Source organism: Camelus bactrianus, chromosome 23 (assembly GCF_048773025.1).
Source record: "Camelus bactrianus isolate YW-2024 breed Bactrian camel chromosome 23, ASM4877302v1, whole genome shotgun sequence".
Lineage (NCBI taxonomy): Eukaryota > Metazoa > Chordata > Mammalia > Artiodactyla > Camelidae > Camelus > Camelus bactrianus.
Genome location: NC_133561.1, coordinates 39,644,073 through 39,788,251, shown reverse-complemented (window position 1 = coordinate 39,788,251; position 144,179 = coordinate 39,644,073). Strand labels below are relative to the sequence as shown.

Genomic DNA, 144,179 nt, shown 5'->3' with positions numbered 1-144,179 from the left:
AGCTGAAATCTAGGGTAGCCTATACCAAATGACTGCCGTTTATAACAACGGCAGAGCTAGGGAAATTCACTGACCTGCAAACCATAAAAGAATTCAGCACTTTGAGACTGATCCTAAAACAAAAATTGAGAATCCTACCCTGAGTAGAAAAGTAGCCAGATGAAATGGAAATAACAAAACCATTATTGCAAATGCAAGAAGAGCCTGAGTTGCAAAGAATTAAGAAGAAGAAGGCAAGCAGGACATCAAAATCCTAAAGATGGGAGAGGGTAGCAGGAAATCATAGGTGATTTTAAGCACTATCTTAAGTGAATCAGCTTACATGACTGTCTGTCTGAAGCAAAAGGAGAGATGTATGGCCTAATGTGTTTGCAAAACATACAAAATATCAGACAAACAAACAAACACCTAAAGGTTACAGTTGACTTAAATATATCAAACAACCATGAATATTCAAAACAATATACTCAAAGAGATGTCAAGGATCATTCAGCACGCATCGACCCATTATCGCGGGTAGCATGTACTCAACACACTTGTATTCAGAAAACAGATGCGTGCATTAGTATTCATAGATACTGATCCAGAAGTGCATATCATGAGCCAACCCAAATGACGGTTTTGAATAAGTGTGGGTCATAGAACGGGATATAGTCTTAGAAGTTTTCCAACAAGATGAATGAATGCCATATACTATGCTTCGTAGGGAAGAAATGGCATAAGCCTATAACAAAGACAATTAGCTCTGCGAAATAGTACTAAGTGTAAAAGAGACAGACAGGAAAGTGCACGTTGGGATTGGTTTCATTTCTAGGAATTTCAGCCCCCATGAAAAAAAATGGATCCATGTGCTGAGAGTGTGGGTGTTACAGCAGAAAGCAACAGACGGATATGTAATCTGGGTGAATGGATATTACACAAACATGAGTTACCTTGAGTGGGTTTCTGTGTACTGTGAACTGTTAGAAAGTTTAAAGAGGTGTGAATCCATAAACTGAACATGGACACACTTCCCTCCGTTTGTACTGTGTATACAGATCTGAAGAAAAGGAAAGAGGGAAGAGAAAAGGACCATGGGACCCTTCTGGATAGAATCACATTTCCCTTAGGAAACTCTCGTCTAATGCAGCATCACCTCCAACACGAACTTCATGCATCAACCAAAGGGGATGGCAGTTACCGGTTGGATTCCAGGTGGAATGTTGGTGTGTACCACGAGGCTTGATGTGGCTGGTGGATCCAAGGTAACTGGGCAGAATTCTGTGGGTGGATCAGTTTGATGGTGGGTCTGCTGCCCTATGAGGAGATTGGCTTAAGTCTATTGTTCGGGAAGCTGAGTAATTTCGAGATACTGCTGCTGCCCCAAGACCTGAGTTCACGGGTCAGTTTCCAGAATCTGAAAGGGCAGACAGTGGAAGATCTGCCTGTCATCAGCTTACTGGTGAGGCTCCGAGGTATTTTCAGACTTGCCCAGTACTGTTGATGTCGACTTTATGGGAGACACGAAGCGAAGCTGCCAGAAAACCTGGCTGCATGGATTGAGGAGATGTGCGAACACATTGATGAAACTTGTTCTGCTACAGTGGAGAATATCGGCATGGAGACATCTCTAGAGCATACCAGGCTCGAAAGACATTCATGAGACCTACTGAACCACGGTGATACTGACAGAAACATACGGAATTTCAACGTGCCCTTGAGAAAGATACTCGATTCTCAGCTCCAAGAACTGGTCCAAGATTCCTGACGTCTAAAAGAGAAGAGATGGCAGAGATGATAACAGCGCTCATGGTCTTGGAAAGGGTCGTGAGAATCCACACATCCCAAGGGGCATTTACGAATCATTCAGACCGAAATGCACCAAGCCCAGGTAAGACTATTCCCACGTTTGTGCCTAGCTACCAATCACATGCTCTTCCCTCCACTCCACTCAGGCATCCATTTCAAAGGATCAGAACCTGAGCTGCAATGAATCCATTAGGAGGAGAGCAAGCCCCTACTAGAATCAGAGTTCCTCCTCCTTCACACTCGGTGAACAACATTGAACTCCTTAAATGTCAAATACTCTCGACTGAAATAGATCGGAATTCAATACTTAGCTCACACAAAGAAATGATGACCTTCCCCTAGATTCAGCAAATGCGGGGTTTATGTATTCTTTGGGTTGAAAGAGTGTGGGAAGTGTGGGGAACCTTTGACTGAACTTGAAAATGTATTAGGCCTCAGTTTCTCAAGACAGTACAGGAAAATATTCGAAGTCAGATAGTGAACTGAACCGTAAAAGTCACCAAACTCATTAAAGACACAGGTTTTGTGGACCGTCGTTCACTCCCGTCAAGACCCGGGTTCACTATATCTTGGAGGTGCAGACTTGGTTGTGTTAAATTGCTTTACCCAACATGATCGGTTGATTAGGACTTCTCAGCACTGATGGAAGAACTCCTGATTCTCAATAGACTAGCATAGCTGCAGCAGGTTTCTCATAGTTAAATGCCTCTAGGTGCTTTTGGAATCAAGCCTAAATGTATAAATTCTGTTTAGATTTTCTTGTATATCCCTAGAGAATAATGTTACCCCTTGAAATGCCAACATTGCCTAGTATGTGTCATTGGGAGTAAAGGGCACCACGTGCATAAGGGAAACGCAGGTTGGGCGTTATTTCATGGTTCCAATAGTTATTTCATTGTTCCTTTTGTTTTTGGAGGCTTCAGAAAAAGAATTGGCATGACCCCTTCAAGCTTTTGGACTGCTATATTACATTGAGTCTGTCTGTTTTTTACTTAGAGCTGACAAAATGTTACAGAAATTGACAAGTCAGGCTTTTTGTTGATTTGGTAATTTTCAAAAACTAACTTCAATTTCATATAAATCCCACAACACGTAAATCGATACTATTAATCTTCTTAGAGACGACAACTGCCATATCAACCTAATGTCAAAGATGGGGTCTTCGGACAAACCCTCTGACCATGGCTGTAAACAAAACGGAGCTAAATTAATATCAAATTTCTGTGAATTATTTGTGGAAAGTGTTGATTTATCTATGCCCAGTAGGCAGAGAACCAGTGCAAACTAATCTCACTCGCTCCCATACACAAAACTTTGTAAACATCCAATCAACCAGCCCTTGGCACAGGACACTTGCCGAAGAGTGATCTGTTACATCCAAAGACAGGATGAGGCCTCAGAAAACCTGGAAGCAGGAAAAGGCAAAGTAGGGAATGGAAACCAGTGCAGGGTCTGACCTGTGGTAATGGAGCATCAAAGGTGTAACTCTGTTATCCTTGGAAGCACACTCTCAAGCGGGCAGCAGGCATGGGATTGAAGGAGATGCGCTGAGTGTTAGAAAAGGGCACAGCAGATGCTTGGCTGACAGAACTCAAAGAAATCAGCAAAAAATATCCCCACAATTGTTTCTGAGACCAAGATCTGTGCTGCCAAATCTGAGCTAGCAGAGGCAGCGGAAAAAGAGGGATAGGGCTACGGATGATGTCTCTCACAGAACTCAGGGATCTAGAGTGCGTTGTGGCTTTTGGTGGGTACTATCAAGAGAGCAAATATAACTGTGAACTCAGTGAGACAGCAACCGCACTGGCTCGTGAGGTTGAGTTTATCGATATGTCATATGGCCACATCCACTGCATCTGCAGGACCAGGGTCCAATTTGACATTTTGCCAATAGAGCACATGTGGGGCTCAGAGGAATCATGCATCTGGTCTGAGGGTTCCAGGGGGCGTTGGGTTTGAAATCAGTATTAAAAGATTTAGGATCCGCTACATTCTTAACATGGATTGGGATTCCAGTCAGGTTTCAGGCAGAAGATGCGGAACAGCTCTGTGGTTGCCTTCGTGAACTCATGACTCAAGCGTGAGAGAACTAGGAAAAGTGGTCAAAGTCCACAGCATGAGAAGATGAAGCATATCTTACAGCATTATCACCCAAAACTGATGCTACATTTTGGAGGGCACTGACAGGTTTCTGCACCAAGGACACATAGGTTGGTTTGCGGGATCATCCCAGCAGGCCCTGAAGTATGACATCCATACATATAGTTCCACTGTTGTTTCTGTAGACAGAGAAGCTCTGGGAAGAACTGGTAACATTGGGACTTTCCCATGGCAGTAGAAATAACAAGCGCACTCTCAGTTGGCTGTTTTGGAGACACTTCAAAAGTCATACAGAAGAATGCAGAGCTGATAACCTATAGAAGCTTCATTTCCACTAGAGGAAGTGCCCTGTGCCCTTTCAGAATTGTGAGATTAGTGTACTAAAAACGAGGTTTTACTAACTGAAACAGTATGATGTGTTCATCACATCAAAAGCAACACCAGGTTTTAGAGATATATCAGACAACACACAAAGGTACGGGGCATTGCATCAAGGTCTAGGGAAAATTATCCACACTAAAATACCATGTAATTGCGTACACAAAAGAGTCTAAAGTTTGCACTTAACCAAGCCCTATAAGTCTATATTTGATACATGATAGTCCTTGAACTGTAGATTAAATGAAGTAGATGAAAAAAACAGGAAGTACCATTTCCAATTCCAAAGAGATTGAAGGCCCAAAAAATAAGCTTTCAAACAACTAGACGGAAAAATGTTACCAGAGCAATCTCTGAAAATGGAAGTGAAGGAAACACTGATGAACAACAGTGCCTCAGAATCACAAAAGGCAGAATACCAGAAAAGGGGAAGAGAAACTCTAAAGATGAAAACAATAATATAAGAAAACTCAATAAATGACATAAAAACTGGGCTAAAGTAAATCCTATGCAGACTACATAAAGCAGAGGGACTCGAGAATTACTGTGAGGACAGGGGTACAGAAATCCCTTCATCAGAATAAGACACAGAAATGCAAGGGCAAACCAACGCAAACATCACTGTTGAATCCTGGGTTAAGACAAAGCAGGTAAGAATAGGACTCATAGGATTCCCAAATGGAAAAGCAAGAAATAAAATAATAATTCTGAAAAGGAATTTGTAGAAAAATCAGAATGAATCTTGCTGAAAACCAAGAAAGTATCTTCTATACGAATTCAGGAAGTACACAGCATCCAAAAGAGGTGGAATACCAATAGACAAACAAGCAGCTGTAGAATTCAAGTAAAAAAACTTCATGATCATCACAGTGATATAAAATGCACCTCGAGGAAACAACTTAGTCAAAACAGTACCTCCAGAGGGGTTTCAGCTGATATCTCGGCAGAAATTTTGAGCACGGGGAGGAGTGCCAGGACATAAACCATATCCTGAATGAGAAAATGCTGCAATCTAGGGTAGCCTATGCCAAATGACCGCCGTTTAAAACAACGGCAGAGCTAGGGAAATTCACTGACCGGCAAACCTTAAAAGAATTCAGCAGTTTGAGACTGATCCTAAAACAAAAATTGAGAATCCTACCCTGTATAGAAAAGTAGCAAGATGAAATGGAAATAACAAAACCATTATTGCAAATGCAAGAAGAGCCTGAGTTGCAAAGAAGTAAGAAGAAGAAGGCAAGTAGGACATCAAAATCCTAAAAATAGGAGAGGGTAGCAAGAAATCATAGTTGATGTTAAGCACTATCTTAAGTGAATCAGCTTAAATGACTGTCTGACTTAAGCAAAAGGAGAGATGCATGGCCTAATGTGTTTCCCAAACAAACAATCAGACAAACAAACAAACACCAAAAGCTTACAGTTGGCTGACATATACCAAACAACCATGATTATTCAAGACAAAATACTCAAAGTGATGTCAAGGATCATTCAGAACGCATCGAACAATTATCGCTGTTAGCATGTACTCAACACACTTGTGTTCAGAAAACAAACACGTGCATTAATATTCATAGATACTGATCCAGAAGTGCATATTGTGAGCCAACACAAATGACTGTTTTGAATAAGAGTGGGTCATAGATCGGGATATAGACTTACAAGTCTTCCAATAGGATGAACGAATGCCTAATTCTACCCTACGTAGATAAGAAATGGCATAAGCCTATAACAAATACAAGTCACTCTGCAAAACTGAACTAAGTGCAAAAGAGACAGACAGGAAAGTGCACGTTGGGATTGGTTTCATTTCTAGGAATTTCAGCCCCCATGAAACAAATGGATCCATGTTCTGAGAGTGTGGGTATTACAGCAGAAAGCAACAGACGGATATGTAATCTGGGTGAATGGATATTACACAAACATGAGTATCCTTGAGTGGGTCTCTGTGTACTGTGAACTGTTAGAAAGTTTAAAGAGGTGTGAATCCATAAACTGAACATGGACACACTTCCCTCCGTTTGTTCTGTGCATACAGATCTGAAGGAAAGGAAAGAGGGAAGAGAAAAGGACCATGGGACCCTTCTGGATAGAATCACATTTCCCTTAGGAAACTCTCGTCTAATGCAGCATCACCTCCAACACGAACTTGATGCATCAACCAAAGGGGATGGCTGTTACCGTTTGGATTCCAGGTGGAATGTTGGTGTGTACCACGAGGCTTGTTGCGGCTGGTGGATCCAAGGTAACTGGGCAGAATTCTGAGGGGTGGATCAGTTTGATGGTTGGTCTGCTGCCCTATGTGGAGATTGGCTTAGGTCTTTTGTACGGGAATTTGAGTAAGTTCGAGATACTGCTGCTGCCCAAAGACCTGAGTTCATGGGTCAGTTTACAGAATCTGAAAGGGCAGACAGTGGAAGCTTTGCCTGTCATCAGCTTACAGGTGAGGCTCCGAGGTATTTTCAGGCTTGCCCAGTCCTGTTGACGTTGACTTTATGGGAGACACGAAGAGAAGCTGGCAGAAAAACTGGCTGCATGGATTGAGGAGATGTGCGGACACATTGATGAAAGTTGTTCTGCTACAGTGGAGAATATTGGCATGGAGACATCTCTAGAGAATACCAGGCTCGAATGACATTCATGAGAGCTACAGTAACTCGCTGATACTGGCAGAAACATACGGAGTTTCAACGTGCCCTTGAGAAAGTTACTCGATTCTCAGCTCCAAGAACGGGTCCAAGATTCCTGACATCTAAAATAGAAGAGATGGCAGAGATGATAAAAGCGAACATGTTCTTGGAAGAGGTCGTGAGAACCCACACATCCCAAGGGGCATTTACGAATCATTCAGACCGAAACGCACCAAGTCCAGGTAAGACTATTCCCACGTTTGTGCCTAGCTATCAATCACATGCTCTTCCCTCCACTCCACTCAGGCATCAATTTCAAAGGATCAGAACCTGAGCTGCAATGAATCCAGTAGGAGGAGAGCAAGCCCCTACTAGAATCAGAGACCCACCTCCTTCAAACTTGGTGAACAAATTGAACTCCATAAAGGTCAAATAATCTCGACTGAAATAGATAGGAATTTAACACTTAGCTCACACAAAGAAATGATGACCTTCCCCTAGATTCAGGAAAACTGGGGTTATGTAAACTTCGGGCTGAATAGAGTGTGGGAAGTGAGGGGAATCTTTGAATGAACTTGAATATGTATTAGGCCTCAGTTTTTCAAGACAATACAGGAAAATATTAGAAGTCATATAGTGAACTGAACTGTAAAATTCGCCAAACACATTAAAGACACAGGTTATGTGGACAGTCATTCACTTCCGTCAATCCCCGGGATCATTATATCTTGGAGGTGCAGACTTGGTTGTGTTAAATTGCATTACCCATCATGATCTGATGATTAAGCCTTCTCAGCACTGATAGAAGAGCACCTGGTTCTCAAAAGACTAGCATAGCTGCAGCAGGATTCTCATAGTTAAATGCCTCTAGGTGCTTTTGGAATCAAGCCTAAATGTGTATATTCTGTTTAGATGTTCTCGTATATTCCTAGAGAGGAATGTTACCCCTTGAAATGCCAACATTGCCTAGTATGTGTCATTGGGATTAAAGGGCACCAGGTGCACAAGGGAAACCCTGGATGGGGGTTATTTCATGGTTCCAATAGGTATTTCATTGTTCCTTTAGTTGTTGGAGGCTTCAAGAGAAAAGAGTTGGCATGTCCCCTTCAAACTTTTGGACTGCTATTTTACATTGAGTCTGTCTGTTTTTTCCTTAGAGCTGACAAAATCTTACAGAAATTGTTAAGTCTGGCTTCTAGGTTGATTTGGTAATTTTCAAAAACTAACTTCACTTTCATATAAATTTTAAAACATTTAAATCGATACTGTTAACTTTCTTAAAGACTGCAACTGCCTTGTCAACCTATGGTCAATCCTGGAGTCTTTAGTAAAACCCTCCGACGATGGCTGCAAAAAACAGAGCGAAAGAAATATCCAATTTCTGTGAATTATTTGTGAAAAGTGTTGATTTGTCGATGCCCAGTAGGAGGAGAACCAGTGCAAACTGCTCTCACTAGCTACCATACACAAAATATTGTAAACAACCTCTCACCCAGCCCTTGGCAAGGACACTTTCCTAAGAGTGGTCTGTTACTTCCAAAGACAGGATGAGGCCTCAGATAAACCGGAAGCAGGAAAAGGCAAAGTAGAGAATGGAAACCAGTGCAGGATCTGACCTCTGGTAATGCAGCATCAAAGGTGAAACTCTGTTTTACTTGGAAGCACACTCTCAAGCGGGCAGCAGGCATGGGATTGAAGGTGATGCGCTGAGTATTAGCAGAGTGAACAGCAGATGCTTGGCTGACAGAACTCAAAAAATCAGCTAAAAAATATCCCCACAATTGAATCTGAGACCAAGATCCGAGCTGCCAAATCTGAGCTAGCAGAAGCAGCGGAAAAACAGAGGTAGGGCGACGGATGATGGCTCTCGCACAAATCAGGGATCTAGAGTGCGTTGTGGGTTTTGGTGGGTACTTTCTACAGAGCAAAGAGTACTGTGAACACAGTGAGACAGCAACCGCACTGGCTCGTGAGTTTGAGATTATCGATATGTCCTTAGGCCACATCAACTGCATCTGCAGGACCAGGGCCCAATTTGATATTTTGCCAATAGAGCACGTGTGGGGCTCAATCAGAGGTATCATGCATCTGGACTGAGGGTTCTTGTGTGCGATGGGATTGAAATCAGTATTAAAAGATTTAGGAACTGCTACATTCATAACCTGGATTGGGATTACAGACTGGTTTGAGGCAGAGGATGGGGAACAGCTCTGTGGTTTCCTTCGTGATCCCATAACTCAAGAATGAGAGAACAAGGATGAGTGGTCAAAGTCCACAGCATGAGAAGATGAAGCATTTCTTACAGCATTATCACCCAAATGCAGATGCTATATTTTGGACAGCACTGACAGGGTACTGCATCGAGGACACATAGGTCGGTCTGCGGGATCATCCCAGCAGTCCCTGAAGTATGATATCCATACATATGCTTCCACTGGTGTTTCTGTAGACAGAGAAGCTCTGGGAAGAACTGGTAACATTGGGACATTCCCATGGCAGTAGAAAGTACAAGCGCACTCTCTGTTGGCTGTTTTGGAGACACTTCAAAATGACATACAGAAGAATGCAGAGCTGAAAAACTATAGAAGCTTCATTTCCACTAGAGGAAGTGCCCAGTGCCCTTTCAGAATTGTGAGATTAGTGTAACAAAAACGAGGCTCTACTAACTGAAAGAGTATGGTGTGTTCATCACAACAAAGACAACACCAGGATTTAGAGATATACCAGACAACACATACACTGGAACAGGGCATGGCATCAAGGTCTTGGGAAAATTGTCCTCACCGAACTAACTTGGAATTGCGTACACCAAAGAGTCTAAAGTTTGCACTTAACCAAGCCCTAAAATTCTATATTAGATACATGATTGTACCTGACCTGTAGAGTAAAAGAAGTATAGTAAAAGAAACAGGAAGTACCATTTCCAGTTCCAAAGAGATTGAAGGACAAAAAATAAGCTTTCAAACAACTAGACGGCAAAACGATACCAGAGCAATCTCTGAAAATGAAGGTGAGGTAAACACTGATGAACCACTGTGCCTCAGAATCACAAAAGGCAGAATACCAGAAAAGGGGAAGTGAAACTCTAAAGAAGAACACAATAGAATCAGAAAACTCAATGGATGAGATAAAAACTTGACTAAAGTCAATCCTAAGCAGACTACTTAATGCATGGGACTCGTGAATGACTGAGAGGACAGGGGAACAGAAAACCCTAGATCAGAAGAAGACACAGAAAAGCAAGTGCCTACCAACGCTAACATCACTGTTGAATCATGGGTTAAGACAAAGCAGGTAAGAATAAGACTCATAGGATTCCCAAATGGAAAAGCAAGAGATAAAATAATAAATTCTGAAAAGGAATTTGTAGAAAAATCAGAATGAAACATGCTGAAAGCCAGGAAAGTATCATCTATACGAATTCAGGATGTACACATCGTTCAGAAGAGGTGGAATACAAATAGACGAACAAGAAGCTGTAGAATTCAAATAAACAAAACTCATGATCATCCCAGTGATGTAAAATGCATCTCGAGGAAATCGACTTAGTCAGAACAGAACCTTCAGAGGGGTTTCAGCTGATATCTCGGCAGAAATTTTGCAGCACGGTGAGGAGAGCCAGGACATAGACCATAACCTGAATGAGAAAAAGCGGCAAGCTAGGGTAGATTATGCCAAATGACTGTAGTTTATAACAACGGCAGAGCTAGGGAAATTCACTGACCGGCAAACCTAAAAGAATTCAGCACTTTGAGACTGATCCTAAAACAAAAATTGAGAATCCTACCCTGAGTAGAAAAGATGCAAGATGAACTGGAAATAACAAAACCATTATTGCAAATGCAAGAAGAGCCTGAGTTGCAAAGAATTAAGAAGAAGAAGGCAAGCAGGACATCAAAATCCTAAAGATGGGAGAGGGTAGCAGGAAATCATAGGTGATTTTAAGCACTATCTTAAGTGAATCAGCTTACATGACTGTCTGTCTGAAGCAAAATGAGAGATGTATGGCCTAATGTGTTTGCAAAACATACAAAATATCAGACAAACAAACAAACACCTAAAGGTTACAGTTGACTTACATATACCAAACAAACATGAATATTCAAAACAATATAATCAAAGTGATGTCAAGGATCATTCAGCACGCATCGACCCATTATCGCGGCTAGCATGTACTCAACACACTTGTATTCAGAAAACAGATGCGTGCATTTCTATTGATAGATACTGATCCAGAAGTGCATATCGTGAGCCAACCCAAATGACGGTTTTGAATAAGTGTGGGTCATAGAACGGGATATAGTCTTACAAGTTTTCCAACAAGATGAATTAATGCCATATACTATGCTTCGTAGGGAAGAAATTGCATAAGACTATAACAAAGAAAATTAGCTCTGCCAAATAGTACTAAGTGCAAAACAGACAGACAGGAAAGTGCACGTTGTGATTGGTTTCATTTCTAGAAAATTCAGCCCCCATGAAACAAACGGATCCATGGGCTGAGAGTGTGGGTGTTACAGCAGAAAGCAACAGACGGATATGTAATCTGGGTGAATGAATATTACACAAACATGAGTTTCCTTGAGTGGGTCTCTGTGTACTGTGAATTGTTAGAAAGTTTATAGAGGTGTGAATCAATAAACTGAACATGGACACAGTTCCCTCCAGTTGTACTGTGTATACAGATCTGAAGAAAAGGAAAGAGGGAAGAGAAAATGACCATGGGACCCTTCTGGATAGAATCACATTTCCCTTAGGAAACTCTCGTCTAATGCAGCATCACCTCCAACACGAACTTGCTGAATCAACCACAGGGGATGGCAGTTACCGGTTGGATTCCAGGGGGAATGTTGGTGTGTACCACGAGGCTTGTTGCGGCTGGTGGACCCAAGGTAACTGGGCAGAATTCTGTGGGTGGATCAGTTTGATGTTGGGTCTGCTGCCCTATGTGGGGATTGGCTTAAGTCTTTTGTTTGGGAAGCTGGCTAAGTTCGAGATACTGCTGCTGCCCCAAGACCTGAGTTCACGGGTCAGTTTCCAGAATCTGAAAGGGCAGACAGTGGAAGATCTGCCTGTCATCAGCTTACTGGTGAGGCTCCGAGTTATTTTCAGACTTGCCCAGTACTGTTGATGTCGACTTTATGGGAGACACGAAGCGAAGCTGCCAGAAAACCTGGCTGCATGGATTGAGGAGATGTGCATACACATTGATGAAACTTGTTCTGCTACAGTTGAGAATATTGGCATGGAGACATCTCTAGAACATACCAGGCTCGAAAGACTTTCATGAGACCTACTGAACCACGGTGATACTGACAGAAACATACGGAGTTTCAACGTGCCCTTGAGAAAGTTACTCGATTCTAAGCTCCAAGAACTGGTCCAAGATTCCTGACGTCTAAAAGAGAAGTGATGGCAGAGATGATAAAAGCGCTCATGGTCTTGGAAGGGGTCGTGAGAATCCACACATCCCAAGGGGCATTTACGAATCATTCAGACCGAAATTCACCAAGCCAAGGTAAGCCTATTCCCACGTTTGTGCCTAGCTATCAATCACATGCTCTTCCCTCCACTCCACTCAGGCATCCATTTCAAAGGATCAGAACCTGAGCTGCAATGAATCCAGTAGGAGGAGAGCAAGCCCCTACTAGAATCAGAGTTCCTCCTCCTTCACACTCGGTGAACAACATTGAACTCCTTAAATGTCAAATACTCTCAACTGAAATAGATCGGAATTCAATACTTAGCACACACAAACAAATGATGACCTTCCCCTAGATTCAGCAAATGCGGGGTTTATGTATTCTTTGGGCTGAAGGAGTGTGGGAAGTGTGGGGAATCTTTGACTGAACTTGAAAATGTATTAGGCCTCAGTTTCTCAAGACAGTACAGGAAAATATTCGAAGTCAGATAGTGAACTGAACCGTAAAAGTCACCAAACTCATTAAAGACACAGGTTTTGTGGACCGTCGTTCACTTCCGTCAAGACCCGGGTTCACTATATCTTGGAGGTGCAGACTTGGTTGTGCTAAATTGCTTTACCCAACATGATCGGATGATTAAGGCTTCTCAGCACTGATAGAAGAACACCTGGTTCTCAATAGACTAGCATAGCTGCAGCAGGTTTCTCATAGTTAAATGCCTCTAGGTGCTTTTGGAATCAAGCCTAAATGTATATATTCTGTTTAGATTTTCTTGTATATCCCAAGAGAATAATGTTACCCCTTGAAATGCCAACATTGCCTAGTATGTGTCATTGGGAGTAAAGGGCACCACGTGCATAAGGGAAACGCAGGTTGGGCGTTATTTCATGGTTCCAATAGTTATTTCATTGTTCCTTTTGTTTTTGGAGGCTTCAGAAAAAGACTTGGCATGACCCCTTCAAGCTTTTGGACTGCTATATTACATTGAGTCTGTCTGTTTTTTACTTAGAACTGACAAAATGTAACAGAAATTGTCAAGTCAGGCTTTTTGTTGATTTGGTAATTTTCAAAAACTAACTTCAATTTCATATAAATCCCACAACACGTAAATCGATACTATTAATCTTCTTAGAGACTACAACTGCCATATCAACCTAATGTCAAAGATGGGGTATTCGGACAAACGCTCTGACCATGGCTGTAAACAAAATGGAGCTAAACTAATATCCAATTTCTGTGAATTATTTGTGGAAAGTGTTGATTTATCTATGCCCAGTAGGCAGAGAACCAGTGCAAACTTCTCTCACTCGTTCCCATACACAAAACTTTGTAAATATCCAATCAACCAGCCCTTGGCACAGGACACTTACCGAAGAGTGGTCTGTTACATCCAAAGACAGGATGAGGCCTCAGAAAACCCGGAAGCAGTAAAAGGCAAATTAGAGGATGGAAAACAGTGCAGGGTCTGACCTGTGGTAAAGGAGCATTAAAGGTGTTACTCTGTTATCCTTGGAAGCACACTCTCAAGCGGGCAGCAGGCATGGGATTGAAGGAGATGCGCTGAGTGTTAGAAGAGGGCACAGCAGATGCTTGGCTGACAGAACTCAAAGAAATCAGCACAAAATATCCCCACAATTGTTTCTGAGACCAAGATCTGAGCTGCCAAATCTGAGCTAGCAGAGGCAGCGGAAAAAGAGGGATAGGGCTACGGATGATGGCTCTCACAGTACTCAGGGATCTACAGTGCGTTGTGGGTTTTGGTGGGTACTATCAAGAGAGCAAATATAAATGTGAACTCAGTGAGACAGCAACCGCACTGGCTCGTGAGGTTGAGTTTATCGATATGTCATATGGCCACATCCACTGCATCTGCAGGACCAGGGTCCAATTTGACATTTTGCCAATAGAGCACATGTGGGGCTCAGAGGAATCATGCGTCTGGTCTGAGGGTTCCAGGGGGCGTTGGGTTTGAAATCAGTATTAAAATATTTAGGATCCGCTACATTCTTAACCTGGATTGGGATTCCAGTCAGGTTTCAGGCAGAAGATGCGGAACAGCTCTGTGGTTGCCTTCGTGAATCCATGACTCAAGCATGAGAGAACTAAGAAGGGTGGTCAAAGTCCACAGTATGAGAAGATGAAGCATTTCTTACAGCATTATCACCCAAAAACTGATGCTACATTTTGGAGGGCACTGACAGGTTTCTGCACCAAGGACACATAGGTAGGTTTGCGGGATCATCCCAGCAGGCCCTGAAGTATGACATCCATACATATGGTTCCACTGTTGTTTCTGTAGACAGAGAAGCTCTGGGAAGAACTGGTAACATTGGGACTTTCCCATGGCAGTAGAAATTACAAGCGTACTCTCTGTTGGCTGTTTTGGAGACACTTCAAAAGTCATACAGAAGAATGCAGAGCTGATAACCTATAGAAGCTTCATTTCCACTAGAGGAAGTGCCCTGTGCCCTTTCAGAATTGTGAGATTAGTGTACTAAAAACGAGGTTTTACTAACTGAAACAGTATGATTTGTTCATCACATCAAATGCAACACCAGGTTTTACAGATATACCAGACAACTCACACAGGTACAGGGCATGGCATCAAGGTCTAGGGAAAATTATCCACACAAAAATACCATGTAATTGCGTACACAAAAGAGTCTAAAGTTTGCACTTAACCAAGCCCTATAAGTCTATATTTTATACATGATAGTCCTTGAAATGTAGAGTAAAATAAGTAGATGAAAAAAAACAGGAAGTACCATTTCCAATTCCAAAGAGATTGAAGGCCCAAAAAATAAGCTTTCAAACAACTAGACGGAAAAATGTTACCAGAGCAAGCTCTGAAAGTGGAAGTGAGGAAAACACTGATGAACCACCATGCCTCAGAATCACAAAAGGCAGAACACCAGAAAAGGGGAAGAGAAACACTAAAGAAGTACCCAATAGTATCAGAAAACTCAATGGATGAGATAAAAACTTGGCTAAAGTCAATCCTAAGCAGACTAATTAATGCAGAAGGAATCGTGAATGGCTGAGCGGACAGGGGAACAGAAATCCCACCATCAGAAGGAGACACAGAAAAGCGAGTGCAAACCAACACTAACAACACTGTTGAATCCTTGGTTAAGACAAAGTAGGTAAGAATAGGACTCATAGGATTCCCAAATGGAAAGCAAGTGATAAAATAGTACATTCTGAAAAGGAATTTGTAGAAAAATCAGAATGAAACTTGCTGAAAGCCAAGAAAGTATCATCTATACGAATTCAGGAAGTACACAGTGTCCAAAAGAGGTGGAATACCAATAGACCAACAAGAAGCAGTAGAATTCAAATAAACAAATTTCATGATCATCCCAGTGATGTAAAATGCACCTCGAGGAAAGAAACTTAGTCACAAAAGTACCTCCAGAGGGGGTTCAGCTGATAACTCGGCAGAAATTTTGCAGCACGGGGAGGAGTGCCAGGACATAGACCATATCTTGAATGAGAAAAAGCTGCAATATAGGGTAGCCTATGACAAATGACCGCCATTTATAACAACGGCAGACCTAGGGAAATTCAATGACCGGCAAACCTTAAAAGAATTCAGCACTTTGAGACTGATCCTAAAACAAAAATTGAGAATCCTACCCTGAGTAGAAAAGTAGCAAGATGAAATGGAAATAACAAAACCATTATTGCAAATGCAAGAAGAGCCTGGGTTGCAAAGAAGTAAGAAGAAGAAGGCAAGGAGGACATCAAAATCCTAAAGATGGGAGAGGGTAGCAGGAAATCATAGGTGATTTTAAGCACTATCTTAAGTGAATCAGCTTACATGACTGTCTGTCTGAAGCAAAAGGAGGGATGCATGGCCTAAAGTGTTTGCAAAATAAACAATCAGACAAATAAACAAACACCAAAAGGTTACAGTTGGCTGATATATACTAAACAGCCATGATTATTCAAGACAAAATACTCAAAGTGATGTCAAGTTTCATTCAGCACGCATCGACCTTTTATCACTGTTAGCATGTACTCAACACACTTGTATTCAGAAAACAGACGCGTGCATTAGTATTCATAGATACTGATCCAGAAGTGCATATCGTGAGCCAACCCAAATGACGGTTTTGAATAAGAGTGGGTCATAGAACGGGATATAGACTTACAAGGAATCCAACAGGATGAACGAATGCCTAATTCTACCCTACGTAGAGAAGAAATGGCATAAGCCTATAACAAAGACAAGTAGCTCTGCAAAACTGAACTAAGTGCAAAAGAGACAGACTGGAAAGTGCACATTGGGATTGGTTTCATTTCTAGGAATTTCAGCCCCCATGAAACAAATGGATCAATTATCTGAGAGTGTGGGTGTTTCAGCAGAAAGCAACAGAAGGATATGTGATCTGGGTAACTAGATGTTACACAAACATGAGTTTCAATGAGTGGGTGTCTGTGTAATGTGAAATGTTAGAAAGTATATATAGGTGTGAATCCACAAAATGAACATGGACACACTTCCCTCCGTTTGTACTGTGTATACAGATTTGAACAAAAGGAAACAGGGAAGAGAAAAGGAAAATGGGACCCTTGTGGATAGAATCACATTTCCCTTAGGAAACTGTCGTCTAATGCAGCATCACCCCCGACACTGACTTGATGCATCAACCACTGGGGATGGCAGTTACCGGTTTGATTCCAGGTGGAATGTTGTTGTGTATCACGAGGCTTGTTGCGGCTGGTGGATCCAAGGTAACTGGGCAGAATTCTGTGGGTGGATCAGTTTGATGTTGGGTCTGTTGCCCTATGTGGAGATTGGCTTAGGTATTTTGTTCGGGAAGCTGTGTTATTTCGAGATACTGCTGCTGCCCAAAGACCTGAGTTCACGGGTCATTTTCCAGAATCTGAAAGGGCAGACAGTGGAAGATCTGCCTGTCATCAGCTTACTGGTGTGGCTCCGTAGTATTTTCAGTCTTGCCCATTCCTGTTGACGTCGACTTCATGGGAGACACGAAGAGAAGCTGGCAGAAATACTGGCTCAATGGATTGAGAAGATGTGCGGACACATTGAAGAAAGTTGTTCTGCCACAGTGGAGAATATTGGCATGGAGACATCTCTAGAGAATACCAGGCTCGAAAGACTTTCATGAGACCTACTGAACCTCGCTGATACTGGCAGAAACATACGGAGTTTCAACGTGGCCTTGAGAAAGTTACTCGATTCTCTGCTCCAAGAACTGGTCCAAGATTCCTGACGTCTAAAAGAGAAAAGATGGCAGAGATGATAAAGCGCTCATATTCTTGGAAAAGCTCGTGAGAATCCACACACACCAAGGGGAATTTATGAATCATAGAGACCGGAATGCACCAAGCCAAGGTAAGCCTATTACCACGTTTGTGCCTAGCTATCAATCACATGCTCTTCCCTCCACTCCACTCAGGCATCCATTTCAAAGGATCAGAACCTGAGCTGCAATGAAACCAGGAGGAGGAGAGCAAGCCCCTAATAGATTCAGAGTTCCTCCTCCTTCACACGAGGTGAACAAAATTGAACTCCTTAAAGTTCAAATACTCTCGACTGAAATAGATAGGAAATGAATACTTAGCTTACACAAACAAATGATGACCTTCACCTAGATTAAGCAAATGCTGGGATTATGTTTTCTTTGGGCTGAAATGAGTGTGGGAAGTGAGGGGAATATTTGAATGAACTTGAATATGTATTAGGCTTCAGTTTTTCAAGACACTACAGGAAAATATTACAAGTCAGATAGTGAACTGAACTGTAAAAGTCGAAAACACATTATAGACACAGTTTATGTGGACAGTCATTCACTTCCGTCAAGCCCCGGGTGCACTATATCTTGGAGGTGCAGACTTGGTTGTGTTAAATTGCTTTACCCAACATGATCGGATGATTAAGCCTTCTCAGCACTGATAGAAAAGCACCTGGTTTTCTATAGCCTAGCATATCTGCAGCAGGTTTCTCATAGTTAAATGCCTCTATTTTCTTTTTGAATCAAGCCTAAATGTGTATATTCTGTTTAGATTTTCTTGTATATTCCTAGAGAGGAATGTTATACCTTTAAATGACAACATTGCCTAGTATGTGTCATTGGGAGTAAAGGGCACCTGGTGCACAAGGGAAACAAAGTTGTGGGTTATTTCATGGTTCCTTTAGGTATTTCATTGTTCCTTTTGTTGTTGGAGGCTTCAAGAGAAAAGAGTTGGCATGTCCCCTTCAAATATTTGGACTGCTATTTTACATTGAGACTGTCTGTTTTTTCCTTAGAGCTGACAAAATCTTACAAAAATTGTCAAGTCTGGCTTCTAGGTTGATTTGGTTATTTTCAAAAACTAACTTCACTTTCATATAAATCCCAAAACACGTAAATTGATACTATTAACCTTCTTAAAGACTGCAACTGTCTTATCAATATAATGTCAAAGCTGGAGTCTTAGGACAAACCATCCGATCATGGCTGTAAAGAAAAAGGAGCGAAACTAATATCCAATTTCTTTGAATTATTTGTGAAATGTGTTGATTTGTCGATGCCCAGTAGGAAGAGAACAAGTGCAATATGCTCTCACTAGATACCATACACAAAATATTGTAAACACACACTCACCCAGCCCTTGGCACAGGACACTTGACTAAGAGTGGTCTGTTACTTCCAAAGACAGGATGAGGCCTCAGAAAAACCGTAAGCAGGAAAAGGCAAAGTAGAGAATGGAAACCAGTGCAGGATCTGACCTCTGGTAAAGGAGCATCATAGGTGAAACTCTGTTTTCCGTGGAAGCACACTCTCAAGCGGGCAGCAGGCATGGGATTGAAGGTGATGTGCTGAGTGTTAGAAGAGTGCACAGCAGAAGCTTGGCTAACAGAACTCAAAGAAATCAGTTCAAAATATCCCCACAATTGAATCTGAGACCAAGATCCGAGCTGCCAAATCTGAGCTAGCAGAGGCAGCCGAAAAAGAGGGATAGGCCTACGGATGATGGCTCTCGCAGAACTCAGGGATCTCGAATGCATTGTGGGTTTTGGTGGGTTCTTTCAAGAGAGCAAAGGGAACTGTGAACTCAGAAAGACAGGAACAGCACGGGCACGTGAGGTTGAGTTTATCGATATGTCCTATGGCCACATCCACTGCATATGCAGGACCAGGGTCCAATTTGACATTTTGCCAATAGAGCAAACGTGGGGCACAATCAGAGCTATCATGCATCTGGACTGAGGTTTCCAGGCGCCGTTGGGTTTCAAATCAGTATTAAAAGATTTAGGATCTGCTACATTCCAAACCTGGATTGGGATTACATTCTGGTTTGAGGCAGAGGATGCGGAAAAGCTCTGTGGTTGCCTTCGTGAACCCATTACTGAAGAATGAGGGAACTAGGAAGAGTGGTCAAAGTCCACAGTATGAGAAGATGAAGCATTTCTTACAGCATTATCACCCAAATGCAGATGCTACATTTTGGACGGCACTGACAGGGTACTGCACCGAGGACACATAGGTCGGCCTGCGGGTTCATCCCATCAGGCCCTGAAGTATGACATTCATACTTATGCTTCCACTGGTGTTTCTGTAGACACAGAAGCTCTGGGAAGATCTCGTAACATTGGGACCTTCCCATGGCAGTAGAAAGTACAAGCGCACTCTATGTTGGCTGTTTTGGAGACACTTCTAAATGACATACAGAAGAATGCAGAGCTGAAAACCTATAGAAGCTTCATTTCCACTAGAGGAAGTGCCCTGCGCCCTTTCAGAATTGTGAGATTAGTGTAATAAATGAGGTTCTACTAAGTGAAACAGTATGGTGTGATCATCACAACAAAGGCAACACCAGGATTTAGAGATATACCAGACAACACACACAGAAACAGGGCATGGCATCAAGGTCTAGGGAAAATTGTCCTCACAGAAATACCATGAAATTGCGTACAGCAAAGTGTCTAAAGTTTGAACTTAACCAAGCCCTATAAGTCTATATTACGTATATGAGATTACCTGATATTTAGAGTGAAAGAAATATAGTAAAATAAACAGGAAGTACATTTTTCAGTTCCAAAGATATTGAAGGCCCAAAAAATAAGTTTTCAAACAACTAGACTGCAAAACGATACCAGAGCATACTCTGAAAATGGACGTGAGGAAAACACTGATGAACCACCATGCCTCAGAATCACAAAAGGCAGAATACCAGAAAAGGGGCAGAGAAACTCTAAAGAAGAACACAAAAGTATAAGAAAACTCAATGGATGAGATAAAAACTTGGCTAAAGTCAATCCTAAGCAGACTAATTATTGCAGAAGGAATCGTGAATGGCTGAGAGGACAGGGGAACAGAAATCCCTCCATCAGAAGAAGACACAAAAAAGCGAGTGCAAACCAACGCTAACATCAATGTTGAATCCTGGGTTAAGACAAAGCAGGTAAGAATAGAACTCATAGGATTCCCAAATGGAAAGCAAGTGATAAAATAGTACATTCTGAAAAGGAATTTGTAGAAAAATCTGAATGAAACTTGCTGAAAGCCAAGAAAGTATCATCTATACGAATTCAGGAAGTACACAGCGTCCAAAAGAGGTGGAATAACAATAGACCAACAAGGAGCAGTAGAATTCAAATAAACAAATTTCATGATCATCCCAGTGATGTAAAATGCACCTCGAGGAAAGAAACTTAGTCACAAAGTACCTCCAGAGGGGGTTCAGCTGATATCTCGGCAGAAATTTTGCAGCACGGGGAGGAGTGCCAGGACATAGACCATATACTGAATGAGAAAAAGCTGCAATCTAGGGTAGCCTATGCCAAATGACCGCCATTTATAACAACGGCAGAGCTAGGGAAATTCAATGACCGGCAAACCTTAAAAGAATTCTGCAGTTTCAGACTGATCCTAAAACAAAAATTGAGAATCCTACCCTGAGTAGAAAAGTAGCAAGATGAAATGGAAATAACAAAACCATTATTGCAAATGCAAGAAGAGCCTGAGTTGCAAAGAAGTAAGAAGAAGAAGGCAAGGAGGACATCAAAATCCTAAAGATGGGAGAGGGTAGCAGGAAATCATAGGTGATTTTAAGCACTATTTTAAGTGAATCAGCTTACATGACTGTCTATCTGAAGCAAAAGGAGGGATGCATTGCTTAATGTGTTTGCAAAATAAACAAACAGACAAACAGACAAACACGAAAAGGTTACAGTTGTCTGACATTTACCAAACAACCATGATTATTCAAGACAAAATACTCAAAGTGATGTCAAGTTTCATTCAGCACGCATCGACCTATTATCGCTGTTAGCATATACTCAACACACTTGTATTCAGAAAACAGATGCGTGCATTAGTATTCATAGATACTGATCCAGAAGTGCATATCGTGAGCCAACCCAAATGACGGTTTTGAATAAGAGTGGGTCATAGAACGGGATATAGACTTACAAGTCTTCAAACAGGATGAACGAATGCCTTATTCTACCCTATGTAGAGAAGAAATGGCATAAGCCTATAACAAAGACAAGTAGCTCTGCAAAACTGAACAAAGTGCAAAAGAGACAGATTGGAAAGTGCACGTTGGGATTGGTTTCATTTCTAGGAATTTCAGCCCCCATGAAACAAATGGATCCATGTTCTGAGTGTGTGGGTGTTTCAGCAGAAAGCAACAGACGGATATGTAATCTGGGTGAATGGATATTACACAAATATGAGTTTCCTTGAGTGGGTGTCTGTGTAATGTGTACTGTTAGAAAGTTTAAATAGGTGTGAATCCATAAACTGAACATGGACACACTTCCCTCCGTTTGTACTGTGTATACAGATTTGAACAAAAGGAAACAGGGAAGAGAAAAGGGAAATGGGACCCTTGTGGATAGAATCACATTTCCCTTAGGAAACTGTCGTCTAATGCAGCATCACCCCCAACACTGACTTGATGCATCAACCAATGTGGATGGCAGTTACCGGTTTGATTCCAGGTGGAATGTTGTTGTGTATCACGAGGCTTGTTGCGGCTGTTGGATTCAAGGTAACTGGACAGAATTCTGTGGGTGGATCAGTTTGATGGTGGGTCTGCTGCCCTACGTGGAGATTGGCTTAAGTCTATTTTTCGGGAAACTGAGTAAGTTCGAGATACTGCTGCTGCCCAAAGACCTGAGTTCACGGGTCAGTTTCCAGAATCTGAAAGGGCAGACAGTGGAAGATCTGCCTGTCATCAGCTTACTGGTGAGGCTCCGAACTATTCAGACTTGCCCATTCCTGTTGACGTCGACTTTATGGGAGACACGAAGAGAAGCTGGCAGAAAAACTGTCTGCATGGATTGAGGAGATGTGCGGACACTTTGATGAAAGTTGTTCTGCCACAGTGGAGAATATTGGCATGGAGACATCTCTAGAGCATACCAGGCTCGAAAGACTTTCATGAGACCTACTGAACCTCGCTGATACTGGCAGAAACATATGGAGATTCAACGTGACCTTGAGAAAGTTACTCGATTCTCTGCTCCAAGAACTGGTCCAAGATTCCTGACGTCTAAAAGAGAAGAGATGGCAGAGATGATAAAGCGCTCATATTCTTGGAAGAGTTCGTGAGAATCCACACACCCAAATAAGCATTTATTAATCATTCAGACGGTAAAGCACCAAGCACAGGTTAGCCTATTCCCAAGTTTGTGCCTAGCTATCAATCACATGCTATTCCCTCCACTCCACTCAGGCATCCATTTCAAAGGATCAGAACCTGAGCTGCAATGAATCCAGGAGGAGGAGAGCAAGCCCCTACTAGATTCAGAGTTTCTCCTACTTCACACGCGGTGAACAACTGTGAACTTCTTAATGTTCAAATACTCTCGACTGAAATAGATAGGAATTGAATACTTAGCTCACACAAAGAAATGATGACCTTCCCCTAGATTAAGGAAATCCTGGGGTTATGTATTCTTTGGGCTTAAATGAGTGTGGGAAGTGAGGGGAATCTTTGAATGAACTTGAATATGTATTATTCCTCAGTTTTTCAAGACACTACATGAAAATATTAGAAGTCAGATAGTGAACTGAACTGTAAAAGTCGAAAACACATTATAGACACAGTTTATGTGGACAGTCATTCACTTCCGTCAAGCCCCGAGTGCACTATATCTTGGAGGTGCAGACTTGGTTGTGTTAAATTGCTTTACCCAACATGATCGGATGATTAAGCCTTCTCAGCACTGATAGAAAAGCACCTGGTTTTCTATAGCCTAGCATATCTGCAGCAGGTTTCTCATAGATAAATGCCTCTAATTGCTTTTTGAATCAAGCCTAAATGTGTATATTCTGTTTAGATTTTCTTGTATATTCCTAGAGAGGAATGTTATACTTTTAAATGACAACATTGCCTAGTATGTATCATTGGGAGTAAAGGGCACCTGGTGCACAAGGGAAACAAAGTTGTGGGTTATTTCATGGTTCCAATAGGTATTTCATTGTTCCTTTTGTTGTTGGAGGCTTCAAGAGAAAAGAGTTGGCATGTCCCCTTCAAACATTTGGACTGCTATTTTACATTGAGACTGTCTGTTTTTTCCTTAGAGCTGACAAAATCTTACAAAAATTGTCAAGTCTATCTTCTAGGTTGATTTGGTTATTTTCAAAAACTAACTTCACTTTCATATAAATCCCAAAACACGTAAATCGATACTATTAACCTTCTTAAAGACTGCAACTGTCTTATCAATATAATGTCAAAGCTGGTGTCTTAGGAAAACCATCTGACCATGGCTGTAAAGAAAAAGGAGCGAAACTAATATCCAATTTCTTTGAATTATTTGTGAAATGTGTTGATTTGTCGATGCCCAGTAGGAAGAGAACAAGTGCAAACTGCTCTCACTAGACACCATAGACAAAATATTGTAAACACACACTCACCCAGCCCTTGGCACAGGACACTTGACTCAGAGTGGTCTGTTACTTCCAAAGACAGGATGAGGCCTCAGAAAAACCGTAAGCAGGAAAAGGCAAAGTAGAGAATGGAAACCAGTGCAGGATCTGACCTCTGGTAAAGGAGCATCATAGGTGAAACTCTGTTTTCCGTGGAAGCACACTCTCAAGCGGGCAGCAGGCATGGGATTGAAGGTGATGTGCTGAGTGTTAGAAGAGTGCACAGCAGAAGCTTGGCTGACAGAACTCAAAGAAATCAGTTCAAAATATCCCCACAATTGAATCTGAGACCAAGATCCGAGCTGCCAAATCTGAGCTAGCAGAGGCAGCCGAAAAAGAGGGATAGGCCTACGGATGATGGCTCTCGCAGAACTCAGGGATCTCGAATGCATTGTGGGTTTTGGTGGGTTCTTTCAAGAGAGCAAAGGGAACTGTGAACTCAGTGAGACAGGAACAGCACGGGCACGTGAGGTTGAGTTTATCGATATATCCTATGGCCACATCCACTGCATATGCAGGACCAGGGTCCAATCTGACATTTTGCCAGTAGAGCACGTGTGGGGCTCAATCAGAGGCATCATGCATCTGGACTGAGGGTTCCAGCTGGTGTTGTGTTTTAAATCATATTACAAGATTTAGGATCTGCTACATTCAAAACCTGGATTGGGGTTAAATTCTGGTTTGAGGCAGAGGATGAGGAACAGCTCTGTGGTTGCCTTCGTGAACCCATTACTGAAGAATGAGGGAACTAGGAAGTGTGGTCAAAGTCCACAGCATGAGAAGATGAAGCATTTCTTACAGCATTATCACCCAAATGCAGATGCTACATTTTGGACGGCACTGACAGTATACTGCACCGAGGACACATAGGTCCGTCTGCGGGATCATCCCAGCAGGCCCAGAAGTATGACATCCATACATATGCTTCCAGTGGTTTTCTGTAGACAGAGAATTTCTGGGAAGTACTGGTAATATTGGGACTTTCCCTTGGCAGTAGAAGCTACAAGTGCACTCTATGTTGGCTGTTTTGGAGACACTTCAAAATGACATACAGAAGAATGCAGAGCTGAAAACATATAGAAGCTTCATTTCCACTAGAGGAAGTGCCCTGTGCCCTTTCAGAATTGTGAGATTAGTGTAATAAAAATGAGGTTATACTAACTGAAAGACTATGGTGTGTTCATCAAAACAAAGGCAACACCAGGATTAAGAGATATACCAGGCAACACACACAGGAACAGGGCATGGCATCAAGGTCTAAGGAAAATTGTCCTCACAGAAATACCATGGAATTGCGTACACAAAAAGTCTAAAGTTTGCAATTATCCAAACCCTATAAGCCTATATTAGATACATGATAGTACCTGAAGTGTAGAGTTAAAGAAGTATAGTAAAAGAAACAGGAAGTACAATTTTCAGTTCCAAAGAGATTGAAGGCCCAAAAAATAAGCTTTCAAACAACTAGACGGCAAAACGATACCAGAGCAAGCTCTGAAAATGGAGGTGAGGAAAACACTGATGAACCACTGTGCCTCAAATTCACAAAAGGCAGAATAACAGAAAAGGGGAAGAGAAATTTGAAAGAAGAAACCAATAGTATCAGAAAACTCAATAGATGAGATAAAAACTGGGCTAAAGTCAATCCTAAGCAGACTACATAATGCAGAGGGACTCGTGAATGACTGTGAGTTTAGGGGAACAGAAATCCCTCGATCAGAAGAAGACACAGAAAAGCAAGTGCAAACCAAAGCTAACATTACTGTTGAATCCTGGATTAAGAGAAAGAAGGTAGGAATAGGAATCATAGGATTCCCAAATGGAAAAGCAAGAGATAAAATAATAAATTCTGAAAAGGAATTTGTAGAATGTCACAATGAATCTTGCAGAAAACCAAGAAAGTATCATCTATACGAATTCAGGATGTACACAGCGTCCAAAAGAGGTGGAATACCAATAGACAAACAAGCAGCTGTAGAATTCAAATAAACAAATTTCATGATCATCCCAGTGATGAAAATTGCACCTCGAGGAAAGCAACTTAGTCACAACACAACCACCAGAGGGGTTTCAGCTGATATCTCGGCAGAAATTTTGCAGCACTGGGAGGAGTGCCAGGACATAGACCATATCCTGAATGAGAAAAAGCTGCAATCTAGGGTAGCCTATGCCAAATGACCGCCGTTTATAACAACGGCAGAGCTAGGGAATTTCACTGACAGGCAAACCTGAAAAGAATTCAACAGTTTGAGACTGATCCTTAAACAAAAATTGAGAATCCTACCCTGAGTAGAAAAGTAGCAAGATGAAATGGAAATAAAAAAATCATTATTGCAAATGCAAGAAGAGACTGACTTGCAAAGAAGTAAGAAGAAGAAGGCAAGTAGGACATCAAAATCCTAAAGATGGGAGAGGGTAGCAAGAAATCATAGGTGATGTTAAGCACTGTCTTAAGTGAATCAGCTTACATGACTGTCTGTCTGAAGCAAAAGGAGAGATGCATGGCCTAATGTGTTTGCAAAACAAACAATCAGAGAATCAAACAAACACAAAAAGGTTACACTTGGCTGACATATACCAGACAAACATGATTATTCAGGACAAAGTACTCAAAGTGATGTCAAGGATCATTCAGCACGCATCGAACTTTTATCGCTGTTAGCATGTACTCAACACACTTGTATTCAGAAAACAGACGCGTGCATTACTATTCATAGATACTGATCAAGAAGTGCATATCGTGAGCCAACACAAATGACGGTTTTGAATAAGAGTGGGTCATAGAACGGGATATAGACTTACAAGTCTTCAAACAGGATGAATGAATGCCTAATTCTATCCTACGTAGAGAAAAAATGGCATAAGCCTATAACAAAGACAAGTAGCTCTGCAAAACTCTACTAAGTGCAAAAGAGACAGACAGGAAAGTGCACGTTGGGATTGGTTTCATTACTAGGAATTTCAGCCCCCATGAAACAAATGGATCCATGTTCTGAGAGTGTGGGTGTTCCAGCAGAAAGCAAGAGACGGATATGTAAACTGGGTGAATGGATATTACACAAACATGAATTTCCTTGATTTTGTCTCTGTGTAATGTGAACTGTTAGAAAGTTTAAAGAGGTGTGAATCCATAAACTGATCATGGACACTCTTCCCTCTGTTTGTACTGTGTATACAGAACTGAACAAAAGGAATGAGGGAAGAGAAAAGGACCATGGGATCCTTCTGGATAGAATCACATTTCCCTTAGGAAACTCTCGTCAAATGCAGCATCACCCCCAACACAGTCTTGATGCATCAACCACTGGGGATGGCAGTTACTGGTTGGATTCCAGGTGGAATTTTGGTGTGTACCACGAGGCTTGTTGCGGCTGATGGATCCAAGGTAACTGGGCAGAATTCTGTGGGTGGATCTGTTTGATTGTGGGTCTGCTGCCCTATATGGAGATTGGCTTAGGTATTTTTTTCGAGAAGCTGAGTAAGTTCGAGTTACTGCTGCTGCCCAAAGACCTGAGATCACGGATCAGTTTCCAGAATCTGAAAGGGCAGACAGTGGAAGATCTGCCTGTCATCAGCTTACTGGTTAGACTCCAAGGTATTTTCAGACTTGCCCAGTCCTGTTGACGTCGACTTTATGGGAGACACGAAGAGAAGCTGGCAGAAAAACTGGCTGCATGGATTGAGGAAATGTGCGAACACATTGATGAGAGTCGTTCTGCTACAGTGGAGAATATCGGCATGGAGACATCTCTAGAGCATACCAGGCTCGAAAGACATTCATGAGACCTACTGATCCTCGCTGATACTGACAGAAACATACGGAGAGTCAACGTGCCCTTGAGAAAGATACTCGATTCTCTGCTCCAAGAACGGGTCCAAAATTCCTGACGTCTAAAAGAGAAGAGATGGCAGAGATGATAAAAGCACTTATGTTCTTGGAAGATGTCGTGAGAATCCTCACATCCCAAGGGACATTTATGATTCATTCAGACCGAAATGGACCAAGCCCAGGTAAGCCTATTCCCAGGTTTGTGCCTAGCTATCAATCACATGCTCTTCCCTCCACTCCACTCAGGAATCCAGTTCAAAGGATCAGAACCTGAGCTGCAATGAATCCAGTAGGAGGAGAGCAAGCCCCTAGTAGAATCAGAGTTCCTCCTAATTCACACTCGGTGAACAACTGTGAACTCCTTAAAGGTCAAATACTCTTGACTAAAATGGATAGGAATTGAATACTTAGCTCACACAATGAAATGATGACCTTCCCCTAGATTCAGGAAATGCTGGGCTTATGTATTCTTTTGGCTGAAAGGAGTGTGTGAAGTGAGGGCAATCTTTGAATGAAATTGAATATGTATTAGGCCTCAGATTTTCAAGACACTACAGGAAAATATTAGAAGTCAGATAGTGAACTGAACAGTACAAGTCACCATAAACATTAAAGACACAGGTTTTGTGGACAGTCATTCACTTCCTTCAAGCCCCGGGTGCACTATACCTAGGAGGTGCAGACTTGGTTGTGTTAAATTGCTTTAACCAACATGATCGGATGATTAAGCATTCTCAGCACTGATAGAAGAGCACCTGGTTATCAATAGCCTAGCATAGCTGCAGCAGGTTTCTCATAGTTAAATGCCTCTAGGTGATTTTGGATTCAAGCCTAAATCTATAAATTCTGTTTAGATTTTCTTGTATATTCCTAGAGAGGAATGTTACCCCTTGAAATGTCAACAATGTGTAGTATGTGTCATTGGGAGTAAAGGGCACCAGATGCACAAGGGAAACACAGGTTGGGGGTTTTATCATGGTTCCAATAGATATTTCATTGTTCCTTTTGTTGTTGGAGGATTCAAGAGAAAAGGGTTGGCATGTCCCCTTCAAAAATTTGGACTGCAATTTTACATTGAGACTGTCTGATTTTTCCTTAGAGCTGACAAAATCTGACAGAAATTGTCAAGTCTGGCTTCTAGGTTGATTTGGTAATTTTCAAAAACTAACTTCACTTTCATATAAATCCGAAAACACGTAAATCGATACTTTTAACATTCTTAAAGACTGCAATTTCCTTATCAACATAATGTCAAAGCTGGATTCTTCGTACAAACCCGCCGACCATGGCTGTAAAGAAATCGGAGCGAAACTAATATCCAATTTCTGTGAATTATTTGTGAAAAGTGTTGATTTGTCGATGCCCAGTAGGAAGAGAACAAGTGCAAACTGCTCTCACTAGCTACCATACACAAAATATTGTAAACACACACTCACCCAACCCATGGCACAGGACACTTGCCTAAGAGTGGTCTGTTACTTCCAAAGACAGGATGAGGCCTCAGATAAACCTTAAGCAGGAAAAGGTAAAGTAGAGAATGGAAACCAGTGCAGGATCGGACCTCTGGTAATGGAGCATAAAAGGTGAAACTCTGTTTTCCTTGGAAGCACACTCTCAAGCGGACAGCAGACACAGGATTGAAGGTGATGCGCTGAGTGTTAGAAGAGTGCACAGAAGATGCTTGGCTGACAGAACTCAAGGAAATCAGCTCAAAATATCCCCACAATTTAATGTGAGACCAAGATCCGAGCTGCCAAATCTGAGCTAGCAGAGGCAGCGGAAAATGAGGGATAGGGCTATGGATGATGGCTCTCGCAGAACTCAGGGTTCTAGAGTGCGTTGTGGGTTTTGGTGGGTACTTTCAAGATAGCAAAGAGAAATGTGACCTCAGTGAGACAGCAACCGCACTGGCGCGTGAAGTTGAGTTTATCGATATGTCCAATGGCCATCTCCACTGCATGTGAAGGACCAGGGTCCAATTTGAAATTTTGCCAATAGAGCAAGTGTTGGGCTCAATCAAAGGTATCATGCATCTGGACTGAGGGTTCCAGGGGGCGTTGTGAATGAAATCAGTATTAAAAGATTTAGGATCTGCTACATTCAAAACCTGGATTGGGATTAAAGTCTGGTTTGAGGCAGAGGATGCGGAACAGCTCTGTGGTTGCCTTCGTGAACCCATTACTCAAGAATGAGAGAACTACGAAGAGTGGTCAAAGTCCACAGCATGAGAAGATGAAGCATTTCTTACAGCATTATCACCCAAATGCAGATGCTACATTTTGGACGGCACTGACAGGGTACTGCACCGAGGACACATAGGTCAGTCTGCGGGATCATCCCTGCAGGCCCTGAAGTATGACATCCATACATATGCTTCCACTGGTGTTTCTGTAGACAGAGAAGCTCTGGGAAGAACTGGTAACATTGGGACCTTCCCATGGCAGTAGAAAGTACAAGCGCACTCAATGTTGGCTGTTTTGGAGACACTTCAAAAGTCATACAGAAGAATGCAGAGCTGAAAACCTATAGAAGCTTCATTTCCACTAGAGGAAGTGCCCAGTGCCCTTTCAGAATTGTGAGATTAGTGTAATAAAATTGAGGTTCTACTAACTGAAACAGTATGGTGTGTTCATCACAACAAAGGCAACACCAGGATTTAGAGATATACCAGACAACACACACAGGAAAAGGGCATGGCATCAAGGTCTAGGGAAAATTGTCCTCACAGAAATACCATGGAATTGCGTACACCAAAGTGTCCAAAGTTTGCACTTAATCAAGCCCTATAAGTCTATATTAGGTACATGATAGTACCTTACCTGTGGAATAAACGAAGCATAGTAAAAGAAACAGGAAGAACAATTTTCAGTTCCAAAGAGATTGAAGGCCCAAAAAATAAGCTTTCAAACAACTAGACGGCAAAACGATACCAGAGCAAGCTCTGAAAATGGAGGTGAGGAAAACATTGTTGAATCACCATGCCTCAGAATCACAAAAGGCAGAATACCAGAAAAGGGGAAGAGAAAATCTAAAGAAGAAAACAACAGTATCAGAAAACTCAATCGATGAGATAAAAACTTGGCTAAAGTCAATCCTAAGCAGACTACATTATGCAGAGGGACTCGTGAATGACTATGAAGACAGGGGAACTGAAATACCTCCATCAGAATGAGACACAGAATAGCAAGTGCAAACCAATGCTAACATCAATGTTGAATCCTGGGTTAAGACAAAGCAGGTAATTATAGGACTCATAGGATTCCCAAATGGAAAAGCAAGAGATAAAATAATAAATTCTGAAAAGGAATTTGTAGAAAAATCAGAATGAAACTTGCTGAAAGCCAAGAAAGTATCATCTATACGAATTCAACAAGTATACAGCGTCCAAAAGAGGTGGAATGCCAATAGACCAACAAGCAGCTGTAGAATTCAAATAAACAAATTTCATGATCATCCCAGTGATGTAAAATGCACCACGAGGAAAGCAACTTAGTCACAACAGAACCTCCAGAGGGGATTCAGCTGATATCTCGGCAGAAATTTTCAGCAAGGGGAGGAGTGCCAAGACATAGACCATATCCTGAATGAGAAAAAGCTGCAATCTAGGGTAGCCTATGCCAAATATCCGCCGTTTATAACAACGGCAGAGCTAGGGAATTTCACTGACCGGCAAACCTTAAAAGAATTCAGCAGTTTCAGACTGATCCTAAAACAAAAATTGAGAATCCTACCCTGAGTAGAAAAGTAGCAAGATGAAATGGTAATAACAATACCATTATTGCAAATGAAAGAAGAGCCTGAGTTGCAAAGAAGTAAGAAGAAGAAGGCAAGGAGGACATCAAAATCCTAAAGATGGGAGAGGGTAGCAGGACATCATAGGTGATTTTAAGCACTATCTTAAGTGAATCAGCTTACATGACTGTCTGTCTGAAGCAAAAGGAGAGATGCATGGCCTAATGTGTTTGCAAAACAAACAATCAGAGAAACAAACAAACACAAAAAGGTTACACTTGGCTGACATATACCAGACAAACATGATTATTCAAGACAAAATACTCAAAGTGATGTCAAGGATCATTCAGCACGCATCGAACTATTATCGCGGCTAGCATGTACTCAACACACTTGTATTCAGAAAACAGACGCGTGCATTACTATTCATAGATACTGATCAAGAAGTGCATATCGTGAGCCAACACAAATGACGGTTTTGAATAAGAGTGGGTCATAGAACAGGATATAGTCTTACAAGGCCTCCAACAGAATGAACGAATGCCTAATTCTACCCTACGTAGAGAAAAAATGGCATAAGCCTATAACAAAGACAAGTAGCTCTGCAAAACTGTACTAAGAACAAAAGAGACAGACAGGAAAGTGCACGTTGGGATTGGTTTCATTTCTAGGAATTTCAGCCCCCATGAAACAAATGGATCCATGTTCTGAGAGTGTGGGTGTTTCAGCAGAAAGCAACAGACGGATATGTAAACTGGGTGAATGGATATTACACAAACATGAATTTCCTTGATTTGGTCTCTGTGTAATGTGAACTTTTAGAAAGTTTAAAGAGGTGTGAATCCATAAACTGATCATGGACACTCTTCCCTCTGTTTGTACTGTGTATACAGATCTGAACAAAAGGAATGAGGGAAGACAAAAGGACCATGGGATCCTTCTGGATAGAATCACATTTCCCTTAGGAAACTCTCGTCAAATGCAGCATCACCCCCAACACAGTCTTGATGCATCAACCACTGGGGATGGCAGTTACTGGTTGGATTCCAGGTGGAATTTTGGTGTGTACCACGAGGCTTGTTGCGGCTGATGGATCCAAGGTAACTGGGCATAATTCTGTGGGTGGATCTGTTTGATTGTGGGTCTGCTGCCCTATGTGGAGATTGGCTTTGGTCTTTTGTTCGAGAAGCTGAGTAAGTTCGAGTTACCTCTGCTGCCCAAAGACCTGAGATCACGGATCAGTTTCCAGAATCTGAAAGGGCAGACAGTGGAAGATCTGCCTGTCATCAGCTTACTGGTTAGACTCCAAGGTTTTTTCAGACTTGCCCAGTCCTGTTGACGTCGACTTTATGGGAGACACGAAGAGAAGCTGGCAGAAAAACTGGCTGCATGGATTGAGGAGATGTGCGAACACATTGATGAGAGTCGTTCTGCTAAAGTGGAGAATATCGGCATGGAGACATCTCTAGAGCATACCAGGCTCGAAAGACATTCATGAGACCTACTGATCCTCGCTGATACTGACAGAAACATACGGAGAGTCAACGTGCCCTTGAGAAAGATACTCGATTCTCTTCTCCAAGAACGGGTCCAAGATTCCTGACGTCTAAAAGAGAAGAGATGGCAGAGATGATAAAAGCGCTCATATTCTTGGAAGATGTCGTGAGAATCCACACATCCCAAGGGGCATTTATGAATCATTCAGACCGAAATGGACCAAGCCCAGGTAAGCCTATTCCCAGGTTTGTGCCTAGCTATCAATCACATGCTCTTCCCTCCACTCCACTCAGGAATCCAGTTCAAAGGATCAGAACCTGAGCTGCAATGAATCCAGTAGGAGTAGAGCAAGCCCCTAGTAGAATCAGAGTTCCTCCTACTTCACACTCGGTGAACAACTGTGAACTCTTTAAAGGTCAAATACTCTTGACTAAAATGGATAGGAATTGAATACTTAGCTCACACAATGAAATGATGACCTTCCCCTAGATTCAGGAAATGCTGGGCTTATGTATTCTTTTGGCCGAAAGGAGTGTGGGAAGTGAGGGCAATCTTTGAATGAAATTGTATATGTATTAGGCCTCAGATTTTCAGGACACTACAGGAAAATATTAGAAGTCAGATAGTGAACTGAACTGTACAAGTCACCATACACATTAAAGACACAGGTTATGTGGACAGTCATTCACTTCCTTCAAGCCCCGTGTGCACTATACCAAGGAGGTGGAAACTTGGTTGTGTTAAATTGCTTTAACCAACATGATCGGATGATTAAGCATTCTCAGCACTGATAGAAGTGCACCTGGTTCTCAATAGCCTAACATAGCTGCAGCAGGTTTTTCATAGTTAAATGCCTCTAGGTGTTTTTGGAATCAAGCCTAAATCTATAAATTCTGTTTAGATTTTCTTGTATATTCCTAGAGAGGAATGTTACCCCTTGAAATGTCAACAATGTGTAGTATGTGTCACTGGGAGTAAAGGGCACCAGATGCACAAGGGAAACACAGGTTGGGGGTTATATCATGGTTCCGATTGGTATTTCATTGTTCCATTTGTTGTTGGAGGCTTCAAGAGAAAAGAGTTGGCATGTCCCCTTCAAACATTTGTACAGCTATTTTACATTTAGACTGTCTGTTTTTTCCTTAGAGCTGACAAAATATTACAGAAATTGTGAACTCTGGCTTCTAGGTTGATTTGGTAATTTTCAAAAACTAACTTCACTTTCATATAAATCCGAAAACACGTAAATTGATACTATTAATATTCTTAAAGTCTTCAACTGCCATATCAACATAGTGTCAAAGGTGGATTCTTCGGACAAACCCGCCGACCATGGCTGTAAAGAAATCGGAGCGAAACTAATATCCAATTTCTGTGAATTATTTGTGAAAAGTGTTGATTTGTCGATGCCCAGTAGGAAGAGAACAAGTGCAAACTGCTCTCAGTAGCTACCATACACAAAATATTGTAAACACACAGTCACCCAGCCCTTGGCACAGGACACTTGCCTAAGAGTGGTCTGTTACTTCCAAAGACAGGTTGAGGCCTCAGATAAATCGTAAGCAGGAAAAGGTAAAGTAGAGAATGGAAACCAGTGCAGGATCGGACCTCTGGTAATGGAGCATCAAAGGTGAAACTCTGTTTTCCTTGGAAGCACACTCTCAAGCGGGCAGCCGGCATGGGATTGAAGGTGATGCGCTGAGTGTTAGAAGTGTGCACAGCAGATGCTTGGCTGACAGAACTCAAGGAAATCAGCTCAAAATATCCCCACAATTGAATCTGAGACCAAGATCCGAGCTGCCAAATCTGAGCTAGCAGAGGCAGCTGAAAAAGAGGGATAGGGCTACGGATGATGGCTCTCGCAGAACTCAGGGTTCTAGAGTGCGTTGTGGGTTTTGGTGGGTACTTTCAAGAGAGCAAAGAGAACTGTGACCTCAGTGAGACAGCAACCGCACTGGCGCGTGAGGTTGAGTTTATCGATATGTCCAATGGCCACATCCACTGCATGTGCAGGTCCAGGGTCCAATTTGACATTTTGCCAATAGAGCATGTGTTGGGCTCAATCAAAGGTATCATGCATCTGGACTGAGGGTTCCAGGCGCCGTTGGGTTTCAAATCAGTATTAAAAGATTTAGGATCTGCTACATTCAAAACCTGGATTGGGATTAAAGTCTGGTTTGAGGCAGAGTATGCGGAACAGCTCTGTGGTTGCCTTCGTGAACCCATTACTCAAGAATGAGAGAACTAGGAAGAGTGGTCAAAGTCCACAGCATGAGAAGATGAAGCATTTCTTACAGCATTATCACCCAAATGCAGATGCTACATTTTGGACGGCACTGACAGGGTACTGCACCGAGGACACATAGGTCAGTCTGCGGGATCATCCCAGCAGGCACTGAAGTATGACATCCATACATATGTTTCCACTGGTGTTTCTGTAGACAGAGAAGCTCTGGGAAGAATTGGTAACATTGGGACCTTCCCATGGCAGTAGAATGTACAAGCGCACTCTATGTTGGCTGTTTTGGAGACACTTCAAAATGACATACAGAAGAATGCAGAGCTGAAAACCTATAGAAGCTTCATTTCCACTAGAGGAATTGCCCTGCGCCCTTTCAGAATTGTGCGATTAGTGTAATAAAAATGAGGTTCTACTAACTGAAACAGTATGGTGAGTTCATCACAACAAAGGCAACACCAGGATTTAGAGATATACCAGACAAAACACACAGGAACAGGGCATGGCATCAAGGTCTAGGGAAAATTGTCCTCACAGAAATATCATGGAAATGCGTACACCAAAGAGTCTAAAATTTGCACTTAAACAAGCCCTATAATTCTATATTTGATACATGATATTACCTGACCTGTAGAATAAAAGAAGCATAGTAAAGGAAACAGGAAGGACCATTTTCAGTTCCAAAGAGATTAAAGGCCCAAAAAATAAGCTTTCAAACAACTAAACGGCAAAACGATACCAGTGCAAGCTCTGAAAATTGTGGTGAGGGAAACACTGATGAACCACCATGCCTCAGAATCACAAAAGTCAGAATACCAGAAAAGGGGAAGAGAAACTCTAAAGAAGAACCCAATAGTATCAGAAAACTCAATGGATGAGATAAAAACTGCGCTAAAGTCAATCCTAAGCAGACTACATAATGCAGAGGGACTCGTGAATGACTGTGAAGACAGGGGAACTGAAATACCTCCATCAGAAAAAGACACAGAAAAGCAAGTGCAAACCAACGCTAACATCAATGTTCAATCCTGGGTTAAGACAAAGCAGGTAATTATAGGACTCATAGGATTCCCAAATGGAAAAGCAAGAGATAAAATAATAAATTCTGAAAAGGAATTTGTAGAAAAATCAGAATGAAACTTGCTGAAAGCCAAGAAAGTATCATCTATACGAATTCAGGAAGTACACAGCGTCCAAAAAGGTGGAATCCCAATAGACCAACAAGCAGCTGTAGAATTCAAATAAACAAATTTCATGATCATCCCAGTGATGTAAAATGCACCTCGAGGAAAGAAACTTAGTCACAACAGAACCTCCAGAGGGGTTTCAGCTGATAGCTAGTCAGAAATTTTGCAGCACGGGGAGGAGTGCCAGGACATAGACCATATCCTGAATGAGAAAAAGCTGCAATCTAGGGTAGCCTATGCCAAATGACCACCTTTTATAACAACGGCAGAGGTAGGGAATTTCACTGCCAGCAAACCTTAAAAGAATTCAGCAGTTTGAGAGTGATCCTAAAACAAAAATTGAGAATCCTACCCTGAGTAGAAAAGTAGCAAGATGAATTGGAAATAAAAAAACCATTGTTGCAAATGCAAGAAGAGCCTGAGTTGCAAAGAAGTAAGAAGAAGAAGGCAAGGAGGACATCAAAATCCTAAAGATGGGAGAGAGTAGCAGGAAATCATAGTTGATTTTATGCACTATCTTAAGTGAATCAGCTTACATGACTTTCTGAAGCAAATGGAGAGTTGCATGGCCTAATGTGTTAGCAAAACAATCAGACAAACCAACAAACACCAAAAGGTTACAGTTGGCTGACATATACCAAACAACCATGATTATTCAAGACAAAATACTCAAAGTGATATCAAGGATCATTCAGCACCCATCGACCTATTATCGCTGTTAGCATGTACACAACACACTTGAATTCCAAAAACAGACTCGTGCATTACTATTCATAGACACTTATCCAGAAGTGCATATCGTGAGCCAACACAAATGACGGTTTTGAATATGATTGTTTCATAGAACGTGATATAGACTTACAAGTCTTCCAACAGGATGAACGAATGTCATATTCTACCCTACGTAGAGAAGAAATGGCATAAGCCTATAACAAAGACAAGTAGCTCTGCAAAACTGTACTAAGAGCAAAAGAGACAGACTTGAAAGGGCACATTGGGATTGGTTTCACTTCGAGGAATTTCAGCCCCCATGAAACAAATGGATCCATGTTCTGAGAGTGTGGATGTTTCAGCAGAAAGCAACAGACGGATATGTATTCTGGGTGAATGGATATTACACAAACATGACTTTATTTTAGTGGGTCTCCGTGTACTGTGAACTGTTAGAAAATATCAAGACGTTTGAAAACATAAACTAAAAATGGACACACTTCCCTCCGTTTGTACTGTGTATACAGTCTGGACTAAAGGACAGCGGGAAGAAAAAAGGACGATTGGACGCCAGTGGATTGAATCACATTTCCGTTAGGAACCTCTAGTCTAATGCAGCCCCTCCCCAACACTGAAAAAATGCAGCAACCATTGGGGATGGCAGTTACCAGATGCAATTCCAGATGGAATGTTGCTGTGTACCGCGAGGCTTGTTGTGGCTGGTGGATCCACGGTAACTGGGCAGAATTCTGTGGGTGGATCAGTGTGATGGAGGGTCTGCCGCCCTCTGTGGAGCTTGGCTTTGGTGTTTTGCTCGGGAAGCTGTGCAACTTTGAGTTCCTGCTGCTGCCCAAAGACCTGAGTTCACGGGTCAGTTTCCAGAATCTGAAAAGGCAGACAGTGGAATATGTGCCTGTCATCAGCTTACTGGTGAGGCTGAGTTACTTCCAGACTTGCCAAGTCCTGTTGAAGTCGACTTTATGGGAGACACGAAGAGAACCTGGCAGAAAAGCTGGCTGGACGGATTGAGCTGAGATGCGAACATATTGATGAGAGTTGTTCTGCTACAATGGAGAATACCGGCATGGAGGCTTCTCTAGAGAATTCCAGACTCGAAATTCTTTCATGAGACCTACTGAACCTCGGTGATACTGGTAGAAATATACGGAGTGTCAACGTGCTCTTGAGAAAGTTACTCAAATCCCTGCTTCAAGAACGGGTCCAAGATTCCTGATGTCTATAAGAAAAGAGATGGTGGAGATGATAAAAGCGCTCATGTTCTTGTAAGATGTCATGAGAATCCACAGGTCCCAAGGGGCATTTCCAAACCATTCAGACCAAAATGCACCAAGCCCAGGTAAGCCTTTTCCCAGGTTTGGTCATAGCTATCAGGCACTTGCACTTCCCACCCCTCCACTCAGTCATCCATTTTAAAGAATCAGATCCTGAGCTGCAATGAAGCCAGTAGGAGAAGAGCAAGCCCCTCCTAGAATCAGAGTTCCTCCAACTTCACACTCTGTGAAGAATGGTGAATTACTTAAAGGTCAAATACTCTCGACTAAAATAGATAGGAATTTAATACTCAGCTCACACAAAGAAATGATGACCTTCCCGTAGATTCAGCAAATGCTGTGGTTAAGTCTTTTTCGGGTGAAGGGAGTGTGGTATGTGAGGGGAATCTTTGACTGAACTTGAATATGTATTAGGCATCAGTATTTCAAGACAGTATAGTCAAATATTATAAGTCAGATAGTGAACTGAACTGTAAAAGTCGTGAAAGACATTAAAGACACAGGTTATGTGGGGCGTCTTTCCCTTTAGACAAGCTCTGGGTGCAAGATATCATGGGGGTGCACACTTGGTTGTGTGAAATTGATTTACCCAATATGATCGGATGATTAAGCGTTCTCATCAATGATAGAAGAACACCTGGTTCTCAATTGCCTAGCATAGTTGCAGCAGGGTTCTCATAGCTAAAATGCCTCTAGGTGCTTTGGAATCAAGCCTAAATGTATAATTTTGTTTGATTTTTCTTGTATTTTCCTAAAGAGGAATGTTACCCCTTGAAATGCCAACATTGGCCAGTATGTGTCATTGGGAGTAAAGGGAACCACATGCACAAGGGAAACCCAGGTTCTCGGTTATTTCGTGGTTCCAATAGATACTTCATGGTTCCGGTTGGTGTTGTTTTCAACAGTAAAGAGTTGACATATCCCCATCAACATATTGGATAGCGATTTTACTTTATAACTGTCTATATTTTTCTTATAGTTGACATAATGTTACAAAATTGATAGGTCTGGCATCTAGGTGGATTTAGTATGTCTCAAAATCTACCTTCATTTTCTTATAAATCCCAAAACATGTAAATCAATTCTATTAACCTTCTTAAAAACTGCAACTGAGTTATCAACACAATGTGAAAATTGGAGGCTAAGAACAAACCCTCCCACCATGGCTGCATATTAAACAGAGCTAAACAAACATCACAATTCTGTGAATTATATCTGTAAAGTGTTGATTTATCGATGCCCAGTTGGCAGAGAACCAGTGCAACCTGCGCTTACTCCCACCCATGTACACAGCAATGTAAACATCCACTCACCTAGCCCTTGACACAGGACACTTTCCAAAGTGTGGTCTGTTACGTCCAAAGACAGGATGAGGCCTCAGAAAACCTGGAAGCAGGAGAAGGCAAAGTAGAGAATGGAAATCTGTGCAGGATCTGACCCCTGCTGATGGAGCAGCAAAGGTTAAACTCTGTTTTACTTGGACGCACACTCTCAAGCGGACAGCACAGATGGGATTGTAGGTAATGCGCTGAGTGTTAGAAGAGTGCACAGCAGATGCTTGGATGACGTAACTCATAGAAATCAGCACAAAATATTCTCACAATTGATTCTGAGACAAAGATCCGATCTGCCAAATTTGAGCCAGCAGAGGCAGCAGAAAATGAGTTATAGAGTTACAGATAATGGCACACGCTGAGTCTCAGGGATCTGGAGTGCATTGTGGGTTGTGGTGGGTTCTATCAAGACAGCAAACCGACCTGTTACCCCATTAATAAAGCAACCACATTGGCGTGTGAGGTTGAGTTTTCAATATGTGCCATGGCCACATCCACTGCATCTTGCAGGCCCAGGATCAATTTGGCATTTTGCCAATAGAGCACGTGTGGGGCTCAATCAGAGATGTTGTGCATCTGGTCTGAGGGATTCAGTGGCCCTTGGGTTTGAAATCAGTATTAAAAGCTTTAGGATCTGCTACAGTCATAACCTGGACAGGGATTACGGATTGGTTTGAGGAAGAGAATTCAGTACAGCTCTGTGTTTGCATTCGTGCACCCATGACCCAAGGATGAGTGATCAAGGAATAGTGGTCAAAGTCCACAAAGTGAGAAGTTGAAGCATTTCCTTCAGCATTATCTCCCAAATGCAGATGCTACATTTTGGATGGCACTGACATGGTACTGCACAGAGGACACAAAGATTGGTCTGCGGGATCATTCCAGCAGGCCCTGATGTATGACATCCATACATATGCTTCCACTGGTGTTTCTGTAGACAGAGGAGCTCTGGGAAGAACTGGTAATGTTGGGACATTCCCATGGCAATAGAAAGCACAAGCGCACTCTCAATTTGCTGTTTTGGAAAGACTCCAATATGACATACAGCAGAATGCCGAGCTGAAAACATTTAAGCTTCATTTCCAGAACAGGAAGTGTACTCTGCACTTTCAGAATTGTGAGGTAAGTGCAATAAAACGAAGTTTTACTAATTGAAATTATATGGTGTGTTCATCACAACAAAGGCAACACCAGCAATTAGAGATATACCAGACAACACACACAGGAACAGGACATGGCATCAATGCCTAGGGAAAATTGTCCTCACAGAAATATCATGGAACTTTGTACACCCAATGGTCTAAAATTTTCACTTAACAAAGCCCTATAAATCTATATTAGATATCTGATATTACTTGACCAGTAGAGATAAAGAAGTAGAATAAAAGAAACAGGAAGTACCATTTTCAGTTCCAAAGAGTTTGAAGGCCCAAAAAATAAGCTTTCAAACATCTAGACTGCAAAACGCTACCAGAGCATGTATAGAAAACGGAGGTGAGGAAAACATGAAGTACAACAGTGTCTCAGAATCACAAAAGGCAGTTATCCAGGAAAGGGGAAGAGAAACTCTAAAAACGAGCCAAATAATACCAGAAAAGTCAAGGATGATATAATATCAGTGCTAAAGTCAGTCCAAAGCAGACTTGATAATGCAGACGGACTCGTGAAAGACTGTGAAGACAGGGGAACAGAAATCCCTCGATCAGAAGAAGACATAGAAAAAGAAGTGCAACCCAATGCAAAATTTGCTGTTGAAGCCTGGGGTAAGACAAAGCATGAAAGAGTAAGATTCGTAAGAGTCCCAGATGGAAAAGCAAGATTAACAAAAAAATTCTGAAAAGATATTTGTAGAAAAATCAGACTGTAACTTGCTGAAAGACAAGAAAGAATGAGGTATACGAAATCAGAAAGTACACATACCAAAGGAGTTGGAAACCCAATACACCTACATTCAGCAGTATTATTCAAATCAACAAAGTTCATGATCTACCGAGTGATTTTAAATGCATCTAGAGGAAAACAACTTAGTCCCAACACTACCTCCAGAGGGGTTTCAGCTTATATTTCGAAAGGAATATTGCAGGATAGAAGGAGTGACAGGACATAGACCAAATCCTGAATAAGAAAAAGCTGCAATCTATGGTAGCCTATGCTACAAGACTGCCATTCCTATTAAAGGCAGAGCTAGATAATTTCACAGACCGGCAAAACTTAGAAGAATTCAGCAGTTAGGAACTTAGCCTTAAAGGAAGATTGAGAATTCCACCCTGAATCGAAAAGTAGCAAGTAGAAATGTAAATAAGAAAACCATTATTGGAAATGCAAGAAGAGCAAAGTGTTGCAAAGAATAAACAAGAAGGCAATGAGGAAATCAAAATCCTGAAGATGGAAGTGGGGAGCAGGAAATCATAGGTGATTTTCTGCACTATACTAAGTAAATCAGCTTACATAACTCTCTGAAGCAAACGGAGAGATTCATGGCGTAATGTGTTTGCAAAACAAAGAACAAGCAAACAGTCAAACAAATAAACACAAAAAGTGTACGGTTGGCTGACATCTATCCAAAGGAAACATGATAATTCAAAATAAATTACTCAAAGTGATGTCAAGGATCATTCAGCCTGCATTGACCCAGTATCGAGGCTTGCATGTAATCAACACACATGTATTCAGAACACAGACGTGTGCATTAATATTCATAAATATTGATTCAAAAGAGCATATCGTGACCTAACCCAAATGCCGATTTTGAATAAGATGGAGTCATAGTCCCTGATATAGGATTACAAGTCTTCCAACAGGATCAATGAATGGCATATTCAACCCTACGTAGAGAATAAATGGCATACACCTATAACAAAGACAAGTAGCTCTGCAAAACTGTACTAAGAGCAAAAGAGACAGACAGGAAAGTGCACATTGGGATTGGTTTCACTTCTAGGAATTTCAGCCCCCATGAAACAAATGGATCCATGTTCTGAGAGAGTGTGTATTTCAGCAGAAAAGCAACAGACGGATATGCATTGTGGGTGAATGGATATTACACAAACAAAAGATTCTTATAGTGGGTCTTTGTGTAATGTTAACTGTTAGAAAGTTTAAATACGTGTGAAACCATAAACTTAACATGGACAGAATTCCCTCCGTTTGTACTGTGTATACAGATCTGTACAAAAGAATAGAGGGAAGAAAAAACTGATCATGGGACGCTAATGGAGAGAATCACATTTACCTTTGGAACCTCTCGTCTGATGCAGCCCCTCCCCCAACACTGACAAGATGCAGCAACCTTTGGGGATGGCAGTTACCAGTTGGATTCCAGGTGGAATCTTGGTGTGTTCCGCCAGGATTGTTGTGGCTGGTGGATCCAAGGTAACTGGGCAGAATTCTGTGGGTGGATCAGTGTCATGGAGGCAGTACCGCCCTCTATGGAGCTTGGCTTAAGTCTCTTTTTCTGGAATCTGTTTAAGTTCGAGATACTCGTGCTGCGCAATGGCCTGAGTTCACGGGTCAGTTTCCAGAATCTGAAAGGGCAGATAGTGGAAGATCTGCCTGTCATCAGCTTACAGGTGAGGCTTCGAGGTACTTTCAGACTTGCCCTGTCCTTTAGAATTTGACTTTATAGGAGACATGAAGGAAGTTGGCAGAAAAGCTGGCTGCACGAATTGAGGTGAGATGCGAACACATTGATGAGAGTTGTTCTGCTACAATGGAGAATACTGGCATGGAGACTTCTGTTGAGAATACCAGGCTCAAAAGACATTCATGAGACATATTGAACCTCGCTGATACTGGCAGAAACATATGGAGTGTCAACGTGCACTTTAGGAAGGTACTCAATTCTCTGCTCCAAGAACGGGTCCAAGATTACTGACGTCTAAAAGAGAAGAGATGGCAGAGATGATAAAAGCGCTCATGTTCTTGGAAGAGGTCGTGAGAATCCACATGTCCCAAGGGGCATTTATAAACCACTCAGACGACCAAGCACGAAGCACAGGTAAGCCTTTTCCCAGGGTTGGCCCTTGGTACCAAGCACTTGCTCTTCCCTCCCCTCCCCTCATGTATCCATTTCAAAGAATCAGCACTTGAGTTGCAATGAAGCCAGTAGGAGCTGAGCAAGCCCCTCCTTGTATCAGAGTTCCTCCTCCTTCACATTCTGTGCACAACAGTGAACTCCTCCATTGTCAACTACTCTCGACTAAAATAGATTGGTATTGAATTCTTCGCTCACACTTTGAAATGATGATCTTCCCCTAGATTCAGCAAATGCTGGGCTTATGTCTACTTTGGTGTGAAGGGAGTTTTGTAAGTGAGTGAATTTTTTGCCTGAATTTGGATATTTATTTATCCTCATTTTTTCAAAACAGTATTTGTAACTATTATAATTCAGTTATTGAAATGAAGTGTAATTGTTGGGATAGATATGTAGTGACACTTCTTTTGTGGACCGTCTTTTCCCTTTTGTCAAGTCCCAGGAGCAGGATATAATGTGATTGCTGTATTTTTTGGGTTAAATTGCTTTTCTCAACATAATTAGTCAATTAAACATTCTCATCTTTGATAGAAGAGCATATGATTCTCAATAGCCTAGCAAAGCTGCGGCAGTGTTCTCATATCTATAATATCTCTAAGTGCTATTGAAACCATGCCTATGTAAAAATACATTGTTTGGGTTTCTTTGTGGTTTCCTAAATAATAATTTTTCCCCTTGAATCGCCAACATTGACCAGTATGTGGCATTATTAGGAAAGGGCACCACATACACAATGGAAACCTAGGGTTGTGGTTGTTAATGGTTCTAAGAATAATTTCATTGTTTCTGTTAGTGCTGGAGGCACCAAGAGAAAACTGTTGACCTGCCTCCTTCTTGACTTTTGGCTGCTAATTTATATTTTCTGTGCATTTTTTTTATTTGGATATTTCAAGCTGGTACCTAAATTTGGCAACTCTGTCTTATAGTTAGATTTAGTATGTTTCTAAAACTGTATTTATTTTGATACATTTCCCATGTATGTAATTTAATTCTGTTTATTATTTGAAAGTCTGCAATGAGGTATGAACACATTGTCAGACCTGGAGTTTTCGGACACATCCTCCCACAATTGATATACAGAAAATTAGCTAAACAAGAATCAAGTGTCTGTGAGTTATGACTAAATTGTGTTAATTTATCCATGCCAAACTGGCAGAGTACCAGTGCAAACTTTGCTCAGTCTCTCCCATGTATACAGCAAGATAAACGTACACTCTCCCAGCCCTTGGCCCAGGAACCCTGCAGAATAATGCCCAAACATCTCTTACTTCAAAAGTCAGAAAGAATTCTCACATAACCTGGAAAGAGTAGAAGGCAAATTAGAGAATGGAAATCAGTGCAGGACCTGACCTTTGGTGAGGGAGCAGTAAAGGGGAAACTGTGTTTTACTGGCATGCACACTCTAAAGTGGACAGGTCATTTGAGATGGAAGACAATGTGCTGAGGGTTAAAAGAGTGCATAGTGGACGTTTGGTTGACATATCTGAAAGCAATAATCACAAAATTTCTCTGCAATTCATTCCCAGACCAATACTCCACCTGTTAATTTTGAGCTAGGAGTGCCTGTGGAATCTGTGTGTTAGGGCTGTGGCTGATGTCACAAATTTATTCCCAGGGGTTTGGAGATTGTTTTGGGCTGTGGTTGGTACTATCTAGAGAACAGATCTGCCTGGGTCCTCTCTTAATATTAAATTTGCTGGCATATGTGTTGTGGATTAGCTTAGTAACCCAGGGCCTTAGTCACAGTCTTTCCACATCCACGGTATAATTGCTCATTTTCTCCATAAAGGAGAAATGGGTCTCATTCAGAGCCATCTTCATCTAGTTTCTAGAATCCAGGGCAATTTATTGTTGAAATCAGATTCTATAGCCCAAGGATCTGCAACTTTCATAGGCAGGATTGAAATTTCTTATTGTCCAAAGCAGAGGTTTTTGAAATGCCTCATGCTTGCCTTTGAGTTCCAATGCCTTATTGCAAGAGTTCTTGGTGAAGAGATCTGCTGAACAATAGGTGAATTTGAAGCCTTTCCATCAGCCCTGAATACCACATGCTAATGCAACAATAGTTGTGGTGCTGACCCAGTACTACACTAAGGACCCAACTGTGGCACTGCACGCTTCAACAGGTTCTAATGTGTGACATCATTAGATTTGTTTCCACTTTTGTTTTTGTTTGCAGAGAACCTGAGGGAACCCATTATAAAATTTTGACTTTTCCGTGGCAATAGTAAGGACGAATGCACTTTCATGAGAGTGTATTGGAACCATTCCCTATCCACATATCCAGCCGGCAGCCCAGAAACCATTTGGAAGCCTGTATTCCAGCAAAAATTACTAGTCCCAGCACTGTCAGAGCTATGATAAGCATTTAAGCAAAATGACACTCTGCTAACTTTACTAGAATAGGTTGTATTCACCACAACAAAAACCACACTAGCAATCATAGATATAACAGGCAACAGACACAGAAGGAATGCATGGCATCATTACATACCAAAAACAATCCTCACAGCATTAATACTAAATGTGCACAGAAATGATTTCACTTACAAAAGCTGTTCAAGTCTATAATAGATAACTGATAATCCTTAACCCATAGCGATAGAGAGATATAATAAAATTAAAAGAACCATTCCAAATTTTCAAAAGACAGGAGTCTCCTGAAAGAACATCCAATGTATTAGACCACCAAAATTTACTAGAACATGACTTGAAAAGGGAGGACATAAAAACACTGAAGGAAATCTTGAGTCTATGAATACAAATGCAGGCTAGTATAAATGGAAAGAGAAACACTTTAGATGAGCCAAATATAATCAGAAAACTCAATGGAGAGATTAGCTAAGCTAAAGACAGTCCAAATCGGACTACATAATGCAGAGGAACAAATAAGTGACTTCGAAAGCAGGATAACCACAATCAGTCAGTCAGAACACGACATAGAAAAGCAATTGAAAACCAATGCAAGCAATGCAACTGAAACCTGGGATAAGAGAAAACATACCAGTCTGTGACTCATAGGGATCCCACATGGAAAAGAAGAAAGACAAATGGTTTGAAAAGATATTTGAAGAAATCAGACTGAAATTTTCTTAAACCAAAGATAGAACCAGCTATCTTAACACAGGAAGCACAGAGGGTCCAAGCATAATGAAACCCAGTAGGCCTACAACAATATATATTCTAACTTAAATGGCCAAAGTTGATAATAAAGAAATGATTCTAAATGCACCAAAATAGAAACAAGTGCTTTGCAAGAGAACTTTCTAATGTCTTCAGCTGATTTCTTAATAGATAGATTGGTAATTATTTCTTCCCTCTTTCATTTTGTGTTGATCCCTATTCCAAGAACTGATGAAAGGCAGATTCCTTCAGTCTAAACAAGATGAGTTGGCAGAGATTCTATAAGTGTTCAAGTTCTTGGAAGAGGTCATCATAATCAACACATCTCAAGGGGCTTTTTCAGACAATACAAGAGACCATGCACCAAGCCCTGTTTATAGTTTTACCAGGATTGGGCCAATGTATTAAGACTTGCTGTTCCTTCACACTGAACCAGCCATGCAGGTATACCTTCAGTCTGCTACTGCAGTTGAATTGGAGCCAGGTCCAATTTTACCAACACTGTAGGGAGAACCTGAGCCTGCTACTGCAGGAGACACAGCACTGTGTCCCATTTCACCAATCTTTCAAGGAGATTCTGAGCCTACTCCTGCAGGAGACTCAGAGCCAAATCACATTCCACCAGCTGTGTAGGAAGACCCCCAAGCCTTCACTTGCAATGGATCCAGGAATGTGTCCAATTCCACTAGCCTTGTAGGGAGACCTTGAGCCTATTCCTGCAGGAGAACCAGATCTCTGTCATATTCCACCATCCCTCCAGGAAGATGCAGGGCCTCCTCCTGCAGGAGACTCAGGATTGGGTCTAATTTCACCAGTTCTGCAGGGAGACACTGAGACATTTCCTGCAGGAGACCCAGGACTGGGTCCCATTCCATCAACCCTGCACTAAGACCTTGAAGTGGGTCCAATTCCACTAGCCTTGCTGGGTGACCCACAAGCCTGATCCTGCAGGAAAATTAGAGATATGTCATATTCCAGAAGCCCTGCAGGAAGACTGAAAACCTGCTCCTGCAGGAGACCCAGGAATAGGTCCAAATCCACCAGCCTTGCTGGGAGAGCACAAACCTGATCCTGCAGGTGATACAGAGCGAGGTACAATTCCAACAGCCCTGCAGGGATATCCTGAGGCCACTTCAGCAGGAAACACATGACTGGGTCACATTCCAATATCCCAGAAGGGAGACTGTAAGCCTGCTACTCCAGGAAACCAAGAATTCGTCCCATTCCACCAAACCTGCAGTCAAACACTGAGACTGCATCTGCAGAAAACAGAGTGGGTCACATAACACCAGCCCTGTAGTGAGACTAGAAACCTGCTCCTGGGGGAGACCAAGCCCTTCACAGAGAACATGAGCCAGCTCCCGCAGAAGAACAAGAGTTGTGTGACATTCTACCAGCTCTGCAGGTAATCCCTAGGCTTGCTCCTGCAGGAGACAGACATCCCAGTCCAATTCCATCAGCCTTTCCAGGGAGAATCCCAGCTTCCTCTTGTAGGAGAGCCAGAACTAGATCTCATTCCACCAACCCTGCACGGAAACACTGAGCTTGCTCCTGCAGGATACCCACAGCCAAGTCATATTCCACAAACCCTGCAGGGAGACACTGAGTCTGCAATTGCAAGAGACCAAGGACTGGGACGAATTCCACCAGCTCAGCAGGGAATCCCTCACCTGCTCCCATAGGAGACTAAGAGCCATCAGTTCTGGTGGGGTCCCTAAGCCTGCATCTGCAAAAAATACTACAGAGTTGAGTCACATTCCACCAGCCCTGCAAAGAGAACAGAACCTGCTGCTGCAGGAGACACAGGACTAGGTCCCATTCCACCAACCTTGCAGGGATACCCTGAGCCTTGGACCAAGGAATGGGACAAATTCTGCTAACCTAGGGAGACCATGAGCCTCTCCTGCAAGAGAACCAGAGATGGGTCATATTACAGTATTCTTCCAGGAAGACCCAAGGCCTGTTCCTGCAGGAAATGCAAGAAAAGGCCCAATTCCTCCAGCCTGAAGGTAGTGTCCAAATCTGTTCTGGCAGGTGACCCAGAGATGGGTCCCATTCCACCAGCCCTGCAGGGAGACTCTGAACCTACTTCTACAGGAGACCCAGGAATGGGTCCCATTAAACCAACCCTGAAGGGAGACACAGAACCTACACTTGCAGGAACCACAGAGCCAGGTCACATTCCATCAGCCCTGTAGTGACCCCTGAGCTGGGTCCAATTACACTATCCTTGCAAGGAGACCCTGTGCCTACTCCTGAAGCAGAACCAGTGATGGGGTCATGTTCCAACAGCCCTGCAGGAAGACCTGGAGCCTGCTTCTGCAGAAGACCCAGGACAGGGTCTGATTCCACCATCCCAGCAGGGAGAAATCTAGCCTGCTCCTGCAAGTGACCAAGGTCTGAGTCATATTCCACTAGCCCTGTAGGAAGAACATAAGACTGCTGTTACAGGAAACTCAGAGCCATGTGCCATTCCAGCAACACAGCAAGGAGAGTATGAGCCTGCCCCTGAAGGAAACAGAAACCCAGTCACATTCCACAAGCCCTGCAGAGATACCTGAGCCTGCACATGCAGGAGACCCAGGCCTGGGGCCAATTCTACCAGCCCTGTGGAAAGACCCTGAATCAGCTCTGGCAGGAGACTAAGAGCCATGTCACATTCCACCAGCCCTACAGGTAATTTATCAGCCTGCTCCTGCAGAAGACCCAGAGCCAGGTCACATTCCATGAGCAATGCAGGGAGACTTAGAACCTACACCTTCAAAAGACCCAAGAATTGGACCAATTCCAATGGCACTGCAGGGAGACCATGAGCCGTGTCCAATTCCAGTAGCCCTGCAGGAAGGCCCCGAGCCTACTCCTGCAGGAGAACCTGAGATTGGTCATATTGCAACAGCTCTAAAATGACCCAGAGCCTGCTCCTCCAGGATACCCAGGACTATGTCCCATCCACCAGCCTTGCAGGGAAACCCTGAGACTGTTCCTTCAGGAGAACCACAACTGGCTCACATTTCACCAGCAATGCAGGGAGACTTAGAGCCTGCACCTTCAAGACACCCAAGAATTGGACCAATTCCAACAGGACTGCAGGGAGACCATTAGCCAGGTCCAATTCCACTAGCCCTGCATAGAGACCCCGAGCATGCTCCTGTAGGAGACCCAGCACTGGGTCTCATTCCACAAGGCTTGCAGGGAGAAACTCTGCCTGTTTCTGCAGGAGACCAACAGCTGAGTCACATTTCACCAGCCCTGAAAGAAGACCCCAATCCTGCACCTGCAAGGGACCTAGGACTGGAACAAAATTGACTAGCCCTGTAGAGGGACCCTGAGCCTGCTTCTGCCAGAGAATCAGAGATGGGTCATATGCCATCAACCCAGCAGGGACAGTCTGAGCCTGCTCCTGCAGGTGATACACAGTAGGGTGAAATTCAAAACCTTGCAGGGACACCATGAATCTGCTGCTGCAGGAGAAAAAGGATGGGGTCTCATTCCACAAGCCTTACAAGGAGACCCTGAGCCTGGTCTTGCATGAGATCCTGAGCTGGATCCTGCATGAGACACAGGACTGGGTCCCATTCTACCAACCCTGCAGGGGAACCCGAACCTGCACCTGCAAAAAACACAGAACCGTGTCACATCCCACCAGCTCTGCAGGGAGACTGTAAGACTAGCCCTACAAGAGACCTAGAGACAGGTTATTTTACCAGTCCTGCAGGGAGACCCTGAGCCTGATCTTGTAGCTCCTCCTGCACCTACACACACACTTCTATGAGACCCAGAGCCAATTCAGGCATCACCACCCCTACGGGCTGAGATGCCTCTGCAAACACCAACACTGTCATCTAATTCTCAGAATCAACCCACTCCCAGACCCAAACTTTACTTCCCTTCTCCTGGCATCATTTTTGTTTGTTTTTTCTGTAATTTCCTTGTTTTCTTTCATGTCATTTAGAGTATCATCTTTTTTTATGTTTTAAGTTTACAATAATAAAATTTAGATGTTTTTCCATTTTAAATTGTGCAATTCAGGAGCATTAAGTGCATTCACAATGCTGTGTAACCATCATCACTGTCTAGTTTCAGACTGTTTCTTTCCTCATAATAAAACCCTGTATCCAAAGCACATATTCTCTTTTCTCCCTCCCCCAGCCCCTGACAAGCCCTAATCCTATTTCTTTCTGTGTGTCTTTCCCTACCCTGGATGTTCCCTATCAATGAAATCATACAAAAGATGGCTGTTTGTGTCTGCTCTCATATTTTAACAAGGGACTGGTGTATTTTTTTGTTTTACTTGAAGTAGCATTTTGGTTATTTGAAAGGGAAACCCAGGTGGATTAAACATGAGATGTACAAAATGAAAAATTTAGTAACTATGTGCATAATCTCGAGATAGGCACTGCTATTCTATGTGTGAAACCAGAGCCAGAAGGGAGATGCTTAGCTCTTCCTGTGGCAAAACATAACCTACAAAATAAAAAATAATAATATTCAAAAGCCATGAAAGACAAACCACAACCTGGAAAAATCATTTTTCATAACCTAAAGTCAGAGAAAGGTTTCACATCCCTGTGGTCCAAAAACTTCTTGAAACACTGTGTTCTAAACAGAAACAGTACAAACACATGCAATTCCAACAAGAGGCAATGCAGGTGGCCAGTGTATATTAGAGGTGCTTGACCTCTCAAGTGAGGATGCACACAGATGTACACACTTTGGAGACAGCATTGGTCACCATCACACTGGCAGGACTTTAGCCTGGTGACAACCAGCTCTAGTGACAACATGAGGAGGCAGAGGCCACAGTAGATCCCCTGGAGGGAAGATTGTGCAGGCACTCCTCTCTGGGAGAACAGTATGCAGGATGAATTACAGTTCCACAAGTTCACCCCTTTCCGAGTAGTGCTGATGCTTAGTGTTGATCATACTAAAATTCTTGCACAATTTTTCAAAGATGTCTTTTCAAGGATGTTCATCACAGTTCTGGTTTAACTAGTAGGAGATTGGAAGCAACACTAATGTTCATGGAGAGGGGGTGGGATTCATCAGTTCTGGTTCACATGGAGGAATGATTGTTGTGCAGCTGGAAAAATGACTGCTAGGTCTTTACCTGATGTCAAGGAAGCCCTCAGTTTGGATGCTTGTTAATCCATCATCTACATCCCAGATGCCATCTATGACCACATATGTGTCAAATCCTCATAGATGTAAATGAATCTTGTGGTGTGTGAGAGACAGAGGCAGAGAGAATAAGAGAGATAGAGACTGAGAGATGTTCATCAAGCCATTCATGATGGTCACTTCTGGGGGTGGGATTTGCAAATCTCTGCACTTTTCCTTTAGGCAACATTTCAAGTGTTCATAATGTATCTATATTGCTTTACTAATTCTAAGGTATTTAAAACATATGTTACTTGAGATTCATTCATATTGAATCCACAGCATAAAGTTTATTATTTTTATTTTAAAGTATTTGTTACAAGTACAATCAGCATTTATGAGAGTAAAATGATAAATTCTAAAGAACTAAGAATCAGATAAAGAACAAAACCTTTTCGTGACTCAGACACAGGCCAGCTAGTTGGCAGCAAATGGCAGGGTGGGACAGGTTTCTCTAGAAGGTTGTGTATGTTCTGAATCAGCATCCAATAGAGGCAAGGAAAAATTACAAGACATGTACGCTGGAAACTACAACAGCTTGTTGAGAGTAATTAAGAAAGACTTAGCCCTATTTTAAAATTTGAAGGAGCCAAAATGACAGAGTAGACAGACTCACAGCTTGACCTCTCCCACAAATACACAAAGAATTACATCTACAAAAACATTGAATTGCACAGAATCCTCCTGAACTCTGGCAGACTGTCTCTCATTTTGAAATACAGGAAGATTCTCACAAAATATGGTAAAGAATAAAAAGAAAAAAGACAAATTCAGTGCAGGACTGATCCTGCAGGGAAAGAGTAGCATAGGAAGAAAGGCACCCTCACACTGGGACACAACCTCTCTAGCTGGGAGATCAACTAGGAAAGAAGCAGAGCTTCCAAGGTTTGGAGGAGACAGTGGCAACTGCATGGCAGGCAGAACTGGGGAACTGACACAGAGGGTCCCTGTGATGACCAGCACTAGACATGAGCTAGCAGGGATGAGCCAGGACTGGCTACTGGAGTCAGTGAAGAGCCCAGGCAGAGGGCTGGGTCACACTGCAGAGAGGCAGCATCAGGAAACTAGAGGGCAGTGTGAGCTCTGGCTGTGTGTGTGTATGTGGAACAGAACAGACTGAAACCCTCATAAAAAAGCACCAATTTTGGTATAATGGGGGAGGAATGACGCATGGCTGTGCCAAAGTCACTTTCTCCACTTGGCTCCATTGTTGGTGTGTTCTCATGAGAAGAGAAATGGGGCTTGGTCATAGCCAACAGTGCTGCACAAAGGCAGAGCTGAATGTTGAATCCATATCCTGTGCCATTGCAACTTCACAGGCGGGACTGAGATTTGTTTACAGCCCCAGGCAGAGAGGGTGGATTTGCTCTCTCTGGTCACTTTGTGGATCCACACCTCTGGGACTTACAGGCAGTGAGTGGAGTTCTGACTCAAGAAGGGTGGCCAGTGAGGGTATTTACAACACGGTGGTGTATGGTTCCATATGTGGATGCGGAATTGGGGTTTGAGATGAACCTGTAGTGGACCACAAATTCATGTGTGTGAATACACACTTGCTAAGGCAGGTCCAAGGGACTGACACTGCTGGATCTGCACTGATGTTTCCTGGGGCTCAGAACCTGAGGGGCACCAGAGTAGGTGGCTGACATTCCCATAGCTAAGGCAGGGATAAAGTCAACATCAACAAATAGTACTTTGTAAGTCTGCATAACAGGTGACAGACAACACCACAGAGGGAACTCCCCAGTGGACATCTGCCTATTTTTCTTCACAACTGAAGTGCTCCCACACTGCCTACTACGCACCACAGCTCAGAAACGGGTCTAGAAGAAATACATAGAGCCAGAGAAATATAAGTAAATAAAGAAGCTGTGGAACCACTTTCAATTAAAAGAACAAGAGAAATCCCCTGAAAGAACAATCAGTAAAATAGACTGATAATCTACTAGACTTCAAAAAGGGAATGAACAACACACTGAAAGAACTAAAAGAGACTATCAATAGAGACAGAAAACTTTGAAAAGAAAATTTAAACTATAAAGAAGAGCTAGTTAAAAATAGAAAATTCAACTACAGGCAATCAAAAGCAGACTAGATAACGCAGAGGAATGAATAAATGACTTAGGAGACAAGATAAAAGAAATAACCCAATACAGCAGACAGAAAAGCCAATAAAAACCAATTAAAGCAAGATAATATACAGTGTGCCAGCCTATGCATAATAGTGGGTCCCAGAAGGAGAAGAAAGAGAAAAGGGGATTGAAAAGATAGTTAAAGAAATCATGACTGAAAACTTTCCAAACCTTAAGAAGGAAAGAATTATCCAAGTACAGGAGGCACAGAGGGTCTCAAACAAGAAGAAACCAAACAGACCTACACCAAGACATATTATAATTAAAATGGTTAAAATTAAAGATAAAGAAAATATTCTAAAGGCAGTGAGAGAAAAACAAAATGTTAGTTACAAGGGAGCCCCATAAGCATTCAGCAGATTTCTCTACATAAAAACTTCTGGCCAGAAGGGAGTGGCAAGTTATATTCAAAGTCCTGAATGAGAAAAGGCTACAAACTAGGATATTCTATTTAGAAAGACTCTCCTTTAGAACAGAAAGAGAGAGAAAGAATTTCACAGACAAGCAAAACTAAAAGAATTCAGCAGTACTAAATCTATGCTAAAAAAAAAAAAAATTGAAAGTTCTAATCTAAATAAAACATAAACAGGAAACTATAGAAATTAGGAAACCATAATTGGAAATGCAATAAATACAGTGAATTGCAAGGGAATACATGAAGATAAAAATAAGTCAGCAAGTCAATAAAGAAAGCAAGAAAGAAAGAGAGAAAGAGAGAATAGCAAAATCATAAAAGGTGAAAGAGGAGAGCAAGAGAATATAGATTTTGTTCCCTTTCTTTTTTTTTTCTTCTTTCTTTTTGTCTTCTTTCTTTTTAGAATGCACTTGGGCCAACATGACTATCAACTAAAACCAAACAGATGAAGTAAGGTGTTACCATACTTGAAAGACAAGATAACCACAAATCAGAAGTATATAAAGAGTCATAAAACCCAAAAAGAAACCAAACTTATAGAAAAGATATTTATCAAATGACAAAAATAAAAAAAAAAATAAAAGAAAGAAACAAATAAGAAATACCAAATCAACTGGAAAACAAATTTCAAAATGGCAATAAAACCACATCTATAAAATAACTACTATAAATGTCAATGGACTAAGTGTTCCAATCAAAAGAAAAAGTGAAGAAGGGGGAAAGATGGTGGAGTAAAAAAGATGCTCAGAGCTCACCCCTCTCCCACAAATTCACCAAAAGTGACATCCACAGACACACCCACCACCCAGAACACCTGCTGAACTTTGACAGAATATTGCCTTCTTCAAAAGATAAAATTTTCACAAATCTGGTAGGAGAAAAGGAGAAAAGAAGAAAAAGGAAAATAGTTCAGGACCATTCCAATGAGGAGAGAGCTGCAAAGGAGTAATAGCATTAATACACTGGGTCTACCCAACTCCAATGGCGAGTTCAGCAAGATGGAGAGGGAACATCTGCTGCTCGGATCTGTACAGAATAGCCTTTGACTGACAGAACTAAGTTAATTGGGCACAAAGAGTCCCAATGATCCCCAGCCCTAGACGTGAACCAGCAGAGGAGGGATGGGACAGGCTGTCTGAGTCGAGCAGAGGACTCGGGCTGACTGTACAGAGGAAACCTTGGGGGACTGCAATGTTCTGTGTGCCATGGCTGGGAGAGTATACAGATTAGAACAGCCTGGGTCCCCCATAAAATCCAAAAAAAAAAAAAAAAAGGCAAAGCAACACTGCTGGTCTGCCCTGGGGGGAAGGGGATCCGTAGCCTTTGTGTCCACAGACCCACAGTGCCATTATTGGAGACTTCTTGGGAGAAGAGAGTCAAGGCTCAGCCATAGCCACCATATTTTCTGGTTCATGGTTCCCAGGTGAAGGAGGGGTCAAAACCCGAATCCCTACCTAGGGGCTCCACAACCTCATAGGTGGCACTGAGATTTGTTTACAGTCCCAAGCAGAGGGGACCATTACACACCGATGCCTCTCTGAATTGGCTCTTCTAAGACAAATGGACAAGAAGCAGTGTTCTGGAACAGAGCAGGGGTGAGGGCTAGTGCAGCTGTTTTCTCTGAGTCCAGCTATGAAGCATGGACCTAATGCGGCAGGGGAGCTACCTGCCAACTACCTTGCACAAGTGTGGTACTGGGACCAGGCATCTGGTGGGGGTGCAGACCACACACTTACTGATGCTGGGACACAGACCAGGAGCACGACTGGAGGGCCTCTGGAACCAGCAAGTGGAGTTTTCACAGCAGGATATGGGCAGGAGTGTGACAACCACAGGAAAAAAGGAGCTCCTGCTCAATATCCAGGGCAGACTCAGGCCACCAGAACACTAGCCACACCACCAACAAAGGGGATAACAGGCAAAAGGCATGGAAGGAAGACTTGGCAACCACCCATAATTAAAAACAACCTTATGACAAAATTATTGAGTGCATATTCTTGGAGAAAGGCCAAGTTAGTGGAGTAGAAGGATACTTGTATCTTATCCTCTCCAATAAATACACCAAGACTGACATTCACAGACACACCCACCCACTCAGAACATCTGCTGAACTTTGATAAAACATTGCCATCTTCAAAACACAAAATGTGCCACCAATCTGGTAGGAGAAACGGAAAAAAGAAGGACGAAAATGCAAAATGGCTTGGGTTTGGTCCTTTGAAGAGGGAGCAGCAAAGGAGGGATAGTGCTGGTTGACTGGGTCTCCCCCTTCCCAACGGAGAGGTCAGCAGGATGGACAGGGAACCTCTGAGGCTCAGAAGTGTACAGAACCGCCTTGACTGACAGAATTAAGTTACATGGGCACAAAGTGTGTCAACAACCCCCAAACCTAGAAGTGAATCAGGGATGGGAAGGGACAGGCTGCTGGATCCAGGCAGACTCTGGTTGAATGTACAGTGGTAACCCTGGGGGACTACAGTGTGCTGTGGACAACTGCTTGGATTGTATACAGATCAGAACAGCCTGGGACCCCGATAAAATAAGAAAAAATAAAGCAAAGCAACATTGCTGGCTTGCCTGGGGGAAGGGGAGTTTTGCCTTTGTCTCTGCTGACCCACGGCAACATAACTGGTGATTTCTCAGAAGAAGAGAGATGAGGCTCAGCCACAGTCATCATACCCACCCAGGCAGAGGCAGGGTTGAAACCTGAATATGTACCTGGCAGTTCTGCAGCCTCATAGGTGGGACTCAGACTTGCTTACATCCCCAGACATATAGGAATGTTCTGTCCTGGTGCGTCTATGAACTCGCACCTCTAAGACAAATGAACAAGGAGCAGAGTTCTGGCAAAGAGCAGGGACTAGGGCTGGTGTGGACATTTGCCTCAAGCCCACCTACAGAGTGTGGAACAGATGTGGAGTGGGGAGTAGCACTGAACAGGGGAGCAACCAACCCAACTACTGTGCAGGACTGCTGCACCTGGACACGGCATTGGGAAGGGGCACACCCTGCCCACCTAACATGCAGGAGAGCAGCACCAAGATGCAGCATTGGGAGGAGATGTGACATGTCTACCTACAGGCACTGGGAGCAGCACAGACCAAGGGTGTGACCAGAGGGTCTCTGGAACCAATGAGCTGAGTTCATGAAACAAGGCAGGGGCAGGAGCAGTGACAACCACAAAACAAATAGGAGTCCCCATTCAATAGCCAGGGTAGGCTCTGGTAAACAGGTTAACGGCCACATCCGTAACCAAAGGGATAACAGACAAAAGGCACAGAAGTAAGACTTGGCAACCACACTTATTTAAGAAAGACATCTTGATAAAATTATTAAGGGCACACAATCTCCACGGGAACATCCTCTCTTCTTTTTCTGTTCCATTTTCTTTTACTTTTTAAATGTTACTTCTTAAATAATTTTTATATTTCTATTTTTAATCCCTTTTAAAAGTTTCTTTTAAAATACTAATATTATTATCTTTCAATTTGTCCAATTTCATTTTTATCTTTGTTTTGTTCTTCTGTTATGATTATACTCTGTTCTCAAATATTTTTCTTCCTTTAATGTTTTAAAAATTCATCGCAACTCAATTGTTAACTTGTTTCAATATGTTCTTCTGTTATTGATTATACTGCTTTTAAAACTAATTTCTTTGTGCTTAGTTTTATTTCTGCATCCACTTTATATAAATAAATAAACTCCTAAAGGACGACAGTAGATAACTGATACTCCATAAGCCAAAGTGCCAGAGAGATATAAGCAAGATGAAGCAGAGCCACCTCTCTCAATTAAAAGAACAAGATAAATCCCCTGAAAGAACAATCAATGAAATAGACATTGATAGTCTACTAGATGATTTCAAGAAAGGAGTGATCAAAGTACTGAAGAAACTAAAAGACATTGTCTATAGAGACAGAGAATATGTCAAAAAACGAAATTGAAACTCTAAAGAGGAGCCAGTGAAAATTGGAAAACTTATTTGCTGAGATGAGAGGTGAGCTAAAGGCTGTAAAATGTAGGCTAGATAATTGAGAGGAATGAATATGTGACTTAGAAGACAGGACAACAGAACAGCTGAGAGAAAACAAATAAAAACCAATGAAAGCAATATAAGGGACCTATGGAATAACATAAAGCATGCCAACCTACTCATAATGGGGGTCCCAGAAGGAGAAGAAAGAACAAAGGGGATTGAAAAGGTATTTGAAGAAATCATGACTGAAAACTTCCCAAACCTAAAGAAGGAATCAGATATCCAAGTACAGGAAGCACAGAGCGTCCCAAACAAGGAGGTCCCAAACAAACCCACACCAAGACATATTACAATTAGGATGACCAGGGTTGAGAATAGGAAATGATTCTAAAGGCAGCAAGAGAAAAACAAAGAATGAGATACAAGGGAACCCCCATAAGATTTTCAGCTGATTTCTCTACACAAACAGTACAGGCCAGAAGGGAGGGGCAAGGAATATTCAAAGTCCTGAATGAAAAAATGATGCAGCCTACGATACTTTATCGAGCAAGGCTATCCTTTAGAATAGAAGGAGAGATAAAGAACTTCACAGACAAGCAAAAACTAAAAGAATTTAGCAACACTAAACCTATGCTAAAGGAAATATTGAGAGACTTACTCTAAACAGAAAAGAAGCAGGATGCTACAAAAAGGAGAAAACCATGATTGGAAAGGTGATTGCTAAAATGAATTACAATAGAATAAACATGAAATCATAAAAGAGGACATCTAAATCATTAAGGGTGGGGGAGGTGAACAAGAAAATGTACAGGTTTCTCTCTCTCTCTCTCTCTCTCTCTCTCTCTCTCTCTCTCTCTCCCTCTCTCTCTCCCTCTCTCTCTCTCTCGTTCTTGGTAGGATGAGTTTGAGCTTATATTACTATCTGTTTAAAACAAACAGATATAGTAATGGGTTAATATATGTTCAAAGTAGGGTAACCACAAGCCAAAAAGTTACAATAGAGTCACAAAACTAAGAAGACACCAAGATAATAAAAAGGAAAATTATCAAACCACAAAAAGAAAATGAAAGGAACAAAGAGGAAATACAAAATCAACTGCAAAACAAAGTTCAAAATATAATAAACACATATCTATCAATAATTATTATAAATGTCAATGGACTAAATGCTTTAATCAAAGGATATAGAGTGCAGAGTGGATAATAAAGCAAGTATCTACAATAAACTGTATACAAGAGACCCACGTTAGGGAGAAGGACACACATAGATTGAAAGTGAGAGGATTGAAAAAGATATTCCACAAAAATGGAAATGACAAGAAAGCAGGAATATCAACAGTGATTTCAAATAAAATAGACTTTAAAACAAAGATTATAAAGAAAGTTTAAGAAGGACATTTTATAATGATTAAAGGAGTCATAGATGAAGATATTACACTCATTAACATATATGAACCCAACATAGGAGCACCTAAATACATAACAGATAAAAAGGGAAAATTTGATCGGAATACAGTCATGGTAGAAGAATTTAACTATCCATTAACATCACTGGACAGATCTTCCATACATAAATTTAATAAGACAACATAGAAATTAAATGATAAAATAGAACAATTTGTCTTAGTTAATATTTTCAGAACATTATATTTCCCTAAAATAGAATATACATTCCTCCCAAGCGCACGTACCACATTTTCTAGGATAGAACATATACTTTGGCACAAAAGAAGCATTAACAATTTGAAGAAGATAGAAAATATTTGAAACAACTTTTTCTGAACACAATACCATAAAAGTAGAAACTAACTACAGAAAAATAAAGGAGAAATAAATGACAGCATGGAGATTAAACAACATACTGCTTTAAAAAAAAATGGGTGGATGATGAAATCAAAGAAGAAATAAAAAAACACAGTGAGACAAATGATGATGAAAACACAACCACACAGAACCTATGGGATCCAGAAAAGGCAGTGCTTAGAGGGAAGTTTATAGCGAGAGTATCAGGTCTACCTCAAAAAAGAGGAAAAACTGCAATAAACAATCAAACTTACCACCTAAAAGAATTAGAAAAAGAAGAGCAAAAAATAACAAAAGTAAGCAGAAGGAAGGAAATAATAAAGATCAGGGAGGAAATAAATAAAATAGAGATATTAGAAACATTTGAAAAAATCAAGCCAAGAGATGGTTTCTTGAAAGAGTAAACACAATTGACAAAATTCTGCTCTATGCTGGAAATTGACACAACAATGCAAACTGACTATAACTCAATAAAATAAAAATTAAAAAATAAATATATTAACAAAAGAAAAAAGAAAAGGTAGTTTCTACTCACCAGACTGGAGGAGGGGACTGCACCCCATGCGGGGTCACACACCATGGGAAAGCCTGGGGTCAGGATTGGAGGAGCAGGGTGCTGTGGACAGGATCTGTCACAGGGTTTCTGCAGGAGGGGAGGGTGAGGCATGTGAGCAGGCTGAGGACTGGCCATTTGAGTAAGTTCATGGGCTCTAGGGTGGAGGGGCTCCCCCAAGTGTCTGGACTTGACTCTGGGTGAGTTGGGCAGGTGGACAGTGGCTCAGTGTGAGTCCAAGTCCAGTGGAGGAGGTAGTGCGTTAGATCTAGAAGGACTCCTTCTGGGGTGGGAGGGCCCACAAGGGAGGCAGGAGGCCAAGTCCAGGTGACTGAGAACAGGGTGTGTCCTGCATAGGCCTGCAGGGCAGACGAAAGCATCCAGTCTACAGAAGGTGGAAACACGGTCCATACAAGGGCTCAGCTCAGATGTCAGCCCCTCAGAGGAGCCTTCCCTGCCTGCACAGTCTACAGGGACAGCCTCCTCCACGCACATCTCCCCAGCAGACACCTTCTCCATTTCCTGCATAGCATTCAGGACCCGGGCCCCTGCTCCACGCCCAGCCATGGTTTCGCTGCCCTGAGGAAAAGCCCTCACAGGAGCCATCAAGCCCTGCAAGACCTGGGCCCCACCTCTCTGTCTCTTCTGCCACCACTGTCTCCACCTCGCCCTCTTCTCCTCCACTCCTGCACTCCTGACTTCCCCCAGCCCTGTGTGCTCTCCAGAGCACGTGTCCCTCCTAACATGCTGTGTGTGCTCACTGTGTCTCATCCACTGCATGCCTCCCACCCAGGTCAGTATCCAGTGCACAGTAGGGCTCAGTAAGTAGAGAATGAATGACTCTTACCATCACTGCTGGGAAGACTTTTGTCTGTGGCCTACAGTGATCACACACCCGTCACACATTCGCTGACGTCCTACTGTGTGTTGGGCGGGTTCCAGACACCGGGCACAGCAGGTAGTGAAGCAGGCAGGTCTCCATTCTCATGCAGCAGACAGCCTGGTGGGGGACACAGAGAAAATTAAGTAAAATATGCACAGTGTCCGGAGGTGATATGTTCCATGGAGATAAATAAGGTCAGGGAGGAAAATTGAGCAGATTCCTGGAGGTGTTTAAGAAGCAGGCAGAGAGAGACCCTGGCTGAAAGAGCAGCCAGCACAAAGGCCCTGAGGCCACAGTGGGATGCGCGTGGAGGGTCTTAGTTATCCGTGTGAGTTCTTAGTCCTGCCGTGAGTATGTATGTTGCTTTTATTTGTAAACAATTGATTTCACCTTTATAGCAAATTAACCTGCATCATCAATCTGCATAATTTAGCCAATTCTGTTTCAGGTGTTGTGGGCACAATGGCGGGCTAGTTACTTGGGTTGGTAAAAATTACCAGCATCTGAGAAGGGTTTAGGAAAGTTTAATAGGGACACTGCTATAGGCAACATCAGGCCACACAGGCAAGAGGTGCCTACACGAGGGCCAAGGTTGAGTTTGTGGGGTCTGTTATTGGGGGGGTGCTGTGCACACAAGGAGGAGGGGGATGCATGATCAATTCTTGCACAGGTACCTGGTTGGTTGTGAGATCTGACAGGGGCTTCTCTGAACAACAGTCTTTACCACTTTAATAAGGGCAGGATGTGGGGCCTCTCTTCCTAGGGCAATGAGTTTTCATAGGGTAAACACACAGCAAGAGAAGATGTTTTATAGCTTGTGGAAATGCAGGTGTGCAAAGGGTCCTGCAGTGGGGAGTGGGAGGTAAGGTGTCACTGGGCTCTAGGCACACAGAGAGCCCAGGTGTGAGGGTGTATGACTCTAAAGAGTGCCAGCTGGTTTCACACCAGGGACTTTATGTGGAAACAGGAGACTCTAGGTTGTCAGCACGTGTCTACTCAGTGAGCTCCCTAAGTCTAGCTCTGTCAGGCACCATGTGAAATGAACATGAAGGTCCCCACCCTGAGGACCCCAATGAATTAACATCTTGACATCCTCAAGCCCCTTACCCTGCACCACCGCCCCACCTCATCTGGGTCTCAGCCTCTGACACTGACATCAGTGGCACCTTTGTTCCCCATATCCAGCTTCTCTGGACGTCTCTGTGATGAGATGTTCCATGTCAGCGAGCCCCAAACTGAGCTCTGCATTTACCCCATGAATGCTTCCTCCCTGTGAAGCCCCTTGAGAAGGAGCCACCACTAGCAGGATCCTTCAGCCCTGAGTCTCTGCCTTCCCCACCCCTCTGATTTCCCCCAGCCCATGATCCCCTCTGGAGGTCCCTATTATCCTCTCCCTCCCACATCAGTCGGGCTGCACACCAAATCCCTCTTCACAATCTCCCACAAGACAGGTCCAGGTCCACTTGGGGACACTGAGTTGACACAGGTGGGTGTTGCTGGGAATGAAGAGCAGGATCCTGGAGCAGAGGAGAGGCAAGGGCTCCCAATCCACCAGAACACAGGCTAAAGTGGGGGCAAGACACCCATAAAGGGTGAGGCAGGCATCACACTGCAGCCCCGCCCTCTGTTCCCCCAGGGTGCCCTGTGTTTCCTGCTTTGGCCTGGGGGACTTCCCCCCTCACTCTCTGTTAGAGGGGTGCCCATTCATTCATTCACACCCTCATTCACCATGTACATGGGTCCTGCTCAGTGCCAGGCCTCAGATGGATGACAGCTCATCCTTGGGGACACAGCTCAGATCTCACCTCCTCCATGAAGCACTTCTGGATTCCCACCCCTCCTGAAGTTCCTCTGGCCTCAGTTGGGACCACTAGGGCTGAGACCACACTCTGATTACCTCCCAAGTCTGTGATCTCTGTGAAAGCCCTGGGCTCAATGTGGAAAGAGACTCAGAAAAATGGGGCCAAAAGGGGCTAAGAAAAATGTTACTAGTTCTCTATTACAGAGAAGGGCACTGAGCAGAGAGAGGGCAGTGTCCAACCAAAGCCACAGAGGAGGGTCTCAGTGAGCCCTCCCATTGCCCTGTTACTAGTTCTCTGTTACAAATGAGGACACTATGCCACAGAGAGGGAGCATAGCCCTGCTATAGTCTTGACCCCACAGCCTGTGTCCTTTGTGACTAGCTCCATGCTGCCAGCAGGGGTGTGGGCCTGGAATGGAGGTTGAAAGCAGCCTGACCCCCAGGACCCCTTCATACACAAAGTCAGTCTCAGGAAACACCCCTCAATACCTACTCTACACCCCTGGGATTGGGACCTGATTGCTGTTCCTGGAAGCTGGCTGGGCTTCCTGTGAATTGGCCCAGGAGATGCTTGGGACAGACACAGGGCCCCTGAGGCTCCCTGTCCCCAGATGAGCAGCTCTGGTCCCCTTGACTGTCCCTGGCAGAGGCCTGATGACATAAGGTGTTGGCCGGGTAGCCAGCTGTGGAGATGAGGAAATGGGAGCAACATGCAGGTATATGCAGAAGTCCAGGTATTCACTCAACAATCATTGATTCAGGCCTTGCAGTGTGGCTGGCCTGGGCCCAGGCCTGGGTGTCCAATAGTGAATACAGTCAACACCTTGAGCCTTCTGGGAAAGCAGTGCTCAGAGAAACGGGCCCTCAGTGCCCCCATCCTGCTCCCCATGAACAATCACACTGAGATGAGGCTGCAGCCATGGGTCCTAGTGGAGGGTGAAGGGAGGAAGGAAACCCAGAGTGGGCACTGACCATGAGCCTGGACACTGGAACCAGATGGCCTGGGCTCTGTAATCTGGGGTGGTCACCTCCCCTGTTCTCTCTGTGCCTCAGTTACTTCTTCTGCAGAAATGGTTGATAACGCCTGTCCCTGCCCCACAGATTTTCATGAGGAGTCAGTGATCTCTTATGCGTGTAGGACAGTGCCTGTCTATGGGTCAGGATCCTGCTCACCTCACAATAGTCTGTCCCACTTTAAAGATGAGAAAGCCAAGGCTAAGGGGGTTATGAGACCAGCCTGGGCTAGCCCCCTTCTCATGCTCTGCTGTCCAGGTCTCCTGCTTTTACATCATCCCTCTGCCCCCATATCCACCCAGCAAAGTAGGTGCTGAGAATCTGAGCAAATCAGAGTATGAATGGAGGCACACCCTCTCCCCAACTTTGGCTCTTGGGGCGGTGGGCAGGATGGGGATATCGGGCTCCCCCAGACTGTCCAGGAGGCCCAGCATGTCTGTCACCTCATTTCCACTCAACACGGAGTAGGTGTGTGTCCACGGGCCAGAGGGCGATGAAGTAACCCAGGGCGGGTGGATGCTAGGTAGGTATGGGAGGCACAGAGTGGCCCCTGGAAGACAGTGTCCAGGCAGCCAAGGTGCAGGGAATGAGGGTGCCCAGAAGGGGCAGAGGACAGAGTCCAGCCTGGAAACCACCCCCTGCTGGACCCTGATCTGGGGTGAGAATTGGGACAAGCCAGGGCCCCGCTAGGACTCCTCATCCAGCAAAGAGGTGAGGAAAAGTTAAGGAGACAATGGAGGCTGACCCCACCGTGCTCCCTGTGTGAGGGCGCTGCTTCCAGGATCCTGGAGTTTCCTTAGACCTTTGTGAAGTGGCTGCTGTTTCCAGCCCCATGTGGGCAGAAGGACTGAGGCAGGGAGGACAGAGTGACTCAGGACAGAGCTAGCATTCATCCAAGTGTGTGTGCTGGGCCTCTCGCTGAGAGCAGCTTCTGGGCATCATGGACTCAGGAAGTGTCTTGTCCTCCCTCCTAAGGCCCCTGGCATGTTAGGCAGGAAAGGTCCCAGTGCCCATACCTGGGCCTCTCTGGGTGATGCTGACATGTGGGATCATGATGGTCCTGGGAAAAGAGAGAGAATGTAGGCTGGGCGTCAGGTCTGCATCAGACCCTAATGATGCCCCTAATGTTGTGTGACCTGGAAACTCCCTGACCTCTCTGTGCCTGGCTTTCCAGCTCTGACTCAGAGGACTGCTGTGCTTGGCACACAGTAGGACCTCAATCAGAGGAAAAAGCCAGCCCTTCCCCAGGAACCTCTCCTCTTACATGCCCAAAGCTAAGCCCATGTGCCACACATCACCAGAGCTGATACTTGACAAACAGGGCAAGTGAAATCTAGCAACCCCTCCCTCCTGCCTGAGGCCCTTCCCTCCTCAGTGAGTGGCTCAGAGCAGGCCTCTGCATCCCAGAAGCCTGAACTGAGCCTTGTGACCTGGAGGAGTCCCTGTTCCACACAACTTTTTTTCCAGGTGCTTCCAACAAGACACAAAAACACCTGGTCAGTCTCTTAGCTGCAAGGTCCTCCCTTTGCAAATTCCCCCATCATATCCGGGCTAGAAATGTGAGTTCCAGGGCACATGACCATCCAAATGATGACTTCAGGGAAACATCCCTGCCCACACTGCACTCTTCAGAGCCCACCTTCTAAAAGAAGGGGTAGTGACCCACGGTTGTGCACAGTTTTATCACAACACAGCCCTCACCCACCCACCATTGGAAACATGTGAGAAGCAGAGATTCCCAAGTGCCTGGACCCCTGTCATCCAGAAAGCAGAGGTTAGGGTAACAGACAGAAGGGGAGAAAGTAATTTCATACTATGTATCTGATAAGGGGTTAACACCCAAAACATATAATAACTCTTACAATTCAACAGCAAAAAAACAAGCAATCTGATTTAAAAAGTGGGCAGAGGAACTGAATAGACATTTTTCCAAAGAAGGCACACAGATGTCTAACAGGTACATGAAAAGGTGCTCAACATCACTCACCATCAGGGAAATGCAAATCAAAACCACAATGAGATATCCCCTCACACCTGTCAGGGTGGGTGTCATCAAAATACAAGAGATAACAAGTGATGGTGGTGGTGTGAAGAAAAGGGAAACTTCTGCAATTTTGGTGGGAATGTAAATTGGTGCCATCACTGGAAAAGAGTAAGAAGACTCCCCCAAAATTTAAAATTAGAACTTCCGTATGATCCAGCAAGTCCACTGCTGGGAATATATCCAAAGGAAATGAAAACACTATGTCAATGAGACAACTGCACCCTCACTTTCACTGTATCATTATTTACAATAACCAAGATATGTAAACAACCTGTGTCCATCAACAGATGAATGGATACAGAAAACGTGACGCATATATATGTATATATAATGGAATCTTATTCAGACATTAAAAAAATGAAATCCTGCCATTTGTGACAACTTGGATGGACCTTCAGGGTATTATGCTAAGTGAAATAAATAAGACAGAGAAAGACAAATACCTATGATCTCATTTATATGTGGAATCTACAAAATAAACCGAAACCCATAGAAACAGAGATCAGGTTGGTGGTTGCCAGAGGTGAGTCAGGGGGTGATTGAAATTCGGGAAGATAATCAAAATGTACAAACTTCCAGTTAGAAGATAAACAAGTCCTGGGGACATAATGTACTGCAAGGTGACTGTAGTTAACAACACTGCGCTGTGCATTTGATAGTTGTTAAGAGAGTACCTCTTAAAATTTCTGATCACAAGGAAAATAGTGTGTGACTATGGGTGATGACAGACGTCAAGTAAACTTAATGCAGTGATCATTTCACAATATGCACATGTAACAAGTCATTATGCTGCACACCTAAAGCCAACAATGTTATGTGACAATTGTATCTCAGGAATATTTATCCCAGGAAGCGGGGGTGCGAGCCTGGATTACCTACTGCAGGAGCTGCCTTTGCCCTCCAACAGCAGAGGGTGGTAGTTGTGACAGGGACTGTAGGTCCCTCAAAGCCTAGAATGTTTACTGTCTGGACCTTCACAGGGAGAGTGTGCAGACCCTGCCCTGGAAGACGGTGGTCATGGCAGCAACAACGGCCTGCCTGTGTGCAGGCTCAGCCCAGACAGCTCCTGTGCTCTGCTGTCACCGCATTTACTTCCCTCCACACCCTCAGAGGGAGAGGCTTCAATGTTCCGATTTTACACATGAGAAAACTGAGGCTCATTTGCTTTGAATTATTGACCAAGTGGTGGGGGAAGCTTTGAACCCCAGTGTTCTGATTTCAAAGCCACATCTCAGTCCTGATTTTTAGAAGGTGGAGGTCCAGGCACTGGGGACCCTCCACCTTCCCCACTTGTAGTCTTACTCTAGGGCTGCCATCCCCGAGGCGTCTGGGTGAACACATTTAATCCGCTTACTCTGCACCAGCTGAGCCCTTGGCTGCCAGTCTGTTGTCGCTGCCTGACACCAGCTGAGTTTTACAAGTGAACCATCACCCCCTGCCAGCCCACCTGCCCTGCTATGTGGGGCAGACCCCTCCTAGCCTGGTCATTCTAAACCCTTAGCTCACACATTTGCACAACTGCATCGAAAGAGCCCTACTCCCTGTGTGGAGGTATCGACAAGGGGAAGGGAGGGGAGTTTTGGGTGGCCCCTTACTCTGAAGGTGACACATGACAGGGACATGTTCATGTCCATAATGGCACTCAATTTGAAGCTAAGAACATGGTCACAGCGAGGGGTAAAAGATGAGAGGCTACAAGGCTGCTGAGAAAGGGGCTTGACTATTGAATTGTAAATGTGTAATTTAATTTAAAAATTAGCCCCCTGGGTGATAAGAATTTGCCCCGAAGGCCAGAATTGGCCACCTGACCCCTGGGAACCCCTCAATTCCAGGATGTAATCATCTGAGCATGGAGGGGGCTTAAATTGGGGTGCTGTCCTCTCAGTCATGGTGCACCTGCCCACGTATGCACCCATGAACTGCAGTTCTCACACATCAAGGCACCTCTCATGCCCTGCCAAGGAGGTCCAGGTCATAAGGAAGGGATGACAGACTGTGAGGTCACACGTGTGCCCCTGCAGTGGTGAATGTTGTATAGGGAAGAGCCACCCCCCACTCTCACCTCCAGGAGGGGTGCTGGAGGGAGCAGGACTCCTGAGCCCATAGGCTTAGCAAGCATCCTGGCTGAGGGTGGGGAGGCTGTCCACTCTGAAGTCATAGGTCAGATGGTAGATTGGGGTCCCACCCCCACAGCTCACCAGTGAGACCGTCTAGTCTGTTTTCTCTGTAAACTGGAACCCAGTCACCCTCACCCTCAGAAGTGGGGGCAGCCTGTGTAAATTACAACACAAAGCCCTGGGCTGTTTCAGGTGCCCGGGGGTGTCCAGCCCCCCTAGGCCGGGCAGGTGGGAGAGGAGATGTATGAGTTAGCAGGTGTGAGAGCGGAGCTGAGACTTGGCTGAGTGCATGCACTCTAATATCCAGGAACTGCGAGCTACCACTAGCAAATCTGTTCACTGAGGCCATGTGTACTCTCCCTTGTCATTTACAATCCCCTGTTTGAACAGAGGCCTCTGGAGTCTATTAGCCACATTGTTGCCTGTCACCACACTGTTGCAGTTCCAGGGTCTCCATTTAGCCAGCTTGAAGGAATAGTCAAACTTTTTCTTAAAACCAGTGACAGAAAACCAAAGTGGCTTAAAGAAGCAAACAGGGCAGGAGAGAATGACTTACCTAACTGAGACATCCACAGGGAGATAGCTTCAGGCAGGGCTGTACCTGGTGCTCAGTGACATCAGCAGAAGTCATCCTTCCCCACCTCTGGGCTCTGCCACTGGTGTCATCTTCACATGGCTCTGCCTTTATGAGAGCAAGATAGTCACCAACTGCCACAGGCTGACATCATCACCCCTCAACTCCCAACTGAAATAGAACTTCTCTGCTCCCAGGATTCCAGTAACTAGGCCTGACCTCCGTGGAGCCTGATTAGGCTGGTGCCCAGCCCTGAGCCAATCACAGTGGCCAGGGAGGATGGAAAATGCTGATTGGCCAGATCAAGGCCATGTGACCATCCTCTCCAGGAAACCTGTGAGCTGTTCACCTGTTTTCAGGTTGGGAGAGTGTGATGTCTCCCAGAGGATCCTGCTACTAGTACAACCTGCAGGTGGCACAATGAGCTGAAATGAGCCTGTCTGCTTGGTGACAAGTGACAGGTCACTTAGTGGTTCCCTGCTCCAGGGAGGGAGGCATGTCCAAACAGTATTGGGGCTTCAGAGCCAGAATGTAGTAGAAAAGCCTCCCAGTATCCCAAAAGGTGGGAAAGTGAGCAGTGACACTGGAAAGGCACTCCTCTCTGTGGCCCTTGGCTTTCTCCTTGTTACAGTGGAGAGTGCAGTGTTGCCCCTGACAGCCCCCTTCCCTGCTGGGAGGCCTTTGCAACAGGTGGGGAGTGCTTGGAAAAGCCCACTTATTCTGAGGAACTGTTATTGCTCCTGGTGGCATTATTATTTTCATGTCACTTGTGAGGTGGGCCCTGAGGGGTCCCTGACCTGGGGGCACAGACACCCACAGAAACTTGGCCCAGTATTACTGTTCATTCAACAATGACTTACCGAGAACCTACTGTGTGTCAGATTCCCAGGGTAGAGCAGTGGTGTTGACAGCGCAAGCCCCTGCCTCACCTCATCTCTGCATCCCAGGTGGGGTCACCAGAATGGGAGTTCAGGAAGCAGAGGACATGGCAGAAGCCTTGTGGGAACCCCTGGGGTTTTCTCTGTGCTGAGGGCACTAGCAGCACACCGATTGTGGGACTCAGTACCCGCAGGACCTAGCATTGATGGTTAAAGGAGAGAGGCATTTCTGCAAGCCCATCCTCACTAACCCCAGGCTCTGGAGGGCAGCTCCACTCTGCTCAACCTCAGGGGGCATCTTCCACCATCCTGATCACCCTCTGGTATTACTCCCCGCTCAGATACACTTTTCCCTGTGGCAGCTACACTCAGAATATGTGTTTGTTTCTCTCCCATGTGGTTAAGTGGACTTCAGACACATGATAGTGATGGAGTGGCTAAGCCTCTGGGCAGATTACTGGGTGACCCGCGGAAATTGCTGCACATGGTGAGCTCCCTTCTGCCAACCAATGGGCCAGGCCCCACCACTGTTCTGTCTGTTCTACCTCACTTAATCTGCACAGACATTCTGTGCAGGACATCCTGTTATCCCCCATCTCTGATGACCTTGGGTGGACAAAGCTTGGGTTTGAGAAAGTTGCCCAGGTCACATTGTTGACAAGTGGGGAGCTGGGGATTTGCACCCTGGTCCCAGGAGTCTGGATCATGGAAAGGCCTGGGTGGGGCAGCTTATTGCCAAGGGAAGTCCTGCCCAAGCCTCTCCCATGAGAGCCCACCCAACAGCACATCTAGCAGAGTCAGCATTTCCTGGACCAGATGGACAGAACCTCAAAACCTCTTTGCAAACAGATTGTTTCCATGTTCTTTTGCAAACACAGAAAGGCCACAGGCCAGGGAAGGATAAGGCCAAGAGTGTTTTCATTGGGGAGAGTGAAGGACAAGTGTGAAGACACACAGCACTCCCAGGAGCTTTCTCGGCAGAGCTTGCCACTGGGTGAGCAGCTACCATGACTACCTATCATAACACTGTGAGGTTCATGCCTGTACAACCCTGCCTGTGAGAAGAGCAAAGTGAAGCTCAGAGAGGTGTGGGGACACTCCAAAGACAAACAGATAAGGTGGGATCATCACCACCATGCTGTGCTGGGACAGGCAGTCACCTGTCACACTGCTCATGCATGGCCTGCTGGGAGTAGTGAAGGCCTGATAGGAGCACAGGAACACTGTGGTGAAGGTGATGTTTCTACTTGGGACAGCTGGTACCGGGGGCTCTAGCTGATTCTTCATTGTGCCTGCTTTGAGTGTCAGAATGTTGCAGCCTCATGTAGGGGAAGGGCTGTCTCCTTTCCACACCGGTGCACAAGGAAGAGCATGCACACACTGGCATCACCATTGACCACCGGCTGGATCAGGATCTGGAGCTCAGAGCAGAAACTGCCAACACCAGGAACTGGTGCAAGAGGAGGACATGAGTGCCCCCTGAAACATTTCTAATTTTAAAAACATACTTAATTAGGGGGAAGTGATAAACAGTTGATCCCTTCAAAATATTGTTTTCCAAGGAACAATAGCACCTCAGCATTGTAAGAGGATTAACTCAGTCGTCAATAACCGTCACTGTAGGTATGAGAAAACAGTGTTAGGAGTTACAAAAGGGTCTCAAGATCATGCAGGTCAGAACTGAGAACCGTCCAAAGCATGTGCTGCATGATAGCCTCTCTAAGCTACCTGAGGCTTGGTCTGCTCCTGACACAGGGCAGATGGTTCTGAGAAAACCACACTCCTCAGGGGACCCCAGGGAATTGACAGAGTTGAGTTTGGGTTCCTGATCATCTTCTAAGTCTAGAATTTTGAGATTCTTCTGCACCTGTCCTTCCTCCAGAACAGAATCTGATTCAGGCGGGATTCCAAAGATTGAGGCATGTGCCAGGCAAGAGAGCAGGCATGGCTGGATGAGCGCATCGCCAGTGCCATCAACATAGAGGCCAGGGCACTGAGATTTCCAGTGATTTAGCATCCTGGCTGGGAGGGGTCATGTGTTCTACAGTGAGTTCTGAGCATACTGCACCGCCCTCGAGGACCTGCAGGGGGCGCGCGAAGCCAGCGTGTCTTAGGTGGCGGTGCGCATGCGCAGTCCGCGTCAGCAGCCAGCATCTTCCCTGGGGGCGGAGCTTGTTTTCCTCAGGACTGAGCGGGCGGCGCCATGGAGGCTCCAGGACAGCGCTGCCTGCGTGTCCGCGGGAGGAGGACGCTCCCCGCCCGCTGTCTGAAGTTACGCCGGTTTCCCACTGCCTGCGCCCGCTTCCTGCCGGGGTGTGTGTGGACCTGACCGAGCTGGGGCCCCGGCCGGCTGGGCAGGAGGGGACGGGTGCGCTGGCGGGCCCGCTTCGACTATTCTCCTCGCCGGCAGGGAGCGGGTGAGTGTCCGCGTCCCTGGTCCTCACTGCCCGGGTCCCCGCTCCCCCGTGTGATCGGGGGTGTGTACACCGCGGGTCAGGAGCGGGGACGCAGGTGTAATGGGAAAGGGGCTGAGAAAGTACTGAAAGAGTTAAAGAGAAGTGTGTAAATCACATTATGTTAATTTTTATATTTTAAGTGTGTCAAAGTCAGAGTTTATCGTGCTTTTACTTTCTTGTCTTTAAAGGCATGCAATCATTTATTTTATACTTAAAATATGCTTCTCAGCTTATCTCGTTTTCAAGTCAAAATACTGCCATGGTTGACATTTTCTCATAATATAGTGACAATCTTCAACATGTGTGAATATAAACTCATCGAAAAAATCTTGCACCATTCCATGGTGAGTAGTCTTGTTAAAAATAATATCCAGGCCATTACTAAATTATTACAAAAATATAAATTTTTTGAATCACTTTTAGAATTTCCACACACAGTGGTATTTTTAAAACACCAACCACTGCATAGTGCTTAAGACCATTTAAGATGAAATATATTCAAACCTAAAACTTTAGAATACTCAAAAGGCAGGATAATGGCTGTTTTTTCATTGCAAATACATTTTTTCTTCATAAGTGCAAAATACGAAGGTATTCAGCTAAATTTTGTATATCTTTATTCAAAAGGTGAAATTAGAATATAATCTCATTTTTTATTTTAAGGCTATATTTCCCATAAAAATTGGTATTTTTATCTGTAGGATCTTAATTGTCCATTCATTTGTTTTTTTCTTTTGGTTTATTTTCTTTAACAGAGAGTGCATTTTTGTGTCTTGTTAAGAGTTTTTAATTCTCCTAACTTATACCAAGAGACTTTCTCACACTGATAGTAAATAAGGGGAGAGGCCTTATACTAACTGTGCATCTTTTCATGTAGTCAGGATTTTTTTTTTTTTTTGGATGACTTTTTTTTACAACTTCCACTTGGTTCACAATATTCCCATTATGACAACTCAATAAAAAATTGTAATCTATTTACACCAAGATACTTATGTCAGCACAGTGCTTTTGCTGATATGATTTTACATTAGATTATAATATTTTATTTGATTTACATATATACTAATACATATTTTACATATGTACACACATATATGAATATCTCCTAAATGCCATTAATTTGCATGGGGTGGTAGCTGGTAACATGTGATCTTTCTGACCATTGGTTATTCTTATGTGTGTCTAACGTACTTCTTAGAACAGATACTAGAACATCACACCTCTCATTATACAGTATTTTAAAGGTTATATTTTATTTTACTTATTTTTAAACATTTTTTATTGAGTAATAGTCATTTTACAATGTTATGACAAATTCCAGTGTAGAGCACAATTTTTCAGTTATACATGAACGTACATACATTCATTGTCACTTTATTTTTTTGCTGTGAGTTACCACAAGATCTTGCATATATTTAAGATTCCACACATGAGTGATCTCATATGGTATTCCTCTTTCTTATGTTCTGCTCCACCTAGAATAATATTCTCCAGGAGCATCCATGTCTCTGCAAATGGCGTTATGTTGTCTTTTTTTGTGGCTAATACTATCCCATCATATAAATACCCCACATCTTTATCCAGTCATCTGTTGATGGACATTTTAGGCTGCTTCCATGTCTTAGCTGTTGTAAATAGTGTAGAGAAATCAGCTGAAAACCTTATGGGGGTTCCCTTGTAACTCACTCTTTGTTTTTCTCTCACTTCCTTTAGGATCATTTCTTTATCCTTGACTCTGGCTATCTTGATTAGGATATGCCTTGGTGTGGGTATGTTTGGGTTCTTCCTGTTTGGGACCCTCTGAGCCTCCTGTGCTTGGATATGATTCCTTCTATAGGTCTGGGAAGTTTTCAGTCATGAGTCCTTCCCATACCTTTTCAATCCCCTTTGTTCTTTTTCCCCTTCTGGAACTCCTATTATGCATAGATTGGCACACTTTATATTACCCCATAGGTCCCGTATATTGTTTTCATTGTTTTTTATTTGTTTTTCTCTCAGCTGTTCTGATTGGGTGCTTCCTGTTGTCCTGTCTTCTAGATCACATATTTGTTCTTCTGTATTTTCTAGTCTGCTTTGCACAGCCTTTAGGTCAGCTCTCATCTCAGACAATGAGTTTACTAATTCTACTTGGTTCTTCTTTATAGTTTCTATTTCATTTTTGACATATTTTATATCCCTAAACACTATTTTTTTTAGTTCCTTCAGTACTTTGATCACTCGTTTTTTGAAACCTTGATCTAGTAGGCCATCAATGTCTTTTTCCTTGATCATGCTTTCAGGGGATTTCTCTTGATCTTTTAATTGGGAGTGGTTTCTCTGCTTCTTCACATTGCTCCTATCTCTCTGGCACCGTGGCTTAAGGAGTATCAGTTACCTACTTAACCTGGAGATGGTGTGCCCTTAATGATTTGATCAAGAGGTCTTTGTATCTTCACCCTGCTTCGCGAACTCAGCTTGCTGTTTCATAGGCCTTCTGTTGGCGCCCTCATCTGTGCTGCTCTCAGTGGCTGTTAGCTAGCAGATTGTGTCCCCTCCTAACACTAGGTCAGGAGCTGAGCTCTTACCCGGTGGGCGGGCATGTCACTCCCCCTCCTGATGCCACAGTCAGATGCTGTGATCAGGGGGAGGCAGGTGGGCAGATCACACCCCGTCCCAGCACCGTGGTCAGGTGCTGTGTTCCTGCTAAGAAGGTGGGTGGCTGCCCACCTGCTCTCTCCTCGTGCTGGTCACTCTGCTGCTCTGTGCAGCTGCCTGCTCTGCCTCGGGTAGGCGGTCTGTAGGTGGGCTCGGGGAAGACTGCGGAACAGCCCCACCTATGCTCTGTGCCAAATCTGAGCTCCTTGTTTCTCTTGGCAGCACAAGTTCTCTGAGGTGTCAGGGTAGAAAGATCCTCTCTGCCTCGGGCTATAAACAAGTCTCAGTCCTGCCTAGGAGGTTGTGGAGCCCCCACGTGCAGATTCAGGCCTCAGCCCCGCCCCCACCCAGGCACTATGCACAGGAGGAGATGGTAGCTGTGGCTGAGCCCTGCCTCTCTTCTTGCGAGATGTGCCAGTAATGGCACAGGTCTGAGGAGACAAAGGCTACAGCACCCCTCCCCCCAGGGCACATGCCTGTTTACAGTTTTGTTTACCTTCTGAGTTAAAATTTACCTGACAATGAAATGTATAAATTAGTCTTTTGAGGTTCATCCTTGTATCAGTAGTTGGTTCTTTTTTATTGTTGAGTATTATTCCATTGTTTGAATATACTATCATTTGTTTTATCCATTCTCCTACTGATAAATACTTGCGCTTTGGATATCTTTTTTTGCAAGCAAACTTTTTTTTAAAAAATGCAAATATAGTATACATGCTTAAATGTGAACACATCTTAAGTATACAGCTCAGTGATTTTTCACAAAGTAAACACATCTATGTAACCTTCATCCAGTCAAGAAACAGGACATTGCTGTTCCACTTTGGGTTTCTTCCCAGTTACTACGGCACCCCTTTGATGGGCTCACCATCCTAAATTCAGCCACCATGGATTGGTTTTTTTGCTTTTGAAATTTTTGGTCCCGTACTTTCCACTCAACATTATGTAAGATTCATCCACTAGTGTTTTCTGTAAACTAGTATATTTTTTATTGCTTTAAAGTATACAACTTGTATGCATGTGCCACCACTTATGGTTATGTATTTATTGTTGACAAGTGTTTGGGTCATTTTCTATTTGGGGGTATAACAAATAGTGATTATGAGAATTTTCTGGATGTCCTTTGGTGCTCAGATGTAGAAGGGTACACACATGGCTTACCCTTGGTAATAGGGTGTGGGTGTGTGTGTATGTGTATGTGTGTGTGTGTACATATATACACACACACACACACATATATAACTTTCATTCAAAAAGCCTATTTCCAAAGTATTTGTAAGAATTTATATTCCCACTGGCCATGTGTAAGAGTCCCCATTGCTTGTTGCCCTCACCAATGCTTCATATCACTTAACAATTAACTATTCTAGTGGATGTCTAATGGTGTTCCAAGTGTGGTTTTAGTACGTATTTCCATTATTACTAAAGAGGTCAGCCCCTTTTCATAGCTTATGTGGATTTTTTTGTGTGTGTGTGAAGCACCTGTTCAGTTATTTTGCATATTTTAATATTGAGGTTCTGCCTTTTTCTCCACTGGTTTTTGTTCTTTATATGCCCTAGATACAAGTCTTTTGTTGGATATAGGTATAGCAAATATATTTTCCCACCGTGTGGCTTAGCTTTTCACTTTCTTAATGGTATCTCTTGATAAAAATAATTCTTAATTTTACTGAAGTCCAACTTAAAACTCTTATGTTTCATGCTTTGTCTGGTTTAAGAACTCTTTGCCACTTCAAAGTAATTAAAATATCTCCTACACTATTTTCTAGATGCTTTATTTTGGTGGGGGATTAGGTTATTTATTTTAATGGAGGTACTGGGAGTTGAACCCAAGACCTTATGCATGCTAAGCACACATTCCACCTAAGCTTTACCCTCCCCCAGATGCTTTGCTTTATGTTTCAAATATATTAGATTTATAATCTATCTAAAGTTACTGTTCATGTATGGTACAGGGTTTAATTCAATGCTGTTCCATTGGTCTATATGTCTAACTTTAGGTAGTTATCACATAGACTTAATATTGTTTTATAAGTCCTTTAACATTGTTCTTTAATATCATCTTGGCTATTGTTGGCCCTTCACGCTTCTCTATGTATTTAGTATCAGCTTGTCAAGTTCTACAAAAAAACAGTAACAACAATTAACTGTTGGGGATTTTGATGTGCACATATAAATCTTTGAATCAGTTGAAGGGGAACTGACATCTTTAAAATGCTGAGCCCTCCAATCCATAAAGTTGGATTACCTCCCCTATATTTATTTTTATCACTGCTGTAACAAATTATCACAAATTTTGTAGTTTAAAGCAACACAAACTTACTATTTTATGGTTCTGTAGGTCAAGTCAGGAACAGGTATCATTTGGCTAAAAATCAAGATGTCAGCAGGGCTGTATGCCCTTCTGTAGGTCAAAGGAAGAATATATTTCCTTGTCTTTTCCAGCTTCTAGAGTTCACCCACATTTCTTTACCCATGGCCCTTCATCTATCTTCAAAGCTAACAGCTTTACAGCTTTCTAATCCTTCTTCCAAAGTCATATCTTTCTGACCACAGCTGGGAAAGATTTTCAATTTTTAAGGACTCCTATTGTTAGACTAGGCCCATGTAGATAATCCAGGCTAATCTCCCTGTCTCAGAGTCCTTAACCTGATACATCTGCAAAATCCCCTTTGCCATGTAAAATAACATATTCACAGATTTCAGGATTAGAGCATGGATATAGGTAGGGGTCAGTGTGGTGCACTATTCTGTTTATCAAACTGTTTAACATTTGACGCTTTCTGACAAACATACAAGATAGAAGATCCTGATCATGTTTAGAATGCTTCCTCTGCAAAATATTGGGCACTGAGTTTATTTGAAAGGACTGAAAATAATATTACCACAGGAATGGTTTCCTAATTCTACTGACATTTACTTACTTTATACTTAAATACCCAAAATGGTCAGCCAGGAGTGGGATCTTGGCAAATAAAATAAAAGTATAATTCAAGCTTTTATCACTGAATTTACTAGCTAATTCTATTTTAGAAACCGACAGAAAATAAAACAATTTAGAGTAAGTCTGATTACTTATATATTAAGTGAAAATTAAGTTTTAAAAGCATGTCTGAATATGGGATAAAGTAAGCATCATAAAATGTAATGTTAATATTTAGTACCTGCAAATCTCAAACTCCCAATTTATAAACAAGTTCATACTGTATAGCACAAGGAACTATATCCAATACTGTTTTGTAGTAACTTATGGTGAAAAAGAGTATGAAAAGTAATATATGTATGTTCATGTATGACTGAAGCATTGTGCTGTACACCAGAAATTGACACATTGTAAACTGACTACATATATATATATTTGAAAGGGCTGAAAGGACTATATATACCAAGAAAAAAAATTAGATTGATAACCAACAAAAAAATCTGTCAGTAATATAATGCTAGAAACACAGACACAAAAGAAAATCTCAGGCATACATCTGTTTATAGAGTCCTAGAAAAAATAGTGCCTATGCAAGTCCCTGATAAACATGAGAAAATAGGAAAGGCAATATAAAAGTTCAAAATGCTTTGCTATGTAAGAGCTGCAAGGTGACTCAGACACAAACTTAAGTGGTCAAAATGTTTATATAATTAATGATAACTTAAAGTAACTGAGGACATCATTTTAAATGAGATAAAAATAGCTGCTCAATTTTCATATTACTAAGCAAGTCATTTCTGTTTATAGTAGGTTTATATTATTTTTATATGTATTTATATTTTATAAAGACATCAACTTAGATCCTGGCTGATAACTGACAGTGGAGCAACTGATTGATTTAAATGGGTATCATAGACTTATCAGATTTCATATGCTTTAAATATACATTAATTATTAGCTGTCAGGAAGAGTTCAATTTTCATTTATTCTAATATAGCTGTGTCACAGGCAGGTTACTCTGTATTTACAATGGAGAATCATGATAGATATAAAGATATCAAGTCTTACTGATCTTCATAGGGGTGCTTTTATAAGAAAAGGAGAATAAAATAAGAAAAATCTAAAATACTACTTTTTTTATAGTGTTCTAACAGTTTTATCTTATTTTTATTTTTTTACTGAGTTATAGTCCGTTTAAAATGTTGTGTCAATTTCTGGTGTACAGCACAATTTTTCAGTACATTACGAATATACGTATATTTGTTTTCATATTTTTTCCCCATGAGCTACTACAAAATTTTGAATATATTTCCCTGTGCTATACAGTATAAACTTGTTTATCTATTCTATAGATACCTGTCAGTATTTACAAATCTTGAACTTCCAGTCTGTCCCTACTCATACCCTGTAAAATACTATTAAATCAATATATATTTATGAAGAACTATGAAAAATGGGAAACTATAAGTTGTTTCTTTAAATTGGAGCAAAGAGAACTACTTTAACTGGAAAATAGTTAAAATCTGGCAAGTTTTATGATTTCATGTTCACCCCTGGCAGCTTTTTTTCCTCCTTTCTCCTTCAATCTTTTTTGGACCTTCTAAAGAATTAAATTAAAAAAAAAAAGAAAGAAAGACAGAATAAAAGAAAATTAAGAAACAGATTTGCATCTAAAATAACCTCCTAACTGGAAAGATTGTATACTTTGTGAAAAATTTACAGCTGCCGACTTATGATCTATGTCTCTGTCCACGCTGCCTTACTTGTTAAGAAGGGTCTTAAAAAAAAAAAAAAGGTAAAGAAAAATAGCAAATTATAATGGCTTTTACATTTTAAATTCTTTTCTATGTGTCTACAATCTGCTCTATCATGAGTTATTAAGACAAACATTATCAGCTATACTCTACTTTCCTATCATGCACATTGTGACTCTGAGAAGCACTCACGCTCTAACTTACCATCTGCAGGTGGTGTACAGGTTAATGCAGTTCTTTTGACAATATATGGTTTTGTAGTCTAGTTGTCTAACTACTACATAATGGAAAAGATGTAGAACTACTGGTACCACTGCCCTCGGTCTCTGTCATTTACCTTAAACATACCTGGAAATGTAGATTCAAAAACTCATTGGCAAGAACATTTTTCACACTCCAGATATGATATTTCTCTAGAGTTAAGATGGCCATTCTGAAAGAGAAACAATATTTAAGAATATCTTAAATCTTCATCTTCTTATATTATTTGAATAAAATCTGTTTTATTAAACTTGCAATGGTCATTTGTCTGAAAGAAAACTAATGATTTAACGTGATGCTATGTGTTCATCTGAAAGTAGGCCAGCAAGAATAAGTTCAAAAGTAACCAAACTCTGAAGTAGTCAGTCACAACGTGGGCAATTTATCACCAAAAATCTATTTCCTCCAGTAAGACCTGGGAAATAACTCACAGTATCTTCTGGTTCAAGGTGAAGTTTACTAACAGAACCCACAAAAGGTTCTGGTTAGAGAAAAAGGACTATTTACTAACTTTGAAAGCATCTTTCCAAACTCTCTGGATTATGCCCTTTGACCCTAACAATTTTCTAAGATCTTCTTTAAAACATCTGGCAATATTATTAGACTTCTTAAGAGATTTAAAAAAACTAAATATATATAATAAATGAGTATCTATATAAACATTTCCTCAAAATAAAATTTAACATTACTTTCACAAGTTGAATAAAGCAGTATTTTTTTTTTTGGTGTCAAAGTGTACCAAAAATTACATTTATATACAGTAGACAATATTTCTTGGCAGGCAAAAATATAACCAAATGCTTCTTACTTCATGTTTTGAACAATCACCTTAACAATCCTAGATGAATAATAATGTTCTTAGCTTTTATTAATTATATTTTTATTATCTAATGATTTATTATTTAATGATATTTAATATTTATTATTAATGATATTCATGTATTCATTCAATATATAATACCATGTATTATAAGAAAAGATTTTAAAGCACTATGATGGTAATTATTGGCTTTCATGATGCAACTTCCATAAAAGTATATTAATACCAATGTAATGGTACAAAATAATGGGTAATATTGTCACAGTCTAGTCACCAGTGAATATGGGTAATAGGTTTGGTTGAAAGGTCCAAATTCTATTCTAAATTTTTACCATTTCATTATTATGGTTACACGGAGATGGAGCAGCTAAATTATCTTTTTTTTTAATGTTCAAAAGTACAGCCATAAGAAGAAACACGGTCTTACATAAAAATAGACAGCGATGATAACCTCCATACTTATCAAACACCCAGAAAAAAGGCAATGGAAATTGTATCTCTACATAAGGTATTTCCTAACAGAAACTTTCCTATGTTTCTGTTTTCATATATACCAAATAGAAATGGCTACCTTAGTTTTGGGCAGAAAAGTAAATGAAGACTGTTATCTGAGTTGCCAAAGATCAAGCCCTGAAAAATTCATTTCTATTATTTATTTCTATTGAGTGTCAGTTAATAAGACTATGATGATTTCTTCTGGATTTGTGATTGAAAAAAAAAGTTACTTATTTTTCTAAGCCTGTAGAAGACCACTATGGTCTACATCCTACCATCTGCTACTTGGTACATGTCAACATTTGAATAGAAAGGGTCAAATTAACTCATATGTGTCTCACATATATGGATTATCTTCAGTTTCACAGGGATACATAGACATTAAGGCAAACCTATTATAATATCTTTAATAAATGTTGTGAAACTAAAAAAAATTCAAGGCTTTATTCTTTGTAAAGTACATGCTTGTTTCTGCTATTATACACTTATTCTGGCTGCTATTAAAAAACTTAGAACAGACCCTCACCAATATTATTGAAAAAAAAATTTTTAAAACTATATACACCACCCAGATTGAGATAAAAAATAATTTCCATCATCCCAGATATCCTATGGTCCTTCCCAGTTAAATGACCCATCTCCAAAATCACTATTGTAACAATTATTAACATGAGTTGTCTCTGTTCTAGAACTTCATATAAATTGAATTGTACAATGTGTTCTTTTATTCTGTGGCTTCTTTTGCTCAATATAAGCTTTGTCTTACCATAATGTATTAAAATGGGAGAAGTAAAGATTATAAACTACAGATGTCAAGGGCTGTCTCTACTTAATTTTTATAAAATGCCTAGCTTATAAAATATAATGTTTTTATGTAAATAACACTTAATGGAGTTGTTTAAAGGTGGAATGGGCTTTCCTTAGGGACAACTCGGAGGTATTGTAACGACAGGTCCAAATAAGCATTTAGCAGGGATGATGTAGAAGAGATTCAAGTATGTATACGTAAGGTATGTATACCAATTCAGAATATAATGTATTTTTAGAAAAGAATAAATTAGTCTCTGCTAGACTCACCTTTGTGGTGTCATGTGCATTCTATGTGTCTTCTACAATGTTGGATACATCCACATGTAATTCCTTTAAAACCAGAAACCCAAATCAGTAGTTAGGATAGAGAAGGTATCATTTTTATTAGCCAGTAGCTGAAGTATAAAGTATTTTGGGTCAACTTTTTTTTTCTTTTTTTAATTACAGAAATAGATTGTTTGTTTGCCTTAAAAATTTATGACAATTTTCCAGTGGTTTCATTTTTTTAATATAATACATTCAGCTTATTAAATTTTCTAAGGCAAATTCTCTTCCCAATTTTGCATCTTTGGCTATGAATATTTTGAGTAGCATAATATAGAACCTAGAAGTAGTAAGAAATCTTTTTCTCAAACTGTTTTAAAAAATTCTTCACTCTATGTTCCTGTTGGAAGTTTACATTCAAGAAGATGTATACAATCAGACTTTACCAGGGTATGATCGGTGCAGTTGTCCTTCCAGGCCTCTAAATGTGCAACCACGTGTCTCTCAGTTCAACCCTAGAGAGAACTCCATCACCATCAACATCAAATACCTTGAAGCAAACTAAAGGAAAGAAACTCTTATGGAGGGAAATTACTTTCATATTCTGAAGTATAATACATTTTATTACAAGCTGCCCTAGTAAAATTACTTAGTTCCTCAAACAATTACATTCTGGATTAAGTTCTTATTTGGAGGAGATTGTGTCATTAAAGTCCTTTGAACTTGTAGGAATTCCTGTACACTTCACAAGTCTCTCTCCTTATATCATTAGCCAGCTTAGAGAACTCTATCCTTCACCTAAATCTAAAGTTAAATTTCTTGTAAACTGAAAAAGAAGGGCCAAGTTACTATACAATATCTCACAGATTTTGAGAAGGTAATTCAAGCTTTTAAATTAATTTCTAATATTTAAAACTGATCACTTCAGAGTTGATTCTTACAATGTTCAAAATATTCCATCTACATTAAGAATCAACAAAAAGCTGGTACAGTCAGCCCCCTGTATCCATTGGTTCTGCATTCACAGGTATAAACAATAGATCAAAAATTATATATATATATATATATAAATTTTCCCAGAAAGTTCTCAAAAGCAAAACTTGAATTTGCTATTCACTGACAACTATTTACATATCATTTACATTGTATTTACAAATAATTACATTGTATTAGGTATTACAAGTAACCTAGAAATGATTGAAAGTATACAGGAGGATGTGCATAGGTTATATGCAAATACTATGCCATTTTACATAAGGACTTGAGCATCCATGGATTTGGTATCTGAGAGGGTCTCAGAACCAATCCTCAGCAGATAATGAGAGATGACTGTATAAAGATTTTGCCTCTCCAGTGTAATTAATGTGCACCCAATATTTTTGCCTAAGAACAATCTCAAATCTTCAATGAAGTTTATATACAACAAGCTAAAAATCCGAAATATCAGCACTTTGCTAATTAACATCAATATCAGCAAAATTGCTAGTTAGTCTAGTTGGTTAACTTCCACTAGTCCACTGGCAAAAAATAAATTAAAAAAAAATTTAAGACAATAATTAACCTCAATTGAGAAACAAAGACTTCAGCCTCTTTAATACCAGAACTTTAATGTGAACAAATAATCTATCACAAAGCCAGGTTAGAGTAATGGTATACTATCAGGGAAGATAAAAGAAATCTAAATTTTTAAGATTAAATAATTATCTACTTCACACACCCGTGTGTGTAATAATTATGTATTAATTATGCTATGAAATTAACTGAGTACATCACAGTACAACATTACTAAAGAATATTGAACTAATAAGTATCATACCCAAAATACGCAGTATTTGTGAAGCTGTATTTTAGAAATATGCAGAGATAATGACCCTAGTGAATATATAAGAATTAGGTTCCAATTAAATGTAAACTGCTGCATTTTCCTAACCAAATATGGTTAAGATTTATTAATGTAATATGCTTATAAATTACGCTATAATATTTTAGCTAGGTTTAAAAGATAAATTTAGTATTTAATAAAATTGTTTTATCATAAATTTAATTTTGCTAATAAAATATCAATATACACAGTGCTAGAAAATAAGTTGGAATTCAAGTTAAGCAAGACAAATTTTCTATATAGACTACCAGAAAATATTTTCTATATGCTTAACATTTTCAAACACATCATGAATGATGTAGTTCATTTACCATGAATTGTACATTCATCTGGAAAATCAACCATTATTAATAACAAAGATCTTAAATTACTCCACAGTAAAGAAGAACAGATGATTGAACCTTTACACTGACCTCAGTAAAACCTCAGCAAGAGATTGCTATTTGCCAAAGGGATGAAAATTCAAGCTTTAATCAGATGATTTTTTACATGAATGGATGCTAATTTTTTTCTCTGTATAGCTTCCAAATTTTGTGATGTTTAACACACTTACATTTCTGTCTTTCAGCCAGAGGTCCTCTGCAACAAGCTGATAACCCACAGGATATCTCCTTAAAATCTATGTGGCTGTCATGATTTTCACCAAAAGCGTTAATAAACCTGTAAAATAGGAACACAGAATAAATCACAGCCAACAAACTTCCTGTTAATAATGACATGCTTATGAAAGGAGGCATGACTCGCACAAACTGACTTAGTTTTTAAAAGTTATCAGTAGTTTCCACTGTCTTAGGAAGTTTTTTTTTCCCCCCTGGCATAATTATAACCAAAATTTAACTTCCTAGAAGAAAATACTATCATTTAGTGTTTGGTTTTGTCTGCCTACCTGTCTCTATCTTATATGAATTCCAAAAGTCTAAAGTGATTGTAGAATGTAAAAAATAAAAGTATATTTTAAAAATGTAACTGGAAAAAAGTCAGAGACCACAATTATCCTAATTTGGAAAGACTAAGAAGAAAAAGGAAAAAAGAAGAAGAAAAGTTGAACTCTATAAAAGATATACTATGTCGTTATTAACAAGCTTCATACAGCTCCTTCATGAAGCAAAGAAAACTAACACACTATATTATAAGAGAAAGAAATTCTGTACTGCAGTCTTCATTGTACCACTTAATCTGTATACATAAATATATTAAATTTCAGAAATAAAGGGCAATTTATAATCTAATCCTGTGGATTTTAAACTTTTCATAAAAAATAAATGGAATCATTTTGTTTTCAAATGAAATGATTTCTCAATCTCTAATTCTAAAAAGGTAAAAACATAACTGCACTGCTGAAGTGGAAGCCCTGTCTGTTCTAGCTCCCCTAACAAGTATTTCTAAAACACACTACAAACCTGAAGAATACAGACTATTTCAAGAATCTAATTCTGTGCCCTCAAAGAGCAGAAAATTGAAGCTAAGAAGTAGTTAAATGACTTGCTGAAAGTAAGAAATTTTTTTTAAAAAGGTCTGAATCAGAAGCAGAACCCAAGCTTTCAGATTTCAAATACAGTTTTTGTGATTATCACCCACAACTACTCCTTGTAAACCTCATTTAATTATATATATATATAGTAGTGAAAAGTTTAGAGCTAAGTGGGGACCTTAGAGATGGTCTAGTCCAGTGGTTTCTTAATTTTTTAAGGGTGGGGGAAGGATACAGCAGTGGAACCTTCTTCTATATAAAAGAAATACAATAGACATTACTCAGCTGAGGAAGAGGTGGGGTCATGTGTGGAAGCTAGAGCTTTGCCTATTCAGTGTCCACCACCCTGACCTTGCACCAGATGCTCAGGCACCGCACTGGAGCACAGTTTCATAATGATTTTCTTGGTCAAACCGATTTTATATATGAGAATATTCAGGTGCAGAAAGGTAAACCGACTTACACAAGGCTCCAAAGGTGGAACAAGGCTCACGTTTTTAGCAAAGAACATTTGTAGAAAATAGGATTCCCACCTTCACTCAGAGATGGACAAATTGGTGGTGAAGCCAATGGGCCAAATGTCTCTAAATCAAGTCATCCAGTTCAGGATTGAGCCCTCAGCAACCAATAGCATTTCTCCAGATGAATGATGTCTGATTCTTCCACTAACAAATCAAACAAGATTATAAAATCTCACTCTTCTCTTCTGGACAATTAATTAGTTCATCCTGATAATGTAACTTCTAAAGATACATTTTAATTTCCCAGTTACACTGTTAAAAAACTACCTAAAACAAAAACTCTGAAAGACAAATATATTGTATATAAAGTGGCATGAAAATTAAATTCAAATTAACATAAAAGAGGCTTTAAAATGGGAAAAAAACTTGCAATTTCCCATTAAGCAGGCTGTTTAATTCCAACATGTAAAATAATAAACTAAGATATTTATTTTTTGCTTCCCACACTTTTATCTGTATTCACTTTGGTGATTTTAATCTCTATCTTGGATTTGAAAATTCCTGATCATAGTCTCTCCTGGCTACACAGGTAACACACTAATAGCAGAATCTATGTTTGAGTTATCCTGTCACTATGGTAACCATTTACACATTTAATACTTATTAAATAAATGTACAAAGGGGATAGACCTAAGCTTCTCCTTCTTGGCCCTAAAATTCTTACTACCCCTCCTATAAAGGCAGGAGCCTCCTCTGTAGGACAGAGTGTAAATGTATCTCCTGAGAAGGATTCCCCAACAAGGGCTGTCTTTACAGCGTGCTTTTAGATAAGATGTTTTTATGGGACATTTCAATAAAAGGATCAAGGACCTAAGCTTCCCAGTATGGTGGGAGTTGTGATGGGCATGGGAGGATGCTCACTTGGGAGGATGAGATGTTAAAGACACTAACAGTGAAAAGGACAGGGCAAGATGAAGGGCGATTGGGAAACAGGACCACAGAGATGTGACATCTACTTCCCACTGTCATCTAAGTGATACCTACTTGAAAGAAATATTTTTACAGTTAAATTCTATAATGGGGGGTTATTTAAATGAAGCACACATATACTCAATGAGTAGATCACATAATTTTTAGAGATTCAGAGTGCATTAGCATTTTCAGAGTATTTTTTACATCAATAACTAGTATTTATAAATTCCTGTGCGCTAAATGATTATGTGGAATTATTTCCATTTTGCTTTTAGACTTACTACAGCTTAACCTATTCAATGCACTGATACAGAGTAATTTTTCTAATGAATAAAAATGATAATATACAACCTTGTTAAAGATTCTTTAATTTCTCCATCACCAGATTTATGAACACTTAGGCCTATGTGTCAGGCCCCGTTTCTTGCCAGCTTTTTCACCAACACCTTACATTTAGGTTATATTGCATTACCCAGAGGTCGGGAAATGTTCTTTCACACATCCATGTCTTTATTAGGTCCTGTGTCCTCTGAGGAGAAACCTTCTCCCCACTTTCACATCCTTCCATTTTACAGCCTAACCACTAATCCTTCTGTGAACACCTTCTAGTGCTTTCCAACCTCACCAGCTACCCCAGGGTTTTAACTTCTCTCTTCCACAACTGTCCTCCACTGTATATAGTATCCAATATTCAAGTGAAGTATGAGTCCTCATTTACAGGTCTGTGGCCTCTCTAGATTATAAAGTATTTGGATTCAGAAACCTTGTGCTTTTATCACTGTAGCTGCTAGAATTCATTTCATAGGACCTGATACATAGTAACCACACAATAAATACTTGCTGAATGAATGAATGAATGAATGAATGAATGGCCAAGGCAATCTTCACAGCCAAGGCTTCCCCATCCCAGCTCAGTATTCTTTCTGTTATATCAAAGAGACTCTGCCCCATGAAACAATAGACCCTGCACATTTTAACAAGTGTATACAATTATTAGGAACTATTATTAGAACAGAGACTAGCACTACTGTTCTCATAGTTATGTCACATAAGTAGTGTATTAAAGCTCATTCTGATTTGTTATTTATACAAATCAGCTATGTCTGTCACCAGTTTAAATATTAGTAATTTAGAAAACAAAAGTTATTGATTTATCCACTCATCAAAAAACATTATGACAGATCTACTTACATACCTCTTTTGTCAGTTTATATACCAACTGGAAAAGAAGGGGTGTACAGTCAACTCTGAGATTATAATTGCCTGCAAAATAAAATAGAGAGTATTTTAATACCTCCAAATGGACTTCAAACCTGTATTTAATTCTAACTTTATTTTCTAATTATAAACAAGATATAACAGATTTCAAATTGAAGTCATCATTCCTGGAGAATTAAAAATAGGGTGGACCCTACAGATTATCATATTCAGTGAAGTATGTCAGACAGAGAAAGGCAAATATCAAATTATATCACTTATATGTGGAATGTAAACAAACAAAAAAATGATACAAATGAACTTATTTACAAACCAGAAATACATTCACGACATAGAAAAGAAACTATGGTTACCCAAGGGGAAAGGGGGAAGGGAAGAGAGATGTTAGGAGTTCAGGACTAACAGATATACACTATTATATATGAAACAGATAAACAACAAGGACCTACTGTATAGCACAGGGAATTATATTCAGTATCTTATAATAACCTATAATGGAAAAGAATCTAAAAACAATGTATATGTATATGTATATGTATATAACTGTGTAACTTCGCTGTACACCTGAAACTAATATTACAAATCAAATGTACTTCAGTAAAAACAAATAAATAAAATTTTAGAATAGATAGATAGGTAGGTAGATAAATAGACAGACAGACAGTCTGGCTAAAACTAAAACACAAGGTGGAAATAACTCTTCAGGAGCCAGAGAGGCTGCAGCACACACTCAGGATAGGAGACTGCAGAGGCAGACTCTGCTGCTAAGGCCGCAGCTCCTGCAGTAACAGTAAGGGCCATTGCTCATTATGGCAGCAGTACCTAGGGGTCTTTGGCAAAGGAAGTGGTAAGGCCATAATGTTCACGTTTTTATTCATTCATTCAATTCAATATCAAGACGTTAGACTAGAGCGTGTCAGTAACTAACATGTGTCCTGTGACACTTGCCTAGAAATAACCATAACACGATGAAAGCCTACAGATGCACATGCCACATGTCAGGGTCAAAAGGAAGTCTGTAGTGGGTGCTTATTTCAGAGTTGTTCCAATACATACAGGAACTATTTCTGTATGAAATACTTTAGCCCAACTTTTAAAAATAGCTCCACAGGAAGAATGTCAAAAGTACTAAAGTTTTAAGTAGTAATCCAAGATAGGCCAATGGTAAATATACTAAAGAAATTAGGATCAATAGCTTAGTTATGAATCATATTGATTCATTTGAATCATAATAATGTTCTCTCTGGTAAAATGGAGAAATGGAGGTATTATTGAGGCATCTCATAGAAAGAGGATAATCCTAGTTTATGAGTTGGAGTTGACAGACTTAAATACTGGTATACTATTTAATGACAATCTGAAATAAAATTTACCTTCTGTGTATGAGTCTGCATTGATATATGCAACCTCTCTCTCCTGGAGTGTTTTCACATTCTCCTGTAGTTGAAGCAAAGCAGTCACTTAACTCAAAGCATTTACAATTGTGGAAATACAAGCAAAACAAACAAATTAATTCAGTAAAAGAGTGGTTTGCAGATACCATTATAAATCAAATGCCTATGCCTTTGACCATAATTTTAAGAAAATGCCATTAACTGGTTGATAATATTAATGCAATTAAAACAAGAAAGAAAAATATTAGTGATGCTGTAGCCACTGTTCATAGCAACAGCACGGAGACCCAGAGGAAAGCTGCCCCTGATCCCCTGCACCATAATATGAAGGGGTAAGGCTCGGAGATGCTCAGCCACACCCTGGATCTACTGGAAGAGAACTGCTCAAAGTAAGGCCTGGAAATCTGTATTTTTAAAAGGTGTCCCTGGCAATCCTTACAGACATTAAAGTATGAGACCCCTTGACGTTGGGGATCCAAGTAACTTTACCATATTAAAAGTGAGGAAGTTGGAAATTTGATTTATCAAGAATTTTTTGAAAGAGAAGATATTGATGAAAAAGAAAAAGGAGGGGAGGATAGAGAAAAAACTAGAGGGAGAGAAGAGTGGCTATTAGGACAAAGACAAGACATTTCTCTCTCACACATACATGCACACACGCACACACATTCTAGAAAAATACAGCAGAAGAAGACTAATGCCATCATACACATGGGAATATGCGGAGAGAGCTCTTTTCTTCTCTCTGTTTCTCTCCCTCTCTCTCTAGCTTGCTACCTTATAAGAGCAGTTACAGTAAAAACATTTAAAGCTTTGACTGGTCATCTCACAAATGAGAATTCTCACCTCTGCACTTGGCCACACAGGATAGATAACAGCTGATTCTGCTGCAGAGTTTCCATTATGACAGAGCTACAGTAGAAATAAAAAAGATTCCTTAACTATATGTAAAGGTAAATGTGCTGCTGAATATGATCAAGAAGCTAGTAGAAAATGGGAAACAATATTCAAATTGTCTTTTAACTCAAATGAATTTAAATTAATGCAAGGCATATTATCTTGTATCTTGGATTTATTTTATCTGTATTCTAAGCTGCTTAAATTATAAAAAGACACATGTATTTCTATATACATGTATTCACAAGAAATTACGTATTTCTAAAAGTAAATGACCTTAATGAATAAGATCTGATTCATGTAAATAAGTGTATTATGAAATGCATGTTCATAACACCAACATAATAATAAGACTTTGCAATATACATGGAATCAAATATGATACAAGTAACTGTGATTTTATTCCCATACTTATTTGATTCATATTATTATTTTAAAGTATGCGGAAATGAGTCAGAAGGAAAGCATTTTAAAAACCAGACACAATGATAAGAAAGATATGATATTCTTTAAACCAATTCTATAAAATTTGGACTCATAAATGATGAACAAAACAGAGGATAGTCACAGGAAAGTGCTTTTTGGTGCACCTGCCTTTAAAAAAATACACAAGCCTACCTTGAACATGTAAGAACTTAGAGTTACTGGACAGAGAGCCTAAGGGAAGAAGATGAAAGAAGGGGGCCTATGAGAGACACTTTAAAATAAAGCATTAAGAGCCAGTGACAAATGAAAATTAATCATAATTGAATTAAAAATAAATCCTTGAAATTTTAGAGTAATTCAATTTACAAAATCAATGTATTATACTTCCCAATCAGGCACTTTTGTAAATGGTAAAATATACGTATGGTTAAAATTTAGTATGGAATCCATAAAGGAGAGACTATAATCAGAGTATAGTCATCTTAAAAGAGCATGTTGTTTTCCTAGTAAGAAGAAATCCAAGGAAACTGTAAAAACTTGAAAATTAATGCCAAGGATCTATATCAGATTTTCAATAAGCTAATTCACTTGTCAGAAGCAGCTTCCTAGGTTTGACTATTTTCTGAGCTTACAGATTTTACTTATCACAAAACAAATATAAACAGAAACTAAAATACTTTAAAAATAATGAAAAAATTGGTTTGTACTTAGTAATTAAGAGGTTGTTCTGTTTTGCCAAACTGATGTAAAAGCAAAAACAAACTCTATTTCTTAAATTTTCTTGAGTATTTATCCAAATTAAAACAATATCAGGTAATGGAACACATCTGTGATTACCCTGAGTTACATGTTGACCAAGAAGATACGTTTTCTGTCTCAGTTACCTCAGCCCATTTGTGGAACCCAGAAGTCCAATTTTTTCTTCATCCCAGCCGGCAAAAATCGTAGTTCTTCTTGGTCTCCAGCCTGTAATCATTGTTAACATACATGGTTAGGTACATCTGCCTAAAAACAAAGGAAAATTCACTCAAGTCACTTTCTGTCATCACTTGCCAAGGAAACATTATTTACCTCTACTAATCAGTTTTCCAAAATTCTGGACAACTTCTTATAAATCAGCAGTTCCACTGGTTAGGTCAATACCTCCAAATACCCAGAAGTCCTGATGATCTCCCAGAATAACACACCTGTTTGGAAAGGAAGGCGTTCAAAAGAATGACAACTTAGAATGTATTATAAAGAGCAGTAATTTATGTTTTTAAATTAAACTTCCTCCTGCTTGAGTTTCCTCCATAGAAAACCATCAAGGTAGTGTCTCCTTTTAGAATTTACCTTTTTTCCCCACATTTAATTATATCACATCAACCAGGAAAAAAAAATTAAGAGTTTATTAAAATTTATCTTCTCTTACTCCTGTAATCTTTGTAAAAACAAAATGTTTTAAGACATTTTAAAAAATTCACCAACTCACCAAGTTTCACAGATCCTCAGGTAGTTCTGATTACATCGTAAATGCTTGTGATTTTCTTGATGTTATTTTAACCTTCCTAGAATTTCACAAAGGGAACAAATTACTTCACATACAGCATTATGTCTAACAGGTTCCTTTCAATGTTTTGTTATAAGTCTCAGAAGTACAGAAAACTGTTTAATAGGATGATAAATTCCCATATGCCCACCACCTAAATTCAATCATCGTTAATACTGTTGAACTATTTGCAAGCGAGTTGCGCAAATCATGACAGTTCTCTCCTATGTATTTAAGAATGCACCTTATGGTGAAGTTAAAAAAAAAAAATCAGTATTTTATATTTTTCCTCCCTCATAACTCTATTGTTGGTATTTATTTAAACTTCAAAATTATTATTCAACGTGAAAAAGAATCTTGTTCTTAGCATTTTTTTTTGAAAAAAAAATGTGTATTTGTCCATTTAGAGCTCAAATCAATTAAGGGATATAAGCCCCAGGTGCTTTTTTTGATATTTTGACCAGGGAAAATTTCTGTTTCTGACTTTTCTCTTAAACTGTTACTGAAGCTACATGCTCTGTTTTCCTTGTGTCTGTATGTGTCTGTTTATAAATCACATTTGTCATTGTGTACCTCTAGCAGGTATTAATACATGAGATAATAAAGTCTCCTATGTTAAAGGAACTCCATTCTAGTTGAGTTAAATAAAGACTTTTTAAAAAAAACTCTTATAAAATAAAACTGAACTTCTAATACGTTAAGAGTTCTGAAATTTTAAAACAAGCTTCTTACAGAACTTATAAAATACTTGCAGAATCCAAATTCACATTGCTAAGGCAAATCATTAACCAACAAGGCTCATTTAACCATTTTAGTTTAATAAAAACAGCTATCTCCTCTCTGATTCATCAGTGTGAAGTTTCCCTTTCCCTCTACATTTCAAGCCAGTCAAACTAAAGTTCTGATCATGTCATGCTGTTTCCCAACCCTGCACATGCTGTCCTCTGCAGCTGGCGTTTACTGCCTGTCTTGATTCCTTGGAAATCTTACTGTTTGTGTAAAATTAAGCTCAATGAGCACCTGTTCCGTGGTCATGCCTCCTTAACACCAGTGCTGTCCGGGGTTAGTAACAGTAACGACTATGATGGTAAGCGCAGGGGGCCATGTAGCAGTTAAGCGTTCACCACTGTGACCATCTAACCCACCCCCACAGAAGTGACCGGTGAACTTCGCTCCTTTCCCCCTTCTCTCCTACTCCTTCCCTTAAGTTAACCTAGGGTTTTGCATGCATAGTGTTTTGACAGTTATCTGAAACACTGTTTTAAACCGTCAGTTGAAAAGGGAAGACAAAATGTTACACCTGGCCCGGAGGAGGAGAGGGGTGGGAGTGGCCCAGAAGAAGCGGAACGGGACGCGCGGCCTCGGATCACAACACAGCACCGTTCCTTCCAGAGTTTCGCAGCTGGGAAAGCAGAGGCCTGGGGCCCGGACCACCTCGGGGCCTTCAGGGGCCTTCAGGGGAGGCCAAGGGAGGGACGGAGACCCGCGCAGGACTGGGGAGGGGCCAGCAGGGACTCACCGTCTGTGCAGCGGCTCCTGACCCACGGCTGGGCAGTCGGCGGTGGCGGTTGAGGCTGCGGTGCCGGCTGAGGCGGCGGTACCGGCTGAGAGGGCTGAGGCGGCGGCGGTACCGGCTGAGGCTGCGGCGGCTGCGGTACAGGCTGAGGGGGCTGAGGCGGCGGCGGTACCGGCTGAGAGGGCTGAGGCGGCGGCGGTACCGTCTGAGGCTACGGCGGCGGCGGTACCGGCTGAGGCGGCGATACCGGCTGAGGGGGCTGAGGCGGCGGCGGTACTGGCTGAAGGGGCTGAGGCGGCGGCGGTACTGGCTGAAGGGGCTGAGGCGGCGGCGGTACCGGCTGAGGCGGCGGCGGCTGCGGTACAGTCTGAGGGGGCTGAGGCGGCGGCGGTACCGGCTGAGGCGGCGATACCGGCTGAGGGGGCTGAGGCGGCGGCGGTACCGGCTGAAGGGGCTGAGGCGGCGGCGGCGGCCGTGCCGGCTGAAGGGGCTGAGGCGGCGGCGGCGGCCGTGCCGGCTGAGGGGGCTGCGGCGGCTGCGGTACCTGCTGAGGCGGCGGTACCGGCTGAGGCGGCGGCGGCGGCTGCGGTACCGGCTGAGAGGGCTGAGGCGGCGGCGGTACCGGCTGAGGCGGCAGCGGCTGCGGTACCGGCTGAGGCGGCTGATGCTGCGGCGGTACCGGCTGAGGCGGCGGCGGTACCGGCTGAAGGGCCTGAGGCGGCGGCGGCGGCCGTGCCGGCTGAGGGGGCTGCGGCGGCTGCGGTACCGGCTGAGGCGGCGGTACCGGCTGAAAGGGCTGAGGCGGCGGCGGTACCGGCTGAAGGGGCTGAGGCGGCGGCGGTACTGGCTGAGAGGGCTGAGGCGGCGGCGGCTGCGGTGCTGGCTGAGGGGGCTGGGCGGGCGGCGGTGGCGGTTGAGGCCGCGGTGCCGGCTGACGGGGCTGGGCGGAAGGCGGTGGCGGTTGAGGCCGCGGGTCCGGCTGAGGGGGCTGAGGCAGCGGCGGCGGCGGTGGCGGCCGCTGGAAGGACTTGAGGGACTCGAAGGCCTTCGACAGCTTTTCCAGGGTCGCCATGGCGGCCTCCCGCCCCGCGGGGTCAGCCCCCGGAGTCGCCGGGCCGACCGGCGTCTCTGGTCAGCAGCGGTGGCAGTGAACGGGGCTCGGGGCCGCCAGCAGGTGCGGACCCCAAGCGCGCGGCCATCTTGGAGCCGTCCCGACAGCCCCCGCGGCCCTGCGTCCTGCCACGCTCCGCCGGTGGGGCGGGGCCGGGCCGCGGGATTGACAGCCGGAGGCAGCGGCCTCCGCCAATGGCTGCCGCGCCCGCCCCTTGGGCCCAAAGAGCCGCCAGGGCTGCTGGAGTCACTGCGTTCTTCCCGGCGAGGGGCGAGGGGTACTGCAGGGAGATCGGGAGGGCGGTTCGGGGGCGGGGTTGCGTGGCACGGCGAGGAGGGTGGGGAGGGCGGGGTGACTTGTGATTGAGGGTCTCTCTCGGCGAGGGGCGTCCCCGGACGACGCCTAGCGGGTGGCGGGGAGGCGGGGCAGTGGGCTGGGAGCCCGAGACCCCCGCGGGGCGCTAGCCCACCCCGCGGCGCGGGCGGAGGGCCGGCTCGCCGGACAGCCTGCTGTAATATGCTGACTGTTATATATTTGGCCTTACCCTTGTTAGTTGCCTCAAATCACTCCTTGTTCACCTTCATGATCATTACCATAGATATACGTCTTACAATCCTCGTACTTACTATGTTCCCTCATGCTACAGGGCCATACAAATGCTATTCTCACTCTCAGAAATAATCTTTTACACATCAATGCCCTACTCCCCTGAAGAGATTTGCCTATCTAATTCCAATCACTCTCAGTGCTCAGCTAATTTGTGAATTCATAAAGCCCATTACATTAACATAATTTCTTAACACCATGTCATTCTCCTTTATCACATTATTAAAGTATACGTTATAATAACATAAAAACTCTTCCATGCATGAAGGTAGATATTAAACAATTAAGTTCACAGTATAAATTTGTAAGTACATATACTGTATATTATGAAAAATGTTAAGGAATAACATACTATCGTTAAATTCATTCACAATTTTTCATAGAAATATGGAAATATTTATTCCAAGTTGGATCATCACTATATGTGTGTGTGTATATATGTATATATTTTTCATCCTTCATTCACATTATAAGTTCTGATAAAATATTGCCAACAATTAACTTTTATACCCCAAATTACCAATAAAGGAATAGGAAAGAAGGGAGAAAAGAAGAAAGGAAAGAAGGAAATTGAGGGGTTTTTGAACTCTTGAGATTGAGACATATTAGATAAAGACTCAGATCTGTACATTTATGTATGATAATTATTTTCCTAAAATTATATAAAAACATAAAGAAAACTGAAAGCTAAATATAAAATTATTTACAACCCAAATTTGAGGTTAATTTATATCTTCAATTGATATGCATTTTTTAAATTTAATATTACACTGTTCCATTGTTATAATATAATCAAATTCATAAACAGAAAACTATATATGATATATACATCCTCTCACCATTGATAACATCTCTGAAAGCATTTTTGAAGTAGAATACTTTATATTTAAAGTTTTTATCATTAGAAAGGCTTTGAATATTTTAACACTATTAATTTAATTTGCTTCATCGTATTATTTTTTCCATTACATGAGAAATAATACCTTATATGGTTTTGATTCATTCTTTAAGTAATTTGTTAATATTGTATAATAAGTGAATTCATGGAATTAAGGAAAGAATTTATTTTAGGGCCTGATATGTAACAGTTTGACGACAAATCCTTCCTTCCTTCCTTCCCTCCTTTTTCTCTTTCACTCCCTCTCATCTTCCTCTCTCCCTCTCTTCCCTACTTTCTTCTTATTCCTTCCTGATTTTAATAATCTGATTTACTAGCTAGCAGGACCATTTTACTACCTCTGTAGATCTAGTCTTCCACAATTATAGCCATCTTATTCTACATTATATTAGTGTGATAAGCACACATATATATTACTTTTATCAAATATGTAACTTATAGTTTTGATTTTAAGTTAGTTAGCTATTTAATTCAGATTGTCCATCATTTCTTAGAAGTCATGGAGTATTCTTTCCAACACTTAAATGAGATATGTAACCAATGGAATTTTTTCAACAGAATAGTGAAACTGAATTTTAGCAGTGACATGCAATAGTTTTGTGGATATTTATTGATAGAATTTTGTAAGATCTCTTCTGTAATGTATACAGTATGTACATTATTTCCACCTGTCAAAGAACTCCAGGCTTTGAAAAGAGAGGTTCTAATGGATCATGTGTTAAACTGCATTGGTTGATTGATCCTTATAAAAGCATGTTTAATCATTGCTGTTTTTGGTAGTGGTTTTACCAAAAAAAAAACTGACAAATTTAATTGTGATAGTTAACAAATAATTCATAGATTATGTGTTATCACATAAAATAGAATGAATAATTGAATGCAAAAAATTCAACATGACTACTTCTACTCTATTGAAGTGTTCATATTGACAACTACTGTCTCCTTACACAATAGTTGCATTTAGTTAAATGTCTTGAAAAACATAATCTGGAAAACTCAAGGTCCTCGGGTGCCAGAACCTTTAATGTGCAATTCATTTTCACAATTTATGATTCTAAGAGAGTTGCTCCAAGTCAAGAAGAGGGAACCTGTTAATCAAAATTGGCAGAGAGGTACAGAGACGATTTCTTCCAGGTAGTTTTCTTTTTTCAAAGACACACAGGCATTGTGTGAACAAGACACTTCTGTTGTTTTTGTTTTTGAGTTAAGATTTTATTGCTGAATTCTGATCAAAATAATTTATACATTTTAAATTTGCACTGAATGAAGGGAAAATCTGCACAATATGGATCAGTTACATTGAGCTTTGTATTCTCTTTTGACAAGAGTGTGTCCCTATACTTTTGCATATAGATCAAAAACAATACTTCAAGGCATTCTCACCAACAGCAAGCAGATCTCCAATTTAGAGTGTCTTGTCTTGCTTTTAATTTGCATTTAGAGTGTACCTTATTCTAGTTGGGAAGTTGTAGTCTCACTTCTGTAAGTGGAATAGTGAAGCTGTTTATATGTGAACTTGTTACATGTTGGTATTATTGTGTCTGTTGGGGGCTGGGAAATAAGTAAGCTTAATAAATTGATTCAATTTTGAGTGTGTTTGAATTTAATGAAACTTAAATTGTACTGATTGATTCTCAACACTTTAATTACAGGTTAATTTCAGATCACTGAATTGTTTTATTTACATCAGGGCATCACAGATAGGATAGAATGATATGTTGTAATATTCTGGATACAGTTATTTTGGTTTTCACACTAATTAAAAGTTTTACCTCCATCTCCACCAAGGACAAAGGGACAAGAATACAGTTGTTTAGAAAATGATACATTTGTAGGCCATCTGCTCTTTGCATAGAACTGCATGAGCATTTGCTTATAAAAAGGAATTACGCTCCTCTTTTTAGTGTGCAGATTAAAGACAAGCCAGGAGAGAAAATATTAATGCAGACAATGAGAGGGCAAAAGCAATATGATTTGTTAATTACTACAGGAATGTAAAATGCAGGTGGAAAGGTACATCAGTGAAGGTTAACCTAAATCTTGAATTGTGAAACAAGCTATAACCGTGTAATTAAGCTGAACTATTTACAATTGTTCAAATGCTTTGAATTTTTTAATCTCAAATCCTTTGCTCAGAATGTTCTTCCCTGTGTCCTATTAGCTTGTTATTTATTTTGAAGATTTTTCAGAATTGCTCCATATTATCCTTCTGTAACTCCTCTGAATTACCCTCAGTAGAATTAAATGTTTCCTCCATTGTGCTCCATTAGTAGCTAGTACATACCTTTATCATATAACTATTCAGATACTTGTATATCTCTTCAGCTTGAACTTAATCGCCTAGAAGTCAAAGCTTTGTTCTATTTTTTCTGTATCTCCATTTCCTAGTGCATGCTCCCAGATTTTATTCCTCTACTCAAATCTTACTATTGAATCAATACTGGAAGTATCTTCTCTAGACACTCTTTGGGGAACCTGTTTTTATGACTTATAATTGCAGCCCAAGATATCTCTCATTATACCTCTAACTTCAATCTGATCACCTCCTCTGAAGTTTGACCTATACTCAGCTTTCCACCTGACATCTCTGCTTTAGTGCCAGAAAGGGTGTCTCTAACACATTTTGCAAACTCATCTCACTCCTTCCATAAACTATGTCCCCTATTTTGCTGCTTAAGCTCAGATTTTAGGGGCCATCCTTGATACTTCTGTATTCCTTAGTCCTCACATACAAAAAATCACCAATTCCTGATAATTATATTTCCAAAAAACACCTTCTTGATCTTCAGCATCAGGGCCACCACCCAGCATCTTCTAATATCTTTCTCTCCTTTTATTCACTGAATTTCAGTTGCAATGGACTCTGGTGTACTGAAGACTGTGACTTTTACCCATCTCAGTACTTAAATCTGATGATAGTCTATCAGAAAAACATGAATTTGAATTCTTGGGCATGGCTATTTCCTTCTCTTCACTCAGCTCTCAGGTTGATTTACTTCTTTAAGGACAATATTGGGCTGCATATTCTATACAAGAATCTGCTACCCAGATTGTTTTCTTACAAAGCACTTGTCTCTTTCTTAGTACGTAAAATGTCATTATTTTGTATTCATGTCTGCCTTTATTATATAATATTCATTTCCCCATTCTAATTTAAAAACCACGAAGATAGTAATCATCTCACCATTATGTACCAAACATGTAGAACAAAGCCAAGCACATAAGAACACCATAAATATTTGTTAAAAAGATGAATGCATAGATTGAGAAAGAGAAACACCATAATCAGAAGGATAGAGGATGCTATAATGCAAGTTTCGTGGAGGCAGGCATATTTTGTTTTAATCATTATATCCCTTTGTCTAAGGACATTCTGATGTGTTATATGTATTCAATATTTGTTGAATAAATGTAAGAATTTAGAAAGCAATGCTTAAAGCAGTTTTGAATGACAACATCAATGTCAGGATATAGATTCAAGAAAAATAAAATTAAATTCTTCCACATGCATGACACACTTCAGTTTTTACAAAATTTCTGCTAACTATATTCACTGCCTTATCAATCAGTAAATAAAAGGGGTAACAGCAGTTTTTTGGGTCACTGTATAAGATAATGTAATCAAGGTAATGAAGAAGCAGAAATAACTTAAAATCAAGGAACACAGTAATAAACTGACTAATTATCAAAATGACTTTCATGGAGAAGAAAAAATAACAAAAAGCACTCATTATAAATTTTGATCTATAAGTAACAAAGGGAAAAACAAGAATTTCAAAAAAAAATTAAATATACATTTAATGGTATAAAACTTCTATAAAAATTGGTTTTCTGTCACTTTATACAATAGTTATCCAACTGCAAAACTGTACAATAACAGCTTTCACATTTATTTCTTCTAAAGTCAATGCATTAGGCTAATTTCTCCTATCCCATTTCTGTTTCTTGTCACTCTCTCCAGGAGACAATGGAAAAGACTTCTAAATAACTACAGCATTTGGCCAGTTCCCAATGGAGGGAAAAATCATCTATAGTTTGAGTGTTAACTTTCAGATGATAAACAACCCTCAATCTATTTTAGATTCTATTTTAGAAAGAATGAGAGGAGTAAATATGATATAACTAAATATCCATCCAAATAAATTTCAGAAATACACATAAATAGATTTTTAAAAAAGTTAACATAAAAGCATAATTTAAATTACAACTTAAACAAGGCTTAAATTTAATCCTAATTAAGCTGCACATTTCTTTGTATAATGTTCAGTGTGAGGATCTGATTAAATAAGTGTTTTCTTCTAAGTCTTCTCAAAAAGCAAGGGCATTATATTGCTTTTCATATGCTTAATGATATCTGTTTTGTAGTGTACTCTGATAGACACTAAAAAAATTCCTTTTATGGGCCCCAAGATCCCTGACATCACAAGGAAATGGTTCATTTACAACTTCGGTAACAGATGAGTTTTTTAAGCAGTGATTTGGGGCTATTGTTAATAACAAGGTACATGAAAGCTTCTTTATAAAACTAAAATTGTATAATAATAATAAATAATACCATTTAGTAAATGGTAAATGTATTATGTAAATTGTTTCATGGAATCCCACACTGGGGACCTGGGCCTATTGTTTCCCTTTGAATAACAGATTCTTCCCTAAATCATTTGAAATCTGTTCCCTGTAAATTTTAAATAGGATAACATTATTTCGTTATAATAGAGTAGTTTAAATTTAAGCACAACCATTATGTTTCAATTATAGAAGTGTCATTGGGATTTAATTACACAATTTGAAAGACTGAGAGCAAAAACTACCTGTGTGCTCCTGATCTGGGAAGGAAGGCCTGGCTCCTCTAGACCAGGGTTTCTGGACTTTGGCATTATTGACATTTTGGACGGGATTGTGCTTGTGTGTGTGTCTGTGGTAGGGGGGAGTGAGGAGGGATGCTGACTTGTACATTTTATGACATTTAGCAGCATCTTAGATGAGATCGCAATAGCATTGCACTCCTAGTATGACAATCAAAAATCTTTGCAGATCTTACCAAATGTCCCAGGGAAGAATTACTCCAGGTGGAGACCTACTGCTTAAAAAAATAAATAAATAAATAAAAAACTCTGAGCAACCCACCTGGCCACTTAAAAGCATAATCCTTCAGCCTCTCTTCCTTGGATACCTGGTGGAATCAGTGCCGCAGCTGTCACCCATTCCCTACGAAAATCACTGCCTTTGTCTGAAGTAGTAAAGCTGAGATACTGCACTCAAGAACTCACTACCAAGCAGTGAGCAATCTCCTCTCTACAAACATCATGGACTCAAGTCAGGAGCCCTTTATCCTTTACCCTCTTCCTTCACCCTCTAAGGTAGATGGAGGTAGTAACCAGATGTGCTTTATTCAATCTATGGTTTCTGCCAATAGCCACATTAGAGAAATGAAGCTGCTTTTGTTGGTTTAAAAACTGACCCCATGCATGGAGGGCAAAGAGAGCCTGAAGAAAGAGGTAAACCACTCCAGACTGGTAGGTGGCAGGTTTAATAAGCATGGGAAGTTACATATGAGGTTTGTCTTGGGTGGCTGTGGGACAAATAGACTTCTGAACCTGCCCACCAGAATCTTAAAAGTTTATTTGGAGGCCTTTACTGGATTCAGTCACATGTACTTTCCAGATGGTCTGCATCATACATTGCTCTCTCAAGGCTGTGTCCTTGAAAACAGCTCCAGCTGTGGGAAAGGTGGTCAGAAGGTACATGGAAAGGGCAGGGGAGGGGTTGAGGAGCTCTGATTGGTGGGTCCAGCTCATGAGTCAGCTGAAGTCATATCCTCTCATTGATGAACTCCAATAGCTCTTTGTTTCATTTTTGAAGCTCAAAGATCAATCTTTACCTAAGCCTTTATTAAGGACCTGTATGTGTTAATAAGCCAGGACTGTTGACATTTTATATCTATTTAAAAGACCATGGTGATGTGTCCTTCCATGGATTGTGATCACATGTAACCACAGGTCCACAGTTTCTGCTCTGGAGAAAATAATAAATAGGAACAGTGCAGAATCCCACCTTTAGATGAGCAGCTACCTTCAGATGTGGCTGACAGAGGACAAGGCCAATAAGCAGGCTAGTCCACTCTCATCCATCCTTTCTAAGAAAGAAGCAACCACAGCTCAGGGTCTCTAGAATTTCTAGACAGGTGAAGAAAGCCACATTCTGACAGGGGGCATGAATAGTGAACTTAATATCTAGAGATCACTTGATATTTAATTTGTCAGGGAAAATTTATTGAAATAATTTTGTCCAATTCATGTTGGTCAGTGTTGTATCAGTTATTTTGTGTTGAATGAAAGAAACACCTGGAAACTTAGCAACTTAAAAAGATAACCATTACTTCTGTCAGGTTCTCTGGGTCAAAGCAAGTCATAGACAAGCCCAGATTCACAGAACTGAGATGCAGATTCCATCTCTTGAATAGGAGGTGCTATAAAATATGTTAGTCATTTGTTTTGTAATTTTTCTTAGATGTTCTGAATTTCATTAATTTTGCAGTTAAAACAATTAAATGAGGTGTTTTTCAAAGTAAGAAAATGTCCTTAATTTTGGCAGGAGCTATGAAATTTATAATATAGATTTGCACAATGTTTATAAATGATTCTATTTGAAGAGCAGGCATAGACAATTGTATTTTATAAAGTGCCAAGCCCAGGAAAAATGTACTGCTTCTAGGAAAATTGACTGCAAGCCTTTTTTCTACTTATTTCTTTTTCTTCCTTTGTTCTTTCCACTCAAATTCTTGATACTTGGATGTCTTCACGTGGTAGAACAGAAGTAGTATTTTTTTAAATAACATTGAATAAATATTTTACTATATCCTCTTACACAGTTTCCTGTAATATTAATCTATAGGTTTATTTACTTTCAGGGGAAATCATGATTCAATTAATGTGCCCAGGATCTTTTAAAGAGTGTTTTTGATTCATATTCAGATAACAGATGGTCTGAGGCTATGTAAACTACATAACTTTCTCTCTGCCATGACAACAATTATAAGCACTTTGCTTCTGGCTTATTTCCATAGATTTTAATATATAAAAATTCCAAATTATATCATTTTATATTTGATGTCTGTGTATTTGCAAACATACTATTCACATGGAGATTTTGCTTATAAGCTTAAAAATGACAAAAATATTTGTATAAAATTATAGATTTAGGAGTCGTATAAAGTTTGCTATTCTATGATCATATATATATTACATATTTTTCTCTTAAAAAGATAAGATATATTCACAAATGTACTATAAGACTGTAGATCTAAGAATAAAGGCTTATGCCACAAAGAAAGCACAGTACAAAAAAGGACATGAAGAAGGGACATAAGAAAGTTTGAAGCCATTAAGTAAGAAAGGACAATAGAAAAGAGGATGAGGAGGAGAATGATATAGAGTAGTTTAAAAAAATTACAAAAAAGCAATGTATATGTTTTCTTTCCTCTTTTTCATAATTTTATGTGCTTTTACTGTTTTCAGAGTAAGCCACACAGTAAAAGAAACCCACATTCTACTGCTGAATACTCAAGCATGCTTTGAAAGAAGCCATGGTTTAAACTGTGTGGGACAGCAGAATAATTGGGTGGACCTGAGCTCAGATCTAGTCCTACCCTGACATTTGCCATCTGAAATGAGCTGGGGAAGCCTCCCTGAAACTCATTTTCTTCAACAGGAAATTGAACATGATAATAGTTCCCTGTTAGTGTCAATGTAAATTTTGAATTTTATTTAACACAATCTTTTTTTGAGGTGAGTGGGGGCCAAGGTAATTTGGTCTGTTTGTTTGTTTGTATAATGGAGGTCCGGGATTGAACGTAGGACCTCGTGCATGCTAGGCATGCACTCTACCACTGAACTCTAACCTCCTCCTCAAATCTGAATTCTTGAAAAATTAAAATATGTGCAGAACAGTGTAATAGTCCAATAAATGGTAGATATTTTACAAATATACACCAACATATTTTTGAGGAAACACTTTCTATTCTGTTTCTGTTATACAATTTTTATATTTGTAGAAAATAAAATATATGCAGATACTTGAGAAGTCTACCTCTCAACCTTTGCTCAACTTTTAAGCAAACAAGTCTAGACTGTTTAAAATTTTAGGGATGTCAAAAAATTTCAGTTGCATCTTGCTGATATTTATGTTTTTTGACAAAATCAAGGGTTTAAAAAATGTTAGTGTAAAGTTGATTCACCAATACTTAAATACTTAAAAAGTGCTTTTTTCCTCTTGTTCAACTGGACTGGAACTCAAAGCTTTCACAATTCAGTTCTCAAATTGATTCCTTTGGACATCTTTCAGTACATGGTGTCCTATCTCTGTGTCTAGACAACTTTTTCATAAGACAAAAGATGTTGGAGTAGTGTGTGTGTGTGTGTGTGTGTGTGTGTGTGTGTGTGTGTAAATTTTTTAAGAAATTACCTAATAGATAAAATCACTGCCTTAGAGAAAATGCTCCACTGAAGATCAATTGAAATTAGAAGAATACCTAAGACTTTTTCATGGCCAAATTGAGCCCATATTATTCCTTAACATCCACCCCATAAAACTTTTCATGGTTTTCTTCAATCCCACTAACAGTTTCTCATCTTTTTTTCTCTTTCTCTCTCTCTCTCCCTCTTCCTTCCTTCCCTTTCTTCTTCAATTCTTTGGAAACCTCAAGCCACTATCCTCCTTGGAAATTAAGCCTGACATTCTCTTCTCCCAATATCCTGTTGTGGCTGAGTGTCCATTTGTCACACCCCAGCTTGAAATGTAACTCCCTAAGAGAAGACATTCAGAACACTAGCTCTAAAATAGCCATGAAAACATCCTCACTCTATACCTTTGCCCCCTTATTTCTTCTTTACTTTTTTATTTTTTGCATTCTGAAATTACTTTACTTATTTTTTTCATTTACAGTGTCTCTCTCCCAGTTAGAATGTAAGTTCTTGGAATGCAAAAATTCCACAGCCCTTTAGTATAGAGAAAATGTGTGATGAATACATAGTATATATATTTGAATGACTAACCTTTTGAATCAATAGATGTATGAATATATTAATAAGGGCTGGAGAGGGGACAGGGAGACACACTTTGACTTACTCCATTCATAATTATTTCCTAAAGAATGGGTGAGTGGTTTATCTCCTGGAACACATGTAAGTCAGTGTTACACTCCTATGTGTGCGTGGGGAGGAAGTTTATTATGACATCACTGAGTGGCTCACTTGAATCTCCTTTTATCCTGAAAATGTTTAGATATATCTGCTGTGCTACACACAGAAAAAGTGATAGAGAAAGCTGGCCAACACTTGGTTTATTCCCTTCCAAGTCCATTATATTTTTCAATTTAAATATGAGAGATGATCAATACACTGGGTGCATTCCAGATGTGTTTTTAAGACAGTAAACTGTAAATGTGATATGACCTGAGGTTGAAAAAAGAAAACTGTGTGCAGAGGCATCAATGAATTTCAGTGCCATCACTGAGCAGAAGTAGCAAGAAGGATTTTGAAAGCAGAGAATGCAGCTTGTTCCTAGGGGCATTCTAAATTTTAGGCAGTTTCTGCTTTTTTTCTCTTCCAAAAATATTAAATGATCTTACCAATGTTATTAATCTTTCTTACAGTAATTTTATTTTACATATTTACCATGGCTGATTCTACTAGAACCTGAGTTAACCTATCACAAGAAAATCATTCTGAACAGAGACACAGTAAATTATCACAAGGTATGGGTTAAAGCAGTTTATGAAAAAAACTATCTTACTCAGGAAACAACTTAAAGGAAAATTGGATTAATTCTCTTCAGGAAGCAAAAAGTGTTTGTTTAATTAGTTATCTGCTTAGACATCAGGCATTTAATGAAATTATAGATAGATATGCACGTATATGTATATAAAGTCCTGCTCTTCTTTTCTTCAAAATTCCTAGACTTTCTATGAAGTCTTTTCTATTAGCTTCATTACATTCACCCTTTTATTCATTTATCTATAAGTAAAGTTGTATTATAAAATTACCAAATGCCAGGCACTAATCTATAGTAGTGAATTCACAGGTCCCTAGCCTCACAGAGATTACACTGTATTGGAAATTATTAGCTGGCATTTAAGAGCACTCCTGATACTCCAGCAGTCTTAGTTTTTGGTGGGCATTATGTTAATATCATTTCTCATTCAAAGGACAAGGAGATGAAGTCTCAGAGCATGCAAATCACTTCTTCAAGATCATCAAGCTAGTAAGCATTAAATATGAGATTTAACCCCATCCAGTTTGCCCATGCCCACGAGTACAGCTGCCATGCTAATTCACCTTTTTAACACATATTCTTCTAATACGTATTATCTATGCTACTCACATGTTTCCTTGCGTTTTTAAGTAAATTTAATATTTTAATGGTGAAAATAGAAAACAACACAGAAATTTGGAAAATGGAGAAAATATTCATATTGACACCATGTTATAACTATTATTCTCTAAATATTCTCATGTTTCAATCTGTTAACACTTGGAATCATAGTTCATGAGCAATTTCACCTCCTGTCTTTTCCATTTTATTATAATGTTTCTATTATGTTACATGCAATTCACATACATTTTATTATAATGTTTCCACAATGCTACACAGAGTTCATAATCATTATTTTTAGAGGCCACTTAAACGTATATTGAGTTGATATAGCATAATATAATTAATACTATCATTGGTAGCTATTTTACTTCACTGGAGGGAAGAACCCCAGGATTTTATCACATAAAAAATGTCTTTAGAATTTCAATTCAAGTTAAATTGAACATGTGCAATTGTTTGACAACTTTATGATAGCTAGCCTTCCAGGTACTGATATGTCTCCAAAAATGCACTTCAACAAATATTTCTTGTAGCCTAACATTCACCACTCCCTGTGATAGGTCTTAAGGATGTTTAATTGGTGGGAAACAGTCTCTAAACTGAAGAAGCTTCTAAATCAGTCACAGGTGACAGAAATCCAAAACAGTATTAGATAGAACATATAAAAATGCAGCAAGTCTAGTAATGTGGTGTTGATGAAAATGGATGTGATAGAAAGGGCTTTGGAAAAGGTAATATTTACACAGAAATCTGAAAGTGTGATAGAAATTGGTTGCTTAGGTTGAGACTGCTCAGGCTGCTATAACAAGATACCACAGACTGGGTGGATTAAACAACAGGCACACTTATTTCCATACCATTCTGGAGGCTGGCAGTCTGATATATAGTTGCCAACAGGTTGGTCTCTGGGAGACCTCTCTTTCTGCCTTGTAGATGATGATCTGCTCTCTGTGTCTTCATATGTCCCCTTTTTTGTATGTACATGGAGAGAGAACCTGTATCTTTTCCTCTTTTGATAAAGACAGAAGTCCTGTGGGATTAGGGTCCTACCCTAATGACTTAATTTAACTAATTACCTCATAAGTGTCCTATGTATGGCCACAATCACATTGGGGGTTAGGACATCATATGACATCATATGAATTTTAGAAAGACACAATTTAGTCCACAACAGATAAGCAGAAGGGTGGAGATGAGAAATGAGTTAAATCCTGAGGAAGGGAAGGGATAGATGGATAGATAGGTAGGTAAAGTTCATCAATAATACATTTAGAAAATTGTTTTAAAAACATGATGGGGAGAGAAGAAACTAGTAAAATAACTTCATGCTATCTTAGAGGAGATTAAATTGAAATTTCCAGCAAAATTAACAATCACAGTTTGAACAGGGCACTTAAAACAAGACAGGAAATCAATTATTTAATAGCATTTTTAGTTTATAGATTTGCTTCTAGTTAGGGTCAAGTATGAATAATTAACTTACTTGATTACAAAATCATTCTGAATAATCTGCTTATAATTTTAAAGATAATATGAAAACTATAATCATAAAATGTGAGAGAAGAAAATATATAGATGAAAGAAGGTTGTTAACAAGAAATATGTACCTCCAACAGAGGTCTCTAAAGAAACTAAACTAAAACTTTGTCAGGGCAGGAGACAGGAATAAGATTATAGACTCAGATTCTTCTTTTGACCAATATTTGCACAAACTTGATCCGATTGATAAAGATGAAAAGATGACAACTGCCTTAAACTTATTATCTAATAATGATGTTCAAGTGTTTTCAAAGGCTGTCTGTATTTCAATATATGAAATCTCTTTCTGTATTATGAGAGTTAGAGTTCAAAAAATCTTCATTTGTGGACTCACAATATATGTTAATATGACAGCTAAATTTTTTACATATTTTTAGAAAATGAAAATGATTTATTAAATACAATTTTAATAATTTGATTTATAAATGAGCTGGAGGTGGCAACCCACAATAAATTAATCTATTGTGAATTATGAAAATATTAATCAGCTTGATGTAAACATCTGTGGTTCACAGAAATGGCCTGGAATTATTTATCAGTGTCATTTCTCCTTTCTGCCTCACCTAACTCCACTTAATGACTGGGACTCGCATGTCTTTGTCATTACATAGGGAATAGAATATGTGCCAAAACATTCAGCTCAGGGTTTAAAAGTTAAATTGCATGAATATTTATGAATACACTGTCTAGTATACAAAAATTCTAAAATACCTCAATGATTGAGATTTAGCATTCAACTTGACAGAGTAAGAAAATGTTCGCTTTAAATTTAAAACAAAATAACTATCATTTCTTAATCTGTTAGACTGTACTAACAGCTTTACCTCCCCTATTTAATTTAACTGTTCAAAACAATTTTATTTAAAAAAATACTGAAGAATGCATGGGAATGCAAATTGATGGTAAGTTATAAAGCCAGAATTTGAAATCAAGTATATCTGATTCATGATGCCATGCTCATTTTTCTCATCTGCAAAATTGAAAAAATATATACCATGTCCTCCTTAACTCACATTATATTGAGGTTCAAATGTAAGAGTGAGAATATTGTAAATTGTGACATCAAAATAGTTGTACAATTATTTATTCAGCTATGGGTGATGGTTGCTAGTACAAGCTAATAACAACATAAAACTCATATATATGTGGATAGTTGAGTTAGAATGAAGTTCTTCAGTGGATTAACAGGAATTACTGAAAACTTGTTTTGTGGTTGTTAAGTTCATCAAATCATTGAAGAAGAAATGTTTGAAAAGTCCTTTAAATCACATAAAGAAGGTAGATGTTTGATCCAATTCCAAATCAATATCCCTTCCTCCTTTAAAAACATATGTCTAGTTTCCAGCTCACTTTACAAATTTTTTCCAAATCTTTCAAACCTCTATGGCATTCTTCTCTGGTGTTTCTATATGAAAAGCTTCCTGGATGTCTGTTTTATATTGTTCTAGTACTTATCCAAATATTCATTTTTAATTAACATTTCCTATCTCTATTTCCTAAGGCTGTTATGTAACTGTGTCTATGATACCAGAGAGATCACGGACTTTGCTTCTGTAAGTCACAAAACCCTTCAATTAATTATCCTGCAATTAGCAATGCACAATGAAGAAGTAAGTTCTTAATATTTGCTTGTGGTTGACAAGTATTATGACAATGCAATTTTCTGAAAAGGTTACCAGCTCACTGGGAGTGTTTAACAACCTGGGGCCTGACATAATAGACCATATTGCATTCATATCTAACATCATGAGGCTCACTATAATATAAATGATGAAACTAAGCAAATAGCTAAACTGGTAGAGACTTTATGCATGGATTAATGTCTTTGAAAAATGTTTATTAGTGTATTTGTACCTCCAGTATGTCTGAAAAATGTAGGTAATAATCTACCTTCTGGAACAGCACTGAATATATATATGTATATGTGTGTATATAAATATATATATGTATATGTGTATATATATGTATGTGTATATATATATATGTGTATATGAATACATTTACTTAGATTCACATCCACACACCCACAAGCAAACATACAAAATATCCATTATATATATTTGTAAACTTATATAGAGGACTTCCTTTTTTATGTGTGAACTATGCACTTGGTATCTTATTTTTAAAACACATTATGCGTATAAGAAACACTGCATTACACATATCCATATGTAGGAGCCTAAGCGATTGTTGATCTTTTTTTTTAAATAGGACTATTACTCCATGATCTCTTATTTCTAAATCCAGAACTCTCTTCCCTACTGTCCTATGAAGGGGAAAGTGGAGTGTGTGTTGAAGAGCAGAAGTAGATGAGAGGCCTTTGTAAATCAAAGAATGAAAACTCATCATTTTGTCCTTAGATATGTGACATACAATTTAACCACATTCATCAAAGGAAAAACATTCAGGAAAAACTTTAAGTCCCCTAGTTCCATTTGTTAAAGGTGATATAAGTTGATCTTTTTTATTGCTTTATGCTTTTTTTTTTTTGAAAAATGAATTTTCCTCATTGAAGAAGTTTGCCCTGCCTTGAAAAACAACTTGCCATCAAACAAGTTCACAAGATATTTACAAGCTTGATGCATTAAAGGGAAGAATTTTTGTATACAAGTCTTTGCAAATTTTCTTGGATGAAATGCAAGAAGGGTTTGATTTGTATGAGATTCTACTTGATGGCAAACAGGGCAGAGATATCTCATGGTTCCCAGGAGGCTTACACCCAACAGCATGAAAACTTGGAAGTCTGCCTGTATTACCTTATGTGATGACTGCAGAGCTCAATCGCATTTAAGATTTAATATCATTGGCAATATGCCTCCAGCAGCCACTGAATAATATGGAGTAAAAATGTCTTAATCTCCAAAAGATTGCTGCCTTGTGAAGTAAATTACTCTAGTTACATTAACAATTTAACTAGGTACAAGGTGAGAATATAAAATCTTAGAACTAAACTCTGGTTCATATATATTCAAAAGGTAGCAGGATAAAAGCAATGTATAGACTAAGAAGTAGCAGGGAGAAATTTGTGATGTTTGGACACCAAAGATATCTGAAATTTATGAGAAAGAAGTATCAACCTAGTGTAAAAAGCTGGGTCTCCTTTGGCTCTAATACTAAGTTTGTCATTTCTAAGTAGTGTGATCTTGGACAAGTAACTTAAATTCTTAATATCTGTTTTCTTGATTGTAAAATTGGATTAATAATGAAACCTAGCTCATGGAATTTTCAGGGAGGCTTTAAAGGATAAAATACATTAAATTATTAGAACATCTAGACTTTTATACTATAGTTTTATGTAATTATCATTATCAAAGTCATTAAAATTAGGAATTAAAAGTGATCATTTACTTTACTTTTCTATATGTAACTTCTATTGTTACCACAATTTCTTTATTTCTTAATGCCTACATTCAGTTCAAGCTCTAAAGAGAAAAGACTGAAATTTTTCTATTATTTTAAAGGGTTAGTAACACATTCTTTAGAATGGAACAAAGTCTCTTATTCTTTATCCTAAAATGACCCACTAAAATAGTAACCTTTAAGTTACAGAGAATTTGGTAAATCTAAAAACTCACCTTGCTATTTATTTTAACATTAAATTAAGATGAATGCAAAGATTCTTTAATCTGGAAATAAAGATGAGAGATGCATCAGTACATATTTGGTGATTGAAGCCAAAAAATTAGTAATTTTGGACATTAGGAAATTTAAATCTTAGGACATTATTTAAGAATGTACAACTGCTAGAATGGCACCAGAACACAAACACTGGAGTGGAGGCTACCAATTGTAAAGCTAGTATTCATAAACACTAAGGACTTCTCTCACAATGCTTTGATATTTTTTCCCCAAAGTGTGACCAAGGATAGAGCATTTATCGAGACTTAATTGTGATAAGTATCAGGATCATGTGTTTGTCTGAAATCCATCAATGAAACATAATGAAATAGTCTATAACCACGGATTTAATATTTCCCCTGTTATTTGATTGTGAATATGGGGGGTGGAGAATAAAGTTTAATAAAATTTCAATCACATAGATGCAATAGCATTCAATCTCAATATCCCAAACAAGTGGTTCAAAACAGAATGTCATATATCAAATCACTGATATGCTCATCCAGGACAATGACATTAGCATTTGTCATCTTGTCACTCGTAAAAACCCTGAAGACCTCAAGAGGCTGAAATATCCATTTTCCTGCCCCCAAAGGCCAGTCTCAGATAGGTTGATGTAAATTCTCATGTATTTAGAATCAATTGAAGACTTTTCAATAAAACTAAAATTATATAGCAGTTTTAAAAAGAATTTTACTCTCAGAGGAAACACAGCAGTAATGAGAGAGAGAAAAAAAATTAAAAAAACCCTTGCATTTACTTGGCATTAGTTTTGGCTATTTAGATTCTGCTTTCAAAGGATGTCCGTGATAATTATTTTTCTTTATTTTCCTTCAGATTGGCCCTTCATTTGACAATGACTGTGTAAGCTCTATGTTTTGAATATGCGGCTGATTGACAACAGCAAAAGAGGAAGAAATTGTCACTTAACTTGAAACTCCACAGGAAAACAGGACACTCATATAAAGATGATTTTAAGACCTGAATATATGTTATTCTGTTTGAAAATCATTGTACTGAGAGAATTTTAATAATAATATTGTAATTAATGTGTGATGAGAAGGAAGTCTGCATTTATGGTACTTGTACAATATTCACTTTGATTTCATGTCTTTTAAAAATATATTTTCTACAGTAACATATCTGGTTCATTGACAGTCATTTATACTACTCATTAGATGATAATACATGAATGAAATTGTAGTTAAATGCATAAACTATCACTACAGGAGGCAAAGATTCTAAAATAAATGCATTAAAGCTGTCTGCCATTCTGCCTGATGCTCCAGTTGATCGCTGATATTTAGGTTGCCATGACAACATGAAATGTGTGTACTACTTAGCATTTAAGAATTTATTTTAATTTTTATCCTTATTTGATTTTTTAATATATTAAACAATAATTTCTCACATATTTCTGTTATATATCAAAATAATAAAACATTTGAGCACCTTAAACTGTTCTAATGTTATTATAAATATTATTGTAATAAATTATATAGTTACTGTTTATGAAGTTACAATAAATTATATAATTAATAAAAATATATAGGTATATAGTTTTCTGACAAATTATTAAAATACTATAATAAAGGACACAAAAAATTATGGCAAATGCTTTGCCCTTATGGAATACTTCTTTATTCCTAGTAATACAAATAATTCTAAGAATTAACAACAGCCCTGATATTTAATAATTTAGTCCATACACACACATGCAGACACACATACACTGACACTAACACACAAAAATCATATACTGGCCAATGTTAAGGGCACCTTCTTAAGAAGGAAGTGTCATATCTAACACTTGTTTTGTTGTTTTGGTGGTTGAAACTCTCCCAGTAGGGACTTTGCTTTATTGGTAACCCTCTTCCCAAAATGCCATCACAAGGAAATGACTGATTCAACTGTGGCTAAAGAGTTTATGAGTGATTTGTTTACAACTTATTTCTATTTTTCATTTTGTGAAGATCAATGGAAGTCAGCAGTTATGATACTTACAAATCTAAAAAGCATTAAGTGCACCACCACATAGTAGGTCCAGGAATGTTCCCATGTGTGTTTATCAGCTTTACTTATACAAAAGCCTACAGCAAAACTCCAAAGAAGGACTCCATCTTTTCACCTCCTGCTCCTGGGAAGGCGGTGGGGATATTCAGCCTGAGGGGCCAATCATATTAAAATAAAAGGTAAAGAAATGGAGCACAACCTTATACAAGGCCAAAAATAATATAGACCTTGTTTAGAACTATTACCTATTAAAGGACGTGTGAAAAGCAAGAACAACTACAGATAAACAAACACCCTTTGATCCCAAAAGCCTGTCTTTCCTTCCCACTTCTCTGTTAAAAACCACAAATAAACTTAATAAGGTTATCAGTGTTTTCAGATGACACATTAAACTCAGGAAATGACCAATATTCAGCCCAATTGGCTTAGTTTGTCAGGGATTGTCTTCAAAGAGAACATAAGAGAAAATACTTGGTGTTTCAGGGAACATTATTTCTTCCTGATGAAAAGGGAGAGTAGTAAGAAAGATCTCCTCCACACACTTCTTCCTTGCTGCTTTCAGATGTTGTTAACTGAGGATGTGATACTGAAGCCCCAGCACCATCTAATGAATGGGGAGTAGCCCGAATACTCAGCAGAATGCTTGAAAAGGATTCCATCATTCCATCACTGGAACACCATTTTTGATATTCTCTTTTTCTAGAATTTCTATTAAAGGAAAGCACACAAGTGCCTACAGTAGAAGCCAAAATTGTTCAGATTTTCTGCAACTTGAAGACAACACATCCTCACTGAATCAGATGCCCACTTGGAAATCAGATTCAGGATTACACATATTTGTTGATTTTCTCCATTCTCTTATTCCCCTAGGAAGCAGTTTTGGTTAATTTGTGAAACCAGAAAGAATTTGAAGCCATAGGAAATATATAAATTATGATGGCTATAGAATCTGCTTGCCCTCATTTTGTCCACTTGTAATTTTATCTGGTACCCTGCATTTCTCTATTTCACTTACTTTTACTGCTTCATTTTCATGTGCTTTATCGTATCAATTGACATCAATTCATATTACCATATTTGGTTGGGCAAGATAAGAAATTATTACCCATGCTAATCCAAATAGCATAACATTCAACTATCAGTGAGTACACATGTATAGCATATAATTTTGTGCCTTATGTTTATCTTTGCAATTATGCTCTGTTTACCATGATATCCAATTGAGGACAGAGAGAGGGCAAAGATAGAAAACATTCAGGAAAAAGTCAGAGCATACCACCAAAATGCAACAAATTAGAAAGCTAGAAGGTTAATAGTAACTACTTAATCCAGTTCCATTCATGATAAAACTAAGATGAGAGACACAAAGCCGTATCAATCACTTGTGGTGGTATAGTCAAGAAATGAATCCAGGTTCCTATTTACTGACATGGTCCTCTCTTAATTGCATTACATGGCATGCTTTCAAATGGAGCATCTTGGATGTCACATGATTTGCCCTGTTGATAAGCCAAGGCAAGTTAGCCTTACCTATGTAAAATATTAAATGAAGGATGGATGCAGAAATGAGCTAACAAGAGTGAAGCTAAAAGAACAATTTAATTTAATTCAAAATAGTACAGATAGATTTTCTTTTTAATCCTCTCTTCTCCCAATTCCCCTGTTTGAATATTTCTTCTGGGCATTATCTTATTTAATTATAATTATTTGTTGATATCTTCTTGAATCTGTATGTATATTTTTTAACTCTGGTCTTTCTATTCATGTATAGGCCAGGCATTTTTTCTAGGATGTAGGAAGATTGTGTAAATAAACTGACAAATTGCCCCTTCTCATGTATCTTTCACTCTAATGTGAGAAATAAATAATAACAAATAAATGTATAACCTAACATTGGGTGTTTTCCATGTGCCAGGCACTGTTTTTAGCCCCTTAGGTAAAGTAACATTATCACTATCAAGGTACTATTATTAGCCTCATTTTTAGGGTTATGGAAACCAGAGCACAGAGTGGTAGGTAAAATTGCTCAAGGTCACATAACTACTAAGAAGTAAAACCGAGGAAATATGGCTTCAAAATCTGTACTCTTAATCACTATGCTATGACAGTTCTCCATGTAAGAAGAGTTCTGAAAACAAATTAGAGTGTAACTTGTTAAGAGAAAATAGCATGAATGTGTGAAAGATGAGAGAGTTTTTAGTTAAGGAAATAGATACATGCACCCCAATGTACATAGCAGCAATATATACAACAGCCAAGTCATGGAAGCAACCTAAATGTCCATTGATAGATGACTAGATAAAGAAGTTGTGGTATATTTACACAATGGAATGCTACTCAGTGATTAAAAAAAAAAGAATAAAATAATACCATTTGCAGCAACATGGATGGATCTGGAGGTTGTCATTCTAAGTGAAGTAAGCCAGAAAGAGAAAGAAAAATACCATATGATATTACTCATATGAGGAATCTAAAAAAAAAAGAAAAGAAAAGAAAAGAAAAAGAGGGCACTAATGGACTCATCTACAAAACAGAAACAGATTCTCAGACATAGTAAACAATCTTATGATTATTGGGGGAAATGGGTTAGGAAGGGATATATTTGGAAGTTTGAGACTTGCAAATGTTAACAATTATATATAAAGATAGATTAAAAACCAATTTCTTCTATATAGCACAAGGAACTATAGTCAATATTTTGCAATAACCTTTAATGGAAAAGAATATGGAAATGAATATAGGTATGTATATATGCATGACTGGGACATGATGCTGTACACCAGAAACTGATACATTGTAACTGACTATACTTCAATTAAAAAAATGAAATAAAATAAAAAAATAATAGGAGAGCCTCAATGAGAAGATAAGGGAGTTAGCCAAGTAACTAGATGCGAAGGAACTTCAAAGGGGTCTGCAAAGTTAAAGCCTTACTGTGGGATGTGCTTCCTGTGGTCAGGGCATAATCAAGAAAACACCTTGGATGATCTGCAGATGGCGGATGAGTCAACAGAGCGAGAAATGACCAGATCATGTCAGACTTTTGATTGCAGTATGTTTTTTATGAGTAATGAAAACATTTTGAGGAACTCTGAGCAACTAAGTAGCACATTCAGATGAAAAGGATTAGTTAGCCTGGGAAATACCATATAGGCACTAAAAGTGAAAGAAGAAGAATCAATAAATATTTGAGCTTTAACAGCAGAGGTGGTGAATAGTGGTCAGTTTTTTTTTTTTTTTTTACATTTGTATCACAATTTCCTGGACACTGGATATGAGGGGTGGAAATAGCCTAGAGTTAAGTCTGACTTCAAGTTTTTTGACCTTAGCCCACAGGCAAATGACAGTGCCAGGTACTGTAGTCGGGAAGCCTAGGAGAGAAGCAGATTTGAGGGTAGGGTAAACATGCAATTTGTGAATCTGTAACTTTGAGACACCTGTTTTTCCTACATTGTTTTATATGGTAGCCTCTGGTACTTAGCAGAGACCAAATTTTACATTTTATTTAATCTACTGAAGTTAAACTTAAATTTAAAGCTGCTACTCAACTCACTGAAAAATTTTCCTTGTATTTGGATCAACTTAGCTTGTGACTCTACTTTCTGAATTGCAAATTTTATAAAATCCAAATACAGATCAAGTAATTGATGAAAATCTAGTATCTGAATAGGGATATTTTTTAAGTGTAAAATACATGCTAGTTTTCAAAGATTTGAGGTGAGTACCCCATTAAATATATTGTCTTCCATTCATTAGAGATATTGAGATTGGAGTTATGCATTTTGAAAGCATCAGTATAAACACAGGGTTGAAGCTTTGGAACTTAATCATTTGATTAGAGTGTGGTTAGCAAGGAGTAACATCTTCCTATGGGTTGACAATGTGACCATGGTGAGCACCTGGCTTCTTCAGAGGAGGTCTGGTTTGCTTATTTGTGTTCAGGAGTTGGAGGATGGGTGGGGAAGGAAGGGAGAGGAAGGAGAGCTTTTATCCTCTTTGTTTTCATACAATCTTAGAAAAATAGCTAGATGCTTAGATTTCAGTCCTTTTCACCCACAATTTTCAGTACATCTAGACCAATTTTGGCAAGATAAAACTAACCATCAAATCATGTAGCTAATTTTCAAAAATTTTCCCAGAAAAGTAGTGATTAATTAAGATTAGGATTTAAATACATTTCAATGTATAATTCAGCAATGATTCCATTATCCTCAGGGTGACCAGATGCCCAGGTTTTCACAGCCTGCTTTAGTTAGAAGTTTCTTGTTTGATTTAATTATCAATAGTGCTCCTTTTCACCCTAAACTCTTTCCTGATTCAGATGATAAATTATATATTCACCAAAATTATTCTACTGTTTTTCTTTAGTCTGATGAATCAAGGGTTTTTTTTTTTTTTATTAGTTTATTTCATCTGGTTTTCTGTTTTTGCTTTTATTTTGTTTTTTGGTTTTGTGCTTTACTTTGTTTAATTTCATATTTTTATTTTATATTTCCTAATACCTGTCTTATTGTTTTCCATTCATCTCCACCACATTATTTTATATCAGATCAGCATCAATTCTTACTTGGATTATGCAATCAGATTTTTAACTAGAGTTCCTGAATCCTCATCTCATTACTCTAATCCTATCAACACTGCAGGACTGATCTTTCTAAACTACTATAAAGGAAGTAAATGTGAAGGATTCAGAATGGCAGAAAAGGAAGAGATTGATAAAAGAAAGACAGAACTGGAGGTGAGACCAGCCTCACAATGTGCTGACATTTAAATTTGACCTTGATAAAGAGACAGACATTTCCCCATGGGGGTAAAAAATGAAAAGAAAAGGCAGAGACTTTGATAAAGAAGAAAAGAAGGTAAAACCAGGAGAAGGTTGTAGACCTCCCTGACATAGGACTGTTCAGTTTATGCTTTCCTGCTACAAAGCTCTTAAACATTTTTTTATCTCTTCTCAGAAAACATTTTTTGCAGAATAATGTTTATTTTTTACATAAATGCATACTGAATGCACTATAAAATGTGATAACTCAACAATATGATTCCAAACAAAGACACACCCAAAAATGAAAAGAGGTTTCTAGTGACAAATTGTCTAGCTTGTACAATGTCACATGGGGCATTTTGAGTCACCTGCCATGTTTTGATGGACCCCAAGCAATTTACATTCCCCTACCTATGCCAATCAAGACAAGTAAAAATGTAGCATTTTCTGCAACTGCTCTATCTGTTTTGCACATGCAATATTTCCAAGTATTTTTAAATCCTCTCTAATATAGCCTTTATCTTTTCCTAAGCATGTTTTCTGTGTTGTAACAATATTTAAGGGCTGCTTGTTTGTTTGCCAGAATAACTGGCACACTAAAAGCCTGGAAACATAAACAAAGAATAAAGTAACTTTCTAAGAATGATCCCTTTCCTGTTTTTATCTACCAACCACAAGTCATTTATTCTTTTATTAGTGAGGCCAGCACACATTCAGTAGAATACATGTTATGGAAATAATTTTCTAAATAATAATTTGGTGTTTTAAATAATTACATTTAGGACCAGAGATTCTTAGCATGTTAAAATGCTAAATGTAGCCACTTCTTCCAAAAATGCACGCCAGTCTCATGGCATCAGTGAGGTCACTTTCATTAGGGCATGGGTGAAATGAGGTAGGCAGAGTAATTAGGAATTGGGAAATCAGAACAAGAACCTTAATTCTGCTAAGAAAATCCCCAGACTTTCTTTTATTTACTCCGGTGTTCTAGCATCTAGACCAAAGCCTGATATTCATTAGCACTAAATAAACACTGATGAATGAACTCAAGGATACCAAGCACAGCAGTTCTTCAGTTTTCTCATCTGATGTTAAAGGGTCATATCAAAGAATTCTGTTTCTGTTGCATCCTATATTCTATAGTTTAGCTAACAAAACAATGTTAAATGTTATTTTTGTTGCCTATCATTTTCCATATATCATTCTTCCTTCCTTCCTTTCCTTTCCTTTCCTTCCTTTTCTTCTCTTTGCTTATTTATCTTTTGTCCTCTCCATCTTTGTCTTTTTTCTTTTTTTTCTTTCTTATTAACATCTTAAAGATAGTAGAACTGAATCTTTTCAAGTTTAAATAGCATGAGTTATCTTTGCTTAGAAGCAGATGATAAGTAGTGGTCCAGAAAAAAAGGAAACAAGAAGCCCTTCTCTGCCTTTCAGAGAATGCACAGAACATAGGAAACAGTTCTTTTCACATAGAAAAGGAAAAGCTGTCAGCCCTGAGACACAGGGAGGTGCTGAGGTACAGGTAGAAATCACTGATTATTAACTCAATTTTTGGCCTATCTCTCCTCCCTGGAGAACAGGGGATGAGGCTGAAAGTTCCAAACTTCTGATAATGGCTTGGTCTGGTGACCAGCTCTGATGCTGAAGCTATCCAAAAGCCCACCAAGAATTTACTCATTAGAACAAAAGATATTCTCATCATCCAGGAAGTTACAAGAGATTTAGAAGCTCTGTGTCAGAAATTGGTGGCAGAGACCAAATATATATCCTATGTTTCACATATATTCATATATTCAAGATAAGAAAATATATTTAATAATTAAAATAATATGCCTTCAATGAGCATTTTACTTATATTGTAGTATCAATTGCCATAATCACTCATTTGGAAAGTACTATTTTAATTCTTAGTTTTACAGATAAGGAAACTAAAGCATAAAGGATTTAAGTTACTTGATTATATCTAGAACATGCCTGAGCCAGAATTCCAATCCACGCAGTTTACTCTAGAGTTTACTATTTTAAACATTTGTACATTTATGTAGTGATAGCTGCAATTGTTTGGATAAAATAATTTAGAAATATTTTAAATAAGATTCTTTAGATAAGTGGCTGTTCATGGTTCTACTGCACATAATCATATAGTGACGTCTGAGTTTACCATATTGAATGGAAAATGATATTGTTTTTTAAAATCATAAGTAGAAGTTTTGCCAGAAGTGTTAATAATTTCCTGGAAGTGCTATAACACTTGAGTAAAGAAATTGTTTTGATCTATGTTCTATGTTTATTACTTTACAAGAAAGAAAAATTCTGAGAATATCAGAGAGTGACAATTTAATTTGGATATACCACAAAACCATAAATGAGTTTGTAGATTGAAACAAATTTATGTCTGGGAGACTCATTAAACTAATTTGTTATCTTTTCCTGTTAATGAATTATATGAATAGCAATAATTACCTATCCTATAGTACTGCCATCAATGACAGTTCATTTTTTTCTATAAAGTAATTTAAGATAAAACAGCTGATCAAAATGTTCATAATGATGCAAAATATTTTTAATGTATTAATGTCCATATGCATAAAATAGAAACGCTCACATGGTATCATGTAAAGATTAAAACATATTGAAATCGGATGTGTTTCCCCCCCCACAAGATTAGTCTCCAACATTTCTAATGAAATCATGAAGACATATAAAATAAGTAAAATTCTCTATCAGCAAAATAGATTAAAATTTACTCACAGATTTGACATTTGAAAAATTACTCCCAGACAAAAACAAGTAAAGCCAGCTTCAAAAATTTGCCAACCAAAAAATCTGTAAAGCAGAATTGAACACATAAGAATCAAAGAATGACCACATTCATGGCCTCCAGTATCACACTAGATGAGAAAGCTTATTATACTTATTCAGATTTGTTAAGAAAATTCTCAATTCTGTAGGAATCCCTGCAGGGGAAAAAAAATTCATCCATTCAGGACACAAATCTTATTGAAATTCTTAGTCTAGCCCAGTCTTTCATATGCTTATTTGGCTGTGAAATGCACTATGGGATCACTTTCATGAGTTTTTGATAATGCAGGCCACTGGGCTATTAATCCCAGCTTGTGGACTTTGTTCTAGATAAATTCATTGACTTTGTCTTCAGAAAAAGAAATTCTTACTGCAGGATGAATTTACCCACCTTGGCTACATCAGTATGCAGCAACTTCCTTCCTGTTCATCAGCCATTAGCCTCATCTGAGGGCTGGACAAATCAAACACTCTGAGAATGGCAGAGAAGAAAGATGAGAAGAACTGGGTCTTTGTTGATGTCACTGCATGTCAACAAATACAGTTTCATAATGTCCTGTCTCTAAATGTCTTGTATACAAATAATATACATACAGTTAAGTGCAAGTTGTTTTGGAGTCTTCTGTTATTTGAAATCTAACAATATGTACCAGCCTGTTGTGCTTGATTCTCTAGAAAATTTCCTGATGGACTTTATTGCCTTACAATGTTGTTTCTGGGATGTAGAAGGTTTGTATCTAACACTTGAATTTTATAAACTATGGCCTAAGGCTTAAAATCTGTACCTTAATATATTCTAACTTTTATTTTCAAACAGCAAAATTTTCAGTACTGAGAAATGCTCCTCTAATTTTTGTACCTTCTTTATTTATTAAATACTTAGTGAAAGGAGCAAAACAAGCTGAGTTAGTGATTTTCATGTTACATGTTGCAACATCAAGTAAAATATTCACTTGCAGCTTAGACTAATCATGAAAAAAAATCCAAGTTTCCTTGGATAAAATATAATCCTTGCCATTCAGTGGTCAGAGATAAATTTATTATGGTTATTTATGTTGTTATGTTTTATTTTATCTAAAGAATCTTTCAATCCCCCAAATGTGAGGGTTTTTGCTTGTGTTTTTTCTGCAATCTGACACCTATAGGTGAGAGAGAAAAGCCCTACACTCATTTCTTTCTTTATACACATTCTCTGAAAGCATTCTCAAATATATATCATGTCTCTAAAGAAAAGCATAGTACATCCTCTGAAATTTTCCTGGCTCCCTCACTAGGCACATCTCCAGCATCATGTTGATGGGCCTTTTCAGATTGTCAGCATCTGTGATTTTATGCTTGCACTGTAGGGAAAACTGAATATGTAGTTAGATGATGCAACCAACCTATATCCTTTAGCTTGACCATGATAATTTCAGTTAGACTTCATCAAACTACACGCACTTGGATTTGTTCATCTAAAGCTAAAGAATAACAAAGAAATACAACATAGAATATCTTTGTAGGACAATTTCTTTTTCAGGAAAATATATGTGCTGTTTCTTCTTTTTTTGCCTTTTACAGCAGAGCCTTTAAATACTCCACAAACAATATGAACAAATGAAACCAATGGATTTGTCAATATCTGAAATGTTGTCATAAGGAGAAGCCAAGAACTTAGATATATTGGGAAAGTCTTTAAAAACATGAGGAAAAAAGATTAAATGGAGACACACATCTTGAATAATCCTTTATAATAAGAAAAAAAAGGAAAAAAAGACACTAGAGGGAATGCATGGAACTACTGTGTATTCATTTTAAAGGTTCTATTTGTTGGCTCTTTACTTAAGACTCACTCCCTAGAATTCTAACTAGAGGACTCAATTTTTCTTTTGTGAAAGGGCATTCCGATTCCCCTCTCTCCTTGAGTTCGATGGGAATGATTAATCTTAAGCTCCGTGAAGGACTCCTCTTCTCCTAGCCACAGAATTCAGTTCTGAGATGACCACAAGACCTAATCCATGTCATGTGACATTGAGAACACTTAGCTAAGGCAGTAAGGAAAGAAGCTTTGTCTAACTCCTTGAGAACAACAGAATATTGGACTGGTTGGAGTAGCATAGGGATTTTAGGAACTCCTATATATATTTTACTCATCAGATGAGCTGTCCTAATGGTGAAAGTGACTCACAGAGGAAAAAAATGCCCAAAACATCACAGAATACACAGAAATAAAGCAAAATTTCTGAGGATGTGTGAATGTGGAAATTAACATTCAAAAGAATCCAGGGCTCTTTTTAAGTTTTCTGCTCTGTGATCTAAACACTTACCTTTTTATTTAAATGAGTATATATACATTTATTTACAAATATTTCATATATTAAATATATTATGTATATAGTTATATTTAACTATAAAACTCTTAAATTTTTCAAAGACCAAGTTCAAAATTGAGACTACCAATAAGCCTTAGAAGTAAGTGAAACAATGCTGAATTCAGATTTCTAATCACTTAATAATGAAGAAATAACATTGCAATATCATTTATTCTAAAAATTGTACATATTATAGCATACATATATTTTTATTTATTTTAAAATTTTTTTATATATATATAAACAATCAAATATTTCAAGAAGGCAATTTTGCTGAGCATTTAATATGTCTCAAACATTGTTCTAAATATTTTCACATATTAAATCATGTAATCTTTAAAACAACACCATGAATTAGGTTTCTGTATTATCTTGATATTATAGGAAAACACATCCAATATATTGGGCATCAGCATCCAGGAACTTAACATTTATTTATTATATAAATAATAGGTTGATTGTGAAAAGAGATTGTAGGAGGTAAAGTATAAAACCAGTGTATCACAGGTTAAGATTTAAGTTTCACCCATTAGGTTAGAATAGCTCTATTTTTGTTTTTCCTCTCACTATTGCAGACTTGTAGTACAAGAATTAAGTACATATTTCCCCATTCTACTTTCTACAAGCTTTCAATATCCCCAGTTCCCCCAACAGAGATATTCTAATGCTTTGGGCATGAATAATTGAATATATGTGTCTACACACATATGTTGAATATATATGTATGCTTTTAAGTATAATGTATTTTTCTTGCATATCTTCATTGTTTACATGCATAAATGTGATTGAGAAATGATAATACAATGACATTTTATTTTTCTTCTTGTTTGTGCTCAACATCATGTTTTAAGATCCATCAAAATGCTCTGAGGGCCTCTAGTTTATACATATTTGTTTTGCTACCTATTATGGCATCATATGTATTACACATATCCTACATTTGCTACCTATTATGGCATCGTATGTATTACACATATCCTACATTTGCTACCTATTATGGCATCGTATGTATTACACATATCCTACATTTACATTGTTATTTATAGTAATCAGTAACAAGGATGGTTCCAATTGTTTGCTTCCACATAGAATGCTGTAATAAACATCTTGAAAATATACACTAAAGGACATATCATGTACAGAGGCCCCTCTTTCCTTTGCTTATTAGTGAGCTTTGTCCTCTTCGCATTTGGTCTCTACTGTTTTTTATTATGTTGATATAAACTTGTATAGTGTAGATGTGAAATATTTTTCAGATACTAATTTTGCAAATACCTTCATATCTCTATTATCTCAGCTTATTTTTCAGTTGTGCCTTTGATTGAACAACAATATTAAATTTGCCAATACTGAACCAGAATTTTTAATTTTTGGCCTTGTATATGTGCTTTCAAATGCTTTATTAAAATCCCTTACTGAACACAAGGGTGAATATAGTTTCCTTGGTTTTATTCCATTACCTTTACAATTTTACTATTCCCAGATAGTTCTTTGTGTATATTGATATGTAGAGATCCAAAGTTATAATCTTCTCCATGATTCAGTTTTTCCAATACCTTCCTTTAAACAAGCTGCACTTTGTCCAATTTTTGCGATACTTTTACCACAGAATAGATTCATTCATATGTGTTTTATTTCTATTTTAAAAATTTCCAATTTATTCCAAGAAGCTGATTTGTTTACTGTGATGTTTATACTACATTGTTTTGTTTCTTTAAAATATGACATCTTCTCAGGTAGGAAAAGTCTTCCAGGTTCTTTTTTTTTTTTTTTGAAATGATTGAACTATTATTAAATAGATGCTCTTGTGTATGTATGTTGAGTATTTACTAAAAATAATTTGTCAGGAATTATAATTTAAACTTCACTGAAGTTATGATGGTTTGGGTAGTGATAGTGGGTGACCTGGTCTTATTGTCAATCTTAAGAAAATATGGAATGAGCAAATGCAAATTACAATATATAAAATAGATGAGCAATAAGGATTTACTGTATAACATGGAGAATTACACCTAATATCTTATAATAACACATACTGGAATAAAATCTGCAAAAATACTGAATCACTATGCTGCATACCTGAAACTAATACCAAAAAAACCCATATAAATTTTTCTAGTACATTTAACTTTTACAGAAAGTTATATATCATTTACAATCTTAAAATAGCTACCCTCTGTTCATTGCATTAATAGGATAATATTCTTTAAGTACTTTTATGTATCTATTTAAATATAAACAAATATAAAGCACTTCCTGAAGTTGGTGTCCCAATAGGGTAGAATAGATTTGGACTACCCCATAGAGCCTTATTCCTACAGATATCTTTTATTATTATTTGGCATGGAAGCCCCCTGTAAACCCAAATTCAACAGCTGCTTTTTATTTGATACGAGTCAGCATGTAGAGTGGAAATTTTTACCCCAGGACACGTGTTAAAAACCATCAGCCATAATTGTTTAGTACCACAACTGCTTGAGCCAATAACAACACCTGGAGCAAATGGGAAGATGACCAAAAGACTTAAAAGGAAAAATTGGAAAATAGGACATCCATAGGGGTTTTTAAATAGCTCTGATATATTCCTGAGAATGTGGAAGGTCATGTATAGGGCAGTTTTTAAGCCCAGGAGGAACTAAGAAGGTCTTAATATCTCACTTCTGGCTGATATTGAAACTTCAAAGTGAGAGATGAAGCATAGTGTAAACTGAAGGAGCATTAAAGATGTGTCTAACATGCACATAAAACCCCTCAGCAATATCCAGGAGACTTATTGGAACATCGCATTTAAGTAAAATATGTGCACTTATTAGGTGACCGCTAAGCTAATAAAAGAGGTAGTTCTGGTGACAAGTGATATAGAACACAGACTTTACAGGTTTGTTCAGGAAATGTACCAAAAAAAAAAAAAAAGCAGTAAGAACAAAAATCTTATTTCCACAATTGCCACATTATATTACTTTAAATGTTCAGTTTTCAACAACAAAAAAAACCAAACAAATTTATGAGACATGCAAAGAATCACGAAACTATGCTACACAATATGGAAAAAAGAGTAAAGAAACTGTCCCTGAGAAAACTTAGAAGTGGGATACACTTTACAAAGACTTTATATCAACTTCTACAAATATCTCCCAATAATCAAATTAAATCATGTTTAATGAACTAAAGGAAAACATGAGTTATGCCTTGCTAAATATAAAAATGTTTCCATATACTTACAGATGACATGTGAGTGGATACAGAAATTACAAAGTATTTCACACACACTCAAACACAATTACAAGTAACAAATGAGTTTAGCAAGATTGTTGGATATCAAATCAGTATAAAATATTAGTTGTAATTCTATACAATAGCAGTGGACAAAATTCATACATTTATGATCTTGCATATAAAAGAATAAAATGTTTAAAATCTATTTATCAAAAGAACTATAAGACTTGTACACTGAAAACTGTAAAACCTCTTTTAAAGAAATTAAGATAAACTTACATAAGTGGAAAGGAATCTTGTATTCATACATTGGCAAACAATATTTTGGGGGGATCAGTAGTTCCCAGACTGATTTAGATTCAGTGAATTCCCTATTGAAATTCTACCTAACTTTTTCACAGAAATTGATAAGCTGACTGTAAAATTTATATGGAAATTCAAGGGTCCAGGATACCACAAAAATGGAAAAGAAAAACAAAGGTAGAAGACTCACATTTCCCAATTTCAAAACTTTCTATAAATTACATTATTCAAGATGGTGTGGCACTGTCAGAAGGATAGAGAACAAGTTAACATAACCCACCTCTTGATAAACAATGTTGGAGGGATTACAATTCAAATGATATTAAAAGAAAAACATAGTTACTAACAACTTGTGAGCCATGAAAGTATAGTGCAGAATCAAATATATTGAACAAAATACAAAACACTTAAAGGAGGGTATTAATTCTGAAAATGATCTGTTCCATAATTTGGAAAATGTTTGGGAAATTGTTTTGAATTCTCAGAAGAATATTATTGATTAAGTGACATGGGGAACAATTTGAAAAGGTTTCCCTGAAATCACAGGACAAGATGAAAATTAACAGAAAAAATATGCAAGTATCTATAGAACCTGTAAACTGGTGATTCTAAAATGCAGATTACTGGTGATTACTGATAGAACAGAACAAAAAGGGAAGAAGTGGTAGCCAAAATTGTAGTGTGGATATGTTTTCTAGACAAATAAAAATGTTTAAAAATCATTGCATGTGCAATGAAATGCTCCCTATGTTACATGTAATATAATTCTAAAGACACCTACATGTAAACACAGAGGAGAGAGGAAGGAAATTCATCCCATAAAATATATAACAGAAAAGTCAAAGATAAAGGTTAGCTTCGTACTAAAAATAGCAAATAAACAAACTCATATTCCTCACATTTTCTTTTGAAACACAAAATGATAGAAGAAAAAATAAACTCACAGCATCATCCACAGTTTAATATTGAAAATAAAAGCTCATGATCAGATATTCCTTTTCAAGATAAAATCCACTTAAATTAAACAGGACTCAAGAATAATTTAAACCTGTTTACTTTGCCTAAAAAAAAATAAATAAATAAAGATCTATTTTAACCAATTGATAGAAAAAGGAAAATTAATACTCTTAAATAGAAAGATTGATTAAAATGTCTAACAATGAACAAGGCTTAATGATAATTCAGAGATGATATAAATAATTGTTAACTTTATTACAACTGTAAAAGCAAATTATAATTAATAAGATAATATCTATAGCATATTGGACCATTAAAACTAAAACTGATTGTGATTATTATGTATTTATTTCTTACATGGTTGTAACAAACACATACACCCCCTTTTTTTGGTTATCTATTCTTCTACTTTGTGGAAATTTCTACCAAAATGTGTCATTTACCATTCCCAAAATTAGGCACATTGTGGTTGTTTCAAACATGTTCTCAAATTCTCACAAGATATATGAGACTTTGGAATATGGACTGGTTTATTGACTCATTTCTAATGAATATAATGTGTCAGAAGTTACATTGTTTAACTTGTGACTCAAAGAAAAAGGAAACGCAACTTCCTTCCACCTGGATCTCTTGTTCTGGAACTTTTGAGCTGACACATTAAAAGCCTGATTACCATAAGCTTCATGCTGAGGTCAGGTGATGAGACCACATGGTGTAAGGAAGAGATGCCATAGGATTCCTGTCTACTCTGCCCCTAAGCTGTCCAACTCCCTCTAACTTCAACCTGCAGACATATGAGTGAGAGAGACTTCAGATTACTTCAGACCCCTGACTCTGAGATGCCCTGGCAGATGTCAAGTGAAGCAGACAAGGCTTCCCTTCCATTCCCTGTCTGAAACACTGACCCACAGAACCAAACAGCAAAATGAATTTTCACAACAAAAGTTTTGATAATTTGTCAAGAAGCAGTCACTGCAAAACACAGAGACCAACATTTCAGTTCGAATGTATCTTCCACAGATTGCAATTGGTTTAAGGATGATTATGTGGTTTAAGCTAAGCAAGACAGAATTGGGATTGCTTGCTTGCCTGATTGCTTGATTAATTTGATTTATCTTGATTGATTCTTTTTTCTGGGTGGTAGAAGTAGACATATGTGGAGTTTTCAACGTGGAATTTGGAAAGGAGGATATCTCTGCATGTGAGGTCCTGAAAAATAAGTTCTTTGTTAAACTGGAACTCTGAGCAGCATTCATAATGATGAAGAGAGGGTGTCTCAGAAAGAAGTCAGAAATGAGATGCAGAAAATGATACAGGTTGCTAGTTACATATTTGAAGCCTGGAATCCATTCTCACCTGAAATAAGCATTTTTCGCCTCGGTTGGCCTGCTTCCGATTCTCAGGAGTGTGCTCTCTTTTAGTACCTTTTTACTTTACTAATAAAAACCTTGCTTATATCACACTTTCTATCTCTCATTAATTTTTTTTCAGTTCACTAAGAACCATGATAATTCTTATTTCCCTTATCACAGTATCTATCCTTCTCAAAGTATGGACTGATAAGTAATTTTTTTATGGCTTAAACTAGTTTGAATCAATGTCACTTTTAACCAAACGGTTACTGAATAATGCAATAGTAAAACATGTTTTATTGTCCTCTTACAAATCTGATTCTCACAGATTTCTTCCAAACAGTATTCACTTTCTATCAGTGTTGTTCCTCAGTAATTCTCCAAAGGGGCATAATACCCTCTGAGAGCTGCCCTACATCAAAGAAAATAAAAAAAAGTCAGTTTATTTGGTTATAATACAAATTTGGGAACACTTTTTTCTAAGGAAGTTGCGTTTTAAAAAATTTGGATCTGTGACAATTGTGATTTATTACAAGTAAATAAAACCCCAGACAATGTCAAAACTTTGAGCAACTGACTATGGATATTTGAAAATAGATAATTGAAAAGAGATATTTGACAGTATCTCATTTCCATACTCATAAAGGAAGACAAGAAGTGTTGCAGATGATCTTTCTCATCTATTGATATTATGCTGTCTATCAGATCCTAATAACATATCTGATGTATATAGTTTCAGATGCATTTAAAGCTATTTTTAGGACATTCAAAAATTAATTGTTGTAAGATTATTAAAGGAATAAACTCAAAATATTTTCTTCTTTAAAATATTAAAATACTGTTTGAGAATTAATATTTTAAGAGACTAGTTATATTCTCCATTTCAAACTTGGGGATTGTAAATAAATAGAAACAAGTATGAAACTGAGTTTTAGAAAAAAAATATGGATAACCATACATTTTGTTCTACTATTTTCTTTTCTTTCTTGTTTTAAACCTGAAGCTGCCAATCATGTTTTTCCATAGGACATATATTCTTCTGATTTTATTCCTTTCAAAATCTAGTTTTTCCCTTAGGGAAAAATGTTTATATTTTAAAAAAGGATCTGGAATTTCTCAACAGAGTCAAGGAACCATGTTGTATGAGTCAAGGGTACAAATGGTGTCTTTTTCCCTACACCGCTCCCACCCAATCAATCTGCATGAAACACTGATGCATGGCAAATTCCAGAATAAAAAAATATAGTGTCAAGAAGAATAAAGCATGACAACAAGAGTGATACAAGATTCACTTTTCTCATTGTGTGCACATTCTCCATTTCCCCATTGTATTGTCATTAAGTTCTCACACTATGTAACAGTGCAGAGTAGCCAGAAGTTGGTGAACTATCCTTTCCATCAGAAAGCATACATGCATAAACAAACAAACAAACAAAGTACAATTGTAAAACACAAACCCCAAAAAATAAGGAAAGAGAAGAGGAGTAGAGGGGAGGGGAAGATCATAAGAGAGAATGCTGTCAAAAACCCACTAGCATAAATATTTAACACACAGGAAACAGAAGCAATGTAGCAGGTGTGACCCAGAAAGAGAGCAATTGACTTAAGATACAGGAGAAATTAAGCCTTGGAAGGATAACACAGAAAGAAGATTTTCCTGTCACAGATTTGACAGGATTGTTTAATACATGTTAATTCCTGTTTTATTCTTACAACTGTATCCTACACAGCAAAGAGTGAGAGACCAATGTAACCCTCCTCCTCAAAGTCAGAGAAGCATTGTGTCCTGGGAATTGTGGCTATTCTGGACTTAAACGGACAATGGTGAGAAACTAATTTGAATATTCAAATTTTAGAATTAGAGTATTCCAAAATGTGTAAACGCAAAAAGAGTATAACTGAAAGACAGCTGCATGGCCCCAAATGATGATTTTCATAGAGTATTTTCCTAAGCTCTGGCTCTATTACTACATGCTGCATTTGTTGCTGTGCACCATCTCTGGGTCTTGCCCAGAGCCTGCTGAGCTAAAGAGAGATAAGCTGTCAGATGTTGAAGTAGTTGATCAAGACAAAAGACCAGATGAATGTAACAGTCAAGCCTTCTATCACTTGTTGAGATGACACAGTTAGAGGTTAAACAGGAGAAAGTGCCAGCACCCATGGTGGTTCACTTTCCCCCAGGATATTGCCCAAGACAATGGTCAGGTGGATCAATGAAAATATTTGTCTTACTTTCCAGGGAGCCCCCAAACCAAATGCTCCTGTCATGTTGGATCTGAGGTCTGTGGGGAGCCAAATGGTAAGGGCTAGGATACCACAGAGAAAAATATTTTCAAGGGTCCCTGATAAGGTTATCAGGGCAGAGGTTCCTGAGAGCCTCCTCTGCAGTGAGACACTGATGATGAAGCCTCCAAGAGGAGGGCCTGGGCCAGGAAATGAGGTAAGCATAAAGACATGCATGACTAGGGTCCCTGGGTTCTGAGACTGCAATTCATTGGCTGGGCACTGAGTCTGGGTGGGCTGAGCAGCTTTCCCCTGTGAATTTCCTCAAGTAAATCCTTTGCAATTGCCTATAGTTGGACTTAAATTAGACATAGGCTTTTGTCCTGGAGCCTGGCAAACTCAATTCTGTCTATGTGAATGACAGTAGTGATAGGACATTAGCCAACTAGTTTGGATGCTTTCAAAAAGAGCAGAGACCTAAGATTGATGTGCTGAATAGATCATGTCAGGGAGGGAGTCTGTGTGTAGGGGAGAGCATTGTCTAACTTACCAGCCAGTGAAAGTCCCCAAGGGTCAAATGTAAAAATGCCAGTGAGGAGGAAACAGCTCCCTATTGAGTAAATTGGCTGAATAGAATAAATATTTCTCACCACATAAGGAAGAGGTGTTAATATACAAGTGGTTTGATTTAAGGAAATTAAAGCAACATAATATTTATTAACCTGAAATATATTCAGCAAAAATATACCCATTATACAACTATAAAAATATACCAGTGAGGATTGTATTCAGCAGAATATTACAACCTCATGTTCACCACAAACACAGGACTTTTTTTTTTTTAAATTATTTAACAACATGCCAAGTGATAGATTTTACAAAGGGGACCTAATTTATGTTATCCCAGAAGAGACTTAATGTTTCAAGGATATGTAGGAGATATTCTGAAAAGTGTATCCCAGGTGACAAATATGTGGACCACAAGATACCAAGGATCCTGGGCTGCTGGAGGGTCTGAATGAGGCCTCCCTGGGCCAAGTCTGATGGCAGGAGATAAAATTGGAGAGGCAATAAGATATTCTTTTCTGATATAAAATTTAAAACTCTCAAAAAAAAAAAACACTCATGACATTTTCTTTTATTGTACCATATGTCTCCCCCCTTATAACTGTTAACCTAAGATATGAAATATTTTTTAGTGATATGTACTAATGATTTCCTAGAAAGGCATTATAATATATTCAGTCTAGAAACCCATTAGAATTGCTCTTTTAAGATTTATGGTCATGACTTTTTACTGTATGATTTTTCATGATTTTAGAAATGTGTATAAATTTTCCAAATTGTGAAAATAGCTTGATTTCCAGTTATTCTTTTCCTTCCTATTTTTCTCTGAATGTGAAACTATCATCTGAACAATGATGCTGTCTGATCCCTCACAGCCAAAATGAAAGAGACCCTTAGAAATGTAGTCCTTCCCTGAGAAAGCAAGAATATGCAGCTTCACTTATAAGGGAACCCAGAACATCTTAAATTTACCAACCTCACAAAGAATACAGGGATGTGATATTGGAATGAATGGCTAGAAGTAATTATAAAACTTTCATCCTTACAACCCTAACAGGTTTACTCCCATTTAGAAATCTCCAGTGCATGAGAAATCAAATATGTCAATTTATGAACTTTTAATTCCTTATCATTAAGAGAATATGCTTCATGTTTCATTGTAATTTACTAAGTTCTTTCTGAAACTGCATTTCATGTTCTCCTTACACCTATCTGTGAGATAAAGTGAGCAAATGTTTTAATTCCAATTTTGTACATATGGAAATCAAAACAGAGAGAAAGGAAATAATTTTCTCCAATTTCTTGAAACCAGTCAGTGACCAAATTGGGTTTCAAATCTAAGTCTTCATTTTTCAAACACTTAATGGCCTAAATAAATAATTGGATCTGAAGGGCTGTAAAGTTAACCCAAGCAACAATAGATTTTCTCTAAGAAGCTTAATTTTCATGGGAAAATTATTGCACACATGTGGGTAGATAATATCATCCAATGTAGCTCAAAGAAGCAGAAAGGATAGGTCAAAATAAAAAACATTTAGAGATGATAAATAATCATCATCCAAGAATACTGTAAGTATCTTCTTAGCTATATAAGCAAACATAAAATTGGAGAGTTGAAATTATTTAAGGTTAGAAGTAGAATAAGAATCAGATGGCTTTTTTCAGGTCCTCAACATCAATTATATATTTTCCTTTGTGATTAGTTAAAAGGAAGTTATTTCTTCCCATTCAACTTCTGAAAGGAGAGTTAGGCAGTCTTTGCCTGTGACTCATATTAGCTGGTAAAGATGAGGTGCTCAATAAACATTTCTCAAAAATATAGTCTTACAGAATGTTTTTAGTGCTCTTCATTTTTAAAATTCTTGTTTATTCTTGTCTCCAAAACAGACAGACATTTTAAAAGTAATAAAAAAAAAAAGAGTCATTGTTTTGGAATATGATGTATGTTTTAGCTGTGGTGTGTGCAATTAGCAGAGCAACGCTCCCCATTCTCTCTTGACTCATGAATCACAGCTGAGCCCAACACATGGCATCACCAAGTGACACACATACAAATCTTCATAAAATATAGTAATACATTTCTCACATAAATTATATTTATTGGCTATTCGTCAAGTCACAGGTTCTTTCCCTGAGTTTTCACAATGATTCAGGACTTGGGACAGTTTGGTTTTGGCAGCTGTTCTCATAATTGCCTGATAGTCAGTCATTAAATTTGCCCTGTTTTTTTAATAACCTATGGGTTCACACACACTTGGTGTAACAATGATTAAGCCTACACTTATTCAATTATCACTTTTTTATTGTAAAATATTTCTAAATAATTTTGAAAAGAAATTCACTTAACTCTTGCAACATCTGTTAATGAGGGAATCAGATCACCAGTATTGTCTTTTTTGTTTTATTTTTGTTTGCTTGTTTTTGTTTTCACAATGACCATCACCAAGAGGTTGCTGGCTTTATTTTATTTTTTTAAATTAAAGTATAGTTGATTTACAATTTTGTGTTAATTTCAGCTGTACAGCATAGTGATTTAGTATATATATATTATTTTTCAGACTCCTTCCCATTATTGGTTATTACAAGAGATTGAATATAGTTCCCTGTGCTATACCTTGTGCGTCTGTTGATCCCAGACTCCTAATTTATCCCTCCACTGCCTTTTCCCCTTTTGTAACCATAGTTTGTTTTCTATGTCTGTAAGTCTGGTTTAGTTTTGTAAATATGTCCATTTGTATCATTTTTAGATTCGGCATGTAAGTAATACGATATTTGATTTTCTCTGACTTCAGATAATATGATAATCTCTAGATCCAAAAATAATTCATAAAAACCATTCTTAGTTTCTAATCAATTCTCTCATTTGGTGGACTCAACACTTGTAGATTTTAACTTTAAACTTTTAACTCTTCCCAAGGAACCCTACAAGTTCATAGTATGTAATATTTTGTATCTTAGTTATAGTGAAATTTAGATTCACAATTTCTCTTGCTGGGATGAAGAAAAATGTTTTTGAACTATAATAAATTCACATGACCATCTCATATAAGAATATCAGTGCTTTTTCTGGTTCTTAATTCCTTGTCAATGCATAAAACTCGAGAGGAGTGCTATGAATAATATTTCCTAAGGAACAAAAAACATTGTTTTTAAATTTTAAAACATTGAGTGAGAGAGAAAACTTCTGCCAGAAGTGAAAAGTTTTGCTATGTAGATATTTTCCCATGACATATCAAAATATAGTGACTTAAAATCACATCTACCTGTTTTGTTTTTTTTTTTTTTGCAAGGTTTTGACTCAGTTTGGAGGTCTTGCTAATCTGAATTGAGTTGGACTTACATTGCTGAAGGTTCTTTCTCCTGTATAATAAACTTATGAGTCAGTAGTGAACTGACCAGACTTGGCTGGCTTCAGCTGGGGTGACTTAACCCAGCTTGATGGGGTCTCTTAGCTGCCAGGAAGCTAGTCTCAGCTCATTCTCAGGTTGATGGTGAGGATTCAAGAGAGAGTAGGTCATGTCATGAACAGGACAATCAAAAGTGCACTCTTCTATCTTCAATTAATTTTCAGCTTATATCACAATTGTTAACATTGCTTTGACCAGAGCTTGCAATGTAGAAAAGTCCATTGTCAAAGGGAAAAGCAGAAAATTACAAAGTAAATGACAGGATTTAGAAAAGAATTAAAGAGACCATGAATGAAATTAGCCTACCACAAAAGGTGATTCGCTTGTTAATAACACTGTTGAAGACCTGTCTTCTAAGACAGGGACTGATTCTCCAATGAAGGGTGAAGACAGTAGTAATAATAATAATAATAATAATAATAATAATAATAATATTAATATTAATAATAATAATTAGAACAGATATAGCAAAACAGAAACAGACTCACATATACAGAGAATGGACTGCTGGTTGTCAGGAGAGAGGGGTGTGGGGTGGGGCAAAGCTATTATAGAGGATTATGGAATACAAGCTACTATGCATAAAACAAGATACAAAAAGACCTAATGGATAGCACAAGGAAAATAGTCACTATTTTATAATAGCTTTGTATGCAGTATAATCTATAAAAATATAAAATTTCCATGCTGTACACCAGAACAAATATATTGTAAGTCAAAAATACTTCAGTTTAAAATAAAAGAACTTAGTGAATAAAATGAGGGTCATTTGGTTTTTTACTATAAAATAATTACCATACAATAATTACTAGCTTCCTGATGGCATTTATAATGACTATAACTTTCAGTTAGAGGCAAACTAGGAACCTCTAAGAAGTCAAAGAAAACACATATTTTGCATGATTGACAAGTCTTTCCTTCCAAAATACACTCATACTTCAATTTAAAAAAAAAATCTTTATTGAGAGCCTGGAAATACAGTTATGTTCAATTCAGAGTCCTTGCAGTTGAATTGACAATTGAAATATAAAGAAATCCATGTGCCAATAGAGCTAAATACATGAATTCTATGGAGTGCTACATAATCAAAAACTAAACTTTGCCACATATATGGTTTACTCTAAAAGTCTTTATTGAAATATATAAATGATAAGACAAGTGCATAAAACTTAACTTTAAAGCTTGATGAGATTTCACAAATTGAAAACACTGACATAACCAGCTCTGGGATGCTTTTGAATGTTTTCTCTGTGTTGTCTCTTTCTTTCCCCTTATTATTGGCAAATACTTAGAATAGCAAGTGCGTGTAGTGAAAAATTTGTGGCTCAAACTAGACCAGATAGCTGACCATGTTTTTTTTTCCAGATGCATTTTTCTTGAGAGACATTAAAATGTAATATACTTGTTATCAGTGCATTGCCTCTCTGCTGCAAACCACCCTTAAATGACTGCTCTGAAATAATATATTTGGACCCTGTAGATGTTTCTCCTGTGGCAGATGGCATGCTTTGTTAGTAGAGAGTACCAGAGAGACACTAAAGTAAGAAAGGGGTTTCTCTTCCAAGTCTACTGTGTTTTCCTAGGCAAGCTCCTGCACCATGTCAACTTCCAAGCTCAGCAGAGGGCATAGCCCCTCCAGTCCCTTGACTCCAGAAGTACCTGACTTATAAGCAGCTCAGGATATTCCTGGGGGGTTGATTTCTCCACCAACTCCACAGTGGCTTCTTAGTGGGGATTTTCCAGCAGGGTACCTCCTATTTAAAATTTCTTCCTGTACTCCCTGGGAGGCTTGTGGCCTCGGTGAACTTCTCCACTCTCTCATGAGCCATAGATATACCCACCCTCTAAAAAGAGGTCTGGGTGTTCTCCACACTTCAGGAAATGAGTCTCTCACTGTGGTTCATGATCTCATCTCTAGGAGATCTGGTTGTTATTTTATCTGTTATTTCTAGATTTTCTATAGGACCCTTTACATTCTAGTAGATGTTTCCCTGTTATAGTTAATACTTTTAATTAAAATGTCCACATTCAAGGTACCACATGGTTCCTGCCTCTGGATTAGTGCTTGACTGATGTGCTTGCTTTCTTCAGGGTCCCAGAGCTCTTCTGATTCAAGACATGATTCACAGTAGTAAAGTTGGGTGCATTTTGCATAGTATTATTTGTCAGTTGAATCTATGAAATTTAAAATATCTGTCAATGAATATTAAGCTCAACTTAGTAGAATATTAAAATCAACCTGAGATATTGGAAAGGTAATTATTGAATTTACATTGAAAGAAAGAAGCAAATGTTATTGAAAAGCAAATCAAAAGGGAGTGGGAAAGAATAAATTGGGAGTTTGAGATTTGCTGACACTACTGTGTATAAGATAGATAAACAACAAGCTTATACTGTTTAGCACAGGGAACTATGTTCAGTATTTTTCAGTGACCTGTAATAAAGAATATGAAAAGGGATATATGTATGTATATGTCTGATTGAAATATTATGCTGTACACCAGAAATTGATACATTGTAAACTGACTATACTTACATTAAAAAAAACATCAGAAATGTATATTATTTGAGTACAAATACCGAGACATATTTTGTTTTATCATTTGAATATATAATAGCCTCAGAATATAATTTTAAATTGTCTTTATTAGTTATTTATATATGTTCATACAGTTAATTAATTGATTCATTGATTTGTACACTATATATGACTGGATGATCCAACTTCTAGCCAGGAAAAGCATACTTTACACGGGATAACTGACCTTGTTACCTCCCTTCTCTGATTTCTCTTAACCCCTTTGGCGGATCATTCACTCCTCTAAATTATACATCATTTTTTTAGGCACGTTGATAACTTTATTCTGGTTCCACCTGGTCTCAAACACCTGGGAGACACCCCATTTCCTAAAGTTGATCATGTAATTTTCTCTGACAGAGTTTAATGCTTCCCTTCATCTTTGGCCTTTAGCAGTATGAATTTATTTCTAGGTTGTTTTTTAATTCATTATTTGTTGAAAATTCTTGACCATTCATTTTGCAATTTTTTTCCCTCATTCTTTTACTTTCTTTTTCCTTCTGGGACTTCAATTAAATATATTTCAGACTGATTGGCTTACATCTCTTGGATACTCTGTTCTTTTAAATTTAAATTATTAAAATTTTCCAAGAATTTCCTCTTTTGTTTTCATTTGAGTAATGTTTGTTGACCTATATTCAAGTCCACCAAGGCTTTCCTTGAATGTGTCAGGCCTACTAATGAGCCTGTCAAAGACATTCTTCATTCCCTTTGCTGGGCATGTGTTTAAATTTATTCCTAGCCTGCTCTTTGACATTTTCTTATTGTTTCCATTTCTCTGCTGAAATGACCCATCTATTCATGAATGTCTTCAAGTCTTTTCACTGGAGCGTGTGATGTATTAATCATAGTGATTTTATATTCCCTGTCTGATTTTCACTTCTATTATTTGTTTTATCTTTCAACAGTGGATTCTTCTTTCTTTCCATTTCATAGGTCTCATAACTTTTAGTTGAAATCTACATATTCCATGTAGGGGGTCAGAAGCCTAAGTAAATAATGTTTAAGGCTCTAAATAGGCACACCTCTTTTCCTGCTAGGCTTTCATTGAGGAACTGAGCTGTGTTTCTGTTTTGCTGGTAGTTTCAATTACCTGCCATGCATGGCCAACTTCAGGTTCCTTCAGTGTCACCTTGTGGTTAGGGCGGGAGCTAGACTGATAGACTATCTGAGTTTTATTCTGGAATGTGCTTGGTCCACCTTCCATCCACCTTGTAGATGTTCCCTGTGACCCTGCATCTTGGTCCCTGTGTGCTCTTATCCCTCTGCTGGGGGTTGGTCTGCTGTTGCTTGTTTCTTGGTCCTGGTTACTCCAGGTGGTGAGGAACAAAGAGGCTTTCCACATTTTCCTCATTTAGCATCAGTCTTAGGTAGCTCACGTGTCTCTGAGTCATTGGAGCCAAGTTTCCTTGGTGATCCTGCCCTGCTTTCCATGGTAAAAAGAAATCTTTAATTTTCTGAATCTAGGAGGATGTCTGCCTGTCTCCATTAACCAAACTCTGAGTTTTCAACCCCCTGAAAGTGACAGGATTTACTGCCCTTTATTTTCAGCTTCTTAAGACATTATTCCACTGGGGAAAGCATCCAGGTAAGAATTGTTTTCTCCCTCAGCAGTGCCATCCCAGGGCAACAGGAACATACCAACTGTGGGAGGCTTTCTCCACTCTTTCCTGCCCCCAGGCTTTTTCACAAGCAAACAGTGAGGTCCATGGAGAAGGGGCTGCGACCATCTGTGCTCCCAGGACTCTATACTCTCCCAACTGGGAGTGCTCAGCTTTGAGCAGTTCATTAAGGAGTTAGTTGATACTTTTGTATCTGTTTGCATCCCCACCTTGTCTCCTTCTGTTACCCTAAAAGGGGGAAGGAAAAGTCCCCAGTTCTTGACTTACTCAAAAGATAAGAATTCACATGGGAGATGAAAGCATTGTGCAGTGAAAGATTTTATTAGGAAAGGTGAAGTACCCCTCCAAGAACAGGAGGCAGGCTGATCCAAGTGCAGACAGCAATGGTCTTTGCTCCTTCCTCTTGTACCCTCACTTAGAGGTGGTCTATTGATTGATTGATGGCTCTTGCCCCTGGAGTGCTTAGTCATGTTTGTCCCCTTTTGTGAATGCCCTTATCCATGATGAACACAGAAAAACCCATGGAGGGGCCAGAACCTCAATGCTAATTATATTACAATGAGCACTGTGTCATTTCCGGTTAGGTCCTTGTCACTACCATGAAGTTCCAGCCTTTTAGTTCTAACTGGTTTCTTGCTGGCACTCACTTAGAAGAAGTAAAGCCCCTTTATGCTGGAGGCAGGCATGCCTCCATCATCCAGACCATCCTCTCTCTCCTCCACCTGTCTGCCTGGTGCCCCCACTTATCTAACTACCTAACACTTTCAGTGCTCTGGGACAGGTGAGGGATTGCCAGTGTCTTGTCTGTCTGGAGGCTCATGCCAGCGTTCCTCAAATTTTACCCTGATGGTAACCATTCAAAGTCAGCACTCTGATGGGTTCAGCAGCAGTGTGATTTTGCAGATTTCCCAGCTTCTTCTTATGATTTGATAAGTATGACACTCTTTCCATGTGTCTATCCTTAGATGGAACCAGGTCTCTGTAATACATGTGATTAAATCACTAATTATTCATGGTTACCAAGATTCCAGGTATTTTTGGTTATTATGTTATTAATATTTCATGATGAAACCAAAATAAAGATGTGTTCTCCTTTGAAATATGCCAAAATATATCTTAAAATCTAAATGTTTTATTTTTATTCCATTAAATTAAAAAATACAGTTCCTGTCTATTTAAAGCAATAAGAAAGAGATGTGGGATTTTCTATGTATACTTAGGGGAACCTATGTACTTTGAAATATGTGACAATTTTTATTGAATTTTTTATACGTATTGCACACATGAGGGTATCTATAAGCTACATACGACTTAAAGTAAAATAATACTCTGATAACTGTAGAATTAATAACCATTTAAAAATATACAATGGCAAAGACACTTGAAGCCCTTGGAGGCTCCTCCCCACTAAATTCTCCTTTTTCTCTAGAGGTAACTCCTACCATGAGTCCTATGTTAACCAGTTCTTTGCTAGTCTTTGTATTTTTACTGTAAATATATGTATCTGTAAAACATGCCATTTATTTTTGCCTGTTTGGAATTTTACATAAATTGAGCCATACCTCATACATGTATGACTGAGTCTGGAGTTCCATCTGTGTTAATATCTATGTCTATAAGTGTGGACTTTCAGAACAGGGACTCAAGAGCCGGAAGGCCTTATTTTGAATATTATATCATTAACTTAACAGCCTTCATATAGAAGTTCCTTAATTTTCCTGTCCTGTTTCTTTGTGTGTAAAGCATATTGTCATATTAATTAAACAAATTAATGCAGTCGATTCATATAGCTAACTAATACAGCTCAAGGCTATATGACCCTTTAACTTTTAAAGGCCCTCCATTTTGAAGCGGCTCTATTTAAGAAATAGAAGACAAATTATAAATAACTATCAGTCACAAAATAAAATATTAATTACAATAAGAAAAAAATCACAATTATAAATATATTTCTAATTGTAACAAAAATAACTGACCTTATAAACACATTCTAGGACTGTTTTCAGGTCCCTGGAAAGGTTTGTACAAATGAGGTGCTCGGAAACAAATTCCATCAGCTTCATGGCAAGTCTGACTCCGCATATGTAAAACACTGAATAATAGTTCTGTAAAAGTGACTGATATTTTTATGTATTTTTATTATGCATGTTAATAGAAATTTTTTACAGTATTGTTTCCTTAAGTGAAATAAAATTAATCTAACTAATTACATGTACCATCAAATAATATTGTCACATAGAATTTTCATACTTTTGGTTTTAGTTTTCTTTTGTTGTTGTTCTCAAAGTTTATTGTTGCAGGGATTAAAAAGAAATTGAAACTAATGCTGTTATTCACTCGTGCAGTTAATTACCTTCAGGCACATATGAGACACGGAGTGAAAATTTGAAGCTTATCTTTCTGCAGTCAGGGGTTGGGGACGAGGGAGGGAAGCACGCTCCAGCTCCTGGGGAGGGGGCTGTTTGCGAGTGTATGCGGTGCGCGGTCCAGATCCGGGGATGCCCGCGGGCAGCGGGGTTCCCGAGTGGCGATCAGGTCTCCCAGGTGCCCCCCTGGGGCTCTAGATCCCGCGCGCTTGGCACGACCAGCAGCGCGCCAGCCCCTCCCGCTCCAATTCGGACTCGCGGGTGGGCGGCAGAGGACGCACATCTGTCCCGCTGGAGACCTTTTCTCTCTCTGACTTGGACACCAAGCTGGGCCCAGTCAGCCCAAAGCACCAGCTCCGGGAGCCCGGGTTTGACACCGGATACTCGCCAGCCCTGCACTGAGGCCAGCGTGCCAGGACCTGAGCCCCCAACCTGCCTGGAGAGGTTCTACCCGGGGCCAGGGCCGGCCACGTGGGCAGTCCCCTCTTCCACACCAGGCCTTGAAGCTGGATGTCCCCGCTCCGCGTGTCCCGCCGCCCCTGCCCAGGTCCGAATCCCGGCTGGGCGACTTTCTGGGCGTCGCAGCCACGTTAGGGACAGGGGTGCGCATCGATGAACGGTGGCGCCCGCGCCGGGCTTACGTTGGAGCGGGAGCGGCGGAGCGGTCTCGGGCGCAGCCACGCCGCCTGTGCCCGCGGCGCGAGACGCTCCGGTATCGTCCTGCAGTTACTTTCTCTCTCGTTCCCAACCCTCCCCGCACCCCTCCCGGCCTGGCCCCAGCTTCGCGCGGCCCCTCCC

The 144,179-nt window shown here is 39.4% G+C and overlaps 1 protein-coding gene and 3 long non-coding RNA genes across 5 annotated transcripts; 1 reads left to right on the top strand and 3 right to left on the bottom strand.

Annotated features, from left to right (window-relative positions):
• Nucleotides 1–37,910: 37,910 nt before the first annotated feature.
• Nucleotides 37,911–43,899, bottom strand: LOC141574867 (uncharacterized). The gene is made up of 3 exons (XR_012501995.1): nt 43,261–43,899; nt 40,008–40,080; nt 37,911–38,639 (listed from the first exon to the last, which is right to left on the bottom strand). It is a non-coding gene; the product is annotated as an uncharacterized LOC141574867 (long non-coding RNA).
• Nucleotides 43,900–60,998: 17,099 nt separating this feature from the next.
• LOC141574866 (uncharacterized) lies at nt 60,999–70,500 on the bottom strand. The gene is made up of 3 exons (XR_012501994.1): nt 69,636–70,500; nt 62,068–62,220; nt 60,999–61,310 (listed from the first exon to the last, which is right to left on the bottom strand). It is a non-coding gene; the product is annotated as an uncharacterized LOC141574866 (long non-coding RNA).
• Nucleotides 70,501–71,090: 590 nt separating this feature from the next.
• On the top strand, nt 71,091–114,317 carry LOC141574792 (uncharacterized). Of its 2 annotated transcripts, XR_012501940.1 has the most exons (3): nt 72,519–72,948; nt 110,743–110,794; nt 113,697–114,317. It is a non-coding gene; the product is annotated as an uncharacterized LOC141574792 (long non-coding RNA). The 2 variants fall into 2 exon arrangements; XR_012501941.1 differs by lacking the exon at nt 110,743–110,794 and having other exon boundaries at nt 71,091–72,948.
• LOC141574725 (uncharacterized) lies at nt 74,214–102,794 on the bottom strand. Its single transcript, XM_074351445.1, has 14 exons — nt 102,790–102,794; nt 94,717–96,226; nt 93,141–93,216; nt 92,741–92,856; nt 92,554–92,635; nt 91,862–91,900; nt 91,193–91,258; nt 90,326–90,389; nt 88,930–88,997; nt 86,835–86,966; nt 85,384–85,490; nt 83,395–83,509; nt 82,952–83,014; nt 74,214–80,731 (listed from the first exon to the last, which is right to left on the bottom strand). Exons 1-3 carry the CDS (start codon nt 102,792–102,794, stop codon nt 93,208–93,210), a joined length of 1,524 nt encoding a protein of 507 aa, XP_074207546.1. The 3' UTR covers nt 74,214–80,731; nt 82,952–83,014; nt 83,395–83,509; nt 85,384–85,490; nt 86,835–86,966; nt 88,930–88,997; nt 90,326–90,389; nt 91,193–91,258; nt 91,862–91,900; nt 92,554–92,635; nt 92,741–92,856; nt 93,141–93,207.
• Nucleotides 114,318–144,179: the final 29,862 nt, after the last annotated feature.